The 121,896-nt window shown below is 48.6% G+C and overlaps 1 protein-coding gene across 1 annotated transcript; it reads left to right on the plus strand.

The window, feature by feature from the left end:
• Positions 1–21,896: 21,896 nt before the first annotated feature.
• LOC134350825 (ezrin-like) lies at positions 21,897–119,346 on the plus strand. Its single transcript, XM_063056578.1, has 13 exons — positions 21,897–22,045; positions 66,435–66,518; positions 71,923–72,018; positions 78,147–78,421; positions 85,076–85,159; positions 86,009–86,155; positions 93,974–94,070; positions 103,723–103,886; positions 106,544–106,674; positions 107,955–108,115; positions 109,888–109,980; positions 111,843–112,088; positions 118,025–119,346. Exons 1-13 carry the CDS (start codon positions 22,034–22,036, stop codon positions 118,187–118,189), a joined length of 1,755 nt encoding a protein of 584 aa, XP_062912648.1. The 5' UTR covers positions 21,897–22,033; the 3' UTR covers positions 118,190–119,346.
• The last annotated feature ends 2,550 nt before the right edge of the window (positions 119,347–121,896 follow it).

Below are 121,896 nucleotides of genomic sequence, written 5' to 3' on the forward strand. Positions count from 1 at the left end.
CAAGAAAATACTTAAGAAAGAAATCAGGAAGGCTAAAAGAAGACATGAGGTTGCCTTGCCAGTCAAAGTGAAGGATAATCCAAAGAGCTTTTACAGGTATATTAGGAGTAAAAGGATTGTAAGAGATAAAATTGGTCCTCTTGAAGATCAGAGTGCTCGGCTATGTGCAGAACCAAAAGAAATGGGGGAGATCTTAAATGCGTTTTTTGTGTCTGTATTTACTAAGGAAACTGGCATGAAGTCTATGGAATTAAGGGAAACAAGCAGTGAGATCATGGAAACTGTACAGATTGAAAAGGAGGAGGTGCTTGCTACCTTGAGGCAAATTAAAGTGGATAAATCCCCAGGATCTGACGGTATTCCCTCGGACCTTGAAGGAGACTAGTGTTGAAATTGCAGGGGCCCTGGCAGATATATTTAAAATGTCGGTGTCTACGGGTGAGGTGCCAGAGGATTGGAGAGTAGCTCATGTTGTTCCATTGTTTAAAAAAGGATCGAAAAGTAATCCGGGAAATTATAGGCCGGGAAATTTGACGTCAGTAGTGGGTAAGTTATTGGAGGGAGTACTAAGAGACAGAATCTACAAGCATTTAGATAGACAGGGAGAGTCAACATGGCTTCGTGCGTGGTCGGTCATGTTTGACCAATCTATTGGAGTTTTTCGAGGAGGTTACCAGGAAAGTGGATGAAGGGAAGGCAGTGGATTTTGTCTACATGGCCTTCAGTAAGGCCTTTGACAAGGTCCCGCATGGGAGGTTAGTTAGGAAAATTCAGTCGCTAGGTATACATGGAGAGGTGGTAAATTGGATTAGACATTGGCTCAGTGGAAGAAGCCAAAGAGTGGCAGTAGAGGATTGCTTCTCAGAGTGGAGACCTGTGACTAGTGGTGTGCCACAGGGATCAGTGCTGGGTCCATTGTTATTTGTCATTTATATCAATGATCTGGATGATAATGTGGTAAACTGGATCAGAAAATTTGCTGATGATACAAAGATTGGAGGTGTAGTGGACAGTGAGGAAGGTTTTCAGAGCCTGCAGAGGGACTTGGACCAGCTGGAAAAATGGGCTGAAAAATGGCAGATGGAGTTTAATACAGACAAGTGTGAGGTATTGCACTTTGGAAGGACAAACCAAGGTAGAACATACAGGGTAAACGGTAAGGCACTGAGGAGTGCAGTGGAACAGAGGGATCTGGGAATACAGATACAAAATTCCTTAAAAGTGACGTCACAGGTAGATAGGGTCATAAAGAGAGCTTTTGGTACATTGGCCTTTATTAATCAAAGTATTGAGTATAAGAGCTGGAATGTTATGATGAGGTTGTATAAGGCATTGGTGAGGCCGAATCTGGAGTATTGTGTTCAGTTTTGGTCACCAAATTACAGGAAGGATATTAATAAGGTCGAAAGAGTGCAGAGAAGGTTTACAAGGATGTTGCCGGGACTTGAGAAACTCAGTTACAGAGAAAGGTTGAATAGGTTAGGACTTTGTTCCCTGGAGCGTAGAAGAATGAGGGGAGATTTGTTAGAGGTATATAAAATTATGATGGGTGTAGATAGAGTGAATGCAAGCAGGCTTTTTCCACTGAGGCAAGGGGAGAAAAAAACCAGAGGACATGGGTTAAGGGTGAGGAGGGAAAAGTTTAAAGGGAACATGGGGGGGCTTCTTCACACAGAGAGTGGTGGGAGTATGGAATGAGCTGCCAGACGAGGTGGTAAATGCGGGTTCTTTTTTAACATTTAAGAATAAACTGAACAGATAGATGGATGGGAGGTGTACGGAAGGATATGGTCCGTGTGCATGTCAGTGGGACTAGGCAGAAAATAGTTCGGCACAGCCAAGAAGGGCCAAAAGGCCTGTTTCTGTGCTGTAGTTTTTCTATGGTTTCTATTCAGGCAATGGTAATAGAGAAGCACAAATCTGGGGAAGGGTACAAGACCATCTCAAAGGCACTGAACTATTTCCTCTATGAATCTGGGGAAAGCTCCTTACCCTGATGGGTTTACCCCAGAATTTTATAAATGTTTTGCACCTTCATTAATCCCTTGGTTCTGTAGGGTTTTCGAGGCTTCATTAAAACTTGGTAAACTTCCCGAATCTTTTAATAGAGCGTCAATCTCTCTAATATTAAAGAAGGATCTTTAGATCCTGCTCAATGTGAATCTTATAGACCAATATCTTTATTAAATGTTGACTCTAAAATTTTTTCTAAGTTAGTAGCAAACAGATTAGAAAAAGTACTTCCTTTTATTATTTCGGAAGACCGAACGGGTTTTATTAAAGGTCGTTACTCTTTTTATAACATTCGCACACTGTTAAATATTGTCTATACCCCCTCACAAAATGTTCCTGAGTGTGTTATCTCTTTAGATGCTGAGAAAGCTTTTGATAGAGTAGAATGGCCTTACTTATTTAAGGTGCTTGAAATGTTTAATTTTAGCTGGAAATTTATATCCTGGATCAAACTGTTATATCATTCTCCTGTGGCCTCCGTCCGTACTAACTCTTTAAGCTCACCTTTTTTCCCTCTTTTTTGAGGTACTCGACAAGGCTGTCCTCTTAGTCCTTTATTATTTGATATTGCATTAGAACCTCTTGCAATTGCCATTCGAGAATCTCCAAATATTACTGGGATAACTCGGGGCTTAAAGTCCCATAAAATATCACTCTATGCTGATGACTTACTTTTATATATTTCTAATCCTCAAAAATCCATCCCTGCTGTTTTAGAGTTATTAGCACAATTTAGTCTCTTTTCAGGTTATAAATTAAATCTTAGCAAGAGTGAACTTTTCCCGATTAATAAACAACCTCCCTTATATCATAACTTTCCGTTTAAATTGATTAATAATTATTTTTCATATCTTGGGATTAAAATTACTTGTAAACACAAAGATTTATTTAAGATTAACTTTTTACCCTTAATTGACCATATTATTCAACTTTCATCTAAATGGTTTCCTTTATATTTAACTCTGATTGGTCGTATTAATGCAGTTAAGATGTTTTTTTCTGCCAAAATTTCTATATATATTTCAGGCATTACCAATTTTTGTTCCAAAATCTTTTCTTGATAAAGTTGACTCAAAAATTTCTTCATTTATTTGGCAAAATAAAAACCCGAGACTGGGTAAAATACATTTACAGAAAGCTAAGAGAGATGGAGGTTTAGCATTACCTAACTTTAGATTCTATTATTGGGCAATCAATATTCGACATACCTAAAATTTCCAGTAATCTTTCTCCTTCAGCCCGTAGAATGATTGCATTTCTTACTTTAATGGCGAAAAAATGTATCTTACAACATTGGAAAGAGCTTAATGCTCCAACCACCTTTTTTTGGTTTTCTCAGACGATATTATGCTTGAATTTGGAGAAAATTAGAAGCAATCTTTATGATTCCTCACTTAAATTTGAACAGACCTGAAGATCTTTTATTCAATATTTTCATTTAATGTAATTTTTTTCTTCTCTTTTTTGCTCCATATTTATATATCCTTCTTGTTTTTTTTACTGTTTTTAATGGAGGTCGGGTTTGAGGACGTGATTTTAAGTTCTTTAACTCTATTTGGTTCCAAGTTAGCCCATTGCTTTGCTTTGCTTTTAGTTTAGTTGCACGGTGGGTTTTTTTGGGGTTTTTTTTTTCCTTTTCTCTATTGATATATATATATAAAAATTAGTATACTATTATGTTACCTTAGTATGTTATGTTTAAATTACATTGTTTGTATCACTTTTTTTCTGTATTAATATCTCCTGTAATTTTATTATATTTTAACAGTGTATTAGTGCCTATATGGCTTACCCTTTTGTATACTTATTCAATAAAAAGATTTAAAAAGAAAGAAAGGCACTGAACATGAAAAAGTGGAAAAATATGAAACCACGGCCACACTGCCTAGGTCAGGCCAGCCCTCTGAACTTAGTAATCAGAGGATAATGGCACTTGTAGAAGAGGCTTCTGTTATACCAACAGTCACTCTGAGTGAGCTACAAAAGTCAGTGGCTGCAACTGGAGAAGGTATTTATGGAAAAGTGGCAAGGAAGAAGCAGAGGCTTAAAAAAACATATCCTTTCCTATAAAGACTTTGCAAAGCGTCACTTAGAAGATACTGTAAAGGTGTGGAAGGAGGTCTTGTGGTTGGATGAGACTAAAGTGGAACAGTTGGCCTCAACACTAAGCATTACGTGCAGCATAAATCTAATGTAAAGTATGGTGGAGGTAGCATTATGCTCTAGGGATGCTTTTCAGCGGCAAGGACTGGAAGTCCGGTCATGATTGACGAGAAGATGGGAGCTGCTAAATAGAGAGAGATCTTGGATAAAAACCTGTAGCCTCTGCCAGAAATCTTAAACTGGGGAGGAAGTCTGCTTTTCAGCAGGTTGACCCAAAGCACACTGCCAGAGCAACCGTGGAGTGGCTTCAGATAAAAAAACTTGATGTCCTTGAGTGGCCCAGTCAGAGTCCTGATCTTAACCTGATCAAACATCTCTGGCAAGACCTCAATATTGCTGTCCACCACCATTTCCCAACTAACCTGGCACAGCTTGAGCAATTTTCCAAGGTGGAATGGGAAAACCTTGCTCTATCACATTGTGCAAAGTTAGTAGAGACTTATCCAAAAAGACTACTGACTATATTTGGTGAGAGAGTTGGTTCAACTAAGTACAGAGCAAAAGGGGTTGAATATTTTTGAACTGTTGACATTACAGCTTTTGAAATATTAGTTTCTCATGCTTTACAGTTTCCCCTGTTTTTTTGGACTCTACTGTGAAAAAGGAGTATATGATTCACCAATAAAAATGTTCACTTAAATTGATGAAAATCCCTGGTTGTAGTACCCATTTATGTGAACAAAGGGTTGGGGGCTGGATACTTTTACAAGGCACTGTATATCAAACCGCCTCTATGCGTTTTCTGGTCTCCATTCTTTTTGGACAACAGACCACACCAGTTCCTCTGCCCTATCACTTTCCTCCGGTTCTCACCCTCAACGATTTCTCTTTCAATTCTCAATTTCTCCAAATCCAAGGTATGGCCGTGTGCACTCACTATGTCTGTCTCCTTATGGGCTCCATGGGAAAGTCCATGTTGTAAGCCTGCACTGGTCACGCTCCCCAACCCTTCCTCCTCTACTCTGACAAATGCATTGGTGCTACTGCATGCACTCATGTTCAGCTTGACCATTTCATCAACCTTGCCTCCAGCTTCCACCCTGCCCTCTATTTTACTTAGTCCACCTCTGACACCCCTCTCCCTTTTCTCAAGCTCTCTACTCCATTCCCAGAGATTTCCATTTGAGAGTTTTAGTTACTGCCCTGTTTGGCCTAGCGTTTATTGTTTTCTTTTCCCTTTGAACGCAGTTTGCATTAAAGTCGGTGAACTATCGACCCACTTCAGTGTCTCTCGCTCCGCACTTGGGCTATATCCGAACCTGGTGACGCAGGTCAATGGATCAATTTAATATCAAAGTGTGTATACAGTATACAACCGGAAATCCTGACTCTCTGTATTCATCCACGTAACAGAACAACCCCGTAGAATGAATGACAGAAAACATTAGAACCCCAGAAACCTCCCCTACCCTCCCACACACCTGCTCCAGCAAAAATATCAACCCCACCACCTGCCCCAGCAAAATCATCCACCCCTCCACCTGCCCCAGCAAAATCATCAACCCCGCCACCTGCCCCAGCAAAATCATCCACCCCTCCACCTGCCCCAGCAAAATCATCCACCCCCCCACCTGCCCCAGCAAAATCATCCACCCCCCCACCTACTACAGCAAAAACATCAACCCCCACCAAAGGCTCCAGCAAAATCATCACCCCCCCACCTGCTCCAGCAAAAACATCAACCCTCCACCTGCTCCAGCAAAATCATCAACGCCCACCACCTGCTCCAGCAAAATCATCAACCCCTCCACCTCCCCAGCAAAAATATCAACCCCCCACCTGCCACAGCAAAATCATCAACCCCCCCACCTACTACAGCAAAAACATCAACCCCCACCAAAGGCTCCAGCAAAATCATCACCCCCCCACCTGCTCCAGCAAAAACATCAACCCTCCACCTGCTCCAGCAAAATCATCAACGCCCACCACCTGCTCCAGCAAAATCATCAACCCCTCCACCTCCCCAGCAAAAATATCAACCCCCCACCTGCCACAGCAAAATCATCAACCCCCCCACCTACTACAGCAAAAACATCAACCCCCACCAAAGGCTCCAGCAAAATCATCACCCCCCCACCTGCTCCAGCAAAAACATCAACCCTCCACCTGCTCCAGCAAAATCATCAACGCCCACCACCTGCTCCAGCAAAATCATCAACCCCTCCACCTCCCCAGCAAAAATATCAACCCCCCACCTGCCACAGCAAAATCATCAACCCCCCCACCTGCTCCAGCAAAATCATCAACCCCCACCACCTGCTCCAACAAAAACATCAAACCCCACCTACTCCAGCAAAAACATCAACCCCCACCTACTCCAGCAAAATCATCCACCCTCCACCTGCTCCAGCAAAATCATCAACCCCCACCACCTGCTCCAGCAAAATCATCAACCCCTCCACCTCCCCAGCAAAAATCATCACCACCGCCACCTGCTCCAGCAAAATCATCCACCCCCCCACCTGCTACAGCAAAAACATCAACCCGCACCTACTCCAGCAAAATCATCCACCCCCCCACCTGCTCCAGCAAAATCATCAACCCCCACCACCTGCTCCAGCAAAATCATCCACCCCCCCACCTGCTCCAGCAAAATCATCAACCCCCACCAACGGCTCCAGCAAAATCATCATCCCCCCCACCTGCTCCAGCAAAATCATCAACCCGCACCTACTCCAGCAAAATCATCAACGCCCACCACCTGCTCCAACAAAAACATCAAACCCCACCTACTCCAGCAAAAACATCAACCCCCACCTACTCCAGCAAAATCATCCACCCTCCACCTGCTCCAGCAAAATCATCAACCCCTCCACCGCCCCAGCAAAAATATCAACCCCCCACCTGCCCCAGAAAAATCATCAACTCCCACCTACTCCAGCAAAACCATCCACCTGCCACCTGCCCCAGCAAAATCATCAACCCCCCCACCTACTCCAGCAAAATCATCCACCCCCCCACCTGCCCCAGCAAAATCATCAACTCCCACCTACTCCAGCAAAATCATCAACACCCCCACCTGCCCCAACAAAATCATCAATCCCCCCACCTGCCCCAGCAAAATCATCAACCCCCCACCTGCTCCAGCAAAATCATCAACCCCCACCACCTGCTCCAGCAAAGTCATCAACACCCTGACCTGCTCCAGCAAAATCATCAACCCCCCCACCTGCCCCAGCAAAATCATCAACCCCCCCACCTGCTCCAGCAAAATCATCAACCCCCTCACCTGCCCCAGCAAAAGCATCAAACCCCACCACCTGCTCCAGCAAAATCATCAACCCCCTCACCTGCCCCAGCAAAATCATCAACACCCTGACCTGCTCCAGCAAAATCATCAACCCCCCCACCTGCCCCAGCAAAATCATCAACCCCCCCACCTGCTCCAGCAAAATCATCAACCCCCACCTGCTCCAGCAAAAACATCACCCCCCCACCTGCTCCAGCAAAATCATCAACCCCCACCTGCTCCAGCAAAATCAACCCCCCCACCTGCTCCAGCAAAATCATCACCACCGCCACCTGCTCCAGCAAAATCATCAACCCCCCCACCTGCTCCAGCAAAATCATTACCACCGCCACCTGCTCCAGCAAAAACATCAACCCCCACCACCCGCTCCAACAAAAACATCAACCCTCCCACCTGCTCCAGCAAAATCATCCACCCTCCACCTCCCCAGCAAAAATATCAACCCCCCACCTGCCCCAACAAAATCATCAATCCCCCCACCTGCCCCAGCAAAATCATCAACCCCCACCACCTGCTCCAGCAAAATTATCAACCCCCCCACCTGCTCCAGCAAAATCATCCACCCCCCCACCTGCTCCAGCAAAATCATCAACCCCCACCACCTGCTCCAGCAAAATCATCAACCCCCATCACCTCCCCAGCAAAAATATCAAACCCCCACCTGCCACAGCAAAATCATCCACCCCCCCACCTGCTCCAGCAAAATCATCCACCCCCCACCTGCCCCAACAAAATCATCAATCCCCCCACCTACTCCAGCAAAATCATCAACCCCCCACCTGCCCCAACAAAATCATCAATCCCCCCACCTGCCCCAGCAAAATCATCAATCCCCCCACCTGCCCCAGCAAAATCATCAACCCCCACCACCTGCTCCAACAAAATCATCAACCCCCACCATCTGCCCCAGCAAAATCATCAACCCCCACCACCTGCTCCAGCAAAGTCATCAACCCCCCAACCTGCTCCAGCAAAAACATCAACCCCCCTCACCTGCCCCAGCAAAATCATCAACACCCTGACCTGCTCCAGCAAAATCATCAACCCCCCCACCTACTCCAGCAAAATCATCCACCCCGCCACCTGCCACAGCAAAATCATCAACCCCCACCTACTCCAGCAAAATCATCAACCCCCCCACCTGCCCCAACAAAATCATCAATCCCTCCACCTGCCCCAACAAAATCATCAATCCCCCCACCTGCCCCAGCAAAATCATCAACCCCCCCCACCTGCTCCAGCAAAATCATCGGCCCCCCACCACCTGTTCCAACAAAAACATCAAACCCCACCTGCTCCAGCAAAAACATCAACCCCTCCACCTCCCCAGCAAAAATATCAACCCCCCACCTGCCACAGCAAAATCATCAACCCCCCCCACCTGCTCCAGCAAAATCATCCACCCCCCCACCTGTCCCAGCAAAATCATCAACCCCCCCACCTACTCCAGCAAAATCATCCACCCTCCACCTCCCCAGCAAAAATATCAACCCCCCACCTGCCACAGCAAAATTATCAACCCCCCCACCAGTCCAGCAAAATCATCAACCCCCCACCTGCTCCAGCAAAATCATCCACCCCCCCACCTGCCCCAGCAAAATCATCAATCCCCCCACCTGCCCCAGCAAAATCATCAACCCCCCCACCTACTCCAGCAAAATCATCCACCCGCCACCTGCCCCAGCAAAATCATGAACCCCCCCACCTACTCCAGCAAAATCATCCACCCCTCACCTGCCCCAGCAAAATCATCAACCCCCCACCTACTCCAGCAAAATCATCCACCCCCCACCTGCCCCAGCAAAATCATCAACCCCCACCTACTCCAGCAAAATCATCAACTCCCCACCCGCCCCAACAAAATCATCAATCCCCCCACCTGCCCCAGCAAAATCATCAACCCCCACCACCTGCTCCAACAAAATCATCAACCCCCACCATCTGCCCCAGCAAAATCGTCAACCCCCACCACCTGCTCCAGCAAAATCATCAACCCCCACCTACTCCAGCAAAATCATCAACCCCCCCACCTGCCCCAACAAAATCATCAATCCCCCCACCTGCCCCAACAAAATCATCAATCCCCCCACCTGCCCCAGCAAAATCATCAACCCCCACCACCTGCTCCAACAAAATCATCAACCCCCCCACCTGCCCCAGCAAAATCATCAACCCCTCCACCTGCTCCAGCAAAATCATCAACCCCCCACCTGCTCCAGCAAAAGCATCAAACCCCACCTGCTCCAGCAAAATCATCAAACCCCCCACCTGCTCCAGCAAAATCATCAACCCCCCCACCTGCTCCAGCAAAAACATCAACCCACCCACCTGCTCCAGCAAAATCATCAACCCCCCACCTGCTCCAGCAAAATCATCACCACTCCCACCTGCTCCAGCAAAAACATCAACCCCCACCACCTGTTCCAACAAAAACATCAAACCCCACCTGCCCCAGCAAAATCATCCACCCCCCCACCTGCTCCAGCAAAATCATCCACCCCCCCACCTGCCCCAGCAAAATCATCAATCCCCCCACCTGCTCCAGCAAAATCAACCCCCCACCTGCTCCAGCAAAATCATCAACCCCCCTCACCTGCCCCAGCAAAATCATCAACACCCCGACCTGCTCCAGCAAAATCATCAACCCCCCACCTCCTCCAGCAAAAACATCAACCCCCCACCTGCTCAAGCAAAATCATCAACCCCCCCACCTGCTCCAGCAAAAACATCAACCCCCCACCTGCTCCAGCAAAAACATCAACCCCCCACCTGCTCCAGCAAAATCATCCACCCCCCCACCTGCCCCAGCAAAATCATCAATCCCCCCACCTGCTCCAGCAAAATCAACCCCCCCACCTGCTTCAGCAAAATCATCAACCCCCCTCACCTGCCCCAGCAAAATCATCAACACCCCGACCTGCTCCAGCAAAATCATCAACCCCCCACCTCCTCCAGCAAAAACATCAACCTCCCACCTGCTCAAGCAAAATGATCAACCCCCCTACCTGCTCCAGCAAAAACATCAACCCCCCACCTGCTCCAGCAAAAACATCAACCCCCCACCTGCTCCAGCAAAATCATCCACCCCCCACCTGCCCCAGCAAAATCATCAATCCCCCCACCTGCTCCAGCAAAATCAACCCCCCACCTGCTCCAGCAAAATCATCAACCCCCCCACCTGCTCCAGCAAAAACATCAACACCCCACCTGCTCCAGCAAAAACATCAACCCCCACCTCCTCCAGCAAAATCATCACCCCCACACCTGCTCCAGCAAAATCATCAACCCCCCCACCTGCTATAGAAAAAACATCAACCCCCACCTTCTCCTGAAAAATCATTACCCCCACCAGCCCCAGCAAAAACATCAACCCCCCACCTGCCCCAGCAAAATCATCCACCCCCCCACCTGCTCCACCAAAATCATCAACCCCCACCACCTGCTCCAAAAAAATCATCAACCCCTCCACCTGCTCCAAAAAAATCATCAACCCCTCCACCTGCTCCAAAAAAACATCAACCCTGCACCTGCCCCAGCAAAATCATCAACCCCCCCCACCTGCTCCAGCAAAATCATCACCCCCCCCACCTGCTCCAGCAAAATCATCGGCCCCCCACCTCCTCCAGCAAAAACATCAACACCCCCACCTGCTCCAGCAAAATCATCAACCCCCCACCTCCTCCAGCAAAAACATCAACCCCCCACCTGCTCCAGCAAAAACATCACCCCCCCACCTGCTCCAGTGAAAACATGAACTCCCACCTGCTCCAGCAAAATCATCGCCCCCCACCTCCTCCAGCAAAAACATCAACCCCCCCCACCTGCTCCAGCAAAATCATCAACCCCCCCACCTCTTCCAGCAAAATCATCAACCCCCCCACCTGCTCCAGCAAAAACATCAACCCCCACCACCTGCTCCAGCAAAATCAACCCCCCCCACCTGCTCCAGCAAAATCATCAACCCCCCCACCTGCTCCAGCAAAAACATCAACCCCCCACCTGCTCCAGCAAAATCATCAATCCCCCCACCTGCTCCAGCAAAAACATCAACCCCCACCACCTGCTCCAGCAAAATCATCAATCCCCCCACCTCCTCCAGCAAAATCATCAACCCCCCCCACCTGCTCCAGCAAAATCATCAATCCCCCCACCTCCTCCAGCAAAATCATCACCCCCACACCTGCTCCAGCAAAATCATCAACCCCCCCACCTGCTATAGAAAAAACATCAACCCCCACCTTCTCCTGAAAAATCATTACCCCCACCAGCCCCAGCAAAAACATCAACCCCCCACCTGCCCCAGCAAAATCATCCACCCCCCCACCTGCCCCAGCAAAATCATCAACCCCCCCCACCTGCTCCACCAAAATTATCAACCCCCACCACCTGCTCCAAAAAAATCATCAACCCCTCCACCTGCTCCAAAAAAACATCAACCCTGCACCTGCCCCAGCAAAATCATCAACCCCCCCACCTGCTCCAGCAAAATCATCACCCCCCCCACCTGCTCCAGCAAAATCATCGGCCCCCCACCTCCTCCAGCAAAAACATCAACACCCCCACCTGCTCCAGCAAAATCATCAACCCCCCACCTCCTCCAGCAAAAACATCAACCCCCCCACCTGCTCCAGCAAAAACATCACCCCCCCACCTGCTCCAGTGAAAACATGAACTCCCACCTGCTCCAGCAAAATCATCGCCCCCCCCACCTCCTCCAGCAAAAACATCAACCCCCCCACCTGCTCCAGCAAAATCATCAACCCCCCCACCTGCTCCAGCAAAAACATCAACCCCCCCACCTCCTCCAGCAAAATCATCAACCCCCCACCTGCTCCAGCAAAAACATCAACCCCCCCACCTGCCCCAGCAAAATCATCACCCCCCAACTGCTCCAGCAAAAATATCAACCCCCCCACCTGCTCAAGCAAAATCATCAACCCCCCACCTGCTCCAGCAAAATCATCACCCCCCCACCTGCTCCAGCAAAAACATCAACCCCCCACCTGATCCAGCAAAATCATCAACCCCCCCACCTGCCCCAGCAAAATCATCAATCCCCCCACCTGCCCCAGCAAAATCATCAAGCCCCACCTGCTCCAGCAAAATCATCAATCCCCCCACCTGCTCCAGCAAAATCATCAACCCCCCCCACCTGCTCCAGAAAAAACATCAACACCCCACCTGCTCCAGCAAAATCATCATCCCCCACCTGCTCCAGCAAAATCATCCACCCCCCACCTGATCCAGCAAAATCATCAACCCACCACCTCTTCCAGCAAAATCATCAACCCCCCCACCTGCTCCAGCAAAAACATCAACCCCCACCACCTGCTCCAGCAAAATCATCAACCCTCCACCTGCTCCAGCAAAATCATCAACCCCCCCACCTGCTCCAGCAAAATCATCACCACCCCCACCTGCTCCAGCAAAAACATCAACCCCCCCCACCTGCTCCAGCAAAATTGTCAACCCCCCCCCCACCTGCCCCAGCAAAATCATCAACCCCCCCACCTGCTCCAGCAAAATCATCACCACCCCAACTGCTCCGGCAAAAACATCAACCCCCCCACCTGCCCCAGCAAAAACATCAACCCACCACCTCCTCCAGCAAAATCATCAACCCCCCCCATCCACCCACCATGCAAGCAACAGCAAAGAGACCACGATCTAGAGTCCATCAAAAACCACTGTCCATCCCAACACTTCAACACCTCAGACAGATTCTCTCTCTCACGAGCAAGGGAGGGAGAGATAGTGCTCTTTCAGCAATGAGAGGGGGAACTTGCGGTGCACAGTTTTGATGTTACAATCTGTCTTATTGCTTGTCCAAGTTCCCCAACTCACAGACCTACAGACAAGAGAGAGAGTGAGGGAAAGAGACAGGAGAGAGGAGAGAAGAGAGAGAGAGAGCGAGGGTGAGAGAAGGGAGGAGAGAAGAGAGGGAGGCAGTGAGAGAGAGAAGAAAGAAAAAGAAAATGAACCCATCGCCCGTGGAGAACTGTAGTTTGGCTGCAGCTGTAGATCACGGACTCTGACAGGATCCCAGCCACCTTGAAAAGAATGGAAAAACATGAAAAGAAGAATAAGAATAAACGGTTTCACAGATGAACTAGAAGGAGTCGACTGGGTTTGCAAGAACCTCTGGCACCATCTTTAGCTCCTCCCACTCCTACCTGCCCCATGATTAGGCTAGATCTAAATCAGGGGGATTGCTGGACGGTGTGGCTTGAAGGCCCAGAAAGACCTGTTCTGTGCTGTATCTCAATAAAAATTAATCAATCAATGAATGGTCCATATATAGATTCCTACATTCACCCATGATCAGTGTGGTTCCATTCACCAGGACATTCTACCTCCTGCCTTAAACAGCTGCATGTCCTGGTCATCATTTCCCCATTAACTCTACTCACAAATTACTCCAACACACGGGTTCCCAACCTGGAGTCCATGGTCTCCTCATTAATGGTGGGGGTCCACGGCATAAAAAGAGTTGGAAACCCCTGCAGTGAAGTAGCTTTTCAAATGACTTGTGACGGAAAGTATTTTTCACCAACTGCTACTCATCAGTGAAGCCAGATATGAGTTGCTTTTGACACTGATTTTTCTTTTGGCCTGAATTTTGTTTCACATGTAATTTCCTCAGTGAACGTTTTAGGAATGTTCCTTTAACTTGTGTCAGATCTCATCCCTCCATGGGTATTTTATTCAAAAACCCAGGTTGCAAGTTCTGTATGGTTCTGGTGTCCATCGTTTTTGAACACCTCCTTCGTCCATCTGTAATTTACCCGCTTGGAGTGTATGTGGTGTCCAGGGAGGGGTAGCACCTCTGGTGAAGGGGTTTGTTGGGTCCATTTTGGGACAGCTCACTCACCTTTGGGCCCAACTGGACCCTCAGCTCTCATTTGTGGCTCCAAGTAGCTGTTGGCATGTGACAGTGGCCACACCCCAGTACACTGCTTCGACAGGTGGGCTAAACCAGGAGAGAGTAGCTGGCGGGTCTCATATTCCAGTGAGATAGGAACATACCTGTCCTAGCACGCGAGCCCAGCTCCGGCGGACTGGGCAGATGTGATCTACAGCACGACAAGGCAGAGAGGATGTCATGGTCATCCACTGCAGCCAAGGAAGACCCCAGTTTGTGACGCTGGACCCAGATTCCTGAGGTTGAGAGAGTGGAACTGCCCAAAGCAGTGACTTTTCCATTTTACAAACTCTCCCACACAGGTTTCCCAGCATTATCAGACACGACAGTAAACCACCAATCTACCCGCCAATGATTTTATTAACCACATTAAGTTCCTCTTTTTTCAAACCTAACATTTCATTGCCATATGTTGATGATTTTATTAACCACATTAAGTTCCTCTTTTTTCAAACCTAACATTTCATTACCATATGTTGATCTATGTCAGATATGTGTTCTGTAATTAATTATTTATTAAATCTGGTTTTATTGCTTTTGAATAAATTGAGAATGACCTGTTCTGGTACCTATTACTCCAGGAAACCGCCTTAAGTTCACTTGAGAATATTCATCACTTGAATCATTTTGCTTTTTTCAATCTGTCTTGATTTGGTTTGATTTTGATACGAGTCCTGACAAATCTCCGAATCAGTAGATTTTGCCACATCATTGTCACCTTTCCAGTGTCTCTGTCCTGTTTATAAAACACAGACAGATAGGTAATAGGTTCTTCAGCTCTGCTCTGTCATTCAACACAATCGTGGCTGACCTTTCATCACGAACCTCTCCTTCCCCACACCCTACATTTGAGAATCATCTGGAAAGACAGACACACTAACGCCAGCGTACTGGAGGAGGCCAACATGAACAGCATCTCCACCACGACAGAGCAACACCAACCCCGATGGATTGGTTATGTCATTCAGATGCCCAACTCTCGTCTCCCCAGACAGAGGCTTTACTCCCAGATGAGGGAAGGTCAGCCAGCCCCTGGTGGCCAAAGGAAACCCCTCAAAGATAACATCAAAATCTGCCCGGAAAAAATCAGCATTACATCTCAAAACTGGGAAGACACCTTACTCAGCAGATGCACCTGGAGGAAATCTGTTCAAAAGGGAGCTGCAATACGTGCGAGCGATCTGTGCTGTAGCACAGAGAACAAGCGGCAGCTGTGAAAGGGGACACTGAACAACCAAGAGACCCGACCACTGACCACAGCCACCATTCACTCTTGCCCACACTGCACCAGAATATGTGGATCCCAGATCGCCCTCTACAGCCACCTGAGGACCCACCGATAGACAACCCTCAGGAGGACATCAGACTCGGCTCGAGTGATTGCAATACTATTGGTTAATTAGCCACAGGACTTGGCCAGAACAAGCATCAAATCAGCATTACTCAGGGGCTGACTTGCCAACTAAGATTAGCCAGCATTTGCAAGTTTGATATTTGAAAGGCTGGCAGCGTAGTGGATCCGCACCTGACTTCGAGGCGAGAGTTGTCCCGGCTTTGAATCCCGCCGGCTCCTTGCACGCTTTCCATCCGTGCGGGGTTGAGCGTCGAGGTAGCAACTTGGTCTCGTAAAAATACAGATATATGCTACAGAAACAGCAAGGTTACCGCCCAATGTGCCGCAAGGCGCGGAGAGGAAGAACAGCAGTAAGTCATTGAAAGTGGAATCACAGGCAGATAGGGTCGTAAAGAAAGCATTGAACAAATCTCAAGGTGTATAATTTATACATTCTTTAATAATATATGTACCTTGAGTTGGAATATGTGAAGTTCAAAAGTTAGTCTGTCCCGAGGCATTGTGGCCCATCAGGTCGGTGTTTATGCCGGTTTCTGTGGCGTGAAGCGACCGAGAGTACGAGACTCCCCCCCCGCCCCCCGGATAGGACACCAGTCTACCGCGAGGTTAACCCCCAGCATTTGCCGGTATCCATCTTCAGCTGGGTGGACTGGAGCAGTGTGTGGTTAAGTGCCTTGCTCTAAGACACAACACGCTGCCTTGGCCAAAACTCGAACCCACGACCTTCAGATCGTGAGCCCAATGCCCCAACCACTTGGTCACGCGCCACACGGAATGTGTGAAGGAAACAGGTAATTCTTACGGGGACTAGGCAGACTAAGGGACTGTGGTGCCCTATGTCTCTACGACAGTCCGGAGCTTCTGCACAGTTGCACTGACATTCGGTTTCAGTTCTTCCATTATCAGTGCGGGGTTGGGGGTATGGTTACTGGATTTTAAGATCAGATTGTATTCAGTGCAACCTGAATTTCCACATTCTTTAACACTGGTCCCAAGCATAAAATTGATTGTGCACAGGATCCATTACAAAAATTGCCATGAGGAGAGACCTCAATAATTGTCACCAATTACAGGCCTTTAAGAAAGGTTCAAAAATTACTGGATGTTAAAACACTTAGTTGAAAGGTTTAAATGAAGTTTTTACCTTAAAAATTAACTAAATATTGTGCTACAATATAATTCAGAAAAAAACTTCTATTTTTAAAGTAATTTTCATCAATTTGATTTAAAAGTGGGAATTAAAGTGTAATTTAAGATTTCCTTTTAGTGATAAATCTATCGTTACATGCATCATTCAATCTTCAGTAAACTACAGTAACATTTAGATAACCTGCTATCAGGTTGTTTAGAGAACCCAGAGTCAGTGTCTCGGTCACCATCCCATTTTCCCTTTAAACTCACCATGCTTCGTTCCCAAGTTCACTCACCCAGTTCCCCAGTTAACTCAAGTTACCCTGAGGATTCCTTTTCTTACAGGCATTTACAAATTGAATTTATGAAAAACTATACATAAACACAGACTGACAAACAACCAAAAGAGGACAAAGCTGTGCAAATTAAACATTATAGTGAGAACAAGAGTCTGTAGGTTGCGGAATCAGTTGAGGTGAGTGAAGTTGTCCACACTGGTTCAGGAGTCTGACGATTGAAAGGTAACAACTGTTCCTGAACCTGGTGGTGTAGGACCTAAGGCTCCTGCACCTTTTTCTGTTGGCAGCCATGGTGTGGGTCTTTGATGCTGGATGCTGCCTTTTTGTGGCAGTGCTCCATGTAAATGTGTTCAATGGCGGGGAGGGATTTTCCTGTGATGGATTGGGTTGTATCCACCAGTTTCTATAGAGTTTTCTGTTCCTGGGCGTTGGTGTATCCATGCCAGGTCATGGTGAAACCAGTTCAGATACTCTCCACTGTGCATCTATAGGAGTTAAATGGAAAATCACCATCAGTACATCAGATTTATTACAACTGACATGACATTAAATTTATTGTCTTGCAGCAGTAGTACATTGCAAAGGCATAAACATCTATAAACTACAAACATAAGTAGTGTGCAAAAAGGAAAATGAGGTTGTGTTCATTTGGGAATGGTGAGGGTTGGACACCGTGGGAGGTGGGGGGAGGAGGGAGGCGGTGCAGGTGCAGACACACCCTGCATAGAACACCAGACAAGGTCACTTTATTCCAAAGAATTGGTTTATTGATCATCACAGAATGTCTCTCTGGTGCTTCCCACTCCCTCCCCTTGATCCAACCAAGATTCCCCTCTCCCTGCCCCTTCCCATTCTCAGTCCACAATAGAGACCCATATCAGAATCAGTTTTATCATCACTCACGTATGTCATGAAATTTGTTTTTTTGCTGTACAGTGCAAATGTAAGATTACTACAGTACTTAGGCACCCTGGCTATATATATATGTGCTTAAGACTTTTGCACAGTACTGTATGTAAGAATCTTGGGTGACATACTAAATCTTCTCAAATAGAGCCACTGACATGCCTTCTTTGTGATTGCATCCATGAGTTGGGCTCAGGTTAGACCACCCAAGATGCTGATGCTCAGGAGCTTGAAGCCGCTCACTCCTTCCACCATTAACTCCTCAATGAGGACTAACCTGTGTTCTCCTAACTTCCTGAAGTCCACAGTCAGTTCTTTAGTCTTACCAAGGTGGAATGCAAGGTTGTTGTTGTGACACCACACCACCAACTGATCTGTCTTGCTTGTGTAAGCCTTCTTGTCATTTCCTTCACCTATTTACATACCTGGATAGTTTGAAGCGTGTGTATTTTAAGGCTCGGAGTGTTGTGGGTGAATGTGATGAGCTTAGAGTATGGATCAGTACGTGGAACTATGATCTTGTAGCTATTACTGAAATTTGGTTGAGCGAGGGGCAGGAATGGGAGATTAACGTACCAGGTTTCGGAAGTTTTAGGAAAGATTTTTAGGGGAGACATAATAGAGAGAGTGCACTTAGGTGGAACTCAAGAATAGGAAAGGTACAATCATACAGATGGGATTGTACTCAGATATCCCACCCTGCAAAAACTCATTTCAGGGAGGTAGCACCCCCGCACCCTGCAACCCCATATCGCCACCCCCCCACGGTTGACCTCCAAGGGTGTATGTAATACTTTGTTTAGTGATTTTGTCTAATCTGTAAACCAAGTTGGGTATATGCAGAAAATGTGACATTAAAATATGTACTTATATTATATTATCATGTTTATTCTATTACAATTTTAAGCAAGTCTGCAGGGAGTTTGGCCTCATCAAGTAGGACATCAATAGCATAGCTCCTTAGCAGCTAGCCAACCAGTTTAAATAACGTTAGCTATGCTAATGAATGAATGACACCTCACCATGTCTTTTACATTTTAACCCACCATTGGCAATAGAAAAGTCACTGTTGCAAACAGTGCAGCGAGCAACACTGTCATTATTTTTGAGGTCGACTGTAAAGCCCGCCCGCCCACAGAGAAAACTGATAGGCCTGCTTAGCAGGGGTCTGCAATCGTTTTGGCACTAGAGACCGGTTTAATATTGACAATATTCTTGCGGACCGGCTGACCGGGAGTGGGCGTGTTAATCACAACTGGAATATAGAAAATTGCTGAAGAAGATTCTGAGGGATAGGATGTATGAGCATTTGGAAATCCATGGCCAAATTAGAAACAGCCAGCACAATTTTGTGCCTCACCAACTTGACTGAGTTTTTGACGAAGTGCTGAGAGAGACTGAAGGGTAGAGTAGTGGATGTTATCTATGTAGATTTTAGTAAGGCACTTTAAAAAGTACCATACGGGAGGCTAATCCAGAAGATCAGGATGCATGGGGTCCACAGCGAATTGACTGCTTGGATTCAGAACTGGCTTGCCCATAGAAGACAGGAGGTAATGGTTGAAGAGACTTTTTTGAGCTGGAGCTCTATAATTAGAGGTGTTCCACTGGGACTTCTGCTGTTTGTGATGTATATAAATGACCTGGATGAAAATGTAGATGGGTGGCTTAGTAAGTTTGTGGATGATACCAAGATTGGTGGAGTTGTGGATGGTGTGGAAGACTGGCAAATAATACAGTACAATATAGATCAGTTGCAGATATGGGCTAAGAAATGGCAGATGGAGTTTAAGCCAGATAAATGTGAGGTGTTGCATGGAGACTATGCTGTTAAGGTCAAGGCCTTTAACAGTGTTGCTGAGCGGAGAGATCTTGGAGTCCAAGTTCATAGCTCCTTGAAAGTGGCTACACAGGAAGCTGATGGAACGCTTGCTTTTATTAGTCAAGTCATTGAGTTCAGAAGTCAGACGTTTATGTTGCAACTTTATAGAACTACAGTAGACATCCCACCTCTCCCGGAAATGAGTTTTTGCAGGGTGGGATGTCTGCTACAGTTAGGCTACATTTAGCGTATTGCATACCGTTCTGGTTGCCCCACCGTAGGAAGGATATTGAGGCTTTGGAGAGGGTACAGAATAGATTTACTACTATGCTGCCTGGTTTAGAGGGCATGTGCTATCATGAGAGACTGCATAAACTTGGTTTGTTTTCTCTAGAGCACTGAGGCTGAGGGTAGGTCTGATTGAGATTTATAAGAGGCATAGAAAGAGTAGACAGGGAGTATCTTTATCCCAGGGTTGAAATGTCTAATACCGGGGGTGGGGGGGGCATTGAAGATGAGAGGACGTAGGTTCAAAAATGGGATGCCAGGGGTATGTTTTTTAACTCAGAGAGTGGTGGATGGCTGGAAGATGCTGTCTGATGTGGTAGTAGAGGCAAATACATTAGAGGCTTTTAAGAGCTGTTTAGGCAGACACATGAATGTGAGGAAGCTGAGATATATGACCATTGTGTAGGTAGGAGGAATTACTTTTTGTTTCTTTTAATTTCCTTTCCAGCTGGTTCAGGACAACACTGTGAGCTAGAGGGACTGTTCTATGTTCTATTATCCACCTTATCTCTGCCCCTCATCATTTTACATATCTCTATCAGGTCTCCCCTGACCCTTCTTTGGTCCAGGGAAATAAAACCCTAGTCTATTCAGTCTTTCCTTATAACTCAAACCTTCCGGTTCTGGTAACATCCTTTGTGAATGTTGCTTTTCACCCTTTCCAGCCTAACAACATCTTCCCCATTTCAGGCTGACCAGAACCACACACGATATTCCAGTACAGTTTCACCAGTAACTTGTGCTGCTGGAACTTAACGTCTCAACTCTTGTACTCAGTGTGCTCACTGATTAAAGTGTCAAACACCTTCTTACTATCTACCTAGTCTACCTTTCTGTATCCCTAGGTCTCTCTGTTTACAAACACCTCCAGGGCCCTACTGTTCAGTCACTGTACAAGTCCTGCCCTGATTTAATCGATATGCACACTTATCCAGGTTAAATTCTATCTGCCTTTCCTTGGCCCACTTTCCCAGTTGACCTTGATTTCACTGTAACCTTGGAAAACCTTCTTCACTGTCCAATACACTAATTTTGCTGTCATCTTCATTCACCACCCTTTGGCTAAAGAAACGCCTCCTCTAAAGGGGCATCCTTTTATTCTGAGGCTGTGCCCTCTGCTTCTAGACTCTCCCACTGTCGGAGCATCCTCTCCACATTCAATCTATCTTTCAATATTCAATAGCTTTCAGAGATCCCCTCTTGTTCCTCTAAAATCCAGCGGGTACAGGCCCAGAGCCATCAAATGCCCCTCGTACATTAACCTTTTCATTCCTGGAATCACTCCACTGGACCCTCTCCAATGCCAGCACACCCTTCCTTAGATAAGGGGCTCAAATATTGAGGCACGCCACTGGTTACAGTCCTCCAATCTGAAAAGCAGCCCTCCAGTACCACCATCTGATTTCGTATCCAGTTTATTCTGGAACCCGGGCCTGCCTTCATGTGGAATCTTGTTATAGTCCATATCTACGAACCTCAGTCTTCCTGGTCACTTCCTCAGAACACTCACTATCCTTAATCAGTTAACTCCTTTGAAAATGTTGGTTGATCCTGTCACTCAAAATCCCCTCCAGTAACTTTCCCGCTACTGTTGTTAGACTCGCTGCATCGTCTTGAAGTTCCCTGGCTTGTCCCTCTAGTCCTCGGGAACCTCACCTGTGGTTAAGGGAGATACAGGAAGCACCGCCAAGGGCCCGACAATCCCTTCCCCCCTGTCTCCTCCCCGATGTTTCGTGGGCCGGCCCCGCTCCGCACCGCCCCCTGTCCCGGTGTGAGGCTGGCACCGCCCTTGTTCTGACAGGTGACCGGACTGTGCTCACGGGTGGCTGCTGCTCGCCGTCTTTCCTCTCGCCGTCGCCGTACGACCGCTGTCCCGCGAGTCAAGATGCCGAAACCTGTGAGTATTTAGCTGCAAGTGACCGGGAGACTCCGACCCCGGCCGCGGGTGGGACAGGTGATGGGGGGTAAGGGACGGCTGCGGTGCGGATACACCCCGAGAGTTGCAGCTTGGAGAGGTGCGGGCCTGCGCGGTCCGGGACGAGCCCTGGGTTGTGGTTGCGGTGATTGCGGGAAGCCGCAGGGCTGCCCCGCTGTTACTGTGGCCCGTCGCTGGGTGCGAACACGCCTTCCCCGCCCTTTCCTTCACTCCACTCTCCCGGGACAAAGACTCTACTTGTGCAGAATGAAGTTACTCCCAAGTTGTGGAGTGGTTACCAAGGAAACAAGGGAACTTTTCATAAAACCCTTGGTATTGTGTCCGTGCGGGGATGTACTCGCCAAGGGCTCGTACGTAACCGTGTGCCGTACACACCCACGGCCGCGAACTCGCTGCCGTCGCTGCTAAACCGATGGATATATTTGGATTAGTTATCGGCCGCTTGGGCAGTTCTCTTCAAACTGTAGCCACACTTTGTACAGTACACAGTTTGGCAGAGAGGTAACCTGCCGGCCAGCAGTGATGTTTCAGGGTGAGTTTTCGGTGGTTGGCTGAGGGGGAACCTCATTGCAGACCAGGTCACCTGTTCATGGGCTCCATCCAGCCGCCCGTGACTCCTTTGCCGGGAGCCCCGACGTTTGTCTTGTTGGTGGGACCGAATTTTTTTTAAAGTAATGACTTATCTCTCATTAGCACTTTCCTCTTGTGCGCTTGAGTCTGTGAGATTATTTCAATCACTGGTTTTAATTTCCACACACACACACAATGCTGGAGGAGCACAGCAGGCCAGGCAGCGTCTGTGGAACGGGGTAAACGGTGGCTGCTTCCGGCCGACACCCTCCATCAGGGCTGGGAAGGAAGGGGAGAAGTTAGAGTGAGAAGGGGGGAAGAAGTACAAGGTGATAGGGGAAACGGGGGAGGGGATGAAGTAAAGAGTTGGGAAGTTGATTGGTGAAAGAGATGCAGGGGAATCGGGTAGGCGAGGACAGAAGGGAAAAAAGGGAAGGGGGAGGATCTCCACAGGGAGGTGATGGGCAGGTAAGGAGACAGGGAAATAGGAACAGGGAATGTAGAGAAATCAATGTTCATGCCATCAGGATGGAAGCTACTCGGATGGAATATGGGGTGTTGCTCCTCGTGGCCTCATCGCCGCAGTAGAGGAGGCCATGGGCTGGTTTTAATGGATCTGTCTTGGCAGTTCAAAGTTTTTTTTTACAATAAAGTTGATTGAATGGATATCAAATCTGAACTAATGCTATTAAAAATTTCCAGTAAGACTATGTAACAAATTGAAATGGGTAAACGGTTATTGATCTGTGTTTAAAATGGCTGCACAGCAACTCCGTTTCAAATCTATTTTATAAACGTTTTGTTGCTGGCATCGCAGGCCTCCAAACTTATGACAGTTTTCATCCTGAAACTCTGTTTCTCCCTCCATAGCAGCTGCCTGACCTAATGAGTTTTTCCCCAGCATTTTTTTTCTGTTTTTTATTTCAACTTTTTAGCATCTCCATTTTTTAAAAAAAATCCCAATCCTGTTTATAAATATATGTACAGATTGAAAATTGAGATGTGGAAGTTAGTTTGATAAGAATTTGAACATTTGGGGCTTCGTGCTGTAGGAAGAATTTTCCGGAAAGTGAAATTTGTGCACGTTCACTGTGACCTGCTGTGGGACATACACAGACAAGAAAAAAAATAAAAAATTGGGGATGTTTTCTTTGAAGCCTGAGATTTAAATGTGAAAAGGTGTATTCTGCACAATACCAGCAAGAGCTAGTTGGATGGGTTTACAGGTTTGTTTTTGTTTTTAAGGTAATGTTTTTAAGTTTCTAAGCTCCTAAGGTGCAAAACAATGGAGCTTCATATCAGAGCCGAAGGCTTTCAGGGGCTGGGATGTGGTATCGGTTTTCAATGAAGTGGAGTGCAGACCTGACATGGAGACTGTCAGAGTGGGGAGGCTTTCTGTTCGAAAGTGTTGCTTTATTGTGCTGATTGTATAACCTTGTGGCAAGGTTCAGTTTGTACTCACATTCTTGGAATGCCGGAGTTTAAACTGGGTTACTTTGACTTGCAAAGGAGTTGTCTATCCTGCACATTATAATCACAGTTAGAAACTCTTACTTAACACGCCTTCCCTCAAACAGCAGTAAGCAGTTTATTTTCCGGATGCCATCCTGAGGAGTCATTCTCTTCCCCGGGTGATAAAGGTCATTGTATGAAATCTCTACAGATGTGGGGGGTACTCAATAATGTCTCTTCAGAGCAGCGAGGAGCTTTTTGAGTAGCTGTGAAAGATTATTTGGCACCCAACTAACCATGGCAGGTGATTCTTCCAACTCCCAATGATATCCATGAACTACTGTAACTCTCGCCAATCTCTCGTCACCTTTCTTTGCTGCTTGGTCTACGGAGATCTCTTCTGTCTTTTACCACATTGCAACAATATCACCACAACACTTTCTGGGCATGTTTGAATGGCATTATTGAAGTGATGATGTCTTTTTGCGGGTGGTGGGGTGGACGTGCATCTCTGCCGAAGGAGGTGCAAGGCGCTCTTTCCCTCCGCTGGCCTGCAGGTGACCCTTGAGCGAGGTGTAGCACCTGCTTAGCCCCCTGATCGGGGTCACGTGGGGCCGTGGGAACAGGTCGTATGAGCAGCTGGTGCATATCGCAAGTCCTGCTTGTAACGCCAGGCAGACAATCTCTGAAGAGCCTCAATAATGGCTGGGGTCACCCGTCTTGTAAAGAAGAAAATGGCAAAACACACCTACGGAAAAGTTTGCCAAGAACGCTCATGGTCACGGGACTGTGATCGCCTGTGACATATGACGTGATGCATTTTTGATCCATCTGCTGTTGGTAATGTTTGGCAGGTGGCTGTAGAGGAACCCATACTGATGGAGTGTGGGTGTTTTATTTTTTTACTTGGAGACAGAGAACAAGCTGAGCCGCCCTGTTCAGCAACCCACCTATTTGATCAGAGAACAATTTACAATGACGAACTGGTACATCTTCGGACTGTGGGAGGAGACTGGAGCGCCCGGAGCAAATCCATGGAATCATGAGGACATACAGGCTTCTTACAGGTGGCATCCGAATTGAACTGTGACCCCGCCCCCCCATCTGTATTAGCATTGTGCCAATCGCTACGTTACGAGCAAGTGGCTGGGCGCTACTCTTCCCGCCTGTCCTCCTGGAAAATGGCACTTCCTCTGTGTGGAGCAAGCTGCGGCCAAAGTCAAGTGATTGGGAAAAAGAACAGAGGAGTGCTGGCCCTTTACAGTCAGAAATGGCGGAGTTTATAGCAGTCAAATAGAATAGAGCCATTACATGCATACTTCGTTACTTCCCTCACAGAGGGCTGAAATGATTTGCCAGGAGTGCAGGGAACTATCAGCAGGGAAATGGTGTTGGGAAGTCAATGGGACTGAGAGTAGGAGTATCAGTGTATCCAGGAAAGTGTTTGTACAAATAGAGGATGTAGCTATGGGCAGTCTTTAGATTCTAGAAAGGTTCCAATGGTTTGGAGACCAGTTAATATAACCCCAGTAATTTAAAAACAAAACACAGGAGTCGATGTGGGCATGAAAGGGAGATTATGTTTGACAAATCTATGGGGATTTTGAGGATGTAAGGAGCAGAGCAGAGAAGGGAGAACTAGTGTGTGTGACTTCGAGAAAGCTTTCAGTGAGGGATGACGTAAAAGCTATTACAGATTGGGGCTTTCCAGAGTTCAGAGTTCAATTATGGCACCACCTGTGCAAAATTTTTACGTTCTCCCTGTGACTGCAAGGGTTTCCTCCGGTTTCTCCGCTTTCCTCCCCCACTCCAACAACGTACCTGTAAGCAGGCTAATTGGCCATTGTAAACTGTCCTGTGATTAGGCTGGGGTTAAATAGGTGGGTATCTGAGTGGTTTTGTCTTGTTGGGCCAGAAGGATATCATGCCCCGTATCACTAAGTAAATAAGCATGAAAATACATGGCAGTGTACTATCATGGATGGAGGATTGGTCAGCCGACGAGGGAAGAGTAAATAGACTGGGAAAGAATAAACAGGTCTTTTTCTGAGTGGTGGTTGGTAACCAGTGAAGTAGGTACCAAAGGGATGTAGCTATTCATGATGTAGATCGGTGAAGGGACGAAGTGTAATAACTCTGGGTTTAAAGAACGTACAGGCTGGTGGGAGGTTGCAGAAAATCTCCAGGTTGGTTTGGATGGGTTGAGGGAGTATCAGCTGCCTGGCTGGTCTAGTATGTGGCAAGTGTGATGTTAACCACTTAGAATGTAACAGGATGACAGATTATCTGAGTGGTGATAGATTGACAAAATGGGTGTTAACCACTCAGACTGTAACAGGATGACAGATTATCTGAGTGGTGATAGATTGACAAAATGGGTGTTAACCACTCAGACTGTAACAGGATGGCAGATTATCTGAGTGGTGATAGATTGACAAAATGGGTGTTAACCACTCAGACTGTAACAGGATGACAGATTATCTGAGTGGTGATAGATTGACAAAATGGATGTTAACCACTCAGACTGTAACGGGATGACAGATTATCTGAGTGGTGATAGATTGACAAAATGGGTGTTAACCACTCAGACTGTAACAGAATGACAGATTATCTGAGTGGTGATAGATTGACAAAATGGGTGTTAACCACTCAGACTGTAACAGGATGGCAGATTATCTGAGTGGTGATAGATTGACAAAATGGGTGTTAACCACTCAGACTGTAACAGGATGACAGATTATCTGAGTGGTGATAGATTGACAAAATGGGTGTTAACCACTCAGACTGTAACAGAATGACAGATTATCTGAGTGGTGATAGATTGACAAAATGGGTGTTAACCACTCAGACTGTAACAGGATGACAGATTATCTGAGTGGTGATAGATTGACAAAATGGGTGTTAACCACTCAGACTGTAACAGGATGGCAGATTATCTGAGTGGTGATAGATTGACAAAATGGGTGTTAACCACTCAGACTGTAACAGGATGACAGATTATCTGAGTGGTGATAGATTGACAAAATGGATGTTAACCACTCAGACTGTAACGGGATGACAGATTATCTGAGTGGTGATAGATTGACAAAATGGGTGTTAACCACTCAGACTGTAACAGAATGACAGATTATCTGAGTGGTGATAGATTGACAAAATGGGTGTTAACCACTCAGACTGTAACAGGATGGCAGATTATCTGAGTGGTGATAGATTGACAAAATGGGTGTTAACCACTCAGACTGTAACAGGATGACAGATTATCTGAGTGGTGATAGATTGACAAAATGGATGTTAACCACTCAGACTGTAACAGGATGGCAGATTATCTGAGTGGTGATAGATTGACAAAATGGGTGTTAACCACTCAGACTGTAACAGGATGGCAGATTATCTGAGTGGTGATAGATTGACAAAATGGGTGTTAACCACTCAGACTGTAACAGGATGACAGATTATCTGAGTGGTGATAGATTGACAAAGTGGGTGTTAACCACTCTGACTGTAACAGGATGACAGATTATCTGAGTGGTGATGGATTGGCAAAGTGGGTGTTAACCACTCAGACTGTAACAGGATGACAGATTATCTGAGTGGTGATAGATTGACAAAATGGGTGTTAACCACTCAGACTGTAACAGGATGACAGATTATCTGAGTGGTGATAGATTGACAAAATGGGTGTTAACCACTCAGACTGTAACAGGATGGCAGATTATCTGAGTGGTGATAGATTGACAAAATGGGTGTTAACCACTCAGACTGTAACAGGATGACAGATTATCTGAGTGGTGATAGATTGACAAAATGGGTGTTAACCACTCTGACTGTAACAGGATGACAGATTATCTGAGTGGTGATGGATTGGCAAAGTGGGTGTTAACCACTCAGACTGTAACAGGATGGCAGATTATCTGAGTGGTAGATTGACAAAATGGATGTTAACCACTCAAACTGTAACAGGATGGCAGATTATCTGAGTGGTGATAGATTGACAAAATGGGTGTTAACCACTCAGACTGTAACAGGATGGCAGATTATCTGAGTGGTGATAGATTGACAAAATGGGTGTTAACTACTCAGACTGTAACAGGATGACAGATTATCTGAGTGGTGATAGATTGACAAAATGGGTGTTAACCACTCAGACTGTAACAGGATGACAGATTATCTGAGTGGTGATAGATTGACAAAATGGGTGTTAACCACTCAGACTGTAACAGGATGACAGATTATCTGAGTGGTGATAGATTGACAAAATGGGTGTTAACCACTCAGACTGTAACAGGATGACAGATTATCTGAGTGGTGATAGATTGACAAAATGGGTGTTAACCACTCAGACTGTAACAGAATGACAGATTATCTGAGTGGTGATAGATTGACAAAATGGGTGTTAACCACTCAGACTGTAACAGGATGGCAGATTATCTGAGTGGTGATAGATTGACAAAATGGGTGTTAACCACTCAGACTGTAACAGAATGACAGATTATCTGAGTGGTGATAGATTGACAAAATGGGTGTTAACCACTCAGACTGTAACAGAATGACAGATTATCTGAGTGGTGATAGATTGACAAAATGGGTGTTAACCACTCAGACTGTAACAGGATGGCAGATTATCTGAGTGGTGATAGATTGACAAAATGGGTGTTAACCACTCAGACTGTAACAGGATGGCAGATTATCTGAGTGGTGATGGATTGGCAAAATGGGTGTTAACCACTCAGACTGTAACAGGATGGCAGATTATCTGAGTGGTGATAGATTGACAAAATGGGTGTTAACCACTCAGACTGTAACAGGATGACAGATTATCTTGAGTGGTGATAGATTGACAAAATGGGTGTTAACCACTCAGACTGTAACAGGATGACAGATTATCTGAGTGGTGATAGATTGACAAAATGGGTGTTAACCACTCAGACTGTAACAGGATGACAGATTATCTGAGTGGTGATAGATTGACAAAATGGATGTTAACCACTCTGACTGTAACAGGATGACAGATTATCTGAGTGGTGATGGATTGGCAAAGTGGGTGTTAACCACTCAGACTGTAACAGGATGACAGATTATCTGAGTGGTGATAGATTGACAAAATGGGTGTTAACCACTCAGACTGTAACAGGATGACAGATTATCTTGAGTGGTGATAGATTGACAAAATGGGTGTTAACCACTCAGACTGTAACAGGATGACAGATTATCTGAGTGGTGATAGATTGACAAAATGGGTGTTAGCCACTCAGACTGTAACAGAATGACAGATTATCCGAGTAGTGATGGATTGGCAAAGTGGATGCAGCAAGACCCACGTGTCCTTGCAACAAGTCTGATTGAATTCCTTGAGGATGTTACAGAGGAAAACTGATCCTGGGGAGCCTGTAGAAGTTGGTATTTAGATTTCTAAAAGCTATTTGACGAGTTACCACATAAGAGCACAAGCTAATGAAAGAAGTGTGTTGCCATGGATTGAAAGCTGGCCGAATAAAGAATTCCTTTGTAGGCTGGGGGAGATGTAACTAGTACCGTACCCCAGAGATCAGTTCTTGGCTCGTGGTTGTTTAGTGGCTACATTAGCAGTGGGGCAGGGGAAGAAATGCAACATTTACAAGATTACCTGCCATATAAAAGTAATTGAGGGTGGGGGTACGCGTTGGGTGGAGAGCACTGTGATTCTGCAACAGGATATAATGGAATGAGTGAGTGGATCAATTCCCCGGCAAAAAGAATTCCATGCATTTCAGCAAGAGGAACTAAAATGTGGATTACTACCTAAATGGAGAGAATGGGTGAAGTCCAGAGGGATCTGGTTGTTCAGGTGCATGGTAGCAGGGAGATCCGACAAGTACTTAAGATAAATGGCAAGTTGGCCTTTATTATGAAGTGATTGGAGTTGAAGAATAGGGAGGTTTTATTGCAACTTTACAGGGTGTTGGTGAGTCTCACCTTGAATACCAAGTGCAGTTTTGGTCCCCATAGTTGGGAGGGGATGGAGTAGCATTGGAGGCTGTCCACAGGAGGTTCAGCTGCCTCACTCCTGTAGTGAGAAGGTTGTCCTATCGAGAGGCTAGACATTATGGGTTGCTATTCCTTGGAATTTAGACGAATGAGAGGTGACCTTATTTAAATGCAGAAGATCTTGAGGGGTCTTGACATGGTAGATGTTGAGGTATTTTCACAAGGTGAGAAGTCACGAATAAGGGGACATAAAGGTTGGTCATTTGAAACTAAAGGGTAAAATTTCTTCTCTCAGATGGTAGTGAACCTCCGCTGTTCTCTGTCCCTGAGGCAGCAGTGATATCATTAGCCATATTGAAGATGGAGACAGATAAATATCTGAAAGGTTGAGGAATTGTGGGTTATGAGGATCTGGCACAGAAGTCTAGACCAGCGTACATCAGCCATGATCACATTGAATAGTGCAGCTGATCAGAGGGGCCGAGTGGCCTGCTCCTCTCATATTCTTCTGTTTTTGTAAGCAGGCAGGTGCAACGGGAGTACTGAGAAAGCAGATGATGTTCTGCCATTCACAGAGTCTCGTGGCAGCGTAGCGGTTAGCACAGTCGCTTTACAGCATCAGTGATCACCAGTCGGTTCAAATCCCGCCGCTGTCTGTACTTCCTCCCCGTGACCACGTGGGCATCCTTGGGGAGCTCCCATTTCCTTACCCTGCATGGATGTTCAGAATCAGGTTTAACATCACTCACGAATGTGTCATTCTGCGGCAGCTGGGAAGTGCAATGCATAAATTCTGAATTACAACGAGTAACATGTATTTAACAAATTTAATTAAATGAGTAGGGTAAAAAGAGGGAAGAATAGTGAGGTAGTGTTCATTGGTTGGTTCACTGTCTATTCTGAAATCTAACAGCAGAGGGTAAAGAGCTGTTCCTAAAACGTTGAGAGTATGTCTTCGGGCTCCTGCACCTCCTCCCCAATGCCACAGAGCACGGACCGATCCCTGGCACGGAAGGACTGATGTATGAAGAGAAATTGAGTCGATGAGCCTGCCCACAGTAGAGTATGGAGGAATGAGATGAAATCTCATAGAAGCCTGCAATGTTCTAATGGAACTGGACAGATTCGAGGGCAGAAAGACATTGCTGATAGCTGCGAGACTAGGACCAGGGGTCAAAGGCTAAGTGTAAGGGGTAAACCATCTTCTCACTGTGATCTCTCATCTTTTTTTTTCCCAGTCTTGCCTAAAAGGTCTTGGTCAGAAATGTCAACTGTTTACTCTTTCCCATAGATGCTGCCTGTCCTGCTGAGTTCCTCCTGCATTTTGTGTGTGTGTTGCTAAGAATGAGGTGACAATTTTGTTCTCCCAGACGGTGGTGAACTTGCAAAACCCTTTACCACAGAAACCCATTAAAGTTAAATCATTGCATTTATTCAAGGAGTTGAATATGATGGTGAGAACCGGAACTGTGATGACATTGAGTGGTGGAGCAGGGCAGAAGGGCTGTGTGATATACTTCGCTGATCTGTTTTAATTTACTGGAGTTTGGATTGGTGCCAGGATTCTCTCACTTTAACACCAAGAGCGCACATGCTAACACTGAGGCAGGCTGGTAGCTTGTTTGTCTTCTCTCAGTTAAGGATGAGGAGTTAATATCGTCTCACTTCAGTTGTTTGAGTTTCAGCTCCCCATGCATCTAAGGATTGTTGAGTTCTTTAAATTTATGCTAAGTTGTGGAGGAAGCTCTTGTATTTAACTGCAGTGTCCTCAGTTTCAAAAGGAGTGCTTGTTTATAAAGTAGAGAACAACTCGTTAGATCTTGGCACGTGAATCAGTCTGAGGACAGGCCCAACAAATGAATCACTGCTGTTCAATTTTGTTAAAAAGGGGGGGAAAAAAAGCACCCTTTATTTCATTATTCATTAGGGATAAGAGGCTGGTGAGCCAAGTAGAAGACAAAAAAGTTCCTTAACTTGATGATTGGACGGTCCAGCAGTGTTGCAGCGAAGGCTCTGGATTTGGGATTGTCCACAGAGCTCTCAGCAACCACCTCACACAAAACGAGGACAGAAACGCTGGTGATACTCAGCAGGCCAGGCAGCGTCTCATGGAGCCCGAGTTGTACAGCACAGAAATGGGCCTTCTGGCCCACGTGGGGTTCTGCACATCTGTATGAATCCTGTTTGCCTGCACTGTCCTTCTATGCATTGCCAAGTTACACGTCTCTAAAATGTCGTGATTGCAAGTGATACCATCACTCCTCAGGCTGAGTACCGTCCTCTGTGTAAAGTAAAAGCAGCAAGCCTCAGATCCCCTTTCGATCTCCTACCTCTCTTCTGTTTCTTGGCACCCAATATCATGGCTGTCTACCTCTCATCATTCTGAAGGCTGCTTCACACCAGGGAACACAAGCCAGTTTCTCCCCATAACTAATCCTGTGCAAAGAGAAATATATTGCTGACATTATCGTATGTTTGGAAATGTTTTTGTTTCTCTCTTCACAGCTCCTGATCTGCTGGATACCTCCAGAACTTTCTGTTCAGGTTTCTGTCTGTTTTTAATGCCTGCTGTGAGAGACAGCTCCCTCGGCGGCTCTGCACTCCCCCATTACTGCGTGAATATCACTGGGCTGTGGTCACGTAGTAGTGTATCTGCGCACACTAGCCCTCGGGGCCCTCGTGGAGCTCTTGTGCTGCTGGTGGATGAGATCACTGGCTTGCTGCAGTTCAGTTCTCTAATAGCCCACAGTGCCAGTGCAACTATATGATGTTTGTCACCAACCACAATGAAAGACACCGATGTCTGGTTTCAATATCCCCTCTAAACACCAGCACACTACAAAGTTTTTGAGCACTGGTCCTGCTTGAACTCTTTAGTCTGCCTGAAAGTTTAAAGCAGATGGGTTGATCATCTGAATGGCACAAACACATTTTCTAAATGTTGAGGGTAATTAAACCAGAGTTATAGACAATGTTCCCTCAAATTTGCAATGACCAGTGTGCGCAAAAATCTTACGTTGTGCAATTTTTTGCCCAGTGACAACGTGCTCACTGATTGATTTCTTCAGTAAAAACAATATAAATAAGCCAGTGCCAAAATCTGCAGATGCATCATTGCAAACTCCACGTTGTCAGCACCGTCCTCATCAGAGATTGGAAAGGGAAATGTGATTGTTGTACGATTGTAAAATATACTTAACGTGCAAACGGGGTAGAGGGTGATAACCTTTTGTACGCAGGGTTAAATTCCTTCATGCAGAAGATGTGTACATGCACACACACATGAGCACACCTGAGGGGAACGTTGGTTATGGGGATAAAGAGCCACATTATTTTCTACGGTTAACAGGTACAGTATTGTTCTGCGATGTTGTTTTACTGTGAGGCAGATATTATACGTTGGTGTATGTGGCTGGAAGCTATTTTCCACTGGATCATTGCAGGTTAGATTTGATAGACCTGTCTGTCTATAGGCAAGAAACTTTCAACAGAACATGCAAAGAGAAGCCGAGTTAACATCTCAGGTCAGTGACCTGACGCCAAGTTCAAGTTTAATTATCGTTCAACCATTCCCATGAATACAGCCAAATGAAACAGTGTTCCTCTGCGACCAAGGTGCAAAACACAGTACCTACAGTCACACACAGCACACTGCAAAAAGCACATATCGTTAGGATTTCAGAAAAACATACAGTTACAAAGAAAAAAATAGCCCAAGTCCCTGTAGATTGTCCTGGTCCAGCTTATTGTTCCCCTGAGCAAACACTGAAGGGCGGTACCTACAGGAGGGGCCAGCCTCCAACCTGGCATGATTCCATTGTGCCCAGAGTAGGTCCCTGCTCTCTCCCTTGGGTGGCTACAACAGGCCACTGCATCCAAGGTGACCCCAGGCCTAGTCCTCGCCACGACCTGCCATCGGTCTCGCCAGTGGACTTGCAGTATTCAATGTTACTGATGCCAACAGGGTTTTGCAATCCCAATAAAAACTTCCAAGATATCACTCACTCCAGTTAGTTCAGTTGTGCATTGTCTTGTACTGTCACGGTACACAAGTGCAGGTGACAACACGGCAGTGATATGCAACATGTCCAGCTCCCCAACTCCGTCGCCGTACCGACGTCCAGCCCAGCTCCGTCGCCCCTATAACTCCCTTCCCCTCCCCTCCCTCCTCATCTGTTCAGCATTCTCTTTTTTAACTTCAGATCTCCAGCATATGCAGTTTTCATAATCACTTGTTGATGCTCCTGGGTAGGAGGAGATCGGAATAGTGCTATCCTGGGGCCCTGGTACCACAGACAAATTCCTCTGGCACGTGTTCCCTTCTCAATTTCATTGCCACCCTGTGGACTGCCTTAGAGAGTGATCTACACTTGTTTGCCCGCTGCTGCCAGCTGTCACCACTGGCACCTGGCACGGATGTGCGGCTGAGCTGTCCGACTGCCGAGCAGGAGCCAGCCGCTCAGTAAGAACTGGCATATCTGCCTGAGTTGAGTGGGTCAGGCAGAGTCTCCAACTGTTGGCGGGGGGGATAATCATGTGACTGGCCCTCATATACTGAAGTGTCAGTACCGCTCCCCAGAAATCCTGTTTTACCACTCCCCCCGAGCCGAGAGGGGAGGTTGTCACCGATGTATCCTGGCAGCATGCAGGGGTGGGAGTCAGTAATACTACATAAATTGTTCTGAACATGGTGACTACATCGAAATAATTAAATCGTCCTTGCTATTTCACTCTTTGTTGAGGCATTATTGGAAGAAGAATTGTGAATGTTGGTGTATAGGGCCACTTGCGCTGGAGAATGGGACTACCCCAGAGGGACATGAATTCCTTATTTTAGACTTGGAGCTGTGGACAAATTGAACCTGCAGTTGTGTGCAGCAGACGGCAGCTTCTGCTGTCCTGTCACCACGCCAGTTCACACTGATAGAGCAATTGCAATCATCGTGTGGAGTATAGGTACAACTGGGATGAGCTGAAATTCCATCAACAACTTCCCAGCAGAGCAAGAAGAGCTAAATCAGGGGAAGGCTTGTTGATTACAGCAGGAGGTGGGAGCATCTGTCACTGGGTAAGTCCACCTCTGACCTGTGGAGGTTGTTTAAAGGACATGTGGTTAGTGTAACATGTTGTGAGGGATAACGAGGCTCAGGGATCCGGGATGATGAGAGGTATAAATTTAGTCAGAAAGGAAAAGGAAACATATGAAAGGTTTAGGAAGCTGAAATCAGGTTCACGTTGAAGTTTATTGATATTCAACCAGAAGCATGTGTACCACCCTACGAATCAATGTTCCTGTGGGCCAAAGTGCACAGCACAGTACATATGCCTGCACACACAACACATCAAGTAATATTACCACAAATAAAATTAACATAACAGGGCGCATTTACGACACGTTAAAAAATTAAACAATATTACGCTACTGGCGCTTCATACATGAGGAGACCTGGATGGTAGCGGGGATTTCAGTAGTCTCACGGTCCGAGGGAAAGAAGCTGTTCCCTATCTGACAAGGCCCTTGCAGCTAAAAGGGGCCATTAAAGGTCCTTGGTGACTGGGATGAAGGAAAATCGCAAAGCAGTTTTATACTTTTATTAGGAGCAGGAGGATAGCTAGGGAGAAAGATAAAGGAGGGGAATTGTGTGTTGGCGAAGTTCTTTGTGTGGGTATTCACCAGGGACAAGGATGAGGATGGTGGTGAGATTGGGGAGGGATATGTACTCCTACATGTCAATACTCAGAATGAGGAGGTGGGTGTCTTGGAGAATATTAAAGTGGGTAAATCCCCAAGGCCTGATAGGATCTGTTCCAGGGGACCAAGGGAAGAAAGATTGATGGCGATCTTTCTTTAGCCACAGATGAGGTGTTGGGGTGTCAGATGACTTAAAAATAGCCAATGCTGTTCCTTTGTTTAAGAAGGACAATGGGGACAAAGTGAATAAAAGAAACATATAGGCTGATGTGCCTTACATTACTGGTAGGAAAATTGTTGCTTATTGGAGAAGATTCTTAAGGACAGGATTTATTCTGGGCTGGAAAGTGTTGGCTTATTAGGAATTGTCAGCATGGCTTTGTGTGTCCCGGGTGGGGGAGGTTCTTATGTTACAAGTCTGAGCTCTTTGAGGCAGTGACAGATGATTGGGTGCAGGGCAATGGCCAATGTCTGGCATGGACATTAGTGCAGCTTTCAACAAGGCCCTTCATGGTAGGCTGTTCCAGAAAATTAGGAGAATTGCTAAGTTGTCTTCTACAGCAAATTTAGTGTTGGAGAGATGTTTCTCTGTCTGGAGGCCTCTGACAATGGTGTTCCATAAGGATCAGGACTGAGATCTCTGCGTGTAAATATAATTTCATTAGTAAGTTTGCAGACAAAGCAAACATCAATAGAGTTGTGGATGAAAAGGAAGATTGTTGGTGTATATAGCAGGGTATAGATCAGATCAAAAGTTGGGCAGAGAAGTGACAGATCAGTTTACTTGACAAGTGTGAGGTGATGGATTTTGGGGCGTTGAATAGAAGATAGAAGCAATGATGTCCAGAGGGATCTGCCTGAAAGTAGTTCCCAAGTGCATGACCTGCCTACATCCATTGTGGCATTGAGTAGAATATTTATTAGGTGGTCTCGCTGCAGTTGTATACACCTTTAAGCTAGACTTATTTGGAGTATAGTGTGCAGTTTTAAACCCAGAACAAGAACAATGCAGTACAAGAACAGGCTGCTCGGCCCACAATGTTGTGTCAGACCAAGTAAATTAGTAATCAAATGCAATCCCAACTAATCTCTTCAGCTCACACAATGTTGTTATCCTTCCGTTTTCCTCACGTTTGTGTGTCTACCGAAACAACTCTTAAAAGTCTCTAATGTTTCTGCCTCTAACACCACCCCAGACACCCACCATTCTCCATGTGAAAAAAAAATTGCGCCTCAAACCTCCTTTGAAATTGCCTCTTCTCACCTTAAGTACATGCCCTCTGGTATTAGGCATTTCAAAGATATTGCCTGTCTGCTCTATTTCTACCTCTCATAATCTTGTCAGATCTCCCCTCAGCCTCTACTGGCTCCAGAGAAAACAACCAGTTTGACCAACCTCTCATTATAGCAGATGCCCTCTAATTGAGGCAATACCCTGGTAAACCTCTCCTGCACCCTCTCCAAAGCCTCGACATCCTCCCTGTAATAGAGCAACTACACTGTATGCAATACTCCAGATGCAGTCTACTAGTGTTTTTTAAAGCAGTAACATAACTTCCTGACTTTTGAACGCAGTGCCTCAACCTATCAACCTGTGTAGCCACTTTCCGGGACCTATGAACTTAGATCCCAAGATCCCTCTGATCATCAACGTTTGACCCACCAAGGTGCAACACCTCACATTTAGCCGGGTGAAACTCCATCTGCCATTTCTTTGCCCATATCTGCAACAGTTCTATATCTCGTATTCTTTGCCAGTCTTCTACGCTATCCACACCTCCACCAATCTTCGTATCATCTGTAAGCTTACTAATCCACCCACCTACATTCTCATTCAGGTCATTCTGCCTGTCAATCAAGTTTAAACCATCCCAAGAAACTCTAGTGAACCTCCCAACAGGATATTGGATCCTCTCCAGTTTAGATCCAACTTATCCCCCTTGTACAGGTCACCCCTGCCCCAGAAAAGGTTCCAGTAATCCAAGAACATGAAACCCTGCGCCCTCAGCCACTCATTCCCTGTTGTATCTTTCAATCCCTGCCCTGACTAGCTCATGGCACCAGGAGTGATCCAGAGATTACTACCCTTGAGGGTCCTGCTCTTCAGCGTTTTTCCTAACTCCCTGTACTCACTCACTGGGCAGGACCTCTTCCCCCTTCCTACCTATGTGATTGGTGCCAAGGTGCATCAAGACCTCTGACTGCTCACTCTCCCCCTTGAGAATATTCTGCAGCCGTTCCGAGACCTCCTGGACCCCAACACCTGGGAGGCAACACCCCAACCTGGATTCTCTTTCGCTGCCACGGAATCTCCTGTCCATCCTGTTAGCTATCAAGTCTCCCATCGCTATCGAACAACCTGACTTTCCCTTCTCTACTGAGCCTCAAGAGCCAATGGGCTAGCTGCTGCTGCTGTCCCCTGATAGGTCACCCCCCACCCTCCCCCATTTAAATCACTACATTATTGGAGGGATGTGGAGGCTTTGTAAAAAAGGTTGCAAAGAGATTCATCAGGATATTATCAGGATTGTGGTGTGTTAGCTATGTGGAGAGGATGGATAAACTTGGCTTCAGAATCCGAATCAGGTTCATTATTATTGACATATGTCGTGAAATTTGCTGTCAAGAGTACCAGAGGACAATTGAGGAGCTGGTAGCTGAGAAGCGTGGACAGGTAGACAATCAGACCTTTTCCCAGGATAGAAATGTCATCTGCAGGGCTTAAGGTGAGAGGTGGAAAATTTAAAGGTAATTTAAAGCAAATCTTTTTACAAAGAGCGTGGTGGCGTCTGCAATGTGTTGTCGGGGAGGTCGTGGAAGTAGATATGAGAGGTATTTAGATAGACACACGTAGAGATGGGGAATGGAGAGATATGGACCATGTACAGACAGCTGGGATTAGTTAGATTGGCATCATGGTTGATACAAACAATACACACTGAAGGGCAGGATCCTGTACTATACTGATCCATGTTCGAGTCCTGACGCCCCCCCCCCCACCACCCTTCAGAAATATTCCCATCACTCATCTACCCTCTACCCCCTACCCCATGCCCCATCTTTTGTGTCTCTCTTTGTGAGATTCGCAGTCTGCTGAGGACTGAATCTGTGGTGTTCAAGACCGGTGATCCACAACTCCACAAAATGTCCAAATATGACTTACGGAAGCCGATCGTAAGAGTGAAAATGCAAATCTGTGTGAAGTTAGAAATGGAATTGGATGTACGTCTGCTCTGGCGAGGTTTGCAGGCCATTGTTTCTTACAAGGTGAAACCTAACGTCTTAAATGGGTGTGACGCTTCACTCCCTGATGAGCTCATTGCCTTTCATGCACACTTTGAAAGGGAGAATGAAACTGTTCCTGTTCGAATCGCTGCAGCATCTGGTGAGCCTGTGATATTTGTCTCAGAGGGCAATGTCAGAACCATCGTTCAGGAGGGTGAACCCTTGCAAGGTGTCAGGCCCTGATGCTGTACCTGGTAGGCCACTCAACACCTGTGCCAGCAAACTGGTGGAGGTGTTCCAGGGCATCTTCAGTTGCTCATTGCTGCAGTCGGAGGTTCCCGCTTGCTTCAGAAGATCACACCAGTGCCCAGGAAGAGCTGTCTCAATGACTATTGCTCAGTAGCACGTAGCACTCCTGTCTACTGTGATGAAGTAGATGCTTTGAGAGGTTGAATTTCCTTGGCCAGATTCAACTCCTGTGAATCAGGGAGCTGGAGCTGCTGCAATTTGCCTACCTCCTCAAAAGGTCTTCAGCGGATGTAATCTCACTGGCTCTCCATTCAGCCACGGATCACCTAGAGAACTGGAATACCTGTATCAAGCTGATTACAGCTCAGCATTCCTTCAGTGACAGTCAACAAGTTTCAAAACTTGGGCCTTTGTACCTCCCTCTGCAACTAGATCCTTGACTTTGTCATTGGGAGATCACAGTCTGAGCATGTTGCAAATAACATCTCCTCGCTGACCGCACAATGCCCCTCAGGGATATATGTTTAGCTTGCTGCTGGACACTCTCAACACTCACGACGATGTGGCTAGACACAACTCAAAGGCCATCTTTAAATTAGCTGATGATACAACTGTTGTCGGTAGAATCTCAGACGGTGACGAAGAGGTATACAGGAGTGAGATAGTTCAGCTGGTTGAGTGGAGTCGCAGCAACGGCCTTCTTCTGTAAGACCAAGGAATTGATTGTGGACTTCGGGAAGGGGAAGTTGAGGGAACACCCACCAGTCCTCATCGTGGGGTCAGTGGTGCAAAGGGTGAGCGGTTTTTAATTCCTGGGCCCAACATATTGATGCAATTATGAAGAGAGCACACCAGCAGTTATATTTCATTAGGAGTCTGAGGAGATTTGGTATGTCACCAAAGACACTCAGAAATTTCTATAGACGTACCGTAGAGAGCATTCTAACTGGCTGCATCACCCTCTGGTATGGAGCAGCCATCGCAACAGGATTGGAAAAAGCTGCGGGAAGTTGTAAACTCAGCCAGCTCCATCATGGCCACTATCCTCCCACATCGAGGACACCTTCAAATGCGATGCCCCACCACCCATCACCCAGGACCCCCACCACCCACCACCCATCACCCAGGACCCCCATCGCCCATCACCCAGGACACGCCGTCTTCTCATTACAGCCATCAGGGAGGAGATGCAGGAGCCTAAAGACACATTTTAGAAACGGTTTCACCCCCTCACCATCAGATTTCTGAACGGACAATGGGCCGATGAACACTACCTCACTACTTCTGCTCTGTCTTTGCACAAATTATATATTGCTATATATATTGCTTATTGTAATTTATAGTATATTTATGTATTGCACAACAAATTCCATGATACATGTCAATGATAATGAACCAGACTCTGATTCCCATTTCCTGGAAAGGGCTTTGGCCTGAAATGTTAACCCGATTTTGTTTTGTATAGGAGCTGCCTGATCTGCTGTGTATTCCCAGCACATTGTCATTTGCATAGCCTGCTGTGGTGGAACAGTTCCACCTGAGCTTGTCTCTGCGGCTGGTTCAGACATGAAAATGTTGGGCCTGTGAGCGCAGGCTGACAGTGGCAAGGGAGCACTTGCTGATGTTTTACAACAGGGCAAGGGTCGTGTGCACTTACGGCTCTTTTCCTTGCTCGCAGTTGCTCATTCAGGGTATTTTCCATTTGGCCTGAGGTGGGTTATTTGAAACAGCTGGTAATAAGAGAACATAAAGCAGACAAGACCCTAGATTGCTTTTGTGCCATGACCTCCCCACAGAAGGGGACATTAATCTCGAAGTACAACTTGAAAGTCTCCAGGATTGTGATTTAAAGAGGGAAAACAATCTGTTTTACATTGCTCAGTTTGTAACTCCAATGTTCCACAAGATTGGCGCCAGCGTTCATCGATCCCACTGCAATATAAAAGGAACGCATGCTGGATTTCCACCTGCTAGCGACACTTCAGCCCACCAGCATGCAGGAGTAGGCATTTGCTATGTAAAGTCACTACCCTTGCTTTCAACTTTTACAAGTAATTCAGTGTCAAGGTGTGAATTGTCTAGATTGTAATTCAGTGATGTCGAGGTGTGAATTGTTGTCATTGGTAATTCAGTGATGTCGAGGTGTGAATTGTCCATATTGTAATTCAGTGATTTCGAGGTGTGAATTGTCCTCATCAGTAATTCAGTGATGTCAAAGAGTAGATTGTCCACATTGTAATTCAGTGATGTTGAGGTGTGAATTGTCTACATTGTAACTCAGTGACGTCGAGGTGTGAATTGTCTTCTAACCTGCTGGTGGTGCAAATTGGAGATCAGTTCCGAGTTAGGTCTAATCAGGTTGCAGCCTGCCATCTCCCTACCCTGGGTGTCGCAGTCTGATTACCTTCCGTCCTTTCTCGGGATGTATCCCTGGCAATTCATAGTGGAGAATCTGCTCGTCAGCATTCAGACTGGGACAGTTTGATGCCAACAGAGTGTTGGGGAGCGGGGGGGGGGGCGCGGGTGGATGGACAGATGTGTCTGACCTCATCCAGCCCTGATGTAGTCCAACATGAGGGTGCTGCCAGACGCTGTGTTTTAAGCAGGAGCCAGTAATTAGAGAAGGTGAGGAGGGAGCTATTGGGTCATTGGATTCAGAATCAGAATCTGGATTAATATCATGTACATATGTCATGAAATTTGTAGTTTTAATGCAGTTGTTTTCATAGTAATAATAACTATAAATCTCAATAAGAAATATATAAATGTATATCAAATTAACTAAGTTGTGCAAAAAGAGAGCAAACGAGGACAAAATGAGTAAGGTAGTGTGCATGGTTTTGTTGACAATTCAGAAATGTGTTCGGTATGGAGAAGAAGCTGTTCCTGAAATGTTGAGAATGTGCCTTCAGGCTCCTGTACCACCTCCCTGACGGTAGCAATGAGAAGAGGGCATGTCCTGGGTGATGGGGCCCTTAATGATGGATGCTGCCTCTCTGAGGCATCGCGTTTGGAAGGTGTCCTGGATGTGGTGGAGGCTTGTGCCCATGTGCAGCTGGTTGAGTTTACAACTTTCTGCAGCCTTTTCTGATCCTGTGCAGTTCGTTCGTTCATCTTGTGCCGCGTTGTATGACATGGGTAATCGTAGTCTTTCTATGACCATAATTGTTTTTCCAGAAGTGGATTGACACTGGACGCTGCCATCTTTTGGGTGACATTTTTACAAGGCAGGTGACCCCAGCCATTATCAACAGACTTCAGAGATTGTCTGCCTGGTGTCAGATGTCGCATAACCAGGACTTGAGATATGCACCAGCTGCTCATATCACCATCCACCACCTGCTCCCATGGGTTCATGTGACCCTGATCCTGGTGGAGGGGGGGGTGGGTGGGGGTTGTCTAAGCTGGTGCTACAAGGGTGACCTGCAGCATAGTGAAGGGGAAGGAGCACCCTACACCTCCTTTGGCAGAGACGTATTTCCACCCCATCCCCACCTGTGCAGTGGACCCCACATACCAGACGGTGATGCAGTTAGTTAGAATGCTCTTCACTGTACATCTGTAGAAATTTGTGTCTTGGCTGACATAACAAATCTCCTCAAACTCCTCATGAAATATAGCTGCTGTCGAGCCTTCTTGGTAGCTGCATCAATATGTTGGGCCCAGAGATGTTGACACCTAGAAACTTGAAACTGCTCACTCTTTCCACTTTCCATTGCTCAGCGAGAACTTGTGTGTGTTCCCTTGACTTCCCCTTCCTGAAGTCCACAATCAATTCCTTGGTGTTTTTGTTCATAACACAGCTGCTGTTTGCTCCTTGTCTTTTTGTGTGTGTCCCGCCTTCAGCTGCCATCAGTCAAATCTTATCCCACCTCTGTCCACAGCTGGACAGTTTCACCCCTCATCACTACACAGCCTAGCCGACACCTTCCATCCTGACCTCCACTCCAGCCTTCCTTTATAGCTCTCATGCCAACCCGTGAAGTGCTTTGATGTGTTTTAAAGAATGCTTTTTGAAGGAAGCTGTTTTGGAATCCATTGGATTTAAAATCAGTGGGACTTTGAACTTTTAAATTGAATCAGTCTCCAGCGTTTTCCATTTTCCTTTCCTGAATAATACACTCATTAACAATGTTTAAAACATTTTTTCCTCTCCCTCCCCTCCTCTTCTATTCCCCATTCTGGACACTTACCTCTTCTTCTCAATTGCCGATCACCTCCCTCTGATGCCTCTCCTCCTTCCCTTTCTTCTGTGGTCCACTCTCCTCTCCTACCAGATACCTTCTTCTCCAGCCCTTTATCTTTCCCACCCACCTGGTTTCATCTATCACCTTCTACCTATCCTCTTTCCCCTCCCCCAACCTTTTTATTCTGGCATCTTCCCCCTTCCTTTCCAGTCCTTAAGAAGGATCTTGGCCTGAAATGTCGACTATTTATTCATTTCCATAGATGTTGCCTGGCCTGCTGTGTTCCTCCAGCATTTTGTGTGTGTTGCTCTGGATTTGCAGCATCTGCAGAATTTCTTGCGTGTCACTGTTGACTCTGTTTCGGTGTAGATTGTAATTGTGCGTGATCTTGCTGTGAGCTTATCAAAAATATTGCATTTTGACGTAGAAAGCAAGGATGTCTTGTGGATCTCCAGTCCTGGCTTTCTGAAAAAACTGACCTATTTAACCCTTTCTCAGAAGCTGTTTGTTCTCATCTTTCCTTACGGTAAAGGTCCTGAGACCTGTGTGCAATAACCGAATGCTTTGGGAATGCACAGAAATACTGAACGCACAAAAATGAGATGTTAAGATTCTCGCAGTGTCTGGAAGATCTTGCAGTAAGTGTGATGTGAAGAAACAGATGTTTCATGTACAGAGTAACCTCTGATTAATTATCAGAACAGTCGGGAAACTCCCTCGCGTCGGGCAGTACAGGGCCGTCCAGTCAGGCGAGCGGGTACTGTGTAATGTAGGTGAGAGGTAGAATTTCTGGAGGGATATGGAGTTGGTGGGACGTCCCTTCAGAACAGAGATGGGAGGAAATTCTTTGGCCCGAGGGTGGTGAATCGGTGGAATTCATTGCCACAGACTGCCAAGTCATGGGTGTAATTAAAGCAAGAGTTTGATAGGTTTTTGAGTAGCAAGGGTGTTAAAGGTTATGGGGAGAAGGCAGGAGAATGGAGTTGAGAGGGACTAGCCTGGTCAAATGGTGGAGCAGACTCGATGGGCTGAATGGCCTAATTCTGCTCCATAACTCTGGTCTTATGGACCTCATTAAGAGACGACGCATGCGCTAAGATGGCACTCCCTTGGAGCTGGGCTGCGATAGGCGTGTTTAAAATGGGGCCTCTGACATGAGAGTACTTGCCCAGGAGCTGCAGCACCCACTCCCTGCTCAGCCCAGTGCCCAAACCTGCCCAAGGAAGGGCAGCCTGTGACGCTGCTTGGCAGCCGCATGGTCTGCTCTGACTGGTTTTGATTCGTGAATGGAATGTCCCTTTGAAATAAGATAGTGCTAAGCCAGCCCCTACGCGCAGGGCTAGGTGAATTAATACCGAGGGGAAGCTTGTCATTTAAACCCTTTCCTAGGGTCTTACGGTGTCATTTTTACCTGGGAGTAAGTTCACTACTTGGACCAACCTGACCATGTTACCCACCGCCTGTGTGGGCACAGTACCTGGTCGGGTTGGAGACGCTTCAACATGGGACGCCAGCTGTTGATTACTTAGCAAAGAAAGCTGGGAATGGGTCTGCTGTGAGAAGAGGGAATTTCACTCCCCTGGAGGAAATTGCTTACATGAACACTGATTGTGGAGATCATGGGCTATACTCTGACTACAGCTCCCTTTTTACCTCCTTTTTGCCCAGAAGAACGCATGGGGCGAGGGCAGTGCTCGACTTCTTTAGGTGGGTGTCTGCACGAGCCTTGAAGTTGTATATTGAGGCCAGCTGCTTCCCTTTTGACACCAGTTTGGGCTCTGTGCCAGGTTTTAATCACTGCACCTTAGGCAGCCACACCACCCTGCTGAGAGTTCTCTCAGTCAGTACTCCTTCCCTCGGCTTCCTGATGTTTTCCCTCCTGGGCTGGCGGTTGGAGATGTGCTGTCTCACTGTTGGAGAATGCCCCGTCAACGTTCCAATTCAGTATCTCTCACGCTGAGCCACAAGTTGCAACTGTGTCAGGTTTCCCATTAACTGAGTGAAGCAGAACTCGGTCAGTGTAGACTGGTTATGCTTCATTTCCAAATTAAATGTTTATTTAAAGTAGCTCTATTCATAGGGTTATGAACAAGAGAAAATCTGCAGATGCTGGAAATCCAAGCGACACACACAAAATGCTGAAGGAACTCAGCAAGCCAGGCAGCATCTGTGGAAAAGAGTACAGTTGACATTTCAGGCCGAGACCTTTGGGCAGGATACATCTTAGAAATAGGCCCTTCAGCCCGATATGTTGATGCTGACTATCAAGTACAGATCTGTCCTAATCCCATTTGCCATCGCTTGACCCATGTCCTTCTATACCGCTACAGTTCTAGTGCTCACCCGAGAGCTAAATGTATTGAGAGTATCTGGCCCCACCACCTTCACAAGCCGTGCATTCCAAAAGTCCTCTGCCTGAAAAGAATCCTTCCTCAAATCCCCTTCAATCTTCCCACCTTCGACCAATCCCATCTGTTTTTTGGGCATCTTCATTACGGGGGAAGGTTTCTTGCCTTCCATAATTTTCTATGCTTTTATCCACCCCCCCCCCCCAACAGGCTCCAGTACTCTATCTCCCCCTACCCCCCACAGGCTCCTGTACTCTAACTTAAACAAACCAAGTGCTCCAGTCTCCCCTCATTACTTTCTTGGGTAAATCTCCTCTGCACCCTCTTCAGTACAGTCGCAATCCTTCCTTTGTTATGGTGACCAGAATGGTACACAGAACTTCATCTGTGGTCGGCTCAAAGTTTGATGAAGTTGTCATGGCTTCCTTGCTCTTAAGCTTGCAAGCTAATGAAGACAAACATCCTATGTGGCTCCAGAACCACCAATTTATGTAGAACGGTCTCAAGGAATTTGGGGTGAAGTGGGAGGCTGGGCGAGTCATTGCTCAGTAGCGGATGGAGCACCTGTGTTCAGTTCCATTCCCTGCAGCTCTGAGAATCCCTCTTTTGGGAATATCCTGGGACCTGCACACCCTTCTGTCCGCGTGCTGCCCAGAATCACTGGGCACTGCTGTCCAGTTGTAGACCTCGCTCTTTCGCACTTGGACTATGACGCTGAATCTTTTAACTGTGCCTTCAACACGTCTCATTACTTGTCCACCACTGCTACAGCTCCTGCTGTTCCTCTCAGAACTGTGACTTTTCCATCTCTGGCACAACTCTTTCACAGCTGCTTTAAGTTTCAGCTGGCTCCTGTCTACCTGATACTGAGATACATCCTAGGAAGCTCTGGAATACACCATCAGTGATGTAACCTGGGGTCATCGGGTGTTTCTGCTCATTCAACACCAGACACTCTCTCCCAGCCTGGGTTGATCAGGCTCGGGCTTGTGTCTCAGTAACATTAGTCCATGGGTCACGGCTCTTGATCCTCAGCCATCTGGAGGCTCACTCAGCATCTCTGCGATGGTTCTGATGGCTCTTTTCTTTGTCACCCTCGTACTTGTAAGGAGAGAGTAGGTTCTACAGGGCAAGCAGCCAGCAAAACCTCTACACCCCACCTCTACAGACTAGCATCATGCCCTCCAGCCCTGTCGCTGGCACTGTTCTACCAGCTCCCGGTGCTTGGCTTTCTTACACTTTGAACCTCCTCAATGCGGTCTTCCCAAGGAACTGTCCACTCTACCGTGACCACCTGTGTCGAGGTTTCTGACAGAATGACCATGTCAGGTCTCGGGATGATAATGTGATAAAGTCAGGGATCTTTAATTGCTTTCCCAGATCAACTTTCAGTTGCCAGTCAGATGCCGTGGCGAGCAAGCCTCCTGGTGATCTGGGCTGAGGCTGTCGTTGGTCTCCAGCTTTGACAAAGGCTATGGGCTTTCTGGGTTGGTGGAGGTGCCTACCTTTGTTAATGGCCGAGGAGCTATTTTCTGCCACTGCCTTCAGCACCTGGTCCCCAATCCTTTAGTCTGTGACTGTGTTCCTCACTACTCACACTGTAGATCTTGTGTTATGCATAAGCAAGTCATTAATGTGTATTGAGAGAAATCGGTGGCTCCCAATACCACTGTCTGCTGCCCGCTGGTTGCCCGCTGTCTTTGAAGCTGTTTTAAAATCTGTCTTTTGAATGATCTCTTTACTTCTGTAAGGACAATTCTTACGGACAACATCTATTCTGCACCCTTTGGCAAACTTCCCCCTTACTGCAACCAGATTTAATCTGCGTCATTCTGTTTGAAAGCATTTTAGTTCATGCCAAGCTCTAGTCTGGAAAATTTTTACAAATTTTCTTCAAATGGAGATGGGCAGTGGAATGTTTTCGATCACCACACTGTCTTGCAGGTGCAAGCGATTGCACTTTTTAAAGAGAAATATTTGTAGGTTAAGTCTTATTTTGGATTTGTTTTAGACGAAACTGGATTGTATAATTTTGTTAGGGTTTAGAGAGTGGATAGCTGTTCTTAGGATGGGAGCTATGGAGGGATGATTCACGTATGGTTTGGGAGGTCGGTAGCGAGAAATGTTCTGGTGCTGTGTTCAGTGAGCAGTCCTTGCTAGGACCTTCCCCTGGTGTCCTGTAAAACTGGCCACCTGTGGCAGATCAGGTTCTCCTAAACTCACTGCAGTCACCATGTTCCAAATGTTCTCTTCTCTCGAGTTCTGCTCACTGCTGATTCTTTTCCCTCCAACACCTTTGATAATAAATGTACTTTGAAACTTTGAAGTTTGGTCCAGACACCACCCCACCCCCTCCCCCCAGTAATTTGTTGGTTTTGCTTTTGCACTTTTCAAATGGAACTGTTACAAAATCCCCACCCTCCAGTTCTAAGTACTAGTGTAAACACTAGAAAATCCGCAGATGCTGGAAATCCGAAGTAACACACACAAAATGCTGGAGGAACTCAGCTGGCCAGGCAGCATCTATGGAAAAGAGTATAGTCGACATTTTGGGCTGAGACCCTTTTTCAGAACTGGAAAAAAAGATGTGAAGATAAATCATTGATTCTATTATGGTTATTATTCTATTATGCCTTCGAATAGTATTGGGTAAAAAGGGGAGGCTTATAACATTAACAGGGAAGTAGCAGTCCTGGAGTTTGGCAGCAGTTTGGAAGTCGGCAATAAAGGGCCAAGATTTGGGTTACGATAGGCTGTGGCAGATGGAGATACCTCGATTTACTACAGGAAGAGAGTGCAGCGATCTCTGGACCATCACTGTGCACGAAGCACAGGTCGCACCGGAGCAAACTTTCAGGAAACGTAAAGGTAAGACGGTAGGAGCTTCTACATGCAAGGGGGGAACAAATATAGAGAAGTCAAATGTGGGTCTGTTACAGTCAGTGGAGAAACAGAAACAACAGAGCAGTTAAAGAAACGATTCTCTCATGGAAAAGAGCATACACAGCACCCAGAAATACCAAAGGCTAATGAATAGGAGGAATTAAAGATAGTGCTGGAGGAATTACTGGCAGTGAAAGTGGGTAAACCATCCCAGGGTTTGATGATCTGTCTCCAGGGTATTAAAAGAGCTGGTGGATGTATTTTATGCGGTCATCTAAAATTCTATAGGTGGAGAACCACCCCTGCAGATTGGAGGGTGGCATGTGACACTACTTAATGAGGGAACGAGAGAAAAAACAACACCCAACAGAGTGGTCTGTCTCTTCTTGGTAGCAGGGAAAATGCTGGAGTCCAGTGCAACAGACACACAGAAAGCACCAGAAGAATTTGACACCATTAACATGGATGTTCATGTTTGACAAAGGTACCAGGACCTTTGAAGATGTTGCTTGAGCAGCTGTGTTTTTATTTGGGGGGGGGAAGGTGGCTTTCAGAAAGGCGCTATGGTGTAGCAGTTACCTATGGTAACGTTATTACGCCGCCAGCCATAAGATTGGAGTTCATTTCTCACCACTGCCTTTATGGCGTTTGTACGTTTGCTCCATGATTTCCTCTGAGTACCCCAGTTTCCTTGCACGTTTCCAAGTCGTGCGGGTTAGGGTCAGTGAGCTGTGGGTACGCTGTGTTGGAAGGATGAAAACACGTGTGGGCTGCCCATCACAATCCTCAGTGGTTCAATTTCACGCAAGTGGTGCGTTTCCCTGTATGCTTCGAGGTACATGTGACAAATAAAACTAATCTCCTTAATCTCTCTTTTGATAAAATTCCCCTTGGAGGTTAGTGCACAGATTAAAGCATGTGACAGAGTGGTACCGTGGCCTGGATTGATAAGGACAAAAAATCTTTCTCAGGATGGTAGGGGTGATGAGTGGCATTCAGTTTGGATGAGGGAACCAAATGTAATATTTTGAAGTTTGCCAACAACAAAGGACTAGATGAAGTTGTGAGGAGGACACAAAGAATACAGGTTGAATTTGAAAAGTTGAACAGTTTGGTGAAAACACAGCAGGTGCATGTAGTGTGGAAGTAACCACTTGCACTGACAGACAGTAAAGATCCGGGTATTTTAACTGTTCAGAGATTGTGAAATGTTGGTGCACAAAGGGATCTGATGTTCTTGTACACCAGTCACTGAAGCAAACATGCATTACACCAAACACTAAAACAGTGGACTTTCATTGTAAAAGGCTGTGAGTACAGGATGCCTTCCTGTAATTACACAGAGACCACACTGCAGTACTGTGGGCTATTTTTGCCTCCTCAGCCAAGGACAGGTGTATTTTCCATTGAGGGGTGCAGCAGGGGTTCACTGGCCTGATCCCTGGCTGCTGTGAAGAAATCAGTAGCAGAATTGATGTACCTTTTGATCAGAGAGTAATGAATTAGTCATCTAGTCTATGAGTGGAGATAGCAGACGTTATAATCAAGAAAGTGGGGCTGTAGTTCTGTCTCACAGTATTGAAGTGAGCCAAAAGGGGGCCCCTGGAGCCTGCTCTTTGGGACCTTTTGGTAAGGGCCTTTTCCCTGAACACTCTCCCAAGACTCCTCAAGGAATGCGTCAGCCTCCGATTTGACTGACTCAGTGCCTGAGCCTCCACAGCCTGCAGCGTAGAGAAGGTTCATAAAGATCTGTTTTATTTGTCACGTGTGCATCGAAATTTCAAATCATGCAGTGAAATGCCTCATTTTGTGTCAACAACAAACAGGGTCCACAGATTGTGGTTGTGCTTCTGCCGCTAACACAGCGCTCCCAGAACTCACGAACTCTAACCCGTGCGTGTTTGGAATATGGGAGGAACCCCACACGACCGTGGGAAGAACGTACAACCTCTTTGCAGACATCCTGAGTGAAGGCGTTTCTCTTTGTCTTATTCCTAAATGCCGACCTTTAATTCGAGACTGCAACCCCTCAGTCCGGTTTCTCGGAGAAACATCCTCTCTGTAGCCTGTCAATCTGTGAGAACTTTGGAGGTTTCGGTCAGGTTTTCTCTGGTTCTTCAAGCTCTGGCGAATGCAGACCCGCGTGGAGTAATCCCCATATCTCTGCAGCCAGTTTAATTGGATAAATACACCCTACCATATGTAAAGGGAGCCGGAACCATACACAGTACACCGGACCAGTCTCACCAAGGCCCTGTACAATCATGTTGATATTTCCTTCCTCCTGCCATCGAGCCCGCTCACTGTGAGGCCCAGCTGATCATTTCTGTGCCTGCACACTGACTTCACTGACTTATGGAAGCTATGTACAATTTTTGCATGAAAGAGCAGGGCTTGAATTTAAAAAAAAGAGTCTGCCTGAATGTAGCTGACATAAATTCAGTGGTGTATTTATTTATTTAGCGATACAGAGTGGAACAGTTCCATCCAGCTGAATGAGCTACACAGCCCAGCAACCCCCGCCCCCCCCAATTTAACACCCGCCTAATCGCAGGACAACTTACGATGGCTAGTTGTCCTACTAAATGGTATACCTTTGGAATGTGGGAGGGAACGAGAGGTAACCCATGTGATCATGAGGTGAATGTACAAACTCCTTATTAGTGCAGCTGGGTGGTTAATGGTTGGCACAGACTTGGTAGGCCGTAGGGCCTGTTCCTGTGAACTGTCTGAGACTTTGTCTTTGTGCCTCTCCCCGCTCTCTGTGCCCTATAGGGGGCTCCACATTGGGCCATCCCACCTTAATCCTCTGCAGAAAGGCATTTACCTCTCTGGCTAATCCCTGTGTCCAGTGGAAACCCCTGGTGTTTACTACGGAGCTCCTGCCGTTGAAGACAGTAGGGAGAGGGTGAAGTCCCTCCCACTACTCGAAAGGTGAACCTACATCCCTTCTGTATCCTTCCCAGCTGTGCAGGATGTGCTGACCTTGGCCAGGCCCTGCAATAACTCTATAAACCGATGGCTGAGTTAGATTTAGCAATGAGCAGAGATTGCATTAGTTACCTTTTGGTCACTTAATCCCTGGCTCAGCACTGTACCCTGTAAACTCTGTTAATAATTCACCCTGGAACCTGCAGTAAGATGTCTGTTTGAATCAGTTTATTGGTCTCAAACTCTAATCTGTATCTATTTTTGGGCTATAGTAATAGCAGACAGCTTCAGCTAAACAAGGTCCCCCATCATGGCATTAAAGAGAACTTTAGTTTACAACTGGCTGCAGTGTTTGTCAGTTTATCTTCTTGGCTGGAAGTGAAATGTCTGCCAAAGCCTCTTCAGTGAAGAGCCTACGTTCCAAATTTAACAAAACTGCGTGAATTTCCATCTGAGTTTAAACCAATCACCCCAGTGGGAGAGGAGTGGCTGGTCTTGTTAATACTGAGAGACCATTTCTGTCTGCTGCTTTAACTTGGAATTTTAGCAAGTATGTAATGAAATGGTAAAATTTATAATGCCTCTTCATTTTCACCCCACTTGGAGGTGTGACCTTGACTGGAAGCAATAATGTAACCATTCCGATTCAATTATTTGTCACAAGTACATTGAAAAATGAAGTGAAGTGTGCCTTTGTATTAACAACTGACACAACCCAAGGATGCGCTGTGGGCAGCCCCAGAGTGTAGTCTCGCATCCCAGCGCCAATGTCTTCATCTTCGTCTCCACATCTTGATGACTTTTCACTTCTACCCTTCCCTTTAATCATACTTACTCTCCCTCTCAGAACTCTGCCACAAGTGGATGCACCCCACTGTCTCACAGACTTTGAGTGTCTGTTGAATGGGTCTATGGGTCATCCAGTACTTTTTGTTGCCGGGGGGGGGGTGAACTGCTCTGGCAGTAAGATAGCATTCAGAGTCAGAATCAGGTTTAATGCAATTTGTTGACTTAGGGGCAGCGGTAGAATGTCATACATGATAATAGAAAAATCTGTGAATTAGATTAAGTATATGGATTTTAAATAGTTAAATAAGTAGTGCAAAAACAGAAATTAAAAAAAAGTAGTGAGACAGTGTCCATAGGTTCAATGTCCATTCAGAAATCAGTGAATCTGGTTGGTTGCAGGAGATTCTGCATTGTTTCTCGGAGAGATGGGTTTCTGGGCATTCTGCGGATTGGGGTTTGCTGGCAGTGGGCCCTGGTACAAGATCTGCCATGATCCTACCCACTGGTGGAATGATCTCAGAGTGACTGGCCCATTCTGGCCCCCATCATGCCCTCTCTATGCCTCCCCTGTGTTTACCTCCAATGAGCGCGAGGAACTCCACTCAGCACCTGAGGGGCCACGGTAGAATAGAGGCTAGCACAATGGCGTCATTCCCCAGCCCTGACTGTACACTCTCCCCATGACCCTGTGGGTTTCCTCCCGCATTCTAAAGACCTACAGGTAGGTTTACTGAGTTGTGGACGCACTATGTTGGTGCTGGGACTGTGGCAACACTTGCACATCCTCGGACTGTGTTGGTCGTTGGCACGGTGCATGTGAAAAGTAAAGCTAACCTTCAAAGTCTTAAAAAAGATGCAATACGAGGTAGCCATTCGGGACTTCCTTCCATGTAGTTTGAGCTACGTTGGGATGCTGGTCAGTCATCGGTTCTGTTGCTGTGCACAGCTTCGTGTTCCTTGTCCCCACCCCCAGCACACCCACAGTTGCCTCTTACACACCTGACTGAGCCCAGGGGCAGGTATCCACACCGCCTGCTGCCTCTGATTTCCTCCACCCACCTCTCCACCTCCCCTCACTCCTGATCTCCTCATTCCCGAATCTCCAGCTCCTCCCCTTCCCCGCCCCGGCCCACCCACCCAGATCCCAGAGGGAGACAAACTGATCTTGCTGTCTGACCTCGGTGTCGGATTCGGAAAGGGTGAAATCTCTGGAATGGCTTTTGACCGCTGAGGACGAGGAAAGGAAAGGTCATTTGGAGCACACTCCTGAAATGCCCAGTGCCCTGCTTTCCCAGAGAAACTTGCGCATGGTCTCGTGGCAACATTTCCCCCCCCCCCCCATCCTGCCATGGGCATCTGTGATGATGCCATTGTCCTTTTGATACCCTTGTCTACTTCCCTGGGTACTGATAACTGCGGGCCACCTCTAAACCCATGTCCACTGGCCTGCCTCAGGACTACGGTGGTGATGGTCGTCTTTCTGCTGGAGCGTCAGGCAGAGTGGTGGTGGATGCCACTGGCTGCATCACAGTCTGGTATGGAGGGGTGGTGGTGGCTGTTCAGCAAGATCAAAGTAAGTTGCAGAAACGTATAAGATTAGTCAGCTCCATGGGCACAAGCAGCCGTGGTGTCCAAGACATCTTCAAGGAGTGGTGCCTCAGGAGCATTGTTACCATTGGGTAGGAGGCACAGAAGCCTGACACACACACTCAGCGATTCAGGAACATTGTCGTCCTCTCCGCCATCCGGTCCCAGAATTGACATTGAAACCATGAACACCACCTCACTACTTTTTTAACTTGTTTTTGCACTGCTTATTTAAATTTAACTATTTAGTAGACATTATATCTCTTATTACTGTAATTGATTATTTTTCTCTATTTATCGTGTATTTCATCACACAGCTGCTGTAAAATTAACAAATTTCATGATCTATGCCGGTGATATTGGACCGGATTCTTTTAAATGACAAAGACCTAGGGGTGTTGATGTTCAGAGGGTTTTGGGAGCAAGTCCATAACGCCCTGAAAATGGTGAACACAGGATGATAGGGCAGTGAAAAAGACATGCTTAGCTGGGAAATGTCAACCACTAGGCTTAAGGTGCAGGGTGGGGGGGGGGAAGGTTAAAAGAATTATGAGGCATATTGTTTTACTGAAGAGTGGTGGGTGCTTGGAATGGGTTGCTGGTGACTAGTAGAAGCAGATATGATGGCAACATTTAAGAGGCTTTGGAACAGACACATAAACAGGCAGTGCACGGAGGAATATGGGCCACATGATTACAGGTGGGATGAGTTGCTTGTCATCATTGTTGTCAGGGACACGGTAGACTGAAGAGCCTGTTCTGTGTTCTGCATCGTGTTACCGTTGTATGAAACTTTGGTTAGACGCAGTTGGAGCGTTGTTTACAGTTCTGACCACAACACTCCACGAAGGATGTGGTAGCGATAGAGGGAGTGCCGAAGAGATTCACCAAGATGTTGGCTGGATTTAGGGTGCTGTAGTTATAAGGGTGAGCGAGGCATCGGGAGGTGACTGAGACAGAGCAAGGAGGGGCAATATTATACACCACGGTTTCTCAACTGGGTTCTGCGAGAGGACGCTAGCTGAGAGATTGTGACAAAAAAAACATTGTTTTTTGCACTTCACACGATGCTAGCACTCACAGTGAACGACCAGCCCCAATAGCAATCTCGTTAGTCACTCAGCCCAGTATGGCAGTGCGCAGTAGGACCCTGCTCATTCTCAGTTTTTGACATGAGATAGAGGAGGCAGTTGATTGGTGAGCGCTGTATTGCACGGGCGGTGGGGGGGGGGGGACAGTAGGCTGATAATTGGTGAGTGCTGTATTGCACGGGGGGGGACAGTAGGCTGATAATTGGTGAGTGCTGTATTACATGGGGGGGACAGTAGGCTGATAATTGGTGAGCGCTGTATTGCACGGGCGGTGGGGGGGGGGACAGTAGGCTGATAATTGGTGAGTGCTATATTACACGGGGGGGGAGGACAGTAGGCTGATAATTGGTGAGTGCTGTATTACATGGGGGGGGACAGTAGGCTGATAATTGGTGAGTGCTGTATTGCACGGGGGGGACAGTAGGCTGATAATTGGTGAGCGGTGTATTGCACAGAGGGGAGGATGGTCGGCTGATAATTGGTGAGCGGTGTATTGCACAGAGGAGAGGATGGTCGGCTGATAATTGGTGAGTGCTGTATTGCATGGGGGGGGGACAGTAGGCTGATAATTGGTGAGCGCTATATTGCACGGGGGGGGGACAGTAGGCTGATAATTGGTGAGCGGTGTATTGCACAGAGGAGAGGACGGTCGGCTGATAATTGCTGAGTGCTGTATTGCACGGGGGGGACAGTAGGCTGATAATTGGTGAGTGCTGTATTGCACGGGGGGGGGACAGTAGACTGATAATTGGTGAGCGGTGTATTGCACAGAGGGGAGGATGGTCGGCTGATAATTGGTGAGTGCTGTATTGCACAGAGGGGGGGACAGTAGACTGATAATTGGTGAGCGGTGTATTGCACAGAGGAGAGGATGGTCGGCTGATAATTGGTGAGTGCTGTATTGCACGGGGGGGGACAGTAGGCTGATGATTGGTGAGCGCTGTATTGCACGGGGGGGGGACAGTAGGCTGATAATTGGTGAGCGGTGTATTGCACAGAGGAGAGGATGGTCGGCTGATAATTGGTGGGTGCTGTATTGCACGGGGGGGGACAGTAGGCTGATAATTGGTGAGCGCTGTATTGCACGGGGGGGGGGACAGTAGGCTGATAATTGGTGAGCGGTGTATTGCACAGAGGAGAGGACGGTCGGCTGATAATTGGTGAGTGCTGTATTGCACGGGGGGGACAGTAGGCTGATAATTGGTGAGCGGTGTATTGCACAGAGGAGAGGATGGTCGGCTGATAATTGGTGAGTGCTGTATTGCACGGGGGGGGGACAGTAGGCTGATAATTGGTGAGCGGTGTATTGCACAGAGGAGAGGACGGTCGGCTGATAATTGGTGAGTGCTGTATTGCACGGGGGGGACAGTAGGCTGATAATTGGTGAGCAGTGTATTGCACAGAGGGGAGGATGGCTGGCTGATAATTGGTGAGCAGTGTATTGCACAGAGGAGAGGATGGTCGGCTGATAATTGGTGAGCGGTGTATTGCACAGAGGAGAGGATGGTCGGCTGATGAGGGGCATGAAGTGGGTTTTCTGAGCACTGAATGGACTCACCCAATTTGAGATTTACTGACCTGCCCCTGGACGAGTTCTGGATTTCTGTGAAAGAAGATATCCTGCTATTCAAACGAAAGCAATGAACATTTAACTGCAGTTTTCAACTTCTTACATGAGTGAGCAAGCTTTTGCTTGTGTAATAAGCATCAAGAGCAAGGATAGAAATCATCTCATTTCATTTGAAGGTGAAATCCGTGTGTGCTTATCTCAAGTTCAACCCTGGATTGACTATTTGTGCAGTAAAAACAAGCACAGGTTTCACATGCTAGGCCTGTAATTGAGCCTGATCATGTCACTTAGTAAGATGTTTTTTCAAGGTCTTGTATAAAATTGTGTCTTAAGCTATATTTTTATTCATATTGTTTGAGTTATGGTTTTTAGTAACCTTACTAAAATCCTATTTTGGCTTAAGCCAGTTATTTAACAGAAATTTATTATGTTTTCCTTATGAGTTTTGAAAATTTATGAAAGGGAAAGAAATTAATTTCAAGAAAGGAAAGCTAAGCTTAACTACCTGTTTTTTTTCCAAGAAAGGTTGGCTAAAAATTTATTCTCTACTCAAAAGAGCATTGAGGATTATTACAACTACAATTTACTAATCACACTAATGTACCGTGAGCTGTGATATAATAATTTTTACGCAGGGGTTCCCTGAGACCTGAGAATTATTTAAAGGGTTCCTCCAGGGCAAAAGGGTTGAGAAAGGCTGGTCCAGATGGATGAAGATGATTACCGATATCGTGATGGGAGCATTTTAATCCCCGTGAGATGACCGAGGTTGAGATTGCATAGTGTCAAGCAGTGAGTGGACAGAACAAGGAAAAAGGAATTCCTGAAGGAAAGTAGAAACGATTATAGATACAACTTGGACCCTCAGTGTGGCCTATTGACTCTCGTTCTGTGTGAATCTTGTTTTACGAGAATCACGTTTTCTTCCCCTCTGAAACATCACCTCCCCACGCAGACTGTGCCCCTCGCTGGGGCAGTTTACCACGATCAGCCACCTTGCTTTTAGAATGTGGGAGGAAACCCACGCAGACACAGAGAGAACTGCAAACTCCACAGGGCACGCACCGGCTGTCAGGGTTGTGTGTAGTTTGCTGGTTCTGCGAGCGGAAGTCATCCCAGCTGATGCAGATGATGGAACTGCTCAGAGACGGTGGTCAGAAAGAGCTTTAATATGGAGAGGCGGCCGTACCTCCCTCAGGAACTGTTGGAGCAAGCAGAAAGACGAAATGTGACAGGATGTTCAGAGTATGACTGAGTTAGAGGCAGATAGAACAATCCCTCTTAGCTAGAGGATGGAATGGTGTAATCAGAATCATTTCCACTCTGCTGCCTTTCCCATTCTACCTTGCCACAATTCACCTAGCTTATCTGTTGGATCAGGTCCAACACTGGGTCTGCAGGAAACTCTTCCAGTCACCAGTCAGGTACCAGAAGAAATCCTGTCCGGGTTTGCCTGTCTGACTTCACCTGAGCCAGAGTGTTCACGTCAGCAGGTCAGGTTTGGGAGGACTGGGATTTGAACCATTCCTCGTACCTGCTGGTGGGGGGGGAAGATGGGTGGGGTGCAGGATGGCCCGCTGCGGGTCTCCAGTACTTTTTTCTGGACCTCACTGAAGCTCAGAGGGCTGTAATAGCCAGTGTTCTGACAGGGCAAGACAGGCTGGAGGATTCCCCAGCCGGGACTAGGGCCCAGAGTAATGTTTGAAGTGAGGAGAGAGTTCCTCGCTGCGGTTGGTGAACCACATGGTTCTCTACCCGAAGGCTCATGAACCCAGGAGACATAAAAGGCATCAATCCCAACCTCGGGTGCTGATTGTGGGGGTCTGTATGCTCTCCTGTGACTGTGTGGATTTTCCTGGGTGCTCCACATCCCAAAGATTTGGTAAGTCACCTTGATGTTGGCAGAAGGCACTGGGAGTGGTTGGGATGCGGGAGGGAATGGATTACAGGCAATCTTGACTGGAATGGCAGGGGGTGGGTCTCTAAGCAGGAGGCAGTCATGGGATAAAGAGAGTTATCAGCGAGAGCAAGTGTAGTAATTGAGACAGTCAGGGGCAGAGGAAAGACAGGAAATGGAATACTCGGTTAAACTGCATTTATTTTGAAGATTGAGGTTTAACGGGCAAGGCAGACAGATTGAAAGCGTGGATTGGCTCAGGACTGGGACGTTAGGGGCATTACAGAAGCACAGCTGAGTGTGCAAAGTACGGATGCTTCAGGTGCAACAGTGATACGGGTACGGGGGGCAGCAGTGTCATTTCCCATAACGGACGGACGGCCTCACAGCAGTACTTACAGTTGACATTCTTGGGGGACTGTCCAGTCAGGTCAGAGACAAGAATGAGATGGTCACTCTAGTGCAGAGATTCAACCTTTCTTTATGCCATTAACAAAGGGGTCTGTAGACTCCAGATTGGGAACACCTTCTGTAGTGGGTCTGTGTTAGATTTCCTCCAATACTCAGTGGGAACTTAAGGAGCAGATGTGTAGAGGAATTGCTTGTAGTTCAAAGTTAACAGTAAATTTATTACCAAAGTACATGTATGTCACCAGATAGAACCCTGTGATTCATTTTCTGGTGGGCATACTCAATAAATCCATAGAATAATAACCATAATAATCAATGAATGACCACACCAACTGGGACTACAACCTGTGAACAAAAGACAACAAACTGCAAATACAAAAATAAATAAATATTAATAATAATAAATAAACAAATATCGAGAGCCTGAGTTGAAGAGCCTTGAAAGTGAATCCATAGGTTCTGGGAACATTTCAGTGATGGAGCCAGTGAAATTGAGTGAAATTATCCCCTTCGATTCAGGAGCCTGATGGTTGAGGGGTAATAACTATTCCTGAATCTGGTGGTGTATAATTGTAAGTACAGTAGTGTTATAATTGGGAGATTTCAAATTCCCCTTATTGGCTGGGCCACTTAGAGTGTTAAGGGCCTAGGTGGCATGGAATGTGTCCAGCAAGATTTCCTGAGTCCCTATCAAGGGCCCTACTTGGGAGCTTGCAGTGTTGGACCTTCTCTTGGGGAATGAGACTGGGCAGCTAACTAAAGTGGCAGTCAGGGAGCACTTAAAAATACTTTGAACTTTGGCTCTCAAAGTCATAATTCTATTATTTTTAAGATAGTGATGGGAAAAGGTAGGACAGAATTGCAGTTTAGGGTCCTAAACTGGAGCTGGGTTAATTATGATTGAGTTAGTCCAGGTTTGGCAGGGGTTGATTTGGTGAGAGAGCAAGTGACTTTTGGTTTTTAAAACGAAGCTTTAAGAGAAAGCAGCATGGTCTATTTTGCTAATAGGTAAACCTGGCAAGTGTAGAGAGCCCTGGTTGGTTAAGAAAAAGAAGGAAGCATATATTAGGATTTGGAGTTTTGGATCAAGTACTGATTATAAAAGGATTTAGAATATTCTTAAAAGAGAAATCAGGGATAAGTGAGGGTATAAAATGAATCTGCCAGGTAAGGTCTAAGAAAATCCCTAGAGCTTCTATAGTAAGAGTGATAGAAGTGGACAGGGATCTCCCCTTCAAAATCAGTAGGGCCATTTCTGTCTTGAGCTGCAGGCAATGATTGAGATACACTGAGGAAAAAGAATATCATGGCTGTTGAAGAGATGAGGGGAATAAGTGGGTATGTTTTGGATGACGTTCACATTTTGGGGGTGGGGTGGGGGAGGTATTTGCAGTCTTTAGAGTGTATTGATGTGGGTAAATCCCTGGGGCCTGAATGAGTGTATCCCCAAGCTTTGCGAGAGGCACAAGAGGGAATTTGTTTTTATTTATTTAGAGAGACATTGCGGAAAACTTCTTCGGCCCAACGAGCTGCGCCTCCCAGCATGAGACCTATTTAACCCTAGCCTAGTCACAGGACAGCTTCCAATGGCCAGTTGACACACTGTATTAACCAGTACAGAGGAAACTGGAGCACCCGGAGGAAACCCACGCACTCACGGGAAGGACGTACAAATTGCTTACAGACAGCGTCAGAATTGAACTCCAAACCCCGACGCCCCAAGCTGTAAAAACATCATGCTAATTGTGGCAACATACATCAAAGTTGCTGGTGAACGCAGCAGGCCAGGCAGCATCTATAGGAAGAGGCGCAGTCGACGTTTCAGGCCGAGACAGGAGGGGGAGGGATGGAGCCGAGAGCTGGACAGGTGATAGGCAAAAGGGGATACGAGAGGATCATGGGACAGGAAGTCCGGGAAGAAAGACGGGGGGGGGGTGACCCAGAGGATGGGCAAGAGGTATATTCAGAGGGACAGAGTGAGAGAAAGAATGTGTGCATAAAAAAGAGTAACAGATGGGGTACGAGGGTCTTCTCCTATCATTTTGCATCTCCCCCTCCCCCTCCAGCTTTCAAATCCCTTACTCACTCTTCCTTCAGTTAGTCCTGACGAAGGGTCTCGGCCTGAAACGTCGACTGCGCCTCTTCCTATATTAGCTGCCTGGCCTGCTGCGTTCACCAGCAACTTTGATGTATGTTGCTTGAATTTCCAGCATCTGCAGAATTCCTGTTGTTTATGCTAATTGTGGAGATGTTTGCATCATTGTTAGCCACTTGTGAAGTTCCCAAAGACTGGAGGGCAGCTGTCACTTTTCTGTTGTTTGAAAAGGGTAGCAAGGGCAAACGAGGCAACTGTCAGAGGTGCAGAAATTACTGGAGGGAATGCTGAGGGACAGAATCTGCCAGCATTTGGATAGACAGAGTTCGATTAGGATGAGTCAGCATGGCTTTGTGTGTTGGAAGTCATGCTTGACAAACCTTTTGAGAGTTTTTGAAGAAGTGACCCAAAAGGTAAATGATGGTAGGGCAGGGTATGGTGTTTATTTGGGCTTTGATAAGGTTAGGTCCCATGGAATGCAGGGTGAGCTAGTCAGATGGATTCAAAACTGGCTTGGAGGCAGGAAACAGAATGGTGGTTCAAACTTGTTTCTCGGAATGGAGGCTGGTGACTAATGGTGTGCTGCAGGGGTTGGCGTTAGGGCCCCTATTGTTCATTATTTATATAAATGATTCGGTTGTGATGCACAAGGCTTAATCAATAAGTTTGCAGATGACACAAAATTAGGTGTCATTGATGGTGAAGAAGGTGATGGTAGAACAGGGATCTTGATCAGTTAGAGAAGCGGACAGAGGAGTGGCAAATGGATTTCAATACAGGTAACTGCTTGGTGATGCATTTTGGAAAGTCTAGGACGTGCTATGAATAGTAAGTCACAGGGAGTGTAATGGAACTCATTTTGGCTCAGAATACTCCCTATCACAATTTTAAAAAGCTTCCAGTTTACCAGATATCCCTTAATCTGCTAACATCCTTTTCCAATCTCGCTTTGTAATGCCATCAGTTAAAGACCAGCCCTACTGTATTCCATGGCAATCTTGAAGTCCAAAGATCCCTCAGAGTTGCTGTGTTGATAGGGTGGTTAAGAAGGTGTATAGTGTGTTGACCTTCATTAGTTGAGAGATTAAGCTCAAGAGCCTCGAGGTAATGTTACAACTCAATAAAACTCTGGTTAGGCCACATTTGGAATATTGTATTCAGTTTTGGTCATCTCATTATAGGAAGGGCGTGGAAGCTTTAGGGAGGATGCAGTGGAGATTTACCAGGATTCTGCCTGAACTAGAGAGCATGTCTGATAAAGATAAGTTGAGTGAGCTATGGTGTTTCTGTTTGGAGTGAAGGGGGATGAGAGGTGATTTGATAAGAAATGTACAAGGTGATAAGGGGCATAGATAGAGTGGACAGCCGGAGACTTTTTCCCAGGACAGAAATGGCTTATTCAAGGAGGGCATGATTTAAGGTGATTGGAGGAAAGTATGGTGGGGGGGGGGGACATCAGAGGCAAGTTTTTTACACACTCTGTGTTGGCTGTGTGGAATATCCTGCGGGGGTGGTAGTAGAGGCCGATACATTAGGAACATTTAAGAAACTCTTAGGCACGTGGTTGATAACAAAAATGAAGGGTTATGTAGAAGGGAAGGATTAGATCGATTGTAAAATCGGTTAAAAGGTCGGCACAACATCGTGGGCCGAAGGGCCTGTACTGTGCTATAACTTTGTGTTCTGATAGAATAATAGTCACTGGTCCCAAAATGCTCCCCCACTGACCTGTCAACCACTTGCCCAGCCTCATTTTCTCTGAGGTGGTCAAGAGTAGTCCCTTCTCTAGCCGGCTCATGTATGTAGATCCCAAAGCTTTGCCGGACACACGAAACAGGTTCTGCCTAGACTAATTCCTTAGCACTAAGGCAGTCCTGGTCAATGCTAGGGAAGCTAAAATTCCTGTTACTACAGCCCCAATCTACACCCGTCTGCAATTTCCCTTCGTATGTACTCTGATTCCTGTTGACTGGTGGGACTGGGGTGGCGGTGTGTACGATCCCACCAAAAAGATCACTTTTTTATTTCTAAGTTATATACATATGGCTTTGCTGGGCTTGGCGCCCTGCGACGACCTCTCCAGGTGCTGCTGTAATGTTCTCCCTTACCTGGTGCATATAACCCTCCTCTCTTACCTCCACCTCTGTCAAAGTCAAAGTTTATTATCAAAGCAGATGTCGGTTTCTGTACACTGCCTTGAGATTTATTTGCTTGCAGGCATTTACTGGAAGATGAAGAAATGTGGTAGAATTTATGAAAAACTATACATAAAGGCTGACAAACGCTCAGTGTGAAAAAGATGACAGATTGTACAACTAAAAATAAAATAAATAATACTGAGAACATCAGTTGTAGAGTCCCTGAAAGTGAGTTTGTTGCTTGTGAAATCAGTTCAGAGTTGAGAGCCTGGTGGATGAAGGGTAATAACTGTTCCTGAACCTGCTAGTGTGGGACCTGTGCCTACTGCCTGAAGAGGAGAACATGGCCTCGGTGTTGGGAGCCCTTGATGATGGACACTTCTTGTAAACGTGCTCAGTGGTGGGGCGAGCTTTGTCCGTGATGGACTGGAAGCATTGATAGCCGAGAACATCAAGCTGCCAGTCATGTCCATCCCTCAACCCCATTTCCGTAATGTATAATATCACAATCCCGAGTGCTGAATCCATGCTCTGAATTCATCTGCCTTACTTGTGAGGTTTTGATTTGAATTAAGATAAATGCACTTTAGCCTTGCAGACCGTCCATGTGCTCCCTCCTACCCCTGTCTATCTTGCAGTGTTACTCTGCACGTCTGCTTCAACTTTCTCATCTGATCGAACATAGAACAATACGTTACAGGAGCAGGCTCTTTGGCCGACAATGTCATGCCAAACCAGCTAAAAAGTAAAGCAAAATCCTCCCCCCCCGCAAAAAAAAATCTCTCCTACATACACAGTGTCCATTTAGTCTTATTTGGTTCCTGCCAGGCTCATTTTAAACCCTCCCAGGTAGCTTTGAAAAATCTCCCTGCTAGGAAATCGGTACCACTGCACCCCACTGACAACTCTTGTCTTGTAGAGGTCACCCCTGCCTCTGAAGGGATCTCGCTGATCCAAGGGGCTGAAACTTTTGTTTGCCCAGCCCTCTTATGCCTACCCTCGCCAACACCTACCTCTGGATAGATTATCTGGACAAGCGCCCTGAGAGGAACGGAAACCTGCTTCACCGTTTAACAGCCATACTGCAGATCGCACTTTAGCCTGAATTCCACACTCATGTCTATCCTGTGGCAATCAAAATCAGTCCTGCTTGGACCGAGATGTCAACTGTACTCTTTTCCATTGATGCTGCCTGGCCTGCTGAGTTCCTCCAGCATTGTGTGTGTGTGTGTGTGTTAAATTAAAAAGTAGCGCAAAAAGAGGGGGAAAAAAGTAGTGAGGCATTCTTCATGGGTTCAGTGTCCATTCAGAGATCTGCTGGCAGAGAGGAAGGAGCTGTTGCTGAATTGTGTGTGTGCCTTCAGGCTCCTGTGTCTCCTCCCTGATGGTAGCAAGGAGAAGAGGGCATGTCCTGGGTGATGGGGGTCCTTCATGCTGGATGCCCCCTTTTCGAGGCATCGCCTTTTAAAGGCTATTTATCTGTCCCTGCCACAAAAGCATTCCACTCTGGTCATTCGCCATTCATTCTCTGGTCCTTGAGGAAGAGAATTCCAAGGACTTGCTATCTGTCTTAACCCCTTACATTGCTACCAGTGACCTCTGATTCTGTGAGCTACCCTCCCCAATATACTTCATTTGTCCCCTCTCATTGTACTAAACTCCAGCAGCAAAGTTGAGCCTCCCCACTCTTCAATCATAAAATAACCTGTCCATCCCAGGTATTAGGTAAACCTTTGAACTCTTTCTCATGTATCAACATCCTTCCTTAAATAAGGAGACCAACTGTTACCAGGAAGCAGGTTCAGGAGTTTGTTAAGTGAGGCAGGAGACACTGATTAACCGTTGATTTACAAACAGTAAAACATTCAACCAAATGGCTAAGCTGCCCTCAGTGACACAAACTACGATACTGAACACTTCAAACACAACAGGTACCTCATTTAGTCTCCCCAAGTTGCGCAGCTACAAAATTAAGCATTCAGCAAACAGACAGTTAGCAAAGAGTGCACGTGGACTGCCCTTTCCCAATGGTTCTCCAGCACTGGTCGTGACCTCAGTGTGAAGTTGAGCGCCTGGAGATCAAGGAAAGCCGCTGAGGCACCTGAGACTGGTCACCAATGCCGTGGCAACGCGGCAACCCATGGGAAAGAGCCGCTGCATCCTTCGAACGGGCCAATTGATAACAGGCCCAGCAGAAGTGGCATTCGATCGGCAAGTAAACTAACCCTTCATGTTACACCAACCTCCTGCACAGTGCTCAGGATATGGTCTCACTAACGACCTGTATAACTGAAACATAGAACAGGAACAGGCCACCCGGCCCACAATGCTCTGCCCAACCAATTACATTAGTAAGCATAATCTCCCTAATTCTGTGTTCAATTCCTCTGGCAGTAAACAATGCAGGGTTTCAGCCTGAAATGTCAAGAATTTCTTTGTCCCCACAGACACTGCTCGACCCGATGAGTTCCTTTGGAGCCCCAGATTCCAGCCTGGTTGTGTCTTCAGCAATAACACTGTGCCAGCTCTCCCACTCACTGATCCTACGTACCAGCCTTCAGTGAATCCTGCACTTGGACTCTCATCTCAGGGTTCTGCACTCTTTCACCACTAAGGTGATCTGCTACCAGCAAGAGCTGCTACGTAGATGGCTGCTTTATTTAGGTGTGGCACTTGAAAACTAAGGCTTGAAACTAACATGCTGCTGTATCGGATCAGGAAGGTGGGAAGTTGATGCTTTTCGGAGCTGGTTACATCCAGAGAATAGGTTTTGTCAGCAATGAAGACAAACACAGATAGTGTTTCACTTGGCCTCACAGGGTCCAGAATACCTGTTTCTGTATGAGAACTGACTGGTTCGCTCCACTAACATACCTGTCCCGTGGATTTTTCCTGCAGCTCTGACCCGTTGCTTGTTTGCTTTCGAATAGCCATTGATGAAGTGGCTTCGTCACAGTTTATCACCACAGCTGTCCTGCCTTGACCCTGCCCGCTCCCTTTTTATCCTCAGCATTCCTTCCTGTCCTTCTCTGTTCCCCAGTCCTGATGGAAGGGTTCTGACCTAAAGCATTAAATCTGTCCCTCTCTCCACAGATGCTGCCTGACCTGCTGAGCACTCTGTTTTTATTTCAGATTTCCAGCATCTGCTGTTTTTTAATTTTGTTATTTTGATTTGATCTCCGGAGGTCAGGTGAGCAAAGGCACTGTCAGTTTCAGTTGCGGCGGAGACCTTCGTGTCATTCATCTCACCCCCTGTCTCTGTTGCTTTCAGATCAATGTCCGTGTTACGACCATGGATGCAGAACTGGAATTTGCCATCCAGCCCAACACCACTGGCAAGCAGCTCTTTGACCAGGTGGGTCCCCAGCTCAGCGCGTGCCACCGATATCCCATTGGGAACGTTTTGTGCTTTGGGAGTGACACTTTAGGTCCTGTTGGGGATTTCCCGTCCCGTGGGGAGACGGGCAGCAATTTGCAGTTCAACATGAAGTGGAAAGTGAAGGTGGTGAACTTAAATTGAAACAAAAGTGTGTCAGAGGCCAAGTAGCAAGCAGTGTTCTGGGGAGGGGGAAGTGAGCAAGAGTTTTTGGAAATAATAGTCTGCAAACTTATTGTATTGTGCCAGGTGTAACCATATGGTGGAATGTATTTACAATAGTCTCTGTGTTCTTATTCGCATAATCAATATTAGCTTTGGAAGTACTTAACACAAGGGACAAGTGCTTGCCTCAGGTTTTTTTAAATTGAAGACTGTATAAAGAAGTAGAATTGAATTGCTGCAGGATATTTAGCTGGCCAAGTATGTTGGACTTTGAGATCAAGTGTAAAGAGACAGTACACTGTCAATGGCAGGACCTTTCACAGTGAATGATGAGCAGAGGGATCTTGGGCTCCAAAGTCCATAGTTCCCTGAAATAGCTACACCAGTTCATAGGTTGGCAAGTAAGGTGTTTGGCATGCGTTCCTCTATTGGTCAAAGCATTGTGTTCAAGAATCAGGAAATTGTACAGCAACTGTATCAGGAGCACATGAGACATAGGAGCAGAATGAGGCCATTCAGCCCATTGTGTCTTCTCTACCATTTCCCACTCAACCCCATTCTTCTACCGTCTCCCCGTAACCTTCCATGCCCTGACTCATCAAGAACCTGTCAACCTTAAAGGCACCCAGTGACCTGGCCCCCACGGCCACTTGTGGCATTAAATTCCACAGATTCACCACCCTCTGGCTAAAGAAATCCCTCCTCATCGCTCTTCTAAATGGACACTCCATTATTCTGAGGCTGTGCCCTCTGGACCTAGACTCCCCCACCAAAGGAAACAAAATCTTCACATCCACTCCATCCAGGCCTTTCAACATTCAGTAAGTTTCAACGAGATCCTCCCTCATCCTCCTAAATTGCAGTGAGTACAGAGCCAGAGCTTTCAGTTGCTGCTCATGTGATGCCCTTTGTACCCAGAATCATTCTCCTGAGCCTCCTCCAAACCCTCTCCAAAGTCAGCACATCCTTTCTTATAAACGAGAAAATCTGCAGATGCTGGAAATCCAAGCAACACACACAAAATGCTGCAGGAACTCAGCAGGCCAGGCAGCATCTATGGAAAAGAGTACAGTCGACGTTTTGGGCCGAGACCCTTTGGCAGGACACCTTTCTTTCACGAGGAACCCCATCTGGAGTATTGCATACAGCGCTGGTTGCCCATTATAGGAAGGTTGTGGAGCCCTTGCGGAGGGTGCAGAAGACGTTTACCAGGAAGCTGCCCGAATTAGACGGCGCGTGTCATAAGGTGTTGGACAAGCTTGGGTTCTTTTCTCTGGAGTGGCAGAGGGTTGAGGGGAGACCTGATGGAAGTCTATAAAATCTTGAGGGGCATAAACGGTCATCTGGTATGTTTTTCCCAGAGTCAAGATGCCAAATACAATAGGGCTTGCATTTAAAGTAGAGGGAGTAAGTTCAGAGGGGATGTGTGGGGCAAACTTTTTTTTAACACAGTGGTGAATGCACTACAAGGGATCATTGTGGTGGAGGCAAGTATAATAGAGGCATCTCATTTATTCTTAGATAGGCGCGTGAATACATGGAGAATGGAGGAACATTGTGCAGCCAGGAAGGATTAATTCAGTTAGGTGTTTAGTTACTAACTTTAAGAGTTCAGCTCTACATGGTGAGCCAAAGGTCCTGCTCCTGCTTCTGTGGTATTTGGGCTTTGGGAGGGGACGATCCCCTCTGAGCAGTTTACCCTGTGTTGATGGTGAGGCGCTGGCCTTGTGTCATCACCCAGCAGCCTCTGGCACAGCCACATTGCCCAAGTGCACTGCCAGTGGCTTGAACTGGTGTCTGCTCAACCACGGGCACGTTTACGTGCTTCACCAGATGCCAGAAAATCTGCCTGTTACTGCTGGGCAGACACTCAGTGCTGAATCGTTATCTCCAAAGGCTTGGCTGATTTTTTTTTCATGTAATTGAAACACTAATTGGACCTGAAATTAATGAAAGGCATTGCAGTGCTGTGTGTATGAGTTTGCTGCTCGGTTTTATAATCACACAGTGTCCCCAGATAATAGACCTTGTCTGTCTCCTTGCCTGTGTAATTGTGAGAAAGACGCTGGCTGAAGCAGTCTTAGTTACGAAGGGATTCAGGTCCTGATCTCACTTGGAAAAGTTCCAAGCTGGGGGATTGTAAACAGAACAAGGTTCTCACTCCACATATCCTTCCCAACCCCTATAAGCCCAGAGTTGCCAGGGGTAACTGCTGACAAGTTTTTTTCTGCCCACTCAAAGTATGCAGAATGTGTCTGTAAGTGGTGGCCTCACCACAGCGGTGAGGGCTGGTGCTGTTTTCTGATGAAGGTAGATGTCAGTCCCACCATTTGTGTCGGCGGAAGGCAGCCTCCCTTTTGTTACTGCCAAAGGAGGCAGCTCACGGTGGGAATGGATTGCAATAAAAGATGGGTGAAGTCCAAGGCTAGATCGGAGTGTCTGAGAAAATGGCAGGTGTTGTTAGAATCTGCCCCTCAAAGGAAACAATAAGGGGTGGCTGTCTCCCAGCGTTGTAAATCTGACCTCAGTCACTCTGCTTCCATTCTGATTAACTTAGTTCGTTACTCGGCCACATTTTGGCAACGGCTAACCTTCAATTAATTTGTTTTATACTTTATTAAACTGGAAATGATAAACATCAAGATGCCAGCAATGTTTATCGGTGGAATTCTCCCTTCTGATGATATTATGTTGTGATTTAGTAGGGGTGGGGCAGCCCTGTGGTTTGGATAGGTCCCTGTCTGTGTGTGGGGCGATATCGTTCTGCTGAACAAATTACTGCGTGTGTCAGGCCAGGCGGGTTGTTTACCTCACTCACTGAAGGTAACCTTTGCCCAACACAGTTTATGGCTTTGATTGGATATCCCTGGTGATCTGTCATGTACAAGTTGGGGCTGAGGCATCTGAGAGAGAGGATTGAGCAGATCTCATTTTCTCACACCCCACCCACCCGCCCAATCAAATCGCACCGAGCGGGTAGTGTTGATGTAGTATTTTGGTGGATGGTCTGAGGTGTTGACTCTCTCCATAGATGCTGGCTGATCTCCCAAGTGTTTCCAGCATTTTCCCGTTTGATTTCATTAGGTCCGGTTGTTGTGAAGCCAAATATAAATCTCCCCCTTACTGGGACAGTGTTCCCTGACTCTGGCTGTCACAGAGAGCGATCCAAACCAGAGGACTGTCCCTCTGAGCACAGGTCTACAACTGGACTAGATGTACGAGGTCTGGGAACACAGGTCCATAATTGATTGAAAGTGGCGTCACAGTTGAGAGGGTTGTAAAGAAATCTTTTGGCACAATGGCCTTCATTCATCAAAGTATTGAGTGCAGAAAATGGGATGTTACGTTAAAGTTGTATAAGACATTGGTGAGGTCTAATTTGGAGTATTATGTGCAGTTTTGGTCACCTACCTACAGGGAAGATGTAAATGAGGTTGAAAGAGTCCAGAGAAAATTTACAAGGATGTTGCTGGGTCTGGAGGACCTGAGTTATAAGGAAAGATCGAATAGGTTAGGAATTTATTTCTTGAAATGTAGAAGATTGAGAAGAGATTGAATAGAGGCATACAAAATTATGAGGAGTATAGTTGGAGTAAATGGTAGGGGGATGGAGAGCTATGGTCGGTGCAGATCGATGGGAGTAGGTGGTTTAAATGGTTTGGCACAGACTAGATGGGCCAAAGGGCCTGTTTGCGTGTGCACTTTTTCTATGACTCTATGACGAGAAAGGAGACTGTTGGAAATAAACAAGGCTTTGCGTGTCTGGGAGGAGAGGATGACGTAATGTTTCGGATGGGGTAAGTGTAATGTGTTTTTTTTCCCTGATAATAAACTAACAAACAGCCAACAGAAATCTGCTTGTACATCATGTGTACATAAGTACAAGACCTAAATTTGCGCCACCTGTGTAGACCAGCTCTCTTGTATCAAACACTTAGTGTGCTAAAGCTACAAGTATGAGCCGCCAGACAAACTCAGCGAGTCAAGCAACATCCGTGGGGGCGGAGGGATTGTTGGTATTTCATTCGAAACCTTGCACCAGTGCCCGAAACGTCGACAATTCCTTTCACCACCAGCCTACCCCTGCAAATGCTGCTCGACCCATGAAGTTCTGTCAGCAGTTTTAGCTCCAGGTTCCAGCGTTTGAAGTCTCCTGTGTCTATTTTTTTTTAAATTTACTCCTCCGCTCCCTCTTCCTATGTTGTATATGCCTGAGTTGTATATTTTATAGAGGGCTTGTCCCATCTGGTAGCTGCGTTATTGTCTGGTGTTTGATCAACAGCTTTTCAGACTAATTGCCATTGTTCTAGATTTGAACATCTGAATTCCCTTTCGTTTAATGAAGGTTGCATGGGAAGCAATTTACTTCTGTTTTATTTCGAGACCCATGCAGAACAGGCACTTTGGGCCCAAAGGGTCACGCCACCCAGTGACTCACTAGCCCAGTCACAGGACAGTTCACACTGACCAATTAACCTACCAGCATGCGGAGGAAACCGGAACACCCGGAGGAGACCCACACGGTCATGGGGAAAATGCACAAGCTCCTTCAGACCGTGGCGGGAATTGAACTCCGGAACAGCCTGAGCTGTGGTAGCATCACGCTAACGTAGAATGCTCGCCTCTACCTTCTTATCATCAATTAGGAATGTAGCCTGGTCCTGTCAGCAATAACTACATCCCAAATTTTACTACTGGGGAGACACTTGGTTGCAATTTAGAACTTACAGAAGAGCCTTAGACAAAAATAACCAGTTTTTGAGAAAGTTCTGGTAAAACCTTAATGGGATTTATTACAAATGTCTTCCTCAACACTTAAAGGGGAGAGTCAAGTTCTGAACTGACAGGGAGCTGGTTTACAGGCAACACTACCTTGACAACCTGACGTGTTGATAGAGGACCTGCAATAACAGGCTGTCACTGCTCGCTTGTTGGTTATGACTTTTGCTTGCTCATCAGTGCTCAAGTGCTTCCTTTTTATGGAGTTTTGTTCGTTTAGTTTCTGTCAGCTAATTGCAGTTTGCAAAGGCCCTGCTGTCCCGTCATCCACCGAGCGTTCTCATCAATCCCTGGTCGAGAAGCTGGCTTCTGCCATCTTCCACTGACTCGTCTCCAGCTTCCTGTCACTTCCCAAATCACTTGCGGATCGAGAGGAATTCTGTGGGTGCCCATGTAGTCCTGTCAGTTTACTGTGAGAACTGGTCTGTTTATTCCGCAGGTGGTGAAAACGGTTGGGCTGCGAGAGGTCTGGTATTTTGGACTCCAGTACACTGACAACAAGGGGTATCTGAACTGGCTGAAGCTCGAAAAGAAGGTATGTGCATTGACATTGGAGATGTCCAGTCGACTCAAATGGTCCCCATCATTTCAGCAGTCGTTTGTCCAGGTTTTTATGAATGAAAGCGGGCAGCAGAAGCTGTTTTGTCTGCGTTTCCTCAATAGCATTCTGGGTGCGTTCCAGTGAAGTGTGAGAAAGGTACATGGCCATGTCAGGCCACTGCTGTGCGTGAGGGAGAATCCCACTGCTTCTGCTATCCATGTCATCTCTGTGATTGATGCGATACGTAACCTCCTTTCTTCTTCCACTGCTGATCTGATTTGCATTTGGAAGATTTGAAAGGATGGAATCCTATTTTCCGGTCTGCACGTGTAACGTTTCTTCCCCTCCTTATTTTCCCGGCTTCATTAGACGGCACTAATAAAATCCTTTTGTAATTCCCATCAAAATCCATTGCTTCTGAGCCCTCCATTAAATCCTTGTACAGCCACAACTTTCCCAGTCTCTTTATGTACTTGGTCGCAGGACCGTCCTAATAAGTACCTTCTCTCCCTCCGATGTTTTGACATCTGTTCAACTCAGAGCAAATTAATACTTGTTGATGCCTTTGCATAATATCCCCCCTTGTGTAGTCCGTCCATAAGCAGAAGGGATCCCATGTCTTTTTTCTCACTGGCTTTCTCAACACCATTCCTTCAGGTCCACTCCTCTGCATCATCAGACATATCTGAGAACTCTGGCTGCCTGCCCAAAGTGGACTTCAAAGCCACTCACTAAGAGAAGCAGGACAGTTGTCTTGTGCGTGAGGTCTTGCCCTCACTGTTCTCCCTGCAACTGAAAGGAAAATTCCTCCAGAATTTGGCCTAGTATCTTGGCCAAAGTCCAGCCCTCTATGTTATCTCTACACTCAGTGGCTGCTTTATCAGGTGCACCTGCTCGTTACTGCAAATATCTAATCAGCCAATCATATGGCAGCAACTCAATACATGAAAGCATGCCGACATGGTCAAGAGGTTGTTCAGACCAAACATCAGAATGGGGAACAAATATCATCTAAGTGACTTTGACTGTGGATTGATTATTGGTGCCAGACGGGGTGGTTAGAGCATCTCAGAAACTGCTGATCTCCTGGGATTTTCATGCACAACAGTCTCAAGAGTTTACAGAGAACGGTGGGAAAAACTGAAAAACATCCAGTGAGCAGCAGTTCTGTGGGTGAAAAAGCCTTGTAAATGAGAGAGGTCGGAGGAGAATGGCCAGACTGGTTCAAGCTGACAAGAAGGTGACAGTAACTCAAATAACCACGTGTTACAACAGTGGTTTGCAGAAGAGCATCTCTGAATGCACAACACATCAGAACTTGAAGCGGATGGGCTACAGCAGCAGAAGACCACGAACATACACTCAGTAGCCACTTTTTTAGGTATAGGAGGTTGCATTTTGGATGAGCCGGTCATTTTTTTCATAGATGTGAGGGTGCTCACCCTGTACAAGTTAGTAGCTGTAAATCCAACATTACAGGGCTGGTTACACTTTGGAAGTAGTCATGATCTTAATTGCTGTTGAACATCCTGCCATGTTGTGGGGAAGCCTAAGCCTTGAGTCAATCCCTGCTCCCAGCTGATGTTACCAGTCTGAAAACTGCAGCTACTGGAATCTGGAGCACCAACTTACAAACTTATTGTGTGGTAGTTTGTCAAGCAGCCCTTTGAGAGAACACATTGGTCGCACAACCACCAAAGAACCCAGTCAAGTCAGTCAAACACGAAGCACCTTTGATAAACATCCTGATGTTCATCCATTGTTGCCTGCTTTAGGTACCAGTTGCCCTGCTCCGGATGAAAGTCCGTCACTGGCTGGCAAGGTTTCTGCTTTCAGTCCGCTCCCTTTTTGTAAACAAGGGTGTGGTGTCCTTGTTCTCAGACACCCAGCTCATTGGCACCTCACAAACCAAAGGCTGCAGTTTGCTCCCTCCATCTCTCTCGTTGAATCGCCTGGCCCATCGGTTGGCTGAATGGTCTGTGTCCATACTGTATGAGGTAGATGGCGTCCCCTGCTTTTCCGGTTTGACAGCCGCCACCTGAGATGAGGATGGAGGAGGAGCACCTTGTATTCTGTCTGGGTGACCTTCCAATAAACAGCTCTCTCCCCCCCCCCACCCTCTCTTCCTCTGTCCTCCACTCTGACCTTTTACTTCTTCTCACCTACCTATCACCTTCCCCGGGTCCCTTCTTCCTTCCTTTTCTCCTATGGTACACTCTTCTCCCCTATCAGATTCTTTCTTCTCCAGCCCTTGACCTTTCTCACCCACCTGGCTTCCCCTGTCACCTTCCAGCTAGCCTCCCACCCCTCCCCTCACCTTTTTATTCTGTCACCTTCACCCTTCCCTTCCAGGAGAGACTCGACCTGAAATATCGATTGTTCATTCATTTCCACAGTTGCTGCCTGATCAGCTGAGCTCCTCCAGCATTTTGAGTGTGTTGCTCTGGGTTTCCAGCATCTGCAGACTTGCTTGTGTTTCTGATTTGTCACCTAAGTCTGTTTTTCATTTCCACGAACTGCCTCCTCCACAGTCACAGTGACAGCAGTGAAGTAGGACAAGTAAAAAGCACCTCCCATACCTGTGCCTCCTGTTGGCCTCCACGGGTCTGTTGCTTTACTCTTCTCCCTTTCTCACTTGATACCTGTTGAAGGTGTAGAGTTTGCTCTGATCTCGGCTCAGTGCTTTGTTGTTTTGTGAACGCTTTCATCCTGCACCAGTGGTACCTGGGAGTCCCCTTCCAGGGAGTGCCTGCTCTGGATTGCTTTTCACTGTCTGAAGTTGTTCATCCCCCACGGACATTTATTGATGTGAATTATTCTTTGTCCTGTCCCGTTTTTCTGGTGAACCTCAGGGCTGCTTTGCGGGTTGTTTCTGCCAGTGCTGTCAACCTGATGTGTGCCGGTCCCCGCTTCATTCCTCGGACTAAGTTCCCAGACTGAGCAATGCTTTCTCTTCCTTGAGCTGCAGCCCAGTTCTTGCTGGATTCGGAGACTGTAGGAGCCCACTCGCTCTGGGCTTGCTGCCTTCCTTCCTCGTGCTGGGTTCTCTGTGCTCTCTCCCTCCTTCACGTTCCCTACCTCGCCCACACCTCATTCCTCTGCACCAGCCTCGTGCCTCCTGTCCTGCTGTAGGTCGTGTTACATCCCTCCATCGCAGCACGCTTTCTGGGGCAGCCCCACGGTCATGAGCTGCTGTCGCAGGAAACCCACCTGCCCCGCCAGATTCCAATTTCAGCCCGTTGACTCCTGCACGGGAGAGCCCGGGACCCACACAGTGCTCGGGTGGGGGCAGGAGTGCACAGGGGGTTGACTGACACACAGGAAACTGATGTCTGTCTATGATCTGGTAAGAGCCTATCAAACCTATATTAATAATAGTAATAATAATTATTTATTCCAAGTGGTAAATTCTTTTGTTACAGCAGCAACATTTAAAAACACACTTAGGAGTGTGCAGACTTAACTAATAATTAAACACAGGATAATAGTATACCCAATAATAATGTACCAGTGTTCAATATTGTGCAATAATAATGTACAAAATACTAAAACATAGACTATTGTACGATGATGTGTATCCTGTTGTACAGAGATGAACTGTTGTATATGCTTATTGCATTTGGTAGGACAGTTTTTCTGTAACGATTCTTGCGACAGTGGAGCTGAATGATTCTGTTTGAAAGGGTAATCTGCTGCTTATTCCGTCGGTCATGGAGAGAATGTGCCAGATTGTCCATAATGGATAACAGTTTGTTTAGTGGCCTCCTCTCCACTACTAATTCAAAAGAGTCTGGGTTGTAGCCAAAGACAGATCCAGCCCTTTATTACTAGCTCTTAGAACAATCCCATTAATCTCATTCTCCCACTTTGGTCCCTGTAATCTGTTGTTTTCTCCCCCATGTCCTCACTAGCTCCACCCCCGCCCCAGATTCCACCAGTCACCCGCACACTAGGGGCAATTGAGTTCGTGAGTTACTGCCCATTACGCCGTTGGAGTTTAGGGCAGCAGTGAAGGTCTGCTGACGCAGGGTTTCCTCCATCGCTTTTCACCACTATCAGTCACTCAAGTCCCGGGTGGAGACTCAGGAATACCATTGCTCTCCAATGTACAAGAATTCTTTATTGCTGTTTCTGTAACCATTTTGTTTCACCAGTCGGGGTTGTTAGCCCTGAGCTGAACCCCCGAACCTGGAGGACCGGTTGACCACTCTTAGTCTGGCCTCTACCCTTTGACCTGTTTGGCACAGGTGACCCTACCAAGAACCAAAGCATAAAGCCCTGACTCCAGCCAGCTCAGCTTTCTGGGTCATTGAGGCTCACAAGCCACCAAACTACGACGATGTTGTGGTCCTCTTGGAGATAGGGGGAATTCCTAGTGGCCAGTTAACCTACTGACTCGCAACACACATAAAAGTCGCTGGTGAACGCAGCAGGCCAGGCAGCATCTCTAGGAAGAGGTGCAGTCGACGTTTCAGGCCAAGACCCTTCGTCAGGACTACTGACTCGCGTGTCTTTGGGATATGGAGTGGGTGGGGACCAGACCATCCAAAGGAAACTCACACAGTCGTAGGGAGAGCCTGCAAACTCCACACAGAGAGCACCAGTCGTCAGGGTTGAACTGGTGCACTGAAGCTGTACCCCTGCTGGCCACTGGGACCACACTCGCATACAGCAGGAATTCCTGTCAGTCCCATTCCTCCCTCCTTCCTTCCCAGCAAGGATTCTCCCTCTTACAAGCACCTCCAATTCCTCTCTGATTCTGCTGGTCACCCACACTGAGGGGTAATTGACTTGCCAGTGGTCCTTGGGATCTGGGAGGAGAAGGGAGCACACAGTCCCAGGGAGAGCATGCAAACTCCACACAGAGAGCACCAGAGGTCAGGAGGGAATATGGACGACTGGAGGTGTGAGGCACCATCCCTCCCAGCTGTGCCCTGGCGCTGTGGTGTTTGATACAAAATGGTGCAGTCTGGCTGGAGCATGAAGCAGGTGATCAGTGGTGAGGGGCTGCAGAGTTCTGAGATGCTGAGGGAACGGGCTCGGATGTGTGGGATGCAGGTACAGCACGTAGTTTGGAAAGCAGAAAACAGAAAGCTATTGTTCCTCTCTCTTTGAAACTGAATCCAACAGCATGAAGGTCAGCCTTCATTGAGCACTACACAGAAACAGGCCCTTCAGCCCATCTAGTCCATGCCAAATTATTATTCTGCCAAGTTCCATCGACCTGCGCCCTGACCATGGCCCTCCATACTCTTCACATCCATGTGCCTATCCAAATTTCTCTTAAACGTTACAATTGAACCCACATCCACCAGTTCCTCTGGCAGCTCATTCCACCCTCTCACCACCCCCTGAAGAAGTTCTCACTCAAGTGAGGAGCAATCTGATTGGACACCTTTTAAGGGAAACAGCAGACCTCCCACTTGTGACAGAGATGCAGCAGTTCTGAGGTGATCAGAGGGAGCTAAAGCCCAATCTTTGCCAATGAGGCGAGACGCACCGAAAGGTTATCCAGTGCTGTTTGCCTGCTGTTTGACCGTGTGGGCTGGAGTTCAGCGAGAAGATTAATCAGCAAAGTGGAAACATCCAGAAAGGGCAATAAACAATCTGCTGGAGGAACTTGGTGGGTTGAGCTGCATCTATGGGGTGGGGGGAGGGGAGCAATTTGTCAATGTTTCAGGTCCAAGCCCCATATCAGGACTCGGATAGGAGAGGGAGTGTCGAGAAAGGATTCTGAGGTGATTGGTGGACTGAGGAGGTGATAGATAGGGGAGGGGAGTAGGGATGCAGTTATTTCTCACAAATTCACTCTCTTCCCAACCACCGGTATCACCTCCTCACTCACTGTTCACGTGGCTTCTGGTCCAAACTCTGTCCCGTCGGGCTTGGGGTTACGTGGGATTTTTATGGGCTGAGAGTTGGTCGAATTCCAGAAAACTGAGCTAACGATTAACTGGTAACAAAAGTTGGGCCATTATGCTGGTACATTTTAATCTTGCATTTGTCTTGTTTAACATGGGATTAGTTAATCCAGAGGGGAGTTGATCCTCTGTGGAAAAGTTTAGCTTCTGGTTAAAGGAATGTTGTACAGCCGTTACATGACTGGGGTGTTTCTCTGCCAGGTATCCCAGCAAGACTTAAAGAAGGAGAGTCCGGTCCAGTTCAAGTTCCGCATCAAGTTCTTCCCTGAGGACGTGTCTGAGGAGCTGATCCAGGAGATCACTCAGAAGCTCTTCTTCCTTCAGGTGAAGGAAAACATTCTTTCTGATGAGGTCTACTGTCCTCCCGAGACAGCCGTGCTCCTCGCCTCCTACGCCGTGCAGGCAAAGTTCGGAGACTTCAACTTGGAATCGCACAAGGCCGGCTACCTGACATCCGATCGGCTGCTCCCACAGCGGTAGGTGCAGTGTGGCAACACCATTGAGCTGGGGTTTAGGACATTGTTACCCTAGGGAAGGACTGTTTCTCCCACCCGAGCAGCTCTGCTTCTCAACAAGGAACGCCCTGGGGGTAACCGGGGTGAGGAACGGACAGGGAAGATGTCCCAGATAGGGTGTTTCACTGGATCCTGGGCCAGGGGATTCAGATTGACAATGGTGAGAAATGCCTTCACTCTAGTGGCACCTAGGGCAGACTGCCAGCGCCAGTCTACATCAGTCAGGGTGTTGACTACAGGAGTTATGACGCTATCCTGCAGTTGTACAAGACGTTGACGAAGCCACCGTTTCCAGTTTAGGCCACCCTGGTATTAGGAAAGGCTTCATTAAGCTGGAAAGAGTGCAGAGGAGATTGACTCGAGTTTTCGGGAGCAGTTGGGTAGGGTAGGGCAAGGAATGGTTGAGATGATCCCAGGGGATCACGGGTTTGCGCCTCTGGTGGACTGTGTCCTCTCCAGGACGTAAACCCGGGTGGGAAGATCTGAAGAATCTGGTGTTGCCCATGCAGCGGGTTCCCCCTCCACATCACTGATGTAGTCCAAGGGAAGGCCAAAGGCCGATACAGTCTGGCACCAGCGCCATCGCAGAGGTTGTAAACAACATCAGACTGCCTTAGGGACCCCGGCTCTGGATTCCTTCCTCGGGGTGGGTATGGCCGCAAGGCAGCGGAGGTTTAAAATCAGCCTTTGCCCCTTTTCTCGTCAGTAGAAACAGTTCCACCGGGCCTAGACCAAGGTTGGACTTGGTTGTCAGAGGCTGCTAGAGATGCACACCATTTGGAGCACTTTGTAGGTCGTGGGAGCTTATCCACACTCATAGAGTATGACAACCTGAGGAACCGATGATCTTGTACAGGTGTATAAAATTATGAGGGGCATAGACAGGGTAAATGTACCCAATCTTTATTTTTTCCAGAGAAAGGACGTCAAAAACTCAAGGGATAGATTTAGGGTGAGATCTGAGGGGCAAAGGGTGATGGATATGTGGAATGCGGTGCTGGAGGGAATGGTTGAGATGGGTGCGCTAGAACATATAACAACACGTACCCTTGGACAGATACACAGACAGGAAAGGTCTAGAAGGATGTGGGCTAGACACTGGCAAATGGGGCAAGTTTGGATGTGGATGTTGGTCAGCATGGAATTGATGGGCAGAAGGGCCTTTTTCAGCGCCCTTTGACTCTCTGACACTCAGGGTGGTGAACCTGTGGAATTCTCTACCCCAGAGGCTCAGTGGTCATGTTCTTTCTGGACAGAGACTTAAGGAATTCTGAGCACTGGAGAATTCGGAGACACGGAGATTACGTAGGAAATGGTCCCTGCAGAATAGTGGAACAGTGTCAAACAGAGCAGAGTCTGTTCCCCCTACCTGGTGTTCTTCCCTTAAGGGGTGGTTGGTGGAGGCGGCTGCATCTGTTTAAAGAGGGTTCTAGTGAACTGAGAGCTCCTTCCGTCATTCCCCCGGGCAGTATTGCTCTACACGTTCTGCGTACGTCCTTCCTAACTCTCGAGTCCCTCGCACAGAGGGGGTTATTGGCTTTCGACATGCCAGGGGTTGCAACTGGGCAACTGGCGATGATGTGTAGATCTTCTGTGCAGTTGGCCAGTGGTGTGGTTTAGAACAGTTACCACATGGGGATTTGCAGCGTCAGGCCTGAGTGGTGTGAGGGAGGAGGGGTGTGATCGTCTGGGCCCCTGCTCCTACTTTCGGCTCCCCTGAACTTGCAGCAAGTTAGCAGGCAAGGTGTGGTCCTGCAGTACAGAGCTCAGCATTGTTCCCACTGACGATTACATAATGAAAGAATAACATTGGAGAACGCTCCACACCTTCGCCCTGTGCAGTTCTGCTTCGGGCCTCACTGTTCCTATCGTGCTTTGGCAAAACGTGTGTTTCTCCAGAATTCTCCATACGTCTGTCCCTTTTCATGTTTAGTTTCTCACAAAGGCTCTGCAACACAAACACAGGCCGTTCAGGTTAACACACTTCCATCCATGTTGGTGCTTCCTCCTCAACCACACTGGCAAAGAGCCTGCTACCCCCACTCCACTCCAACCCTGACATTCCTTAGTCCCCCGCCTCGACACGAAAAAATCCACACCCCTCCATCAGCCCTGACCCTGACCTCCCTCACACTGACCCTGACGATCCTCACACTGACCCTGACGACCCTCACCCTGACCCTGACGACCCTCACCCTGACCTCCCTCACACTGACCTGACCCTGACCTCCCTCACGCTGACCCTGATGACCCTCACCCTGACCCTGACATCCCTCACGCTGACCCTGATGGAAGCCCTCACACTGACCCTGACCATCCTCACACCGACCCTGACCCAGACGATGCTCACACTGACCCCCCTCACGATGACCCTGACCTCCCTCACGCTGACCCTGACCTCCCTCACGCTGCCCCTGACCTCCCTCACGCTGCCCCTGACTTCCCTCACGCTGACCATCCTCACACTGACCCTGACCATCCTCACGCTGACCCTGACCATCCTCACGCTGACACAGACGATCCTGACGCTGCCCCTGACCCCCCTCACGATGACCCTGACATCCCTCACGCTGACCCTGACCTCCCTCACGCTGCCCCTGACCTCCCTCACGCTGCCCCTGACTTCCCTCACGCTGACCATCCTCACGCTGACACAGACGATCCTGACGCTGCCCCTGACCTCCCTCACGCTGCCCCTGACCCCCCTCACGCTGCCCCTGACCCCCCTCACGCTGCCCCTGACCCCCCTCACGCTGCCCCTGACCCCCCTCACGCTGCCCCTGACCCCCCTCACGCTGACCCAGACCCCCCTCACGCTGACCCTGACGATCCCTCACGCTGACCCAGACCACCCTCACGCTGCCCCTGACGACCCTCACGCTGCCCCAGACGTCCCTCACGCTGCCCCAGACGTCCCTCACGCTGCCCCAGACGATCTCTCACGCTGACCCAGACCTCCCTCACGCTGACCCTGACATCCGTCACACTGACCCCGCCTCACGCTGACCCAGACCTCCCTCACGCTGACCCTGATGACCCCTCACGCTGATCCTGACATCCGTCACACTGACCCCCCCCACACGCTGACCCTGACTTCCCTCACGCTGACCCTGACCTCCCTCACGCTGACCCTGACGATCCTCACGCTGACCCTGACGATCCTCATGCTGACGTTGACCTCCCTTACGCTGACCCAGACGATCCCTCACACTGACCTGACGACCCCTCACGCTGACCCTGACGACCCCTCACGCTGACCCTGACCTCCCCCACACTGACCCAGACCATCCTCACACTGACCCTGACCTCCCTCACACTGACCCAGACCATCCTCACACTGACCCTGACCTCCCTCACACTGACCCTGACCTCCCTCACACTGACCCCTCTCACGCTGACCCTGACATCCCTCACACTGGCCTCCCTCATGCTGACCCTGATCCTAGCCCTCATGCTAGCCCTGATATTACTCACACTGACCCTGACCCCAACCCTCACTCTGACCCTAACCCTCACGCTAACCCCAACGTCCCCCTCACCTTAATCCCAACATCGACCTCCCACTGACACTGACATCCCTCACGTGTACCCTGATGTCCCCCTCACGTTTGTAGGGTAACATAGTGGGTGACAGATGACATGTATTATTTACAGTAGAAACTGTTCTACATAATTCACAAACATCGTCATCCAGTTGTGATCATTTGAAAAGACTGCATCTGACGTAATACAGTCAGTGCAAGGCAAAGCATTTGTCTTGTTCACAATGGAAAGGCTATGGCTTTTGGATAAGCACACAAAACAACACTTGCATGTTTTATTCACTGTTACGTACCCCGTAACTGGGTTGCCAAACCAGCAGAAATGGATCACTCAGTTGGAGTCTGGATTACTAGAACTAAGAAAGTTTTATTAAAGAAACAAGCAACACAGTAATCAAAAGGATAATAAATGCAACAGTTCAGCAATGGTAAACACACATGTGCACAGAATTAATATAACAGCATCAATCAAGCTCTATCGTTGTCTAGGGGTAAATGACCAAATTTCAAAGTGACACAAAGTTCAGTCCAATTTAGTTCAGTTCGCAGTAATCGTTGCCATGGCGATGGACAACGTCGGGGGAGAGAGAGAGAGAACGGGAACGACTGATCATTCAGTCACGGCTTCACTCACAGACCGACGATATGGCTCACAAGCAGCTTTTGGGCGGGTCCTTGGTGATGTCACCTGAGGTCACCGACTGTGACCCCTCCTCCAGATGCGGTCGATCCTCTGCAGTGAACCCGGCACCCAAGCAAGGGCGGACACACACCGGGTTCCAGCTGATCGTACCTTTCCACCCTGTGCGTTGTCCGGTACTTCCCACCGACTCGTGAGAGGCGCACCGCTTCCAGGGTCTCGTTACCTCGGGTGTCGTGTGTCCTGCCTTAGCGAACCGGTCCCTTTTTATCCCCCTGCTGGGGTATCGCCTGTCCATCACTTCAAACAGTTCAGGGTTCAAAGGGGGAGCCGCTCCAGACAGCTCTCTACACATCTCCAGGTGCTGTTTCATTGTGTCCCTTATCTCTCTCTTGAAGACAGGTGGCAGACCAACTGCTGATCACACAGGACAGCTAACATCTTATCTATGTGTATTCGTCACATCACAAACTCCTACAATGGTGATCCTGCAGCTATAAGGTTATTCCGGAGTTATTCAATGACATGTCAATCACAGTTGCTTTGAAGCTGCCGGAGTTTTGGGAGCAGCAACAGTGTGGTTTGCATAGACAGAAGTCCAGTTTGTGCTGCGAGAAATCACTGCGGACAATTTTATCTCACCATAGCATTGCTAAGTTCCACTACAGCCAGAGTGGTGAGTCTACTAGAAGACCTGCCTGCATGTGATAAATAAGTCATTCTAAAAACTCACTCATTACAGACTTCTGGACTGTCTGAGCATGCTAAACAGTTGCTCTCCTTGCCTGACCTGGGTGATGCTCAGCCTTCAGAACTAATGGACCACATGTCATGTCTTCTGGGCCATCACCGTCCTTGTTTTGTTTTAAAGAACCGTTCCTTACAGGCTGCTCTGAGGGCTTCCCTGATGGATGAGTGTTGGAGTGATCGCCTCCTGTGAGTCCTGCTGGGGCTCGGAACAGCTCCAGAAGAGGACCTGCGGTCCTGCACAGCTGACAGCCGACGTACAGGCAGCTGCTACGGGGCTGCCTGATTCCACATTCTGCCCTGTTCAGTAAACTCAATTCTATTACACTATTCCTGCCTCTCATCATGGCGTACAGCACTCGAGTTCCAGCTGGCCTTCATTCTACCTTGTTCATTTTTGTCTGCCGTGAGGCACTTCAACACCCCCTTACAATGGCCCTTTTTGTTGCAGATAGGAAGAGTAAACCGAAATGTATTTCTGTAGATGGCCTGGATGTTTCCGCTGCCATACCCTTGCATCACAATGGGACCACGTGCGTGTCAGGACACACACCCCGGTTTGAGCCAGAGCCATCTGCTGTTACTTCACAGAGGGCCCGAGCCGGGCGGCTCACACAAACTCCAGACAGACTTTCAGTGAACTCTGTAATGGGTGACAGACGACACATACAGCTCACAACAGAAACTGTGTTCTACATAATTCACAAACACCATCATTGAGTAGTTGTGTTCACTTTTAGAGACGGTGTCTGACGTCATGATGTCAGTGTAAGGGGACTGCTTTTGGTTTGTCCATAATGGAAGTAAAAGACTTTTGTTAAGCACGTCAAACGACTCTCGCATGTTTTATTCACAAAATTCTACACACTGAGCCCGACGTCCCCCTCATGTCGAACCCCAAAGTCCCCCTGACATCCCTCACGCCGACCCTGACTCCCCACTGAACCTAACTCCTCTCCACACCCACACTGACGTTCCTGCCTCCATGTGACCACAACTCCTGCTCCCCCCCACATTGACTGTGACACCATCATGGAACCCCTGTAGGAGGCATGGGCTGCCTGTTGGTATTTCCCTCTGGCAGAGTTTACAGAGGGCAGAACGTGTCTGCCCTCAATGATGCCATCATATGAGTAGGTCCTCAGTATATTGGATTGGTAAACTGGGCGTCTGCCCTGGGTGGTCTGGAGGGATGGGAGCCAGGGTGACAGGTCAGACAATGGAGCAGTTGTTGTAAAGTTGTGGGTGGCGCAAAAATGCAGTCAGTTGGATGGGTTGAAATATTTTAATCCAAGAGCACGGGGGGAGGGTGTGGGATTATGAAGTTATTGGGCGAGGGTACGCTGTTTAAGGAGCACTAGTATGGTTTTCTGGATAGGGGCGCCCCACTGAGGCAGGGAAAGGACCGTGGTTGACGAGGTGTGGAACTCGTGGTCAAGAGGAAGAAAGAAGTATTCATAATGTTTAGGAAGCAAGGATCAGACAGAATCCGGGGAAGGAGTAATTAGGCTTCCAGATCTGCAGTTGAGTTTGATTCAGTCCTGGATCCATCTCGGAGGACCTCGTGGCTCTCGTTAAGGGGTGGGTTCAGTGAATTGTGGGATGGGATCTGAATGCTTGACTCTCTCCGGTTGTGCCTGAGCCATTGAGTGGCTGGGACTGAGGCTTGTGCTGTCTTCCCTGCAGTGTGATGGAGCAGCACAAACTGACCCGAGAACAGTGGGAGGAGAGGATCCAGATTTGGCACGAGGAGCACCGTGGGATGCTGAAGTGAGTTCACACATGCAGCCTTCTGTCCTAGTGGAAGAGTACCTGTGACCTGCTCCTCTGTGGAGCACCACCACCTGCGTTTCATATTCTCCTGTGACCCAGGAGGAGGTCATTCAAGCCTGTGACCTCATCTTCCCACATTCCCCTCAAATCCACTGCTCACCTATGCCAATGAACCCGCCAGCCACATGAATTTGGGGTATGGGAGGGAACTGGAGCTCCCAGGGGAAACCTGTGTGATCACAGGGAGAACTTGTAGATTCCACACAGACAGCACTGAAGGTCAGGGCCGGGATCGGACCTGGGTCTCTGGGTCTGTGAGGCAGCGGCTCTACTCAATGGGCACCCTGTCTCACGGCCTGACCTGATTCCGTACAATGAGGCCCAATGCAAACTTCAGCAACAATATCTTGTCTTCAGCTGGGAACCTTGCATGCTGCAGGACTCAAAACTGAGTTCCCCAACTTTAGGTAACCCCACCCTCTCTTGTCTATGTCAGACCGGCACTTGTTGTTTTGGCTCACTTAGGCCCTATCTGGCTCCGTAGTCACGTGTTCTCCTGACATAGTCGTGAGCTCCACCAGCGTGCACCACACCCCCACACTGGGGACAAACTGCAGTGCCCAGTTACCTGCTCACCCAGCTTCAGGATCAAATCCATTTTACATTTTCTTCTTGTCATATTTCCTTACAACAGAGGAGGCCATTTGGCAGCTCTTCAAGAATTCCCAGCAGTCCCGTTGCCCCGCTTCTTTGCCCTGTAACCTCTGGCGTATCTGACTCCTTGCACGCTGTTCTCTGGATGTCTTATGTACAAGTCTGTGCCTAAGTTTGCCGTCTCTTTAACAGAGAGGATGCCATGGTGGAGTACCTGAAGATTGCCCAGGACCTAGAGATGTACGGCGTCAACTATTTTGAAATTAAGAATAAGAAGGGTACAGACCTTTGGTTGGGAGTTGATGCCTTGGGTCTCAATATCTACGAACAAAATGACAGGTAAGTGATCATATTTCCCTTTGGAGCTCGGCCGTGCCCATTTGGAGTGGGCAGATGTTATTAGACCATAAGACGTAGGAGCAGAATTAGGCCATTCAGCCCATCCAGTCTGCTCCGCCATTCCATCATGGCTGATTTATTATCCCTCTCGACCCTTTCTCTTACCTTCTCCCCATAACCTTAGAATCTAGAACTTGTCAACCTCTGCTTTAAATATACCCAATGACTTGGCCTCCTCAGTGGTCTGTGGCAATGAATTCCACAGATTCAGCACCCTCTGGCTAACTAAATTCTTCCTCATCTCTGCTTTAAAAGGATGTCCTTCTATTCTGGGTTGGTGCCCTCTGGTCCTAGACTTTCCCACATCCATTCTACACAGGACTTTCAATATTCAATAGTTTTCAATGAGATCCGTCCTCCTTCTTCTGAACTGTAGTGAGCAGAAGCCCGGACCATCAAACGCTGCTCATATATTAACCCCTTCATTCCCAGAATTATTTTCATGAACCACTGCTGGAGCCTCTCCAATGCCTGTCCATCCTTTCTTAGATAAGGAGCCCAAAGCTGCTCACAACACTCTACAGGTGCAGACTAACTAGTGCCTGAAGAGGCCTCAGCATTGCAGGCTAGTTCTCCCAAAATTAATGCTAGCATTACGTTTGCCTTCCGTGCCACCAACTCAACCTGCAAGTTATTAGCTGGATAACATCCAGTTTCAAAAGAATGGCCCTTCACATACAGCATCTAGAGTAACAACCGGTTTTCATAATATTTTGGTCTTCTGGTAAAGGGTGTGGCAACTCTGGATGAATGCAGAAGCTGTTCTCACTGGATTGCTATCTTCCAAGGTAACCATGGCTACTTGGACTGGTTGTTCAAGCTGTAGTGAGTGTGTTCACTGTATTACTGCTGCTGCATTGAGGCTGGGTTGAGAACTTGGGAAAGGGAGTCTGCTAAGGCCTTTTCCCCTGTCGAACCGTTCTCCAGCAACGTTTTCCAAATGGCCGCTGCTCACCTTGTCTTCCAGCTTTGGGTGGGTAGATGTAATCAGAGCTCCCGGCCTGTGACTGGGGCGGGGCCTCGAGTTGACAGTGTTTCTTACCACCCCCCTGCCTCAGGTGAGGGCCACACCCCCACTGCTTTTGTCTTGTCCTGCAGTGCGGCGCACTCTTGTGCTTCCTGACTCCGCTCGGGAAGATGGATGTTGCGTGCATGCAGTTGGAAACTAGGGAAGGCCCTGTTTCCTCGACTGTGCTCAGGCAGTTCAGGTGTACTTGCCTTGAATACAGGAGTGATCACCGGGGCAAATAACTGCTGGTCCAGTCAGTCCTGATGTAGAGGTTTTGACCCAGAACATTGACAATTCCTTTCTTCCCACAGCTACTGCTAACCCAGCATATCCTTGTTGCTCCACTGCCCACCCGGGTGTTCTCCTGCCACCTCTGGGCTGGGCAAGGCGAGATGATGCTTCACAGATGGAGTTCAGTGATTGGACTGAGAATGGCCTCCTTCCACCCCTCGTGAGGCACCCCCATTTCCCCCTCTGGCCCTGCTCACCCTGCGTTTTAATCCACCTTCCCATCTTGTGGTCTGTATTCCACTCCATAAAACTTGTGCCGGTCGTTTCCATGAAAGAACCAACTAGTCCCACATTTGACCTAATGCCCCAATAGCAGAGGCTGGAAATGATAAATAATAACCCAAAGTGGAATTAGAACTCAGCAGGTCAGGCTGTGTCCATGGAGAGGTAAGCAATATTTCACCTGGCGAAGGATTTCTAACCAAAAAAAAAACTTAGCCTGACTTGTTGTGGTTTCCAGCTGTCACTGTAAAATTGCATTGTAAAATTCTGTATTATCTGGTACTATTTTCCCTTCGGTTTCTTGGGCCAGGGTCTAGTAAGCCTGTGGAATTTATTGCCACAGATGGCTATGGAGGCCAAGGCACTGGATATGGTTAAAGCAGAGGTTTGATAAGTCCTTGATCAGGAAGGGCGTCAGAGGTTACGGGGAGGAGGCAGGAGGATGGAGTCGGGAGGGATAGTAGATCAGCCATGATGGACCGAGTGGCCTAACCCCATTCCTATGTGTTATGGAGGGTCATCCTCCCAGCTAGGAAGTCTCGCTGTTTAAAACTCTCCCCTGTTTACTCTGCCGGCCAAACCACTCAGCAACCCCACCCATCTAATCACAGAGCAATTTACAATGACCAACTAACCTGCTAACCGGTACGTCTTTGGACTGTGGGAGGAAACCAGAGCACCCGGAGGAAACCCACGCGGTCACAGGGAGAACGTATAAACTCCTTACAGACGCCGCCGGAATTGAACTCGGAGCTCCGAAGCCCTGAGCTGCACTGGCGCCGTGCTAACCGCTACACCACCGTGGCTGTAGAACGGTACAGCGCAGGAATGCGCCCTCCGGCCCTGGTGTTGTGCCAAATTAATGGAGCTAGTGACACCTAATCAGTTCTGCATAAGCACTGTCTATATCCCTCCATTCTCTGATTATTTGTGTTCCTATGGGCCTTTAAGCACCTCCAATCTGCTTTCACCCTCATACCTGAGGGTGCAGCCAGCACTTTCTGTGGTGGTGGGGGGGGGGGAGAGTATCTTGCCCTGCATATCTCATTTGATCTTACCCCCTCTCACCATAAACTCTCTTTAGTATTAAGGGGTTTCAACCCTGGGGAGAAGACAGTGACTGTCAACTCTTATCTATGCCTTATAATCTTATAAACCTCAAACTGGTCTCCCCTCCCCTCCATCACTCCAGAAAAAAATCCAGTTCCAATTTGTCTAACCTCTCCTCATGACACATACCCTCTAATCTAGAGAGCATCCAGCATCTCTTCTGCAGCCTCTGCAAAGCCGCCACATCCTGCTTGTAATTGGGTTACCAGGACTGAATGCAGTACTCCTGGTGCAGCTTGACCAGTTTTAGACGCCTGCAACATAACGTCCTGACTCTAAATTCATTGCCTCAACTAATAAAGGTAAGCATGCCAAAGGCAGCCTTCAGCACCATGTCAGGGAGTTGCGGCCTTGGATCTCGATATCCCTCTGTACATCAACACTCTTAAGGGTCCTTCTATGAACTGCGCACTTTCCCGTTACATTTGATCTCCCCACCTGTCACTTAGCCATTTCGCACCCATATCTGCAACTGGTCTATGTCCCGTGTTTTGTTTGGCAACCTTCTACATTATCCACAATCGTAATATCATCAACAAATTTAATAATCCGCACTTTCATATTTTCAACTGGATCATATTGAGATGTCACAAAGAGCAGAGGTTCAGTAAGGATCTGTGCAGAGCCCTACTGGTAACTGACTCCAGCCCAAGCAAAACCCTTTGATGACTGCCGTCTGCCTTCTGTAGCCAAGCCAATTCTGAATCAGAGTCAGGTTTGATATCACCGGCATATGTTCATATGTTGTGAAATTTGTTGTTTTGTGGCAGCAGTACGTTGCAATACATAATAATAAAACTAAAAATTACAGCAAGAAGCACATGTGTGCGTGTGCGTGCGAGTGTGTGCGTGTGCGTGCGAGTGTGTGCGTGTGCGTGCAAGTGTGTGCATGTGCGTGCGAGCGTGTGCGTGCGAGTGTGTGCGTGTGCGTGCAAGTGTGTGCATGTGCGTGCGTGCGAGTGTGTGCGTGCATGTGTGTGCGTATGCGAGTGTGTGTGCGTGCGAGTGCATGCGCATGCGAGTGTGTGTGCGTGCGAGTGTGTGTGCGAGTGCGTGTGCGTGCGAGTGTGCGTGTGCGTGCGAGTGTGTGCGTGTGCGTGCGAGTGTGTGTGCGTGCAAGTGTGTGCGCGAGTGCGTGTGCGTGCGAGTGTGCGTGTGCGTGCGAGTGTGTGCGTGCATGTGTGTGCGTATGCGAGTGTGTGTGCGTGCGAGTGCGTGCGCATGCGAGTGTGTGTGCGTGCGAGTGCGTGCGAGTGTGCGTGCGAGTGCGTGTGCGTGCGAGTGCGTGTGCGTGCGAGTGTGCGTGTGCGTGCGAGTGTGTGCGTGCGAGTGTGTGCGTGTGCGTGCGAGTGTGTGCGTGTGCGTGCGAGCGTGTGCGTGCAAGTGTGTGCGTGCAAGTGTGTGCATGTGCGTGCGTGCGTGTGCGTGCAAGTGTGTGCATGTGCGTGCGAGTGCGTGCGAGTGTGTGCGTGCATGTGTGTGCGTATGCGAGTGTGTGTGCGTGCGAGTGCATGCGCATGCGAGTGTGTGTGCGTGCGAGTGTGTGTGCGAGTGCGTGTGCGTGCGAGTGTGCGTGTGCGTGCGAGTGTGTGCGTGTGCGTGCGAGTGTGTGTGCGTGCAAGTGTGTGCGCGAGTGCGTGTGCGTGCGAGTGTGTGCGTGCATGTGTGTGCGTATGCGAGTGTGTGTGCGTGCGAGTGCGTGCGCGTGCGAGTGTGTGTGCGTGCGAGTGCGTGCGCGTGCGAGTGTGTGTGCGAGTGCGTGTGCGTGCGAGTGCGTGTGCGTGCGAGTGCGTGTGCGTGCGAGTGCGTGTGCGTGCGAGTGTGTGTGCGAGTGCGTGTGCGTGCGAGTGCGTGTGCGTGCGAGTGTGTGTGCGAGTGCGTGTGCGTGCATGTGTGTGCGTGCGAGTGTGTGTGCGAGTGCGTGTGCGTGCATGTGTGTGCGTGCGAGTGCGTGCGCGTGCATGTGTGTGCGTGTGCGCGTGCATGTGTGTGCGTGCGAGTGCGTGCGCGTGCGAGTGTGTGCGTGCATGTGTGTGCGTATGCGAGTGTGTGTGCGAGTGCGAGTGTGCGTACGAGTGCGTGCGCGTGCGAGTGTGTGTGCGAGTGCGTGCGAGTGTGTGCGCGAGTGCGTGTGCGTGCGAGTGTGTGTGTGCGTGCGAGTGTGCGTGCATGTGTGTGCGTGCGAGTGCGTGTGCGTGCGAGTGTGTGTGCGAGTGCGTGTGCGTGCATGTGTGTGCGTGCGAGTGTGTGTGCGAGTGCGTGTGCGTGCATGTGTGTGCGTATGCGAGTGCGTGTGCGTGCGAGTGCGTGCGCGTGCATGTGTGTGCGTATGCGAGTGTGTGTGCGTGCGCGTGCGAGTGTGTGCGTGCATGTGTGTGCGTATGCGAGTGCGTGCGCGTGCGAGTGTGCGTGCGAGTGCGTGCGAGTGTGTGCGCGAGTGCGTGTGTGCGTGCGAGTGTGCGTGCATGTGTGTGCGTGCGAGTGCGTGCGAGTGTGTGTGCGTGCGAGTGTGTGTGCGAGTGCGTGTGCGTGCGAGTGTGTGTGTGCGTGCGAGTGTGCGTGCATGTGTGTGCGTGCGAGTGCGTGCGAGTGTGTGTGCGTGCGAGTGTGTGTGCGTGTGCGTGCGAGTGCGTGCGCGTATGCGAGTGTGTGTGCGTGCGAGTGCGTGCGCGTGCGAGTGTGTGTGCGTGTGCGTGCGAGTGTGCGTGTGCGTGCGAGTGTGTGCGTGTGTGTGCGAGTGTGTGCGTGTGTGTGTGTGTGTGTTTAAATTAAGTAAGTGCAAAAAGAGAAAAGTAAAAGTGGTGAGGTAGTGTTCACGGGTTCAATGTCCACTCAAAAGTCTGATGGCAGAGGGGGAGAAGCTGTTCCTGATCTGTTGAGCGTGTGCCTTCCGGATCCCGTACCACTTCTGGATGGCAGCAATGAGGAGAGGGTATGTTCTCAGTGATGGGTGTGGTCCTTAATGATGGACGCTGCCTTTTTGTGGCATCGCTCCGTGAAGATGTCCTGGATGCTGATGGACAGATAAATATATAGACACTTTATTGATCCCAAAGGAAATGGCAGTGTCTCAGTAGCATTGCAAGTACACAGGTATACAAATATTAGAAGAGAAGTAGAAAGAATAACAAATAAATTACCACAGTCTAACAGGAGGAGTCATCACTTCCCCAGCTATTGGTTGACTCATTATAGAGCCTAATGGCCGAGGGTAAGAATGACCTCATATAGCACTCTCTGGAGCAGCACAGTTGTCTTAGTCTATTACTAAAACTAAAAGTGCTTCTCTGTTCAGTCAAGGTGGCATGCAGAGGGTGAGAAACATTGTCCAGAATTGCCAGGATTTTCCGTAGGGTCTTTTGTTCTACCACAGCCTCCAGTCTGTCCATTTTGACTCCTATACCAGAGCCAGCCTTTCTAATCAGTTTACTGAGCCTGTTGACATCACCTGTGTTGATGCCATTGCCCCAGCACACCACCGCATAGAAGATTGTACTGGTGACAACAAACTGGTAGAACATGTGAAGGAGAGACCTGCGTACTCTAAAGAACTTCAGTCTCCTCGAGAAGTAGAGGCAACTCTGGCCCTTCTTATACACAGCCTCTGTGCTGGTGCTCCAGTCAAGTCTGTCATCCAGGTGCACCCCCAGGTACTTGTAAGCCCTCATCATCAATAGTAAGAGGGAGCAGTGCAGGCTTAGTCTGCCTGACGTCCATCACCATCTCCTTTGTCTTACTGATGTTGAGCTGCAGATGATTCAGCTTGCACCATTTGACAGAGTCCTTGACAATGGCAAATGAGGCTAGTACCATATTGCAAAGTCACTGTGGATCCCGTGCATGTTAAACTCCAGGATAAACTTAGCACGAGGGACCCTCTGGAGGCCTTACTAAAATCCATCCAGACAAAACATCCACTGCTCTACCTTCATCACCTCTTCAACAAACTCAGTCAAGTTAGTCAGACACGATTTATCTGGTGCAAAGCCATGCTGACGGTTCCTAATTTTTCCCAAATGCTCGTAATCCTCTGTAACCACAACTGAGTTTAGGATTCTACCCGGTATCCCTTGTCTTCAAAGACGAGATTACAAAAATAGCTTAGACTGGAAAATCGGAGGGTATCACAAACACAAGAAAATCTGCAGATGCTGGAAATCCAAAACAACACAGACAAAATGCTGGAGGAGCTCAGCAGGTCAGGCAGCATCTGTGGATAAGAGTGAAGAGTGGATGTTTTGGACTGAGACCCTGCAGCAGGATCTTCCTCAGAGGGTTATAATGACTTTGTGTGGGAGCTAATGAAGAGCGAAGGGTTAAAGACCTCAGTGAGACCAGCTCACAGTCACCCCTACTGATGTTCTGGTGCTGGGATCAGTGAGCAAGTTGAGGGAGCTTTCAACAAAATTGGTGCAGTAATTCCCTGGAGTTTGTCTTCGGATGGATTGTCAGGGAAATGCATGATGTTGTCCTCTCTTTGGACATATTTGAGGGTGTTCTGGAACAAACTGAGTGATTGAATTCAGACACCCCTCCCCCATCCCACACTCTCCACTATCTGTCCTTTCCCACCCTGTCACCAGCTCTCTGATTCTTCTCCATCTCCTTTCCTATATTACGTCATGAACTCGCTCTCATCTATACCTCTGTAAGTTTTTCCATCCCCCTCAGCCTCCATTCGAGGGAAAGCAAGCCCAGCTCTCACCTCGTCATTGAACCCGCCTATCTGAGGCAGCGTGCTGTACTCTCTGCTGTGCAGTCACATCCTCACTATAGTGTGGTGACCAGATCTGCACCTGCACCCATTCTCCCGTTTGGCTGAGCCAATATTTTAGAAGGTTATGCCATGTCATGTCCTCTGACTAATGAAGGCCAGCATTCTATACCCCATTTCCAGCAGCTGTCTATCTGTGGTTCCACCTTTGCGATCCTTAAACTTGTGCACAAGAGCTCTCATTCTGCTACTTCAGATAAAAGCACCCAAAATGCTGACTCTTTTTCTCTCCCCATAGATGCTGTCTGACCCACTGACTATTTCCAACATTTTCTAAGTTTATTTTGTATTTCCAACTTCAGCAGTATCTTTTAACTCTAGTGACAGTTACTTGTATTCTTTTTAATCTCAGGCTGACACCAAAGATTGGTTTCCCCTGGAGTGAAATCCGCAACATTTCCTTCAACGATAAGAAGTTTGTCATCAAGCCCATCGACAAGAAGGCCCCTGTGAGTCTGCTTTCTGGAGTTTGAGCTTTAGAGAGAGAAAATGTCAACAGATTGATTACGATTGCATTTCAAAAGTTTTATTTAATGTAACTGTTACTTTAGGCTCAACTAAACACCCCAGACAACAATTCTTTTTCAAATTGCTTCCTTAGAAATTTTTTGTTTACAATAGACCACCGGAACACAAATATAATTTCAGACTACGTGTATCATGTAGGAATTTGGAGAAACAAGAAATTAACTTTTATTGCGTATAAAGTGTTTAATTGCATAACGATGCTGACACTTTACAATAGTTGAACTAAGCTAAAAATGTTTTGTTGATGATTTTCATTTGTACTCTGTGTCTGAGGCTTCTCCTTTAAGTGTCCAACAATAATCAGCCAGCATCGATGGATTCCAGTTGCCCTGATACTGTTTCTCCATGACCGCAATGCCCTGGTGAAACCTTCCACCATGTTCATCACTGGCGGCGCCAAGATTTGCAGGGAAGAAGTCTGGATGGGAATACAGAAAATGAATCTGTAATGACATGTTGCAATTCATGGTTTTGTCTGCTTGAAGCATGTTGTCAACCAGCTGCACGTAGTTTGGTGCTCTGTAGTTGCCAAGAAAACTTTCAGCAACATCCTTGAATGCCTTCCATGTGACTTTTTCTGTTTCCACTAGAAGTTCTTCAAATTTCCCGTCATTGATGACCTGTTTGATTTGTGGACCTACAAAAATACCTTCCTTAATCTTGGCACTAGTTATTCTGACTTGAACTATGAATTGAATTAACAAATATAGGCGTTTTTTTTAAATGGTGCGTGGTAGGGAAGGGAAATTTCAGTGATTTTCATGATTAGCAGCCCGAAATCCATAAGATATACCCAAAGTATTCAGTTGTTATCCAGTAACACAGTTCATGTATTTTCTGTTTGGCTTTGATAGAACTACTTGTATTGATTACATGTTTCTGCCTCTCATTCTGCACAAGAGGAATGTTTTGTAGTCCGTCTTAATTTCATTCATGAATGAGATGGTTACTGGTATGGCCAGCAGTCCTTACCCATCTCTGACAAGGGGGTGGTTCTGAGTTGGCCCTGGCCTGCTGCGTTCTTCCGGTGAAGGTACTGTTGGGTAGGGCGTTCTGGGATTTTGGCCTGGGGACCGTGACCAGGGGTTGGTGATGTGGTGGGGAACCTGTATTTGGTGCAGATATTCCCGTGCACTTGCTGGGAGGGGGGATGAGTGGGAAAGAGTCTGACTGAGGAACAGCGCGATAGCAGCCAGACGGGCTGTCCACTCCTCACTTGAATACTTCAGCCTTGCTCCAGCACTCACAGCACTGGGGTGGAGATGGGGGCATTGGGAGGTATTTGCCCCTCCCATCAGCTGGTTAATGTCCATCAGGGGGTGGAGAATGAGAGATGCTTGTCCCTCCTGTTAGCTGGTTAATTGTCCAGCCGGTGGGGGTTGGGGCCAGGGAATGGGAGATATTTGCACCTCCCGTTAGCTGGGTAATTGTCCGGGGGAGGGGAAGGAAAATATTAGCTCCTCCTGCTAGTTGAGTACTTGTCTGGGGGGGGGGGGTTGGGAAAGGGAGATGTTTGCCCGCTCATTAGCTGGGTAATTGTCCGGGTGGGAAGTGGGGAGGAAGATATTTGCTCCTCCTGTTAGCTGGGTACTTCTCCGGAGTGGGGGTGGTTGGGAAAGAGAGATATTTGCCCTGCCTGTTAGCTGGTTAACTGTTTGGTGGGGATGGGGGGGTAATGGGAGATGTTTGCACCACCCCTTAACTGGTTAATTGACGGTGGGGAGGGGATGAGGAATGGGAGATATTTGTTCCTCCTGTTAGCTGGTTATTTGTCTGTGGGGGGAGGGAATGGGAGATATTTGCTCCTCCCATTAGCTGGGTAATTATCTGTGGGGTTGGCGAAAGGGAGATATTTGCACCTCCGTTAGCTGGGTAATGATCTGGGGGGAGTGGGGAATGGGAGATATTTGCTCCTTCCATTAGCTGGGTAATTATCCGGGGGAGGTGGTGGGGAAAAGGGAGATATTTGCCCTGCCTGTTAGCTGGTTAACTGTTTGGCGGGGGTGGGGGGGTAATGGGAGATGTTTGCTCCTTCCATTGGCTGGGTAATTATCCGGGGGAGGTGGTGGGGAAAAGGGAGATATTTGCCCCTTCCGTTAGCTGGGTAATTGTCCGGCACCATTCATGACTGAATGAGGCAGGGTGTGGGGCTTAGATGTAATCTGTAGTGGGTTCCTGGTTCAGGGGGTAATGGTTGTACTGAACCACAATGGTAATCTGAGGTCCCTCACAGAATTAATTCTGTGCTGCTTCAAATTTTGATCCACGTAGAGTATAGATTGGCACCTGAGCCAGGCAGTGTGTGGTCACTAGCCAACGGCATCCGCCTTTGACCTCGATCATCACAGCTCCTGGAGTTGAGGTTAAGGCCTCCAAGGTTCCTGCTTGCTGGAAAACCTGACACCCCCTCTGTACTGGGGCAAGATGTGAGCGGTCTTGTGAAAAGCAGTCTGATATGTTGCCTGTGGCTCTGTGACCTCACGATGAGGCTACTGTCCGTCATCTGTGGCCCAGACCTTCCAGACCACCCTCGTCCTCAGAGAAGCTTGCAACATCATCTGCTCTGGGTACAAGTCTTTGTTCAAGACCCTTGCTTAATGTAATATGTGAGAGAGGAGGCTTATCAGCCTGTGATCCTGTGCATTTCTGTCAGTAAGAAAGTACGTTTATCATCGATCCGGTGTGAAACCCGAGCAGTTGGCTAATCCACTGTGCTTTGAAAATTCTTTAAGGCTGCCTGATGAAGAGTTGACCAATGCAAGCAGAAAGACTTTGATCCCAGGCCAGAGCATGGCACTGTGCTGTGGATTAGTTCACACAGGGGCTCACAGAACATAGAACGTGGAGGAGGAAGGGTGCTGTTACTAGTCGGGGTAAATGTTATGGCAGTTGGCAGTGCTCCGTCAGGACAGACTGGAGAACCTGACTAGTGAGGCGTTGTGGGTGGAACTGAAAGATAAGAAAGGTATACCCACGTTAATCGGGCTCTATTACAGACCACCCAACAGTCCAAGGGATTTGGAAGAACAAATTTGTAAAGAGATCGCAGACTATTGCAAGAAATATAAGGTTGTTATAGCAGGTGATTTGAACTTCCCTCATATTGACTGGGAATCCCATACTGTAAAGGGACGAGATGGGATAGAGTTTGTCAAGTGTGTTCAGGAAAGTTTCCTTCATCGGTACGTGGAAGTCCCAACGAGAGACAGTGTGATACTTGATCTGCAGCTGGGGAGTGAGACGGGGCAGGTGAGAGAAGTTTGTGTAGGGGACACTTTGCATTCAGTGACCACATTGGCTTTGTGGGAGAAGCCAGACAGTGGTCGTAGACGGTTGCATCTCTGACTGGAGGCCTGTGACTGGTAGGGTGCCACAGGGGTCGGTGCTGGGTCCTTTGTTGTTTGTCATCTATATCAACGATCTGGATGATAATGTGGTTAACTGGATCAGCAAATTTGAAGATGACACCAAGACTGGGGGTGTAGTGGACAGTGAGAAAAGCCATCATGGCTTGTAGGGAGATCTGCACCAGCTGGAGAAATGGGCTGAAAAGTGGCAGATGGAATTTAATGCAGGCAAGTGTGTGGTCTTGCACTTCAGTAGGACCAACCAGGGTAGGTTTGACACTGTGAATGTTAGAGCACTGAGGAGTGTGGTAGAATGAAGAGATCTGGGAATACAGGCCCAGAATTCATTGAAAGTGGTGTCACAGGTAAATAGGGTCATAAAGAAAGCTTTTGGCATATGGGCCTTCATAGATATTGAGTATAGGAGATGGGATGTTATGGTGAAGTTGTATAAGACATTGGTGAGACCTAATTTGGAGCATTGTGTACAGTTTTGGTCACCTACCCACAGAAAAGATGTAAACAAGGTTGAAAGAGTGCAGAGAAATTTCACGAGGATGGTGCCGGGTGTGAAGAACCTGAGTTATAAGGGAAGACTGAATAGGTTTGGACTGTTTGGAACATAGAGCATTGAAAAGAGTTTTGATAGGGGTATACAGAATTATGAAAGGCATAGATAGGATAACTGGAAATAGGCTTTATCCGCTGACATTGGCTGTGACTACAACTAGAGGTCATGGGTTAAGGGTGAAAGGTGAAAAGTTTAGGGGAACATGAGGGGAAACTTCTTCCCTCAGAGGGTTATGAGAGTGTGGAACGGGCTGCCAGTGTATGCGGTGCATGTGAGCTTGAGTTCAACATTTAAGAGAAGTTTGGATGGGTGCATGGATAGTAGGGGTATGGAGGGCTCTGGTCTGGGTACAGGTCGATGGGAGCAGGCAGTTTAAATGGTTTCATCATGGACTAGATGGGCTGAAGGGCCTGTTCTGTGCTGTACTTCTCTATGTCTCTATAACAGTACAACAAAATACAGGCTCTTCAGTCCAAGGTGTTGTGTCAAACCTCTAATCTAGTCGAAGGTCAACCTAACCCTTTTCGTTATCATATAGCCCTCCATTTTTCTATCATCCATGTGCCTATCGAAGAATCTCTTAAATATCCTGAGTGCCTCTACCAGCACCCCGGCAGGGTGTTCCGTGCCCCCACTACTCTCTGGGTGAAAAAACTTCCCTCTGACACTCCTCCCATACTTCCCTCCAACCACATTAAAGTTGTGCAGCCTGGTACTGGCCATTTATACTCTGGGAAAATGTATCTGTTTGTCCACTATGCCTCTTGTACACTTTTATCAAGCCACCTCTCATCCTCCTTGGCCTCAAAGAGGAAAGTCCCAGCTCACTCAACCTATGCTCGTAAGACATGCTCTCCAATTCAGGCAGCATCTTTCAGGCTCGTACCCTCCTCCCAGACCCTGCCCCACCAGCTCCATTGATGCTTTGTTTTGCCATGGCTCTGTCGTCTACAGGTTAACCTCCGACCCTGGGGAGCAGACTGTACGCTGGGTGGTGAGGGAGGTGCCAATGGATTGCAGTAAGCCTGCTGCGTGTCTGGGTGCTGGCAGATGGTCCGGTGGAAGTGGTGGGCAGTGTGTGCCCCTTCTCACAAGGTGTGGCAGGAGTGGTAGGCAGGGACAGAGAGCAGGCCAGGGCAGTGATCCAGTCCACTGCTGAAGAGAGGGGAGAGGAAATATGCGGAGGTGAAATCTCACTGACCGAAATGTGAACCCTCGAGGCCGATAAACAGTCAATGTTTTGAGCTGAAACCCTTCACCTAGTCCAGTCCTGATGAAGGGTCTCAGCCCAGAACGTCAGCTGTGTATTCTTCTCTGTAGATGCTGCCTGGCCTGCTGAGTTCCTCCAGCATTTTGTTTGTGTTACTCTGGATTGCCAGCATCTGCAAAGTGGCTTGTGTTCTGGAGGCTGATCCAGTGAATGTGGAGACTAGCCAGAGGAGACTTTACCATCAGTCTGGGTCAGAGCAGAAATGCAGGGAATGGAAGAGACACGGATGAGAGTCTGTCAACTGCAGTGGAGAGGAGCTCATGGTTAAGGAGGCTTTTTACTTCGCAATTATGTCCCCTGCTCAAGACTCCCCCATGAGTGAAAACATCCCAACATTCACCCTGCTAAACCCCCAGGATCTTCTCATAAGTTTACCCCTCATTCTTCTTAACTCCAGGGACAATACCTGCAAACTGCCCAACCTCTTGTTGATAGGACAGCCTTCTCAGCCTGGTGAATGTCCTTTGACTGCTTCAGGTAAAAGGAAACAGCGCCGTGCCCTGTGTTTCAGGCCTAGTTTCACTGACATTCTGTACAAATGTGTAAAATCCCTCCCCAGTTCAAACTCCATCCCCTTTGCGATGAAGACCAAGTAAACATCCCAGAATATGGTGAGGGCTTTTGCCTTTCCTACCTCTTCAGGCAGTGTGTAAAGTAAAGACATCTGTTAGTCTTGAGAGACCATGGACCTGCGCCTGGAAAGTCTTTCAAGGTTTTATGGAAGACCAGCAGTTGCCCATGCTGCAAGTCTCCCCTCTCCACGACACTGATGTTGTCCAAGGGAAGGGCATTAGGACCCATACAGCTTGGCACCAGTGTCGTCACAGAGCAATGTGTGATTAAGTGCCTTGCTCAAGGACACAACACGTTGCCTCAGCTGGGGCTCAAACTCACGACCTTCAGGTCGCTAGTCCAATGCCTTAACCATTTGGCCACGTGCCCACGGGCAGTGTGTACCTCCCTCTTAACCTCCACTGCTCCAGATAAAGCAGGCCCAGTATATCCAGTCCCTTCCCATAATAGAAAAGCTCCATCCCAGAGAATTTCCTGGTGAATCTCTCTGTACCTCCATAAGCACTGACAATTCTTCCTGTAGAGTGGTGACCAGAACTGTGCACATAACTCACTCTGTGGACTAACTAGTGTGTCTTTTTTAATGTATTACTTTTTATATAGTGACACAGCACAGCGTAGGCCCTTCCAGCCCTCTGAGCTGAGTCACCCCAGCAAACCCGATTTAATCCTAATCTAATCACGGGACAATTTACAAAAGCCAGCGAACCTACCCGGTATGTATTTTGACTCTGGGAGGAAACTGGAGCACCCAGGGAAAAACCTACGCATTCCGCGGGGAGGATGTGGAAATTAAACTCCGAACTTCTGCCCTGAGTTGCAATAGTATAGTGATGATGGCGACGTTACCGTGGTGCTTAATCGTGTTCCAGGATAACCTCCCCGCTCTTTTCTTCTTTGTCTGGGCTAATAGAGAGAAACATCCCGTGTGCCCTTTCAGTCTCCTTCCGAACGAACCCATTGGTCCTCTGTACGCCCTCCCCCCCCCTCCCACCCCTCTCTATCCTTGTTGCAGGTCACCTCACACTTTAACTCCATTTGCCACTTCTCTGCCCACCTGAGCAGCTGCCTGCATCCTGCCGCACACTGAGGCATCCCCCTCCACGCTGACACACCTACAGCTGTGCCATTTCACAATTATTTTAGCATTCTCACATGGTCAAATCCGACTCTTAATAAAAATAGTTAAAAAGGGAGAATGAACCGAGCCCTGAGGAACTACACAAGTAAAAACCTTCCAGCCGTGAAACTGAACTTGTAAAAGGTAGAAAACAAGAAATCAAAGTACACTTACAGTTCTGTGCAAAACTCTTCGGCACATTTATATATACAGTAGCTAGGGTGCCCGAGATTTTTGCACAGTACTGTATTTGTCAACAAGGAGTGGAGAGTGAGTTTGAAAATCTGGCGGGAGCAAAGGATGTTGGGAATGGCGAGGGCGGAGCACTGCGGAAGGTGGGAGAGGCGTGCCAGAGGTTGGTGGGGGGGGGGAGTGTTGCAGATGCAGACACCCCCAGCCCTGAGACATCAGGGAAGGTCATTTGATTTCAAACAATTGGCTTACTGATCATTACAGATCGTCTCTCTGGTGCTCCCTGTCCCCTTCCCTCTCTCACTCCACAAGAGAGACCCATATCAGAATCCGGCTTATCACCACTCACATATGTCATGAAATTTGTTTTTTTGTGGCAACAGTACAGTGCAACACATAAAATTACTACAGTGGTGTGCAGGAGTCTTAATGCACCCTTGCTACATATATGTGGCTAAGACTTTTGCACAGTACCGTGTATGAGAAAAAAATGTAGCCAAGGTTAATTGAGATTGCCAGTAAAACCTTTGTTGCAAAGTGAGTGATATTGAATAATTACTCTGTATTTGAATTTGTTGAAGTGTGTTAGCCATTGTGGGACTTGGAGCTAACAACCCATCATAATTAATGCAACAAAGGGTGACCTCACACAACCTGACCAAGCCCCTCTCTGGACCCCATTAGCTGAAAGTTTAACCCAGAGAACCAAACCCTTCCCGCCTGTCTGCTGGCCTGAGATCTGGGAGGTCAGTGCTTTGTATCTGCACAGTAACTGTTAAACAGATGCTGCAGTTGCTGCCCCCTGTAGATGCAGGTAGCCACCTGGGCCACTGCACCGTGCACTGATGCTAGATGTGTTCTTACAATTCACTGTGGAATTGGACATTCCAGGCGGTAATAAGGCCTGTCAGCTCCATGGTGAATTTTTCCTTCCAAATTCCAAATCCCGTGTCCTGTGAGTTCATATCTGGGAATTATATCGGTCTCCCTGTATTGCTTCTGAAGTGTTCCAGTAAGGGGACGAGGATCATCCCTTAACCCCTCTCTCTTTCACACCCCCCTCTCACTCTCACTTCCCTCCACTCCCCCCTCAGTTTCATCACTCCTCCCCACACCCCTCAGTTTCTGCACGCCACCCTCCACTCTTCTGGGCAGCCAGGCCCCCTGAAGGGCCAAGATGGCAGTGCAGGCGACCTCTGCCCCTGGCTGTGTTTTACCGTGGTTTCTCTACCCTACAGGGGAGGTTGTGGGTGTCGTAGAGACGCCAGTGCAGGCGACCTCTGCCCCCGGCTGTGTTTTACCGTGGTTTCTCTACCCTACAGGGGAGATTGTGGGTGTCGTAGAGACGCCAGTGCAGGCGACCTCGGCCCTCGGCTGTGTTTGACCGTGGTTTCTCTACCCTACAGGGGAGATTGTGGGTGTCGTAGAGACGCCAGTGCAGGCGACCTCGTCCCCCGGCTGTGTTTGACCGTGGTTTCTCTACCCTACAGGGGAGATTGTGGGTGTCGTAGAGACGCCAGTGCAGGCGACCTCGGCCCCCGGCTGTGTTTGACCGTGGTTTCTCTACCCTACAGGGGAGATTGTGGGTGTCGTAGAGACGCCAGTGCAGGCGACCTCGGCCCCCGGCTGTGTTTGACCGTGGTTTCTCTACCCTACAGGGGAGGTTGTGGGTGTCGTAGAGACGCCAGTGCAGGCGACCTCTGCCCCCGGCTGTGTTTTACCGTGGTTTCTCTACCCTACAGGGGAGATTGTGGGTGTCGTAGAGACGCCAGTGCAGGCGACCTCTCCCCCCGGCTGTGTTTGACCGTGGTTTCTCTACCCTACAGGGGAGGTTGTGGGTGTCGTAGAGACGCCAGTGCAGGCGACCTCGGCCCTCGGCTGTGTTTGACCGTGGTTTCTCTACCCTACAGGGGAGGTTGTGGGTGTCGTAGAGACGCCAGTGCAGGCGACCTCGGCCCCCGGCTGTGTTTGACCGTGGTTTCTCTACCCTACAGGGGAGGTTGTGGGTGTCGTAGAGACGCCAGTGCAGGCGACCTCGGCCCCCGGCTGTGTTTGACCGTGGTTTCTCTACCCTACAGGGGAGATTGTGGGTGTTGTAGAGACGCCAGTGCAGGCGACCTCGGCACCCGGCTGTGTTTGACCAGCTCTCTCTACCCTACAGGGGAGGTTGTGGGTGTCATAGAGACGCCAGTGCAGGCGACCTCGGCCCCCGGCTGTGTTTGACCGTGGTTTCTCTACCCTACAGGGGAGATTGTGGGTGTCGTAGAGACGCCATTGCAGGCAACCTCGGCCCCCGGCTGTGTTTGACCGTGGTTTCTCTACCCTACAGGGGAGATTGTGGGTGTCGTAGAGACGCCATTGCAGGCAACCTCGGCCCCCGGCTGTGTTTGACCGTGGTTTCTCTACCCTACAGGGGAGATTGTGGGTGTCGTAGAGACGCCATTGCAGGCGACCTCGCCCCCGGCTGTGTTTGACCAGCTCTCTCTACCCTTCCCTGCAGGACTTTGTTTTCTATGCTTCTCGCCTGAGGATCAACAAGAGGATCCTGCAGCTCTGCATGGGCAACCACGAGCTGTACATGAGGCGACGGAAACCCGACACCATCGAGGTGCAGCAGATGAAGGCGCAAGCTCGGGAGGAAAAGCACAAGAAGCAGCTGGAGAGGTAGGGAGGCTGATCAGGGGTAATGGCACGTTAACCACAGGGAACGAGCTGCAGGAAAAATCTCAGCACAGAGGGTAACAGAGTCCAGCAGTTTAGTGAGTGAGGTAATGTTAGACTCAGATGGGAGACTCGACATTCCATTGGCAAGCAGTCGGGGAAATGTTTCACAGTAGATAGCCACAGTGAACCTCTCTTCCCCTCACCCAATAACCACATGCATCTGAAAACAAGTTGGGCTCAGATCGAACTCTGCAGTGTTAAGTTGGAATGAGATGATAAAAACTGCTCAGCAGGCAGAGAGTGTGCGGACAAAGAGCAGGATTCCTGCCCAGGGTAGGACTTTGATGGCTTGGTCAGTGGATGGAGTTTGAGAGGCCAGCTGTGTGAAAATATCAAAGGCCAACACAGACTCCTTTGGACTTCCCTTTGCCGAAATGACTAGCTGACGTCCTCTCACAGGTAGATGAGGGGGAGCCAGTGGGTACGGTGTACTTGGTTTTCAGAAGGACGTTGATGTGCAGAATATGCAGGAGGGGTGGTAAAAGGAGACACAGGAGTTAATATTCTGACAGGAGAATTGGGGATGGGATGGAAAGTGGGTTGCTGTTCCTTCCTGAAACTTCCACTCGCTCTCTTGCTTCAGGACTAACTCCGCCCTTGAACTTTGAAGTAAATTTCTCTCCTTGTCAATGTATTGGACTTGGATCTGAATTTCTTGAAGTTAGATTCATGTTTAAAATCTGCGACCTTTAAAGAAATAGAGGTGTTTTATAAAATATTTGTATTGGGACAGTAAGTGACACAGCTGGTAGAGCCATTGTCTCACTTCTCCGGAGACCCAGGTTCAACCCTGACCTCATCTGCTGTCCCTGTGGAGTTTGCACGTTCTATCTGCAACCCTATGGGCTTTCTCTGAGTGCTGCACACATCCCAAAGTACAAAGTAAATTTATTATGATAGTACATCCCCATGTACTATGCTGAGATTCATTTCCTTATGTGTATTCAGAGTAAATACAAAGAAACACAATAGAATCAATGAGAAACCACAAACAACAAATAGGGACGGGTAACCAGTGTGCAAAAGACAAACTGCAAATACGAAGAGAGAAAAAAACAAAATAATAATAATAATAAACAAGCAATAGATATCAAGGACATGAGTTGTAGAGATCCTGAAAGTGATACCATAGGTTGTGCAATCAGTTCAGAGTTGGGGTGAGTGAAGTTATCCACGCTGGTTCAGGAGCCTGATGGTTGAGGGGTAATAATTGTTCCTGAACCTGGTGGTGTGAGTCCTGAGGCTCCTGTACCTCCTTCCCAATGGCAGCTGTGAGAAGAGAGCATGGCCTGGATTTTTAATGAAAGCATGGGGAGGTGGAGGTTGGATCAGAGTAAATACGAGAGAAGATGGAATCAATGGTGCAAAAGGTCGTTTCCATGCTGGACCTCCATGCTCGAGTAAATTCACAAGGATGTTGCCAGGTCTGGAGGACCTAGTAGGAAGGAAAGTTTAGATAGGTTAGGGCTTCATTCCTTGGAATGCTGAAGATTGAGGAGAGGGTTGGCAGTGGTATACAAAATTATGAGGAATATAGGTAAGGTAAATGCAAGTTGGCTTTTTCCAGTGAGGTGGAACTACAACTAGAGGTCATGGGTTTAGAGTGAAAGGCAAAATGTTTAAGAGGAGCCGTGAGGGGATCTCCTTCACTCAGAGGGTTGCGAGGGTATGGAATGACCTCCCAGTGCAAGTGGTGCATGAGCTCAATTTCAACATTTAAGAGAAGTTTGCATAGGGACATAGATAGTAAGGGTATGGGGGGCTTTGGACCCAGTGTAGGTCAATGGGAGTAGGCAGTTCACATGTTTCAACACAGATTTGATGGGCCAAAGAGCCGGTTTCTGTGCTGTACGTTTCTGTGGCTCTATGATAATCTGATCCCAGCTCTGTCTTCGCCTGTGAGTCTGCTGGGGTCGTCCGTTGTGTCCGGTGCTCCTGATCCGATCTCCTCTACATTGGAGGACCACTTCGTTGAGCACTTCACTCCATCCAGCAAAAGCACAATTTCCAAGTGGCCAACCACTTTAATTGTTCCCATTCCTGTTCCGACATGTCAGTCCATGGCCTCCTCTTGTGCCACCATCCAACCTGATGGCATTAATATCAATTTCTCCTTCCGGTAAAACAAGATTTCCCCATTCCACTTTCCCTTTTCTTCTATTCCCCACTGTAGCCTCTTACCTTTTCTCACCTGCCTATCACCTCCTTCCCTTTCTCCCATGGTTCAATCTCCTCTCCTATCAGATTTCTTTCTCTCCACCTTTTACTTTTCCTACTCACCTGGCTTCACCTCTCACCTTCTAGTTATCTTCCTTCCCCTCATCCCACCTTTTTATTCTGGCACCTTCCCTCTTCCTTTCCAGTCCTGATAAAGGGTCTGGGCCCGAAACATCAACTGCTTATTCATTTCCAAAGATGCCTGACCTGCTGAGCTCCTCCAGTACTTTGTGTGCATCAAGTTGACATCAGCCTGTGTGGCCTCCGGCTACCCCCCACACTGGCAACGACGCCTCGAAGCTCCGTCCCACCAGGGAAGTCTGCGTCTTGCCGATGTGACGTTTATGTTGGTAACACTAACCTTGCTGTCTCATGTGCAGGGCACAGCTGGAGCAGGAGAAGCAGAAGAGAGAGATGGTGGAAAGGGAGAAGGAACAGATGGAGAGGGAAGCCCGTGACCTGATGCTGAAGTTGAAACATTATGAGGATCAGACAAAGAAAGCTGAGAAGGGTAAGTGTCTCACAGGTACATGGGGGTTGGTCACCGAGTCCTGCCCAGTGACCACTGCCTCGGAACACCCGTAAGCCAGAGGAACTTAGTTACGGCATAGTCAGGTAGACTTTTGGATAGCAGGGGAATTGAGGGGAATGGGGAGAAGGCCAATCGATTGGAGCAGAGTCCACAACCACATCACCCATGATCTTACTGAATAGGAGAGTCATAGAAAGAGGCCCTTTGGCCCATCTAATCCGTGCCAAGCCATTGAAGCTGCTTAGTCCCATCGACTAGGCCGTAGCCTTCCATACCCTTACCATCTATGTACCTATCCAAATTTCTCTGAAACATTGAAATTGAGCTCACATGCACCATGGGAACTGGCAGCTCATTCCACACTTCCATGGCCCTCTGAGTGAAGACGTTTCCTCTCATGTTCCCCTTAAACTTCTCACATTTCACCCTCAACCCATGACCCCTGGTTGTAGTCCCACCCAGCCTGCTTGCATTTACCCTATCTATACACTCATAATTATGCATTCCTCTGTCAAAGCTCCATCAATCTGCTACGTTCTAAGGAATAACATTCCAGCTCTGCTTCTCTTACTGATATTCTTGACGTTGAGTGGAATGGTGACAAAGCTGGAGAAGGCAACATAAAACTAGAGTAGATCCCGTCAGAAGAGTCACAGCCGTAGAGAAACCATAAGGCACAGGAGCAGAATCAGGCCATTCTGCCCCTCGAGTCTGCACCATCATGGCTGATCCATTTTCCTCCTAACCCACTCTCCTGCCTTCTCCCAGTAACCTTTTGTGCCCTGACTAATCAAGAACCTATCAACCTCTGCCTTAAACGAACCCGGTAAACTGGCCTCCACAGCCGCCTGTAGCAACAAATTCCACAGATTTAGCACTTCCTGGCTAAAGAAATTCCTCCTTTTCTCTGTTCTAAATGGACGTCCCTCAATTCTGAGGCTGTACCCTGTGGTCCTAGAGTCCCCCACCAAAGGAAACATCCTGTTCATGTCCACTCTATCTAGGCCTTTCAACAGCTAATAGGTTTCAATGAGATCTTCCCTCATTCTTCTAAACTCCAGCAAGTGCAGGCGTGGAGCCTTCAATGGCTGCTGATATGAGAGGGGGTTGACGTCAACAGGCATGACCTGGCGGTGGTCAATGGGCGTTAGAGCTGTCGGGTTTGTGGGGCTCAGATTGGAACTCAGCCAGGATGGTAGTGAGGGGCTGGGTGATAGTTGAGCCTCTGCCCACCAATGGTTCTTTGTCTGGGGTCCTAGACCTCGCCGATCAGATGCAGAGAGCTGCCCAGCTGGAGGACGAGAGGAGGAGAGCCCAGGCAGAGGCTGAGCGGCTGGAGTTCGAACGCCTGGAGGCCCTGCGTGCCAAGGAGGAGCTGCAGAGGCAAGCAGAGGACCAGATAAAGAACCAAGAGCAGCTGGTGAATACTGGGACCAGTGGGGGTGTGGCTGCCAGACATGGGGAGCAATGGAGGGGGGGGCTCCCAGACATGGGGACCAGTGGAGGGGGGAGCTCCCAGACATGGGGACCAGTGGAGGGGGGAGCTCCCAGACATGGGGACCAGTGGGGGTGTGGCTGCCAGACATGGGGCTCAGTGGAGGGAGGAGCTCCCAGACATGGGGACCAGTGGAGGGGGGAGCTCCCAGACATGGGGACCAGTGGAGGGGGGAGCTCCCAGACATGGGGACCAGTGGAGGGGGGAGCTCCCAGACATGGGGACCAGTGGAGGGGGGAGCTCCCAGACATGGGGACCAGTGGAGGGGGGAGCTCCCAGACATGGGGACCAGTGGGGGTGTGGCTGCCAGACATGGGACTCAGTGGAGGGAGGAGCTCCCAGACATGGGGACCAGTGGAGGGGGGAGCTCCCAGACATGGGGACCAGTGGAGGGGGGAGCTCCCAGACATGGGGACCAGTGGAGGGGGGAGCTCCCAGACATGGGGACCAGTGGAGGGGGGAGCTCCCAGACATGGGGACCAGTGGAGGGGGGAGCTCCCAGACATGGGGACCAGTGGAGGGGGGAGCTCCCACACAAGGGGACCAGTGGAGGGGGGAGCTCCCAGACATGGGGACCAGTGGAGGGGGGAGCTCCCAGACATGGGGACCAGTGGCGGGGGGAGCTCCCAGACATGGGGACCAGTGGAGGGGGGAGCTCCCAAACATGGGGACCAGTGGAGGGGGGAGCTCCCAGACATGGGGACCAGTAGAGGGGGGAGCTCCCAGACATGGGGACCAGTGGGGGTGTGGCTGCCAGACATGGGGACCAGTGGAGGGGGGAGCTCCCAGACATGGGGACCAGTGGGGGTGTGGCTGCCAGACATGGGGACCAGTGGAGGGGGGAGCTCCCAGACATGGGGACCAGTGGGGGTGTGGCTGCCAGACATGGGGACCAGTGGAAGGGGGAGCTCCCAGACATTGGCTCACCCTCCTCGTATACTGACTCCCCCTCCTTTCCCACCCCGTACACTGGCTATCCAACCGTTCCTTATATACTGACACCCTCCCTTCCTGCCCCATACATCAACTCACCCTCCTTTCCTTCCCTGCACACCAACTTGTCCTCCTCATACACTGGCTCACCCTCCCTTCCCTCCCAATACACTGCCCTCCTTTCCCACCTCACACACTGACTCACCTACCCCGTACAATGGTTCTCCCACAACCTCAACCCCACCACTCCCCACACACTGGCTCACCCTCCCCCCCCACACCCTCCACCCCTCACATCCCTCACCCTCGTTATCCTATCATACATGAAGCCTGACCTCGGCAGAAGATCAGAGGTCCCAGGTCTGAGGGGCAGAGACCCCAGTGTCCACAGTGACCATCTCATCCACCCTCCAGTGGGGAGGGAGCCTTAAACTGAATGATCAGTTATCCAACGAAATCTTTCTGTGTGAAGCCAAGAGACTGCAGCTGCTAACTATGTGAAACGTGAACAGAAAGTGCTGAAATCTCTCAGCAGGTCAGACGGTGACTCTGGAGAGAGGAATGGGCCCAAGACACGTTGCCAGAGCTCTCTGCTGATGCTTTCAGTTGTCAGATACCACCCAGTGCCTGTCGCTGAGCCAGTTATGGTGAATTCAGATGGGGGGGCAGTGCCTGCCAGGGCGGAGGTGGTGTGGTTTCTGTGTCCCTCAGCTGAGAGGCGTTGTGCAGTGGGCGGCTCTCACTGAGTTTGCTGTTTGTTCCAGGCCGCAGAGCTGTCTGAATTTACAGCGAAGATCGAGGAGCTGGAGGATGCCAAGAGGATGAAAGAGGAGGAAGCCTTTGAATGGCAGCATCGGGTGAGAACGTCTTCTGTGGCAATTTTGTTAACGTGGGCACACCCCCGAAGGGTTCGTGCGCCCTCACGCATGAGGCACACCCCCGCGAGCACACGCACACCCTGGACAGGTTGGGGGGCAGGGACAGGGACAGGGACGGGGACACAGAGTGAGACTGTCTCACACGGGCACACCCTGGAGAGGTTGGACAGGGACAGGGACGGGGACACAGAGCGAGACTGTCTCACACGGGCACACCCTGGAGAGGTTGGGGGGCAGGGACGGGGACACAGAGTGAGACTGTCTCACACGGGCACACCCTGGAGAGGTTGGGCTGGGGCAGGGACAGGGACAGGGACGGGGACACAGAGTGAGACTGTCTCACACGGGCACACCCTGGAGAGGTTGGGCAGGGACAGGGACAGGGACGGGGACACAGAGTGAGACTGTCTCACACGGGCACACCCTGGAGAGGTTGGGGGGCAGGGACAGGGACAGGGACGGGGACACAGAGTGAGACTGTCTCACACGGGCACACCCTGGAGAGGTTGGGGGGCAGGGACAGGGACGGGGACACAGAGTGAGACTGTCTCACACGGGCACACCCTGGAGAGGTTGGGCAGGGACAGGGACAGGGACGGGGACACAGAGCGAGACTGTCTCACACGGGCACACCCTGGAGAGGTTGGGGGGCAGGGACGGGGACACAGAGTGAGACTGTCTCACACGGGCACACCCTGGAGAGGTTGGGCTGGGGCAGGGACAGGGACAGGGATGGGGACACAGAGTGAGACTGTCTCACACGGGCACACCCTGGAGAGGTTGGGCAGGGACGGGGACACAGAGCGAGACTGTCTCACACGGGCACACCCTGGAGAGGTTGGGCAGGGACGGGGCCGGGTCAGGGACACAGAGCGAGACTGTCTCATACACGCACACCCTGGAGAGGTTGGGCAAGGACGGGGACACAGAGTGAGACTGTCTCACTCGGGCACACCCTGGAGAGGTTGGGTTGGGGCAGGGACGGGGACACAGAGCGAGACTGACTCACTCGGGCACACCCTGGAGAGGTTGGGCAGGGACGGGGACGGGTCGGGGACACAGAGTGAGACTGTCTCACTCGGGCACACCCTGGAGAGGTTGGGCTGGGACAGGGACAGGGACACAGAGCGAGACTGACTCACTCGGGCACACCCTGGACAGGTTGGGCAGGAGGGAGCGAGACTGTCTCACTCGGGCACACCCTGGACAGGTTGGGCTGGGGCGGGGACGGGGACACAGAGTGAGACTGTCTCACTCGGGCACACCCTGGAGAGGTTGGGCAGGGACAGGGACGGGTCGGGGACACAGAGTGAGACTGTCTCACACGCGCACACCCTGGAGAGGTTGGGCAGGGACGGGGACGGGTCGGGGACACAGAGTGAGACTGTCTCACTCGGGCACACCCTGGAGAGGTTGGGCTGGGACAGGGACAGGGACACAGAGCGAGACTGTCTCACTCGGGCACACCCTGGACAGGTTGGGCAGGGACGGGGACGGGTCGGGGACACAGGGTGAGACTGACTCACACGGGCACACCCTGGAGAGGTTGGGCAGGGACGGGGACACAGAGTGAGACTGACTCACACGCGCACACCCTGGAGAGGTTGGGCGGGGACGGGGACACAGAGCGAGACTGTCTCACTCGGGCACACCCTGGAGAGGTTGGGCAGGGACAAGGACGGGTCGGGGACACAGAGCGAGACTGTCTCACCACACGCACACCCTGGAGAGGTTGGGCAGGGACGGGGACGGGTCGGGGACACAGAGTGAGACTGACTCACTCGGGCACCTCCTGCATTTGGCCGTGGAGCGGCTGTGCACTGACTGCATCTCCACCACAGGCACAAGTTGTCCAAGAGGACCTGGAGAAGACCAAGGAGGAGCTGCACATGGTGATGTCTAACCCGCCACCTCCCCCACCCCCTCCCATCTACGAGGTCCCGGAGGAGCCGGAGCAGAATGATGTTGAGGAGAACCACTCCTCGGACAGTGCTGAGCTGGTCTCAGAGGGCATCCTCGACCACAGGATCGAGGAGCAACGCATGACAGAAGTGGAGAAGAACGAGCGGGTGCAGCAGCAGCTGATGGTGAGGGCCGAGGGTTACGAGCAAAGCCGGGGCTGGACGGGCAAAGGGTGAAGGGCAAGGCCGGGGCTGGACGGGTGAGGGGTGACGGGTGAGGCCGGGGCTGGACGGGTGAGGCCGCGACTGGATGGGTGAGGGGTGAAGGGCAAGGCTGGGGCTGGACGGGTGAGGGGTGACGGGTGAGGCCGCGACTGGATGCGTGAGGGGTGAAGGGTAAGGCCAGGACTGGACGGGTGAGGGGTGAAGGGTAAGGCCGGGACTGGACGGGTGAGGGGTGAAGGGCAAGGCCGGGACTGGACGGGTGAGTGGTGAAGGGCAAGGCCAGGACTGGACGGGTGAGTGGTGAAGGGCAAGACTGGGGCTGGATGGGCGAGGGGTGAAGGGCAAGGCTGGGGCTGGACGGATGAGGGGTGAAGGGCAAGGCCAGGACCGGACTAGTGAGGGGTGAAGGGCAAGGCCGGGACTGGACGGGTGAGGGGTGAAGGGTAAGGCTAGGGCTGGACGGGTGAGTGGTGAAGGGCAAGGCCAGGGCTGGACAGGTGAGGGGTGACGGGTGAGGCCGGGGCTGGATGGGTGAGGGGTGACGGGTGAGGCCGGGGCTGGATGGGTGAGGGGTGACGGGTGAGGCCGGGGCTGGATGGGTGAGGGGTGAAAGGGCAAGGCTGGGGCTGGACGGATGAGGGGTGACGGGTGAGGCCAGGACATGAGGGGTGAAGGGCAAGGCCGGAGCTGGATGGGTGAGGCCGGGACTGGACGGGTGAGGGGTGAAGGGCAAGGCCGGGGCTGGACAGGTGAGGGGTGACGGGTGAGGCCAGGGCTGGATGGGTGAGGGGTGACGGGTGAGGCCGGGGCTGGATGGGTGAGGGGTGAAAGGGCAAGGCTGGGGCTGGACGGATGAGGGGTGACGGGTGAGGCCAGGACATGAGGGGTGAAGGGCAAGGCCGGAGCTGGATGGGTGAGGCCGGGACTGGACGGGTGAGGGGTGAAGGGCAAGGCCAGGGCTGGACAGGTGAGAGGTGACGGGTGAGGCTGGGTCTGGACGGGTGAGGGGTGAAGGGTAAGGCCAGGACTGGACGGGTGAGGGGTGAAGGGCAAGGCTGGGGCTGGACGGTTGAGGAGTGAAGGGCAAGGCCGGGGCTGGACGGGTGAGGGGTGATGGGCAAGGCTGGGGCTAGACTGGTGAGGGGTGAAGAGCAAGACTGGGGCATGATGGGTGAGGCCGGGACTGGACGGGTGAGGGGTGAAGGGCAAGGCCGGGGCTGGACGGGTGAGGGGTGAAGGACAAGGCCGGGGCTGGATGGGTGAGGGGTGACCTGTGAGGCTGGGACTGGACGGGTGAGTGGTGATGGGCAAGGCCGGGGCTGGAGCGGTGAGGGGTAATGGGCAAGGCCGGGGCTGGAGCGGTGAGAGGTAACGGGTAAGGCTGGGACTGGACGGGCGAGGTATGATGGGCAAGGCCAGGACTGGTCGGGCGAGGCTGGGGCTGGGTGTGTGGGGGTGACAGGCAAGGCCGGGCTGCAGGGGTGATGGGTAAGGCTGGGCTGTTGCCAGGGGAAGGGTTCAGGGGTGCGAGATGTGTACTGGCTATGGAAAATGTGTAGGTGGAAGGGTGAAACACGGGCTGATCCTGGCTTTGTTACTGTTACTGGGTACGGAGAATGTTTAGGTGGAACGGTGAAACACGGGCTGATCCTGGTTTTGTTACTGGGTACGGAGAATGTGTAGGTGGAAGGGTGAAACACGGGCTGATCCTGGTTTTGTTACTGTTACTGGGTACGGAGAATGTGTAGGTGGAACGGTGAAACACGGGCTGATCCTGGTTTTGTTACTGGGTACGGAGAATGTGTAGGTGGAACGGTAAAACGCGAGCTGATCCTGGTTTTGTTACTGTTACTGGGTACGGATAATGTGTAGGTGGAACGGTGAAACACGGGCTGATCCTGGTTTTGTTATTGGGTACGGAGAATGTGTAGGTGGAATGGTGAAACACGGGCTGATCCTGGTTTTGTTACTGTTACTGGGTACGGAGAATGTGTAGGTGGAACGGTGAAACACGGGCTGATCCTGGGTTTGCTACTGTTACTGGGTACGGAGAATGTGTAGGTGGAACGGTGAAACGCGGGCTGATCCTGGTTTTGTTACTGGGTACGGAGAATGTGTAGGTGGAACGGTGAAACGTGGGCTGATCCTGGTTTTGTTACTGGGTACGGAAATGAGTAGCTGGAACGGTGAAACACGGGCTGATCCTGGTTTTGTTACTGTTACTGGGTACGGAGAATGTGTAGGTGGAACGGTGAAACTCGGGCTGATCCTGGTTTTGTTACTGGGTACGGAGAATGTGTAGGTGGAACGGTGAAACGTGGGCTGATCCTGGTTTTGTTACTGGGTACGGAAATGAGTAGCTGGAAGGGTGAAACACGGGCTGATCCTGGTTTTGTTACTGTTACTGGGTACGGAGAATGTGCAGGTGGAACTGTGAAACACGGGCTGATCCTGGTTTTGTTACTGTTACTGGGTACGGAGAATGTGTAGGTGGAGTGGTGAAACACGGGCTGATCCTGGTTTTGTTACTGTTACTGGGTACGGAGAATGTGTATGTGGAACGGTGAAATACGGGCTGATCCTGGTTTTGTTACTGGGTACGGAGAATGTGTAGGTGGAACGGTGAAACACGGGCTGATCCTGGTTTTGTTACTGGGTACGGAGAATGTGTAGGTGGAAGGGTGAAACACGGGCTGATCCTGGTTTTGTTACTGTTACTGGGTACGGAGAATGTGCAGGTGGAACTGTGAAACACGGGCTGATCCTGGTTTTGTTACTGTTACTGGGTACGGAGAATGTGTAGGTGGAGTGGTGAAACACGGGCTGATCCTGGTTTTGTTACTGTTACTGGGTACGGAGAATGTGTATGTGGAACGGTGAAATACGGGCTGATCCTGGTTTTGTTACTGGGTACGGAGAATGTGTAGGTGGAACGGTGAAACACGGGCTGATCCTGGTTTTGTTACTGGGTACGGAGAATGTGTAGGTGGAACGGTGAAACACGGGCTGATCCTGGTTTTGTTACTGGGTACGGAGAATGTGTAGGTGGAAGGGTGAAACACGGGCTGATCCTGGTTTTGTTACTGTTACTGGGTATGGAGAATGTGTAGGTGGAACGGTGAAACGCGGGCTGATCCTGGTTTTGTTCCTGTTACTGGGTACGGAGAATGTGTTGGTGGAACGGTGAAACGCGGGCTGATCCTGGTTATGCTACTGTTACTTGGTACGGAGAATGTGTAGGTGGAAGGGTGAAACACGGGTTGATCCTGGTTTTGTTACTGTTACTGGGTACGGAGAATGTGCAGGTGGAACTGTGAAACACGGGCTGATCCTGGTTTTGTTACTGTTACTGGGTACGGAGAATGTGTATGTGGAACGGTGAAACACTGGCTGATCCTGGTTTTGTTACTGTTACTGGGTACGGAGAATGTGTAGGTGGAAGGGTGAAACACGGGCTGATCCTGGTTTTGTTACTGATACTGGGTACGGAGAATGTTTCGGTGGAACGGTGAAACACGGGCTGATCCTGGTTTTGTTACTGGGTACGGAGAATGTGTAGGTGGAACGGTGAAACACGGGCTGATCCTGGTTTTGTTACTGGGAACGGAGAATGTGTAGGTGGGACGGTGAAACACGGGCTGATCCTGGTTTTGTTACTGTTACTGGGTACGGAGAATGTATAGGTGGAACGGTGAAACACGGGCTAATCCTGGGTTTGCTACTGTTACTGGGTACGGAGAATGTGTAGGTGGAACGGTGAAACACGGGCTGATCCTGGTTTTGTTACTGTTACTGGGTACGGAGGATGTGTAGGTGGAACAGTGAAACACGGGCTGAGCCTGGTTTTGTTACTGTTACTGGGTACAGAGAATGTGTAGGTGGAACGGCGAAACACGGCCTGTGCCTGGTTTTGTTACTGTTACTGGGTACGGAGAATGTGCAGGTGGAACTGTGAAACGCGGGCTGATCCTGATTTTGTTACTGGGTACGGAGAATGTGTAGGTGGAACGGTGAAACACGGGCTGATCCTGGTTTTGTTACTGGGTACGGAGAATGTGTAGGTGGAACGGTGAAACACGGGCTGATCCTGGTTTTGTTACTGGGTACGGAGAATGTGTAGGTGGAAGGGTGAAACACGAGCTGATCCTGGTTTTGTTACTGTTACTGGGTACGGAGAATGTGTAGGTGGAACGGTGAAACGCGGGCTGATCCTGGTTTTGTTACTGGGTACAGAGAATGTGTAGGTGGAACAGTGAAACACGGGCTGATCCTGGTTTTGTTACTGTTACTGGGTACGGAGAATGTGTAGGTGGAACGGTGAAACACAGGCTGATCCTGGTTTTGTTACCTGGTACAGAGAATGTGTAGGTGGAACAGTGAAACACGGGCTGATCCTGGTTTTGTTACTGTTACTGGGTACGGAGAATGTGTAGGTGGAACAGTGAAACACGGGCTGATCCTGGTTTTGTTACTGGGTACGGAGAATGTGTAGGTGGAACGGTGAAACACGGGCTGATCCTGGTTTTGTTACTGGGTACGGAGAATGTGTAGGTGGAACGGTGAAACACGGGCTGATCCTGGTTTTGTTACTGGGTACAGAGAATGTGTAGGTGGAACAGTGAAACACGGGCTGATCCTGGTTTTGTTACTGGGAACGGAGAATGTGTAGGTGGAACGGTGAAACACGGGCTGATCCTGGTTTTGTTACTGGGTACAGAGAATGTGTAGGTGGAACGGTGAAACACGGGCTGATCCTGGTTTTGTTACTGGGTACGGAGAATGTGTAGGTGGAAGGGTGAAACACGGGCTGATCATGGTTTTGTTACTGTTACTGGGTACGGAGAATGTGTAGGTGGAGTGGTGAAACACGGGCTGATCCTGGTTTTGTTACTGTTACTGGGTACGGAGAATGTGTAGGTGGAACAGTGAAACACGGGCTGATCCTGGTTTTGTTACTGGGTACGGAGAATGTGTAGGTGGAACGGTGAAACACGGGCTGATCCTGGTTTTGTTACTGGGTACAGAGAATGTGTAGGTGGAACAGTGAAACACGGGCTGATCCTGGTTTTGTTACTGGGTACAGAGAATGTGTAGGTGGAACAGTGAAACACGGGCTGATCCTGGTTTTGTTACTGTTACTGGGTACGGAGAATGTGTAGGTGGAGTGGTGAAACACGGGCTGATCCTGGTTTTGTTACTGTTACTGGGTACGGAGAATGTGTAGGTGGAACAGTGAAACACGGCCTGTGCCTGGTTTTGTTACTGTTACTGGGTACGGAGAATGTGTAGGTGGAATGGTGAAACACGCGCTGATCCTTGATGCTGGCGGCTGAGGGAATGCAGACATGGGAGAGGGGCAGTGATAGGTGTGGAGGGGCAGGGCTGGCAACAGAGGAGACTGTTCTCTTTGGGCTGCTCAAGTATTAACAGTTTGGGCAAAAGGTGATGAGTATTACTGGTACACAGAAGTGATTTTGATCTGGGCCAGTGTGTTTCGATCTGAGGCCATTGAAGCACAACTTTATTATGTACAGTTTGTGGGATGATGGAGAAGCTGGGTGGGGGGAGGGAGGATTAGCACAGTCGATCTTCCGTGAGCCAGTATACATGCGTAGGGCTGAAGGGCAGTCTCGTCTGCCATTAACAATTCAGGGCAGCCTGGTGTTCTGAAGGATGCAGGTGATCTTGAAAGAATGGGTGGCGGATGTGGTTGAGGGAGTCTTGAGGCTGGATGATAGTGTTCAGTTGACAGAACCATCAGCTGGATCATCGGCAGGAAATCACTGAGGTGTAAGTAGAGTGATAGTTTTGTCCAAGTTTCGTTTGCCTTCGGTGAGTTGGTTGATCCAAGTTGTATGTTTTCTCTCCTTTCCGCATCCCGCCACACCGACGCCCAGTTGTTGAGCACTGAGCTCGCCCAGTCCAGGGATGAAAGCAAGAAAACCTCCAATGATATCATCCACTTGGAAAACGTGCGGAAAGGACAAGACAAGTACAAGACCCTGCGCCAGATCCGGAGGGGAAACACCAAGCAGAGGGTGGATGAGTTTGAATCGATGTAAGGCTTCTTGGACTTCAGTCCATGGGCCTTCCCGTGGACCGGGAAACAAACATTGGAAGTACCTTTCTCTGAGCACCTCACTTAGATCCTAGAATAGTGGCTGGGCCCACAGCCAACATGTCTTTTTTTTGTCTAAATTTTATATGGAAGTGTCCAAATTTTTGAGAATTTCTTTTGATCCTCTGCATTCTTGAGCAGTGAACCAGATTGTTAGTCGTGTAATTGTTCAATAACTTTTCCAGAGCTTGAAGAAAAGTCGTTTTTATTCTGATATAACTTGCCATAGCGTATGTGATTATTCGGTGCCAAAAATAGATTACAGAAAGTGTTCCTTTGGGAAAGGAGGGGAGCTTAGTCTGCAGTTTAAGGCTATCTATGGAGGATATCAGATTTGTGCCACAAGTCATAGTCACCCACGTAAAAACATTCTGTACAGTGGCTTGTCACTAATGATATATTTGATGTCTCAATATTACCGAGCACCTGCAAACGCAGTCGGCCCCACACATGATCAATGCACGACTGAAACATTTAAGACGCTCTTTTCTTTCCTCATTACATCCAGTTATGAATTGCCATCGGTTGAATATAATATCAGAACTCAGCAATGGTTGCTTCCGACAGTTCAGTTTAAAAATTATGGGGAATGGATCATATTTTATATATTTTTGCTATTACAAGATTTGCACTTCAATATTTAGGATGTCAGGAAGTTATTACCTTCATAATAATGGCTAGCTCTGTGTGGTACTATGCATAATCTGACTATTTTATAGAACACAATTTACTTGTAAAGTTTTTTTTACTCCAGATCAAACAAATAGTGAAACGTATTTGTAAAAAGAAATCCTGTAGCAAGAGCAAATTGTTGTATTCTATTTAACCTAATCAACTGAGAAGACTTCTGCTGCGACCTGTGCATGCCTGACTTTAGATATCGTAAACGCTGAGGTGTGGGTTTGTAATCTGAACACTGTCATCCCTAGCTGAGCAGTACAGACCTGTCACACTCCTTCACAATAGTGGCCAGCTTGGCTTCTCTAATCTTCTACTTTGTACTTTGTACTTGCAAGTCTGGTACTGATATGGTCTTTCAAGTATTAAATTGCATCTAATAAAAAGATGTTGGCAGGAATTTTGGTCGTCTGTCTATTTCCCCACTTCAGCTTGCAGTTAGATAGGTAGATTAGATTATGAGGACACTCGGTCCTCACTTATTGTCATTTAGAAATGCATGCATTAAGAAATGATACAATGTTCCTCCATTATGATATCACAGAAACACAGGACAGACCGAAACTAAAACTGACAAAAACCACATAATTATAACATATAGTTACAACACTGCAAAGCAATACCATAATTTGATAAAGAGCAGACCATGGGCACGGTAAAAAACAAGTCTCAAAGTCCGATAGACTCATCATCTCACGCAGACGGTCAAAGGAAGAAACTGTCCCTGCCATGAGCCTCCAGCGCCGCAAACTTGCTGATGCAGCATCCCAGAAACACCTGACCACAGCGGACTCTGAGTCCATCCGAAAACTTCGAGCCTCCGACCAGCCCTCTGACACCGAGCACCGAGTACCATCTCTGCCGAGCGCTTCGACCCTGCCCCGGCTGCTGAGCAACAAGCAAAGCTGAGGATTCGGGGCCTTCCCCTCCGGAGATTCTGGATCACACAGTAGCAGCAGCAGCGAAACAGGCATTTCAGAAATTTCCCCAGATGTTCCTCCATGCTCTCACATCTGTCTCCATTAAATCAGGATTGTGCACGGCACCCTACTTGACAGATAACAGATATAATTCACCGGAGTGGCTGCTGCTTTATTGATCCCAAAGGAAATTTCAGGGTCACAGTTGCATTACAAGTGCACAGATATTAGAAGAGAAGTAGAAAGAATAAAAAAAGTAAGTCCTAACAGTCTTAACAGGAGGCAGGGGAGTGGGGCATGACTCCCCAGCTATAGGTTGACTCATTATAGAGCCTAATGGCCGTGTAATGCTATCTAAGCTGCTGAATGCTCTGGAGGAAAATGCAGATCGTAAAGGTGGCACCTCTGCACATTTCTTGTAAACTCTGTTAAAACTCATCAGACTCCTTTCAGCCTGAAAGCTGACAGCAACTGTTGTGCCTCATAACCTGGCTGGCTTTTAACAGCTACGGAGCGACGTTGAGTAAAACTGGTTCATCCAGTCCGTACCTCAGAAGTGTGCAAGATGTTATCTTTACTCTGTGTTCTTTTCAAGTGAGTTTTAAATTTATTCCTCACTTCCTGTACGATTGTCAGCTGAGCCTATTTGATGAGAAAGTAAGAATTAGTAGTTGTGTAGAGCCTTCTGCCACGCCTTGCCACTGCTTTCCTGCATTGACCCCATATCTCATTCCCCTAACATAAACACGCATCACTCATGACTGCAGGCAGTGACCAAGCCCCATGGGTCGATAGTTCCAAAGATTCCTCTGTCTCTGGGTGAAGAAATTCAATCTCATTGCCCCTTATCCCCACTTGCTACCTTGTTTCTTGCCCTCCCCCCCCATTAGAGGAAATGTCTACCTTGTATGAAATGTATAAGATCCGGTGAGATCACCGCTTGCCTTTCTAAATTCAAGAGGGTTAAAGCCCATACGTTTAACCTCTTGCACTGGAAAATTCCACCCCCTCTTTGCAGGAATCAGATTTGTGAATATTGCACCTTCTCTATTGCAGGAATATCCCAAAACATTCCAGCTGCAGCCTACCAGTGCCCAGTTGTATCTGAGACAATTCCTCCCCACTCCCATATGTAATGACATCGCCATAAATTTCTGAAGGTGCTGGAAATCCAGAGCAACACAAACAAAATGCTGGAGGAACTCGGCAGGTCAGGCAGCGTCTATGGAAATGAACCAATAGTTGGCGTTTCGGGCCGCCACCCTTCTCCAGAAGCGGAAGGGAAGGGGGCTGGCATCAGATGATAGAGGCTGGGATCCTGGTGTTTATGGAGCAGTCAGGTTGATAGATTAACAAGGGAAACTACAATGAGGAAGAAGGTGACATGTAGGTGTCGTGTGACGCCAATTGGAACAACTTCTGAGAACCTGAAACAAAAAGTGAAAGCTGGGTCAGTGTCTGTGGAAAGAGGAGGAAACAAAGCTAAAATGTTAGACGGATAATCGTACAACAGACATGCGCAAAGAAAGCAAATTCCCTAAACATGTTGAGTTTTGAAGACAGGAAGATGACATTACTATGTTAGAATTGTAGAAGCCCTCAGATAGAAAGAGGAGAGGCTTATACAGTTCTGTGCAAAAGTGTTAGTTACATATAGAAACATCGAAAAACATGCAGTACAATACAGGCCCTTTGGCCCACAAATCTGTGCGGAACATGTCCTTACATTAGAACTACCTAGGCTTTACCCATAGCCCTCTATTTTTCTAAGCTCCACGTAGCCATCCTGGAGTGTCTTAAAAGACCCTATTGTATCCACCGCCGGAAGCCCATTCCACACACTCGCCACTCTGCATAAAAAAGCTTACCTCTGACATCTCCTCTGTACCAGCTTCCAAGCACCTTAAAACTGTGCCCTCTCATGCTAGCCATTTCAGCCCTGGGAAAAAGCCTCTGACTATCCACACGATCAATGCCTCTCATTATCTTGTACACCTCTATCAGGTCACCTCTCATCTTTCATCACTCCAAGGAGAAAAGGCCGAGTTCACTC

This window comes from Mobula hypostoma, chromosome 8, assembly GCF_963921235.1.
Source record: "Mobula hypostoma chromosome 8, sMobHyp1.1, whole genome shotgun sequence".
NCBI classification, from domain to species: domain Eukaryota; kingdom Metazoa; phylum Chordata; class Chondrichthyes; order Myliobatiformes; family Myliobatidae; genus Mobula; species Mobula hypostoma.

Bases quoted from the DNA above. Each gene is read 5' to 3' on its own strand.
- LOC134350825 (XM_063056578.1), top strand. The intron at 85,160-86,008 runs GTGAGTTCACAC...TCTCTTTAACAG, and splicing joins GAGCACCGTGGGATGCTGAA to AGAGGATGCCATGGTGGAGT. The intron at 108,116-109,887 runs GTGAATACTGGG...TGTTTGTTCCAG, and splicing joins TAAAGAACCAAGAGCAGCTG to GCCGCAGAGCTGTCTGAATT.